Source organism: Styela clava, chromosome 5, assembly GCF_964204865.1.
Source record: "Styela clava chromosome 5, kaStyClav1.hap1.2, whole genome shotgun sequence".
NCBI lineage: Eukaryota > Metazoa > Chordata > Ascidiacea > Stolidobranchia > Styelidae > Styela > Styela clava.
Window position 1 is genome coordinate 11,727,940 of NC_135254.1, and position 114,049 is coordinate 11,841,988.

Sequence of the window (114,049 nt, forward strand, 5' to 3'; positions counted from 1 at the left end):
CTCTTCGACTGGCAAGCCTGTATTTATGCCAGTATTCATCTTTGCGTTTGTAGCAGAGTCACTCATCTAGACTAGATCAAAAAATGGTTGGCATGTAGGGCTAAGCATTTTTGAATACCTTGGGATTTCAGAATCGAATCGAATATTTTTTCGAATCGAGTCGAATCTCGAATACTTGGAAGATATGAATTTGCATGTGGTTTATATTGTACTCGGATCCCTCGGTGAATGTTGCCAAACATTGAGCAACATGTTTCAATATTAACTCATTACGAAGAGAAGCTGAATTGCATTTTGAAAATATGGCTTCTTATTAAAAAAAATATTGACGGATTAATCTCGATCTTTGGTCGACGAATAAACCAAGATGACGGCTATTTCAAATTCTGATGCGAATAATTTCCTATTCTAATCTGTCCAATACCGTACACAGCTTACATCGGGAGGGGTCGCTAAGAATTATTACTGAGCATTATTTGGAATCAATCTAATTGTTATCACTTACATACTAGTTTTTCAAATGATGACGGCGTTAGAAATTTACTAGAATAAAGTATAAATGACATATAATGTCTCAGCCTTTTGCATTACTAACCTGAACTATCATTGTCAAGACGTCCTCGTGTCATGATGGGGAACGTCCTGAGACATTTTTGTTATACGAGGAGTGACTGGGATACAATCATGAAATATAGGTCCTGGGCATAGTCTAGTTTATTTTTTTCATACAGAAAATAATATACAAAATTGACAAAAAATTTAAACACACATTTTACTGGGGAAGGGAAGCCGCGGGGAACCAAGAATGGTTATCGAGCAGCGAAACCCAATATATATATATCATTTTCGTACCTGCTGCATTGTGCGTTTGGTTGCAGACTGGTTAAATGAGCAGTGATAAAATTGTTGTGAACTGTATACCTAACGTCAATGCCTTTGAGAATATCTTGCAGGAGAGGCAAAAATACCTCACAGTGATTATTGCAATAATCTCAAATGCCCCCAGAAGAATAAAAAAACGTTTAGGTCAGTGAACTATTACCCCTGAAACATATTAACTTATAGAAAATATATAAGCTTGACTGTGATATATTTCAAATATAAAATGCTGATTATTACATTAGTGGTTAATTAAATGCAATTTTCTATGGAAACTTTTACAGATATCAATTTTTATGATCTGCAATTTTATTACACTAATAGCTGTGGCTGTTATGGCTTGATACCGACGCGTCTAATTTTGCCAGGCTGATTTTTTAGAATTGAGACTCGTCATACACCACATCAAGATATAGTCATAGAGCACATACTATTTATATTTGGCACATATTATTCAAACAGGAAATACTTGGAATTGCTTTATTGTTGGATGCAGTGAACTATTATAATATTCATATGTAATTGCAGTGAAAAGTTTAATACGACAGATCAACACAACTCTTAGAGCCGAGATTTCATTTTAACTAAATTTAGGAAATTTATTTTAAAGATGTGCTGTCTGCATTGTTTTGGCTACTATTATTATTCATGTTTATTACGTCCTTCGATCGCAATACTTTTTTCTGGGAGTTGTTGAAAAAATGAAACAAACATTGGCATTCATGTATTAGTGTTTTATTATATACAGAAACGTTAAAATATAAATCCGACAGAAATCAGTTTAATATAGTTGTTGCCAATGATACTGATAAAATAGCTGCATCCTGACGTGAGTCTGTTGGCAAATCATTCCTTTTTTCCTCAGTATTTGTCTGTCTTTGTCAATGTGAGATTTAACCTGATAAAATATACGAATGCACATGATTTTAATTCGACTAACATTAGATTTGCGGGAAAATGAAGTGTTTTGGGCAAAGCAGAATAAAATGAAATGTTATAGAGCAGCGTTTCCCAAACTTTTTTGGCCACGGAACGCTTAGGCTTTTTATCTCGCGTCGCGGAACACCAATAAATCAAGTGGTAAAATTACTAAAGAGAAATGGTGCTGTGCAGCATTTACCAATGCGCCGCGAAAACTGACATAATTGTGTTCAACATAACTAAAAAATGATTAGATATTTTACATATTACATTATCATAAAAGTTTTATTTCTTCTTATTTTAAATACTGTGTATATGAATCATTAAATTTATTTTACCTTTTTATGTCGTTTACTTTCTATTACTTAGTGTTTGCGTGAAAATATTACGTAACAATGGGGATAGAAGTACTTGCTGCAATTTTGCGAGCTGCAGTTTATTTATATGCTGAATCGAGTTTAGCGATAATGAGTGACTTTTTCTGCATTTCAAAGTAAAACAAGAGATGGAGAAAGAAGAGTTGACCTTTGGCCTTTATTTTTTAGGCCTACACGTTTGCCTATAGCAAAAAGAATGCTGTAAATTTGATAATGAGCTTGACAGTCAAAGAGCTAGGCAGACGGTTAACGAAAATGCCACTACTCTCAAAACGTTAGGCCGGCAGTGACGCAATATTGAAATATTGAATATTATTGTTCCGCGGAACACAGTTTGGGAAACGCTGTATATAGAGAATAGCAATTTTATCTAATTTGTCAATTATGCTACTAAAGAAAATTCACAAAGTTCAAGTGAGTTTAATTAAAGTATATTATGTGGTATATCATAGTCTAATATGAATATTTTACCACAATAGAACATTGATTGCCAAGGCTGCCAAGTTCCTCCTCTTTGACATGTAATCTGTGGTTCTATGCTTTCATCATTTAAATGCGTCACCACTCCTGACCCAGAGCATACTAAAGTTAATATCTTTCCAACAGAAAATTTCTCGTTTTGTAGTTGATGAAGTTCAAAACCTTGCACTTCAATTTCATATGGCAAAAGATATTGATCCAATCTGCAGATGATTACTGAAAAGTATGTATAAATGACTGAAATTATCAAAATAAAGAAGCAAATTTACCAATTGATATTTTATTCATTATTTGGTGAGGACTGGTTGATTGACTTACTATTCAATATAATAAAAAAATAAAACTGAGATCATTACTCACAAGTTTTATGTACAAAACAGCTCGCGCTAAATTTTACAGTGTATCTGCGATATTTATTCTTGAAAATATCCAATTAAAACAGTAAAAAAGTTTTTAAAATTCATATTCAAACATATATATATCATGGTATATATATGTTGTAATATTGAAGGCTAAAAGTGCTAGCGTTGGCAAGCCAAAATTTCCATTTGTTCGTTATGTTTCATTTTTTCATAATGGCATCAGAGAGGAAAATAACAATATGTTTTGGTTAGTTAGATGCAATTATTATTTTAAAATGCAACACCTACATTCACATTTTGCTGTTACTTCGTTCCATTCTCCGCCATTACAAGTGAGAGAGCTGGAGCCTGTTATATCACGGTCTGCTTCACAACGGATTTCATATGAAGATCCGGATGGATAGCTTCCTGGATCATTGTGTATAAAACTTCCTTGTGGGAGATGTGGAAACTCAGTACATGGGAGACCTAAAACAAATAACACACGGGTTGAAACTAATACCGATTGGGTACTTCCGTGGTATGCGTATCAGGTTAGGATTAGGCTATAATTTTATTCCGAATTTTCTTATTTTAGTTCTATTCATGAACTGTTTGTGTTAGCCAAGTGAATATACCCCCTCTGGGTTCCCTGCCCTTTGGCTTCCGTTTCTTTACAAAACTTGATGTGAAGTAGGCGAACAAAATTAGTTAACTTCATATGTACACGTACTTCTGGAGCGCCACCGATTGCTTACAAGAACTTATCAACTCACAACCGTGTTATGGGTAGGGATGGCGGAATCGAGTCCGGATTCGATCACAGAATCGATTCTTCGCGGAACCGACTAGAATCGATTCCGATGCATTGGAAACGATTCTCGAGGTTAAAACTTAGATTGAAAAGAATGTGTAAAGTTTTGTGGCAATTCATTCACATATATATATATATGTATAAACTGCTTCACTGCTATGTTGAGTTGCTACGACGACGCAAACTTCACTATATATAATATTTCGATGAAAGGCTTTAACGTTTAGTTATTTTAAAAATCTCTGTGGGTTCTGAGGGATTCGTTTTGTTTTGTGCGATTTTGTCTCCTGTGACAGATTGAATACCCATACTACTTAGTTTAGGCTTTCTTGGCCGTCCAGAATTTGAACATCGTGCTCTTGTTTTATTTCATATGGTATTACTTGGGTGGGTATGTGTTTTCGGTAAGATATGTCGAGGAATCGATAATCGTAATCGACAATTTAGGAATCGGATAAGAATCGAATACTTGTAAGTACTCATACTTGGCATCCTTAGGTATGGGTAGTACAACATGTAAATTTCATACCAAATATGAACTTCATGCAATCGGCCACTTTTAAAACCACCTGAATTCGCTGTTGTTGTGGGCGTTCTCTCTGTTGTTGTAGTAGTTGTTGTTCTTGTGTTTGGTTGTGCTGTAGAGGTAAACTTCGGGATACATCTAAAAGTTTCTAGGAAGTCCCATTGACTATCTCTATTACACGTGGGATAAACAATTTCACTCTCTTCATATCCCTCGTTACAACGAAGACTTATCCAATCGTCCATTTCATAAGTTTGTTTCTGTGTAGTAGACATTTTAGCATTTGCTGGCAATGATGGAGCGCTACAAACTATTTCTGTAACATTTTTATAAAAATAAAGTGATTGTTAGTTCAGCTTGGTAATGACATTCAATAAACATCTTGTTAAAACAAAATATTTACCAACAAGAAATTAAAACACAAATTGAAATCCTTTAAATATCGTTATTCATTTTTTACTGTTTGCGATTATTAGAAACTCATCGCAACGTTAGAGAACAAGTTAAAAATATTTACTTTCACATAATGAAGTTGTGTCAGCCCATTCTCCATCCCATCCACAATATAATTGCGAATCTCCCATTAATCTGTATTTGTTTTCACAACTAATATCATAGTTTTTTCCTGCTCCGTATTTGTGATTATTTAATAGAAACCGTCCATGCACTGGCAATGGTGGGTTAGCACATTTGATTTCTGTTGAAATGGAGCGATTAAAATGTTGAATTACGTTTTGCAAGATTCTCAATAATTTTTATCTTTGCAGATGTTATATTAATATATAGATGAAATAAAGAAGTCTTCCATCTTGATATTGTGATATAACCAAAGTAATAACAGTGAACAGTAAGTAACTCGTAACACATCCTGATGTTTATTTTCAAGCATGAGTTCTTATTATCATTTGTGTATATGTATATAGTACAATCTTCAAATCTATCTATGGTGTTCCATTCAGTTGTTCTGGCTAAAACCCCTTCACACTTGAAAAATATAATACATTTCGAACCTTCACAATTTGCTTGTGAATTCCAACTTCTATGGCTTCCACATGTTACGACATTCTTCCCAACAAGTCGATATCCATCTGAACATCTAATAAATACCCTTGATCCTACTGAATAGCGATCTTCTTTCCCGAAAATGATCTCCATATTTTCGAGATCTGATGCGGCGCAGGTAGTTTCTAATTCAAACATTGTATGGATAAGTATGTAAGTGATAAAAAAAAAACTAAATAATCGGGCACTTTTTTTTTATTTAAAAAGAAAACTTTATTAGTTGCTAACTCATAGTATATAAGCTGCTGAGGTATTTTTTTCAATGTATTATATTGTCTCTTACTCCAGGCGTTTCATTTTTTTTTATTCCATTTTATTCTTCCGAGCAAAGTGCTGTGGAATAAGAGGTTCATATTGTAATTTGTCACAATTGTAGGTGCAAAAGTGTGAGTGATTTCTTTTTTTGTATTTCTATTTAACGTAAACACAATCGCATCACAAAACCTATTTTGATATTATGAATTTTTTTTACTTGCTTTTTTACCAACCTGTTTCACAATAGTCGCCAAAGAAATAATGAGGACATGAGCATCTTTCTATTCCGTTTTCGACATTGCAGGTTCCTCCATTTTTACATGGATTCGGTTCGCATGAAATGTGATCTTAATAAATACCATTGTAAATTAATTCATTTGGCGTAAAACAGCCCAATGCAAACAATTCATTACAGCTACTCAAACTACAATTTTAAATCGCCCACAATCTCACTATTTATCTATAATATTATACCACTGGACGAATGGACTGCATGGACGACTAGTTTTAAAGAACAAATAAGTGATAAAATTCAAATAATACATTTTTCATATATTTCACTCTACATTCGGTTATTGCTGAAATAAAATTACTCAATTGGGTAATTGAAATAGACTACACTACATAACTGTTTTTAGAATGGTTAGAGACGTTCATTTACCTAAATTTTATCGAAGTAGTGTCACAAATCATTTTTCCTTCTAATGCAATCAATATAATTATAGAATACACTTACTTCGTTGGCATACAAACGGAAGAGGTGAATTGTCGCAATTAGTAACTTTCCATCTATATTTATTACTGGAGTATACATCGGGTGTGCTGTCAACAACTACACAATCTCCTGCGTCATATCGTGGATTATCATAGGCCCAATGTCTATCATTGCGATTTTTCCAACCTTTCGGTAGGTTGGAACGCGATTCTCCTTCTTTCCAGTCCCAAATAAATTCGTTTGTTTCCCGTCCCAATATACTCGTATACCTTCTTTTTAAACCAATACGAAGTCGAAAATCCCTCCCTGAAATTCTTTGCAATGCTTCTTCAAATCTTTCTCGAACAGTCTGACTGTATAAAATTGCTAGATCTGCATTTATACTTCGGCATAGATTCTGTGCATCCTCGTAGTTTGAACGAATATGGTTTTGAAGATATACCAAGTATTGTATTCCATTATATACCGTCGTGGAAGTTGGTTGAATTTCTGAGCCAAGATAAATTATTAATACAGTTTGATCCTAATACATACCGCAATAGGCTACTTAGTTTTAGTTTTGGTTCTTTTCAATATCCAGAGTGCTGAATATTTTATTGAAATCATTTATTTCAGTATATGTTGTTTTATACAGTATTTATTTTATAATGCCAAAATTGTGTTTGAAATATTTAAGCATTTATTTACAATACATATAGTCAATGAAATATGGGTATTTGAGGCCAGTAATTGAATCCTTCCCGCTTCGATAGACATTAACAACGTTATTACATTTTATGGCAGGTGTATTGAACTTCGTTTAATTTTAATATCTCTAACGTACAATGCTAACACAATACACACGCTTACCAAAAAGCCATCAAATTTATACCGATTAGATATATACAGTATGTAGATATTCGTCAAGAGTCTAGCTAGAGTTAGACCGAGTCATTCAATGCGTCTGTTTGTGCAACAAGAGCAACTTAATAAACTTATAATATGAAACTGATTTCTATTAGGCGCAATTTAGAATGGAAAATGAAAAAATAAGCTTAATTTTTTTCTAACCTGTACAAATAGGCGTTTCTGTCCATTGCCTTGTAGCATGCTCACAGGCGACAATTGTGTTTCCAATAATATGATGCAATTTATTACAGGTAAATCGCACAACCTTGTGATTGGAATTGTTTTGCATTTTACAATTTTCAGGAATTACAGGAAAGCGAGTGCAAGTTCCTAGTTCTGTGTTTCAATGTTAAGAATGGAATAGTGTTATACAATATATAAATGTATTCGATAATTTAATGTTAAATTTAAACGAACATGGAACAAATATTAATATGTTAAAATATCGGTATTTTTATGCAATAGACCAAAAGTAACATTTTTATATGCCACAGTTGATAACTACAAAAATGATCGCAAACCAATATCATTTTAAAGTTCATTTACGATTGCATTAAAAAATTAAGAACAAAGAACTCGTAATGAAAAATCTATAAACAAGAAATTCACCTAATGCCGTTTTGCTCTGATAATTCAATCAAACTCTAGAATTTAAAACAACAAACGTACATTCAATGCAAAATTTTATTGCAACTTACGCCGGCAAATTGGCTGCTTAGTATAAGTTTTATCGCTTTTGCATTTAATTTTTCTGTTTTCAACCATTGACCAACCACCTCTGCAACCTGCATAAGTGAAGCTTTCGCCATAATAAAGCGGTTCAGGGTAGTTCGATGAATAATAATGAGGAATCCTAGGTATAACGCCGCAAGTAATTCCTGTGAACAGTAAAGTAACTAATTACGCATGACGCACGGACCGAAAGTTCAAAAACATAGACAATACCTGAGACTTTTAGACATCTAAAACTGTTCATTTAATACCAAAAAAGATAAAAAGCACTCAATTCGAAATAGCGGATAAATCTTGGACAAAGACACAATCTCACAAAACTGGACAATGTAAAATCAAGGAGGTAAGGAGGCCTTGTACATATTCCATAAAAATTACAGGAGTCTTGTAACTATTACGTAAAAGTTAAAAGGGCACAGCACCAAATACACAGCAATACTTCATACAAATAAATGTTATAACTTTTTCAATTGTTTGTCATTTATTGAGTAATAATGTTGAAGTTTGCCTAATTCAATAATCCACTTATTTTCTTTTCTATATTTGAATATCATCAGAGAGAAATTTTCACGAAACTAATTATAGATAATAAATATAATTCGCAAAACAAAAACTTACTCTGACAATTTGGAATATTTCTATTATTTCTATTCCATGTATACAATCCTGTGCAAGTTAGGAACGGGTCATCGGTATTTAATTCGTATCCTTCAACGCATTTTAGTTTGATAGTGACGCCTTTGTTATATGTTGTCTGCGGAAAAACAACGTCTGGCTTTTCATTGCCACTACTGTCGAAGGTACAGTATGGTTCTGCCAATATGATCAATGTAAAAATTATATTCATCAAACGAATTAGTAAAGCTTGTAAATGCCTATTAAAGTTTCTCTGTTCACGTAAATTCAATTATTTCAAATATTAAGTCTGAAAATAACTAAAAAATACCGAAAGTACAATCAGTGTATACATACTGATGCAATCAGATAACTCGCCCGACCACTGTCCGTCAAGTTGACATCTTCTATTCAATTGTGTGGTATATATTGCAGGATTCATATAAAATCCAACATGGCAACTGAATGTAGCTTGGTCATTGGCAATCCATCGAGTATTAGTCGAAACAAGACGTTGATTTTTACCCAGCTTGGGTGGTGCGCATGTGACAACTACAAATGAAGTAATATAGAAACATGATGAATGATTAAAAAAGTGGATATTTCTAGTTTATAAAGGTTTTGCAGTGAACTGAATTATTTTTAAATTGCAAAAGATTTATTATTGAGATAATATAATAACCTTCACACGCCAATTTTTGTGGATTCGTATTCCATTCACTTCTTCCGCTCCCATCAGTGTTTGCTTCGCAAGTAACCTCAACCCGTGAAATAACATTGGGGGAATGACTAAATTTATAGCCACTATAACATTCATAAACAGCTGTTCTTCCAGGAAGATACATTCCTCTGTCTCGTTCGCTTAATTTGCCATCTTTAATGCGTTCTGGTAGTTCTGGACATTTTCTGTCTGTTATAAATATTGCGAATAAAAATGTAAAAATGTTGACCGTAGCCTCCTAATTAAATCATCTTTGTTAAAAAATTTCTAATTTAAAGCCGCAACTGCGAACGTTTCCTGAAATTTCTGAACTTAATGCGTTATGGCTTGAGATGGATCGTAGATAGTTGTTTAGTGAAGATTAAGCGGAAGGAGAAAAGCATTATACACGAGGTAATTGGGTGGGGAGGAAATATGGAGATTTGGAAGTAAAACGAATTAGGGCGAGGGGACAGTGAACATGTTGAGGAATGAGAGAGTAGAAAGAAGAAAGGTGGACTTTTTCTAATCTCAATGCTATCGAATGAATGTACGTGAACTTGCTTGAATTTTTTTTTAAAAAGATACCAACTTTTTATAGTCCGAAACATGCAGAGAGCGATAATATGTAGTACCTATATCCTAATAAAATAGAAACACTTGCCAATATCACACACGAATCCTGTAAAATCCACAGTGCAAATACAAGAAAAGGTGCGTTTTCGATTTACACACGTTCCTCCATTGTTACAAGGCATTCTTAGGCAGTGATTATCTGAAAAAATAAACAATTTTGTTTCAACAGAAGTGTTTGATAAATAATACGACGTGTTGGAATTGCTCATCTATTTTTAAATTCGTCAATAAGATATCAAAAGCTTTCCTAATGTGATCTCGAAAGTATACGTCTTGTGGATAGAAGCGATTAACATTGCGATAAATAGGGACAACACTGACCACAGGTTCCTTCGTACACGGCTACGTTATCTAAATAGACAATATTCTCTGCCTTGAACTGGAACTGGATTGCGTTTTCTAACTTAATTTCCACAAGTGCATCCAACCACACGCCAGTAATTTCTCGTGGATGAGTCTGCCAAAATTTATGCATGCTTCCTAGTGCTCTAAAAACAAATAAAATGATTCAACAGAAGGCAATCGTGTAAGGTAGCGGACAAATTTATTGCAATGTTTATCTTTCATAATTTTATACACAATGTTCTAGCAGCTTATTCAAGTAGTCCAGCAGAACAGCAATACTAAGGCCACTATTAAATGGTGATATTGATGGATTTTTAGGATTTGTCTAATTTAAACCTTCCCACTGTTCCACTTACTTTTGAACGAGCAGCGAAGAATCGCGCGTTATCTTGTAGTCAAATTCCAAACATATATGAGATTGACTTGTCCAGTCCGGCGGAATTCTCATCGATACCAGGTATGCAGTACCAGAATTCGACTGAAGCAAACGACCTGGACATGAATAGATATGTTGCCGTAATTTATGTGCAACATATTTGACAATATTGGTTAAATTCGCCTGTCTTCAGTAGGTAGTACGAGTTTCTTGAACGGGCTAAATGATTACATTTAACGGCAACATATGGCAGATTGAAATAGTTCACGACAGCTTTATAAAGACAATCTATATTTTGAATTTAAATTAAACAATACTAGCATGTAATTTTAAGACTAAAAAGTCTAGTTAAAATACTAAAACACTGGTATATTTCAAGAATATTATATTTGTCCATCGAATTGAACTAGCTCGTACAATAATAAACGAGAAACAATGTTAGAATTGAAAGGCGCTACTTCTCACTCACCTCGCAAAACATCTTGTGAATCTCTATTCGTCCACTTATAATGAACAATCGTGAATCCACATGTGGGGTAGTCAAAACTGTCAAAGTCACAAGATGGATCGACTACAAAATACGAGAATATCGGTTGGAAACCGAAGACTTATCGATCGATAGTTAGGGGATCCCCCAAAACAGAAACTGCAGTTTCGATTCATCCGCTCTTGTAACTTGCGCACTGCGCATCGCACACACACGCTCGGCGGGTCTCAAAATTCTCTCGCTTTACAAAAATCTAGATCACTATATCAATAATTGATTGATAACTCGCTAATTATACGACATAATTCGCCTAAAATCAATAGGCTTCTGGTCCGAGATAAGATGAATGCACATGCAAAATCTGGAGCAGATTCAATCTCGCTTTCGTGAGATATGGCGTGCATCTAACAGACATACAGACATACAGACAAATACCTATCAACATACTTACCGATTAAAATCGATAAGTAATAAAATCGATAAGTAATGAGTAAATAAACCTGTAGTTACGTACATTTGCATTGGGAAATTCTCATATAGAATTACACTGTTATTAGAAGTCAATTACAATAATGTCTGGCTAATTATACTGCTCATTTTCCTATAATTTTGCGTTGTGTTAGTGTATAAATATACATATTGAGTGCGAGGATAAAAATGATTAAATTAGTATACGGTACTTAGAAGTTTGAGAAAGTGTATTCAATGTATTAGTGAGTGTGGTAAACTCTAAAATATTTCCGTGTTGCACATTTGAACACATTTATTTGAAAAAGTTTACCACCTATGATATTATTCTAAACACACCTATGCAGCTTGAGTTTGTGCTACTCCAGTTTTCATTTTCTGTGCAACGACTATATCTCGGGCCTTTCAACATGTATCCTCTATTACAGGCATAACTTATTTCATTTCCGTATTCAAACCTAAGCAACGCGAGATCTGGTATTTCCCCATTTTCTGGCTCTTCAGGTCGAGGACAAGATATTACTGAAAATATGATTAAATTAAACAGTACACATGTAAGCCATTGCCATCAACTAGAGCAATTTTTGAATAAAGGAACTATTTAGAGTCGAAAGACAGCACAAATTGGGGAATTACTAAACAAGTTGATCTTCAAAAACTACTTTGAAGTACAATGTTTACTCGAACAAAATAAAATATAGTTTGCCACAACGAGTTTCCTTTCACGACAACCATAGCTGTCCAAATTTAGTCAAAATTTAATTTTGTATCTGATTGGTTTATTTCATAAGTCTTAGATTTTTTATTTTATGTGCCCGAGTTATGGCCTGTAAAACTATTTGTTATTGCCCTGTGAAACCACAAATTGCAATAGGTGACATAGTTATCGAACTTAGCAATGTCCGAAGTTATTGAAAATAAAATTTATAAAAATAGAAACTTTATTTTTCCTGTGAGCTATTCTGAAAATTTATACTTAAACATGATGGGAGTCTCCCATTCCATTCTCCGAATCTTGATCCGCTATCCCCGGCGTAACATCGCATCGACAGTCCAACCTCACTCAATTTGTATCCTAAAAACATGCAAATACATAAAATAAAATTGCTTAAAATTATATCGTGTTTATGTGAAGCCAATATTGCATCATTTCCCTGAAAAAAACGGCTAACGATTACAGCTGACTAGTCTATGAATGAAAAATTGAAGACTTTTATAATGTTTACATTAACAAAAAAAACTCATTTATAGACATCGTATTGAAATATTTTTCAATGAAGTAGAAAATAGTTATGTTTCAAATGCATTACTAATCATATAAATATGATCTGAATTTTGTTTTATTCATATTCGAAAGATAATATTTTGAAGATGTCTCACGCGATTCCGTAGAATTTCTTTTGGAAGAAGAGTCACAAATGTGTTATTATAAAAATTAGGGAAACATGAAATTAAGAAAAAACTCATTTTTGAGGCAGACGGAACCGCCACAATTTTAGATATATATATATATATTTATAGATTGTTAAAATTTCGTAATTTACTTAGGAATAACTTAAATAAATTTCGTCTTTATATTCTTTTGGTAGTTTCCTGGAACACACCCACCGTTTTTGCATTCCACTGTTGCTGTTGTACCAAAAACAGGCCCATCACCAATGGAGTAATGAATAGTGCCATGGCGAACTGGTACAATGCTTTCACACATCTTTCTAAAACATCGATATTTGACAACGGACCATTTTGCGGTTTCCAAACACGTTCTGCTTGAGTCACCAGTCATGTAGTATCCTGAAAAACAAATAAATTTAATACAGAACAACGTTCTCCCTTTCGCTGAATTACTTTTGCCGCGTTGTTGCTGGCGTTGATTGAAAAAAATCAAGTCCACGATTACTCGAACAATTGATTTCTAATTTGGTTCCTGTATTTTAAGAAGGAATAAGTTTCTATAGGGACATTACCTGTTAATTGGAATATTACCTTTGTAAAATTAGGCATGCTGGTCTCAAAATTTTATCCCCAGACACTCAAACTGTTTCATTATGATGCACGAGAACACTGTTTCTATATATATTTGACAGTTCCGGCATTACGCCTCCCCGATAGTTAACGCCTGGTATATTGAGATATTAGCAATAACTTTATAATTGTGTTACAATGAACAAATATTATCGGAGGTTTTCTCGAGTTGCAAAAGTGTAGAGTTTCTTGATAAAACGCAGAACCAAAAAGACAAATACCGAAATGTGAGAACAAGAGATATCCTCAACCACCAATCGAATAGATCAGGGTGGTCCAAGGTTGTCGGCTCCGCGGGCCACAAAAATATTTTAGCAATGTTCGCGGGCCACAATAGTGCCAAGAATAGGTAAACAGTGCAATACAAAACAAACACTTTTATTGTGCAATCACATAGTTATCATGCATAGCCATTCTAGGCTAATAGAATCCGCATTCAGTTTTTAGTTTTCTATGATGTCTATATTGTTAGCATATTCCCGACCAAAAAGTTAGTAAGCCAGATAACAATTTAGACTGCCAAGCACATCATTCAACTTCGCTAGTTTCCCCAGCTAGCCATAACATTATTTAATTCAGTGACATTAGTGATGACAATATATCAAAAGATTTTTCTGATTAATTTTATGACGAAACAACACGAGATGCGATTTTTTGATTACTCTTCGAATATGACGCGGGCCACAGATAATGAAGCGGCGGTCCACATGTGGCCCGCGGGCCTGTGTTTGGACCACCCTGGAATAGATACTGGATGGCTTAGTATATATATAGTCATGGAAGTTTTTCTTCGTGAATTGCATTGGTAGTATTGAAAACTAATCTGATTGTATTTTTGCGAATGTCATTTGAGCATATTCAAATTTGAATAAAAATATATCACCAGAATCGCATGAAAAAATGTAACTTCTTCCTTCGAGGAATTCGGTTTCACCATTTGTTGGATACGAGTGTGGCTCATCGGGTTCTTCGCATGGCCCTAGAGTAAGTGATTTAGTAATATTAAGATTAATTTGGTTGAACAAGGTCAATGTTGAGGATACACTAATTCCTATTTTATTTGCATGCAATAATATTCATTCATATTTGTTATGAAAAAGGCTCTATTGCGAACCAAAGGCCCATAGATGCCTGGATGTCTATAAAAATATATTAAGATTGATAAGATGAAATCGAAGTATCATTTTTATGGCAGCATAGTGTCCAGTAAAAAAACATTACCTTACTACAATAACAGTATTGAATGGATTTACTTCAAGTGTTCCACAACTTCCAGACGCATGATCAAAATGATGCATGGTACAGAAAAAGTTGGGAATCACTGCTTTATCCAAAAATCTTTTGTCTTACAAAGTTATCAAGGCGGACATGCGACTCAGTTACAAGCATAGGATGAATTAAATAATTAATTACTTTTGCAACTAGGAGGTCCAGGATACCACACCTTGTCTGAATGACAAGTTCGGACGTTCTCACCATCAAGTACGTAACCATCATTACATGAATAGTAAGCTTCCGCCATCCAGAGTGTATGCTCGCGTTCTACTCTACCATTCGCGATACTTTCAGGCTCTTCACAGTCACTTCCTAAAGAAACATTCAGCGCTTTTTCATATTGATAAATGTTGGTTATTTTTCTTGTCATATATAAATGAACTATTGTAATTTACCGAATTAAATATATTTCAGTAAATAACACTTAACACGCACAATACACGTCTTTTAAACAATGATCTGAAACAATTATTATTTTATTTCGTTTTGTAACTGATGGAAATAGGGTTTATGCAATAGTTTACTACTGAGCACGATGAAGAATAATTGCTATACTTACGATTATAAAAGCATGACATTCCGCACGGACCATCACATTGACATAGTTTCTTTCCTTTACATTCAGAACTATCAAGACATGGCTTACGGCATTTTCTACCGTACTCTATCAATGATTCTTGGTAAACACATTCGGCACTTCCAAATACTCCAGTTTCTGAATCGATTTATAAACAGTTGAAATGAAACCGAAACAAATTTAATATTAGTGCAATCAAATAAATATTGCTTGAATATCTGATACATTACTGACTAAATTATAAACAATTTTCAGTTGGTGTTAATCACATATTTCTATGAATTTAATTAATTATTCAATTTCAAACTAACTTGTACTTACCCAATACAAAAATACAAATTGCAAAAATAGCTAAGAAAAGTTTTATGCTCATTTCAATAGGTTGTATTTGTAGACTGAAAAATATTAATAAATTACTGTTATAAACAATAAACTATAACACATTATCTAAATTCTAAATAATAACATCAAATAATATTCATTTTTTATCCCATTTCAATCCTATGATTCATTTTCCAATGAGTAGGTAGTTTTTCCATTCTGACTACTAATCATAAATTTTTGCAGGTAATCATCTTCTAGGAACTACACGAAATGCTGAAACGTTATAATGACTGTGACAACAATATAAAATTTCTGACTACCTCAGTTACATTAATCAGACTAGGTATATCATTTCCATTTTTTTCAATATGTCAATCATTGTTGTAGTCAGTTTTCAGGAAGTAATAATACACTTGGCATATGCGTTATGCACATTTAAAAAAAAACAAATGTCGTTTATGAGAATGTAGTTCAAAAGACAATCGATAAAATTACATCCCGTACGCATACTTTACTTGAGACTTAAATATATTGCTCCAGTTCTCAGAACCTCCAATGCTATTGGCGATAATTGCTTCCTTTTTTGTTAAAGAATTTATTTAATCCGGACCATGCAAAAAGTAACAATCTATAAAAAAATTTGCAATATTTGTTTTTCTCGCCCAAGCATGAATGCTAACAATGCAAACATTATCGCTTAACCATGTTAGATGGCAATTAGTAGCTCTCCCAATGGTTTCAAACGTCACGAGTTACCTAGGTTTTGTATCATTGTATCATTGTATTGACAGTATCATAAAAATTCATTGATTAAACTCAAATATATTTCTTCCTAGTGATAACTTTAACAATTGAATCGAATATATAAGATGGTTAAATTTTTTGATTTAAGGTTGGTGGTTGTTTACTTGAATTAGAAATTATTTACCGAACATTTGAGGTATTATTATAAATAAATATCTGTAGAGAGCGGGCTTCCTGCCGGTTCCCGATATGTTCCAAAATTTTATCTCAATTGCAAAATGCAAGAAAATGGTGGCTTGTTCATTTATTTTGCAAGATTTAACTGCTATTAATTAGTGAACCAAACTTAGTCAGAGGTCCTACGCCAATTTTGAGATCTGAACGGCTGGATGCCATTGGCACAGTTTTGGATATCGCTTGAAAAAGAATATCCTGAGCTCAGTGTTATATATTTGCACCTACCCAATTTAGCATCCCTATATGGATTCCACTCGCGGACATTTGCACCAATAAACATTTGCATCCATGGACGTACTTAATACGCAGAAAATAATGTTGCTTTATTTCAGTTCATGGAAACACTTTTGTAAGTTAATTTAAGTAAAGAGACATGTCGGGAATTTCAATCGTATTTTTCAACTCCACTGCAAAAAGTGACAGAGGTATTATGGTGTAAGCATTAATTACATATGTCCTAATTTTTTATGGTAAATGGTAAATGCAATCCGATGTAATTACTGTAGATAGGAAGGATATGAGGTTTAATTCTATATCTCAAGGTAAAATTGGCCTGAATACACTTAATCTATCCAATCATAATGCAGCAGTCTCTGGATATGTGGCTTCTTCCAAATCACAATGCAAAGCAGACTTGGGGCCAAAAATCCTGGTTAACTTTTAAGGGATTAGATTTTAGAGGCTCTAAGTACATAAGACTTTGGTGCCTTATGTATAAAAAAAATAAATGAATGTAACTGGTGTTTCGTTTTGTCTGAAATTGAATAAGTAAGTTTCATTATTCATTACTGATTGAAGGCCAAATTATGATTAATTTATATATTTTTGGAAAATAGTCAACAAATTCATTAGCACAATAGAGCAAGATAAAATAGAGTCAGTCTAGCGTTGTAACCCAAAGTAATACCTTCAGTGAAATTGAATATTGACAGTATTACGGTGACATGCTATTTGACCATTTAACGACTGATGCTTTTTAACAGTATTGAAGTTACGGTAAAATGCTATTTGGATGTTCGTACGGTAAAATGCTATTGATTGTTTTCATTGCCTGGAAATAAGCCTGAATACGACTTTGTTTGAGCATCATTGGTATGTAGTTTAGGAAATTACCGCGTAATGTTTCAAAATGTATCGCAATCAATAAAAATTAATTTATAATTGATTTATGGACATTTACACCCATGGAGATTAGCACGCAAGGACATTTGCGACAAGATACATTTGTCCTCACCGACATTAGAACACATAATATTTGCACCCGCCGACATTTGCACCCACAGAGGGTGAACCTATAGTCAATTGAATCCATCGTCAGTTAACATTGATCAGCAACATTCCCACCCTACCGCCAGTCGTGTATAAATAAATGACCCCTTTCAATTATTTAATTTCCCCGTTTTTATCTAGATTGAGTTTGAAACATTAACGTAGAAGCACATAAATGTACTTTTTTAATTCTCATCTTGTGTATACACACAGTATTTAATACTGCAAAATCCACGGATTGTTGAGTGAAATTTTGTAATACGTCGTTTCCAGCATGCCTCATACGCTGGTCGTGATTCCTTTCACCAACCTGGGTAATTTTTTTCGATTCAGTGAATTATATCGGTCATCGAAATTGAGATTTCATATAAAGTGCTTTTATGCAATTCGTCAGAACCCCAAATTCACTGACATAGTAAGTTTATTATAAAAATAATATGAAGAATATATGTCATTTTCCGATTTATATGAGAAATCATGTGGCGGAGCTGAATGGAGAGAATTTTGAAATTTTGGATCTCTTCATTCTCGTTTTAAAAGGTATCAACATTTTAAAAGACCAAAACAGAGCGACGTAAAGAAACATCTTTCATTGTATACAATCTCATCCTGATTACTTTTTTTCATTAGAATTGGCGCGATAGAAGCTTGCCAGGTTGTCAAACAACAATGCGGTCGAGCTCGGGGGAATGTTTGTGATAACAACACACAACCTTTGAATATGATTGAGTATATTATACTACATAAAAATTACATAATACCAACATGAGCCGACAGGCATAGCTTTTGACTAATTTTTCTACTACTTCTGGTAAAAATCTATTGAGACATTCTTATAGAGACAAAATTAAAAGTCACAGTAACAGTAGAGAAGCTTGATCATTTGCTTTAAAAAAATATGGTTTTATTGTGGCATCATTTCGTTCTAGCTGATTCAGGGATCTTGGTAGAAGAATGCTCTGTCACATTACACCTTCCTTCTCATCCCATTTTTATTCGGTTTAAAACATCATCTTTCAAATTGTATGGCAAGATATTTTGAATACTTGCCAAAGAATTTATTTCGCTGACTTTTTATAAAACAATAGCTTTTTCTTATCGATATATGATGGGTAATAAGAAAATACACTCGATGACAAATGGTTTGAATTGCAGAAAATATCATACCCATAACCAATTGAAAATGCAAGATTTTATCGGCGAATCTCACTATTCAGATATAAACCAGCATGAGTTTCATCAGTAGCCATATTTTGCATTGAATCAACACAATCGAATGAATCAATGTAAAATTGTTCTGTACTAATTGTGATATTAATTACTGGGGTCTCCATTATATCATGATCATCAGATGAACAGATTTCATGGGCTTTGTTATTACTTGAATGAAATTTTCTATCACATACATCAAAAGTTCTCTTCAGTCCTCAGAATGCAAATCGTGTTTATATGCACACATAGGTAACCAGTTGATGATTTTTTTTATCGAATGAATAATTACAACGGAAGCCAAAAAATAACAGGCATATGTTCATAAATGTCGAATGAGGCTCTCGAAATATGTTTTCAACATCAACTCCTATAGAGTCATGCGCCCTCCCATAGTCCGCAATCAACGTTCTGGATAATTACATAACTATTTTATACTAACCCCCATTTCACAATTATAAAAGCCACCAAATAAAGAATATTCCACATTTACTGTGGTGCATACTACAATTTTACCAACAGCAAAATACAAAGTTCATAGACTTCTGCAGCGTGGCAATAAATTTATTTATATTGGGTAAAAACTAAGGTCATATCTTGAAATATTTACATGACGAAAAACTATTGGCAAAAATCCGCTTAATGGTTTACGATCGTAAGTGCGAAATATCAATTGAATTATTTATTGAATTGAACTAATTTGTGTGTTTTTGTTGCATGTACATACTCATTAACATCTAGATAAAAAACGATGGTAAAATTCCAACTGATCACCAGCTCAAGAAATATGTAAATAGAAATATCGATGTCAGGCAATGGCATAAAAATATAAAGGTAAAAACTATGTCGTTAAGGTATGAAATATTAAGTGGGATGCCAGGAACTTCCAAATCTCCAACTTAGCAATGTATGTTGGTAAAGCCAGCTTCGGTACGCTACTATTTCCATTCTCTGGAAAAATTAAAAATTGTGGTATTATATTTTGTGTAATTTGATTTTTATTATGCTGTTTAGAAAATAGTAACGTGACTTTACTAGAACTAAAAAATATAAAATAAGCATAATTCGTTACTGAATCTATCCAGTACCAGCTTCACAATTGTTTCCATGAAGACGAATCAATACCCCGGTTGTGTTTACCAAAAATTAGAAGACATAAAGACATATACTGTTTTATATGAATCGAATATATAATTATTCTGTTTGATAGAGATTTATTACAGAACATATGCATATAGAGAGTAAATGGACGATCAACTAACGATCAAATAGTAACGTGACTTTATTAGAATTAAAAATAATAAAAATAAGCATTGTTCGTTACTGAATCTATCCAGTACCAGCTTCACAATTGTTTCCATAAAGACGAATCAATACCCCGGTTGTGTTTACCAAAATTTAGATGACATAAAGACATATACTGTTTTATATGGATCAAATATATAATTATTCTGCTTGATAGAGATTTATTACAAAACAGATCCATATGGAGAGTAAATAGACGATCAACTAACGATTAAACACCAATTCCGAAGCAGATCAAAGCAAAGATGTTTTGAGGGAAGGTATGTATATGCACTTACGGAAAAACAAAATAATATCAATACTCATACAAAAACAAACAATAATTACAAACAATTTATACTTTTCAAGTTTAAAGCTACCTGTGCGCTACATGTGAAATCAGTATTATTTACAGTAGGCTAAATTATATGTAAGACAATGCGACATTTTGTGTGATATGATGTCATTCATTCCATTTAATTTGTGTATTTCTTTCATTCCAGTTTGATGCTTAAAATAATCGACAAAACTACTTCTTTATTTGTGGGAAACCTCCCTAATGCTTCTAGTGAATTATTTATTGCATGTGTGTGAGTTTATTTACAATCTCTTCATCAATTGATCTTGCTGATCTTGAGGAGGGCCCTGAGCAACGTTGTTTCAATGAACTCCATTTGCCGTCACTTCTACACTCTGTGTAAGAATCGTCAAAAATTAAGTTGCAGTGTGCATTGATTTCTTCACCCGTAGAATAAAACGTTTTAAATAAATCACTCCAGTAACATCCATCGTGAAGAAGCGGGATGTTTCCATCCGAACAACCTAAATTGAAATAAGAATACTTGTCTTTTGTTAATCGATTATTGTATTCAATCTAGATTGTTTATGTTTAACTGGATTAGCCGATTAACGTCAAAAAGCTGTATATAACTGCTTGGGAAACAAAAGACGAACGTACGCCTTTGACCAAAGCAGAAAGAACTAAGCTGTTCCCCATGAGTGAAATTGGAAAGACCAAACAACAAATCCTATTATAAACTTTCAAGGCAGTGGTTTGAGACTTCTCTATTGACCAATGCCTATAACTATTTGTTTTGAATAGGCTGATTCTGTTCAATTCCTGGTTACTTTATGTTATTTGGGAGAAAATTAATTTTTTGTTGCGATAATTAACAATACCATTAAATTCGTGAAGCTTACCACTCAGTGAATTTACTGGAATACTCAATTTTTTAAGTTCACGTATCAATGGAGCAACTGTTAATTCAAGTTGGTTTAAGCTAGTTTCCATAAACACGCCGGCATCAGATAAAAGCCCAGAAGCCATTTTCTAGAAAAAAATGAATTTGCGGTATTTATATTGATTATTTGTATCAGTCTATCATCTAATAGAAAATTCGAAATTTTACAGAAATTTAATATGCTATGAGCACCAGTGTTCTTTGGATATCAGTAATTCCAGCAAAACTTCAGCAAAACAATAACATAATTAAACATAACATGATTCAACATTTCTGTTGAAATTATGTATGGAACTGTAATTTGGATCATCTTGATTACCATCAAAAGTTGGTTTGTAAACATAATTCAGCTCATATACTATATGGGCTCTGTCAGTCCATAAAAAAAACACATTCATTTGATGCAATAGACATATACACACATGATATTGATGTAACCTATCTTTGAACTGTTGATGAAAATGAAGAATAAATAATATATAATACAATATGTATGTTTTCTTCGATTATTTTAGGTCAATTACATGCATGTCAAAGCGTGGAAGAGAAGAATTTTCACAAAAATGTAAATATTTGTATCAAGGTAGTATTAGTAATTGTTTTTGTGTTTTTCTGTACACATGAATATAAATTCAACCTCTCAACCAGCATAGTTTAGAAGGGTTCACTGCTCAGTTGCTTGATAAACGACAAAATCTTTAAACCGTAGGCTACTATCCGTATGGTGACATTACTTAGAGCAAATTTTTCAAACATAAAATTCGCAACTTATGTTGCATATTTTCTGGCGTGACGCAAGCAATAGTTGGTAAAATTATTCTTAAAGTTTGTTTGGCGCCCCTTCCTAACCAATCACACAGTTAAAATTGATACAATATAGATGCAAACTAGATACATTTTCACCTGAATATCACTCTTTTTTTCTCCTATCCCAACTATAAAAGTGTTTATATCTAGATGCCTGGAACACGCTGATTCTTTCGAAATGTCTGGCAACCGGGAAAGCATGTAAGGTGAGCCGGAATAATCGGGAAAACTTGAAAAGTAAAAATTTTATTCAATTAGTTATGTATAGTAGATTTGCATATATATGACATATTGAGGCTTTTAGAAGATTTAATGTCAAATTTTAGCAGGTATATTGTGAACTTTAATGTTCATATGGAAAGGAAGGAGAATAAACTGGTCATTTTTTTTTTGAAGAATTCTTAAGATCACTGCAGTCGCACAAGTGACTAGACAGATCACAAATTATCTTTTTTTTAATTCTTGTCGACCAATCAGTTGTCACTTTTCAGTATTTACAAATGGATATCATGCTTATAAAGGCTACTATATTTAGTTTTTATCAATTTTCTGTAAGTCCCATGGGACCTGAAAATTCACCAAAAATTTTGCTATTTTCATCTTACCCCAGTGACAACGCTTTTACCGGTATCTAGCGTATGTAAATTGTTGGGGCGCTCTGACTTGACTTGCTATTAGAATTTGAGCACATAACAGATTTTAGTGTAGTGTAAGTCGTATAGCACTACGATTGGACATTCATGACCGCATATCTGAGAATTGCTCTCTTGTGGTATATGATATTGAAATGTATTCCATTGGGTAAAATAAACATCGCAATGATTGTAAAAGTTTTAAAATTTGTATGTCCATGTGGTTCATCTCTTATTTAAATGCTTCCAATCATATTTCCCCCCATTAAAAAAAATGCAGGTTTGCCACAATATTTGAAAAAAGCTTTCTAGTGAATCTTATTATCAATATAAGTATCGAAATTTAAAATAAACCAATTTGTTATTTTCGGAAATTTTTGGCATGCTATTTTTTGAGGACTTTATACGTCATTGCAGTAGAAATATATTTATTCTGTATTAAAACCTAATGAAGTAACAATGTTCAACAACGCCTGAATATATATTTTTTGAATACTACTGAGGCAGCTCGAACACATTGGAATCATTGCTTGTATCAAGTGAGAACATGAAATTGAATCCGACTGTAAAGAATCGCACGGCTGTATTATTTTTACCTGTAATTGATTCAGATGTGGAAGTGGAGGATTCTGTATTGGCAGTAGTAGTTGTAGGAGTTGTTGTAGTGGGCATACCGATAGTAGTTGTTGAAGAATCAATTCCTGTTGTACTTGGATGCACCTCTGTGATAATTATATATTTTGGTATGATGTTGCGGTTGCACATAAAATGTTTTTGTTATACTGTATTTGTTCAACGAGTTTGTATTATGATATTAAACAATATTTACAATTAGAGAAGCAAAAGTAAATCTAATAATTTTTTTGTATTTCCCACCGAATATTATCTTGCAAAATGATATGTAGTTCAATCAGTGAACTCGTTTCAGGGGGGTGAACACTCCTCCCCTTAAAATTTCAAACAGCCCCTAATTTTGTGTCATGGCACAAAATGACTTGTTAAACACATTCGGCACTTCCAAATACTCCAGTTGCTGAATCAATTTATAAAAAGTTGAAATAATAGCGAAATTTTTCTAATATTAGTTCATTCATTGAATAACAGTACACTAAATAAATAATTATTTAATTTCTTGTACATTACTTACTAAATTATAAACCTTTTTTTAGTTAATGTTAAACACATATTTATATTAATTTGATTAATTATTCAATTTCTATAACTAACTTGTACTTACCTAACACTGAAATATAAATTGCAAAAATAGCCAAGAAAAATTTTAATAGATTGTATTTGCAGACTGAAAAATATTAATAAATCATCATTATAAACAATAAACTATAACACATTATCCAAATAGTAACATCAAATAAAATTCATTTTTATTCCCATTTCGATCATATGAATAATTTCCCAATAAATTTTTAGTTTTTCTCTTCTGACTACTACTAATCATAAATTTGTACAAGTAATCATCTTCCAGGAACTAAACGAGATGTTAAAATGACGTTAACTGTGACAACAATTCAATATTTCTGACTTTCTCAATAGCATTAATCTGACTAGATACATCTTTTCCACTTTTGTAATATGTCGATTATTGTTGTAATCAGTCTTCAGGATGTAATATTACCCTTGGCATATGCGTTATGCACATTTTTGAGAAAACAAATGTCGTTTATGACGATTCGCTATTCACCATTGCTCAAATATTAGCAAAGCAAGGATTCCATTACGAGTCACCGACGTTCGATGGCACGTGATCAGAAGAACATGAAGAGAACTACCAGCATATGCGTCCGCAGAACGTTCGGTGACGTCATAGCAAACAAAATCAAATCTCACAGAGCTAACGAAAATATTTGAAATAAATAAAAGGAATAACCTTCTGGCGAAAAATTTCATCTTTAACCACTAAACATTTCAAAGCAATTGGCCCAGTGATCAAAGAGAAAAGCGACTTTTTAGATTTCCCCCTCGGTGTCCAAAAAGTGTCAAAGAACAACAACATAATATTGAAACGATCCGTAGGTCCCCTAAGGTGTCCAATAATAATCAAACTAGTGTCCCATGTGTGTCATTTGTCAGTTTTGCCTTAGTTGCACTCGTCGTGCTAGACATGATCTAATAACTCAAAAGGGCATATTCTGTCTTTTCCTCACGATGATTACATTGGGAATCTTCGAAAGACAAAAAGAATATTTTACATATATATATTAACGTTCGCGAACTTTCTTAATTTTATGTTATACACGTGCATAATGGTAACCAAATAATGACGAATGAAAAATGTTATCGCGCAAGGAGGCTAAAGATTTTCAATATAAATTTGAAGTCGGAAAATTAAATCATTTTGCGTGACTGGTTGTACTCTATATATTTTCAATATTTGTCCATCCTTTACCTGATGGCAATCATACGGTACCCCTTGAATTTTCCCATCTATACATAAAATATATTCTCAATCTACAAAAAACTGTTTACATATTTGTTTATTTATTTTAGAGACACGCACTCATGAAATGGTTAATTTATAGTAGCATCTGTCTGTAAGAAGTACAATGCAGAGACTCAAAAACGATGGTCAAACGAAGGGAAAGTACGACATCTTAGTAATTCAACCATTGGTGAAGTTTTATTTTATTTGGAATAGATAATATCAAAAGCAGATGCCAAGTAGTACACGTATGCTTATAAATGTAATGTAAAGGTAGCAATCCTGTAAAATCATGTGTGCTCTTTTTGTCATCGATCAACGTTCTAAAATAAACAAAAATAAACATGTAAATCTTGTATCTATTACAATAATCGAAAGTGGAATAAATATCCAAATATCACAAGATCTTTCTCTATAACTTAATTCAACTGCCAATTTAGTATGCGGATATATTATTGTCTTGTTCCTAAAAATACATGTTTTTTTTTAGAAACAATTACAATAACAAATTAGTTGGATAATACTTTTCAATGGTTGTAACATAATCCACAAAATAAAGATAGGAAAATTCAAATACTCTGGCCTGTCAGTTGATAATAGCTTCGAAAACACCGCATTCAACACTCAGTATTGAATACTGGCCAAATTTAGCCTGATGTAATAACCTAAAAAAAATAAGCTTTTTCATAAAGCATTTGCGTAAATGGTTTAGTCACAGCTCAAAAATTTTCACGGATTAAAATGATCTAGTTTCTCATTCTGATCACTCAAACGCTTATAATCTCAGATACTATCTTTAGATAATACTGATATACTTGTACATTGGTTTAAGAAACTAATATGAACATAAAAATAAACATAAAGCAATTTCAATCTCCGTCACTGTTGCAATTATTAAGAATAGCATGAAACAATAATACAATAAACCTTTTTTGTTTTACAAGGATTATACAAACTAATGCAGCTTATGCTATTCACTTATGCTATTAGGAATCTAGATGCTTTTCAATAACGACCCTTTCTAAGTGCAAGTTATCTTTATTTTAGTTTTAATTTCATCATATTCTGATAATTTATAGTTTTCATTACAAGTGTATGTTGCTTTGGATAGCGGCGAAATAAACAATCACCAAATCGTATCTCGTATGTGATCGGTTTCCGTTCGTAACATATTCAGGAGGTTCTGAGCATGTGGCGTCTGTCATAAAATGTGTTTAATTTGCTTAATAATATTATTTAAATACATTTACCTCTTGTTATGTTGCATTATTTTCATAAGTTGCTATTTTTTTTATTTACTATGGTAACTTGTTTTAACTTCAGTCGTATTGATTAAATGATAATTTGATGAATACATAAATACAAGAGGCACCTGCGAAGAAAATAAATTCGAAAAGGTAAAATTAATTTGCTCTCCGAGTACTTGACAAGAACAAATAAATTATCGATATGATCTTTGATTCTTAGCTTACTTTCTTGGCAATCTGATGCTCTACCACTCCACGTTTCATCTTTTCGGCATGTAATTGATGTTATTGGATTGTTGGGAGGAAATTCATAACCCATATCGCATTCATACTTTGCAACATATCCAACTTTCCATTTATACCTACTTGAGGTTAAAACCTGATGAGGACCGACGTTAGGATTTGGACAAACTATATCTGTATAATGAAAAGAGTACTCGATATATCTAATATTTAAAAATAATTCCAATTCAAATAATGAAATGTCTTCAAAAATGAACAGATGGAGATTACTTATAAAGATCATGATTTCATTTACAGCATGAACATACTACGACACTAAAAGAGAAAAAATACCACAAACAATTGCATAACAAAATGATTTTCTTGAAGTACAAAGTCAATACAAACCGGTGCAGCCTATGCTATTCACACTGGGAATCCACATGTATCTCAATAACGTCCAGTCCCAAGTGCAAGTTATCTTTATTGTAGTTTTAATTTCATCATATCCCAATACTTTATAGTTTTCATCGCAAGTATATGTTGCTTTGGATAGGGGTGTAATAAGCCACCACCAACTTTTATATGATTGATATCCGTTGGGAACTTGTTTGGTCGGTTCTGTGCATGTGGCGTCTGTGATAAAATAGTTATTGCAAATAATATGTACAATATTATTTTGTACATACAGTTATTGTTTGATAGCTTGGAATATTACCGTATGTTCTTATTTTTTTTCACTTTGGTGACAAGTTCTAGTACTACAAGTTCTAAATCAGCTATATAGTTGAAGTAATAATTTGTACATCAATACAAAAGTAGGTATACAGTTATTTTATTTATTTTTTATTACCTTCCAAGCAGCTAGAAAACTAATGTAAAATTCACACTAGATTTATTATCTAAAAAAATAAGCAATTTCTGTGGTACTTAACAAGTAACATAAAGTAAACTGCAAGTAGCTTCAAAGCATATAAAATAGTTAATAACTGTATACCTACTTTTGGGACACCACCTACTTTTGGGCCACCCTGTATATAAATATGGAAATCACTTGTGATGGAGTAACTTCGATAAGTTAATAATAAATACTAAAAAAAGGGCTTCGTGGATACTTGATAAGAACAAATGAATTATCAAGAAGACCTTTGCATTCTGTAACACTACCAATCCATTGTTCATCAACTCCACAAGTCAGTGTAGTTGTTGGATAACGGGAGACAAATTCATATCCATCTCTGCATTTGAATGTTGCAACTTCTCCAACTTTCCAAGAATGCTTGGTTTCGTCAATGAGCTTTTGATAAGATCCAGTTGGTGGGTTTATGCAAGTTTTATCTGTAAATGTTGTGATACCAGTTTTACACATTGTTACGTTGATCCTAACTCATATCATGAAGTTAGTAAATGATACACTGATACCAATTACATGCTAATATAACATTGCACATTTATTACCATACAATTTTAAGTAAACAGGATAAAGTTTATATTAATCTGTACACATGTATCCAGTCCTACATGTACCAACTATATTTTTTTTTATTTATAATCACGTTTGGGGAAAATGTATCATTGTCTAATTTATCATTGTCTACCTCAAATCATCTTGTAACGTCAATTTAGTAATACTTTTAATTTGGTAAAGGTTTTAAAACGGTGAAAAAAGAAAACACATTGAAAACATTTGCAAAAAAACACACATTTATTATATGGTGTATTTAAAAATTAATTTTTGAGTATTGGTATTTTAGTATTTTCATCATTATACTCACGTATGCATTTAATGTCACTGGGATTTCTTTGCCAAAAACTGTCACCTCCCCACCTATCTTTTGTGCAATTAATTGTTTCTTCTGTTTGAATACCATATTTGCCGAATATTTCAAACTTATCGTCACAGCCATATGTAACAGTTGTTCCCGGAATATACAGATTATGAGGACTAGTATCGCTGCGTAATAATTGACCGTTCTGAATCCATGCGACTGGTTCGACGCATTTCAAATCTGAGTTGTGAAACACAGAAAATTGAATATGAATCTAATGAAAATTTTTTTGAGTATATTGCATTGATAGTACTGAATGATAATAACCTTTATCACATGTTTTTCCTTCAAAATCAACTGAGCAGAAGCATGTGTAATCGTTTGCTCTATTCACGCAGGATCCGCCATTTTGACAAGTGTAACTCTTACAATGTTCAACTGAAAATAAGAAATAATATTTTCGAAATATTACCGTCTTTTATCACTTACTTATCATAATTTCATTTTTGCCACTTTTGCCAGGGGTTTATATTATATAATTTCTACTTTTACACGTTCCTGCAATCGATGCCATATGTTGTCTGAGAATCAGTTGTCTCTGAACTTTTTTTACATCCTGCGGTATCTCTTTGCATGCACACAATCTCACTAGGATTTGCTTTCACAAACTTTAGTGATTTCATTTCCATCAACTTTATTGATTTTGGCATATATCTATTGAAACTTATATTCAGGTAGATACATGTTTTATATACACGGTATATAATTATGTAGGTAGTTCTGCGATAAATAACAAAAATTAAATGACAGGAACATGGTTTCAGCTCAGCAGAAATGCCAATAAATACCGATTCGAGTGATATAAATATAGATGTTGCAGTGTATATTCATCGATTTTTTTTTGTGTGGACATTTACTCACAACAACCGCTTTTTTTTACTTGAACATCATCCAATTCAACTGTTGGTTGATTCGCTTCAAATTTGTATTGAATAGATGATGATAAATCAATGTTCACCAGAGAACCCAACCAAGTGTTTCTCGCTTCATTGATGTGATTTCTCCAAAATGCAGTGAACGGGGTTGACCTAAAAGTAAACCAATGTATATTGCCAGATGATTAAAAAGGAAATGTGTATAAAAATTTGAGTGGGTACAATATACCCCATTTGTTGAATGCCTTGGGTAGATTTATAATCAGGGGCGAGGATGAGAAGACTACATTTAAACAAGAGAATATTAATAGTTTTGTGATTTAGAATAATTAGGAATACTCTAGAACAGCGGTTCCCAAACTATGGGTCGATGGGTCGTACAAGGAATCTTAGTGGGTCCCGAAAAGATGTAGAAAGCTTTGATTAATTATACTGGTAATTAGGATCTGTGGCGACACGAATACGTAAATCTTCCAAAAAAACAAAAGAATTTGAATTTAAATTCTAATCTGTAAAAGTTATCTTTTTACGATCTTCTAAAGGGAACAAAAGTTTGCTACACAAAGAATGCCCATATGGCTTTTTTACACATAGTAGTTTTGTACAGCACTTCTTACCATGTTTCCCCAAAATTTAGACAGGATTTAGATTTATTTTCTTCTGAAAAATAACAATATATATGTTTTTTTTTTGAAAGAGGTCTTTTGTGTTCATTTATCAAAATAAAATTACATTGTAAAAAATCGCGAGATTTTTTAATAAACTTTATATAAAAACCGACATCCATTGTTTTTTTTTGTATTTCCTATACAAAAATCAAGTGAAAAATATCATAATTGTGATTGTGACATCACACAATCTTGAATAGTGGTGTGATCTTCACCTTACCTCAGGTCATTGAACCTTTCCTCTCCCACACCTTTTAAATTTATTTTAGGAGTAGGGTTTAATTAAAATCATTTTTAAAATTCAAATTAGGTCTTATTTTCAGGCCAGGTCTTATTTTCGAGGAAACGCGGTAGTTTTGCCATGATTAGCCATCGCTGTGTTCTGTGTTATGTCATAAAAAGTTAAATGGGTCGCCATAAACTGTGGTAATAAATAGTGGGTCCCAACTCTAAAAAGTTTGGAAACCACTGCTCTAGAAGCCTAAACAGATAGGAAATCATATTTTACGTTGATGATATAGTCAGTAGGCTTGATTTGCCTAACAACTTGTAATGAAACTGTAAGCACATCTTCCCAGAACTCCAGTCATCAGGTATTTCAGCTGATATCAATTCTGTTCCACTTGTGGTAGCACGAATAATGTAACCTGAAACGAATAATCAAAGAAGTCATACTATTATAAACAAGTGCTTGAGAACAAAACGTTTGGTTAGTGTGTGATGGTGCAAATAGACCAATTATTTTGTCATTTATTTACATGCACAAGATCACCTTGCATGTAATAACATGATATACAATTACAGCCAAAATATGCATATATAGATACTGCCAACTCATATACATAACGAGTAAATGCAATAGGCATATACAGACACAGTTGTTGTCCTGTGCATATATTATGTTATATTCCAACAGGAGTCATATCACATAGTCTATTGCCGTTAAAAAGATTAACATAAAAAAGTCAATGTCATATGCATATATGTATTGAGGTTTGATATATATATATATATATATAGCCATTTGAGTGATACGCACACTAAATCCAATGTCATGTATAAGTATAAGAAATGGCGCTATATGCATATTTTGGTTGAATACGTATGGAACGTTATCAACACTGTTGAGTAAACACGAGTATATAATGCTAAATTATATTAAGAAATGACAAATTTGCGGACTTACCAGGGATTCCATCGTATTGTGATGAGGTATATATTCTTTCCCATCGTGGATATGGATTTGAATAGCCACATGTAGGTTCAGAAAACTCTTCAAAACCACAGTCAGGATCGACTATAACAAAACATGATTATGATGCAACAAATGCCGTACAAGAAAAATCATCATTATTGTATTATAATCATCGGTGACGAGATGCTAGAGATAATAAAGGAGTAAATCTACAACCCAAATCTTTTGATTGAAAAGCGGCATTTCCTTTTTAGACATTGTAAATCGCAAAAGTTTGAGCGCCTTGTTAGGTCGCCTTTGACAAATTTTGTAGTTTATCGGGAAATACGAATCTAAACAAGACGTAGGATACATTTCCACGCATTTTAGGATACATTGTCCCCGTCATTATAGAGGAGCAAAGGTTTCATATTTTTAGTCAGGTTACAAAAGCAGGTTACATCGAACACAATTAAATTAATAAATCAAGACATTTTAAATATTCTCGTAACGGTAATGGATTGAATACTTTGCTCATTTGCAGGTTGTGCTCTTTGGTATTTTAACGCAACGCTTGGGATTTTTTCAACAGTGATATCTTAAAAAATCTCAAGTGCGTGGGATTTGTCTTAAGCTGACGAATCCCAAGATCCAATGCCCCCGGCCATTTTAACCAGCACCGACTCGATGGTATTTTGCTATCTCACTAGAAAACAAATTCTGCATCAACATAGAAAAATAATTGAAAATAAATGTCAGAGAAAAAACTTACTCTCGCAAAACGGCAAATCACCCCATGTTGCATCAGCTCCGCAGCTTGCTATATCACTCCCAATTAATTTATAACCAGTATTGCAATTGTACGTAATTCGATTTCCATATTCCCAATTACCATCTCTATGCAATACTCGGCCGTTTTTTGGATCACGGGGATAACCGCACTTTACAGCTGAAGAAATATACATATATAATGTTATTGGTTATAAAAATCATAGTTTTCACATTTTATAACTTAATTTTTTATCTATTCATAGCGTGTTGGTTCGTCGAAATTTTTATGCTCTTTATGCTGATACAGCCAGATCGACTATGATAATATGATCGATGATTATAATGTAAAATATGCGTTACAGCAAAATTCATTTCAAACTGTTTCAAAGTAAAGCTTCCGAAAATGTACTTTTTTAAAAAACTCAGGAACTTGATAAAATTTTGATAAAATCTAGAATGCATACAAACAGGATAATCTATCATTTTTGGATGTAGGATATACGTTATTAGGTTGCTTATTTTAAGCATAGTTTGTAATTTAGTTTACCAAGTTTATTCAAGATATTTTGAGATCGTGCTTACGGCTTTGCAGTAAAAAACTAAAAATAAACATCTGAATAATTCGATTTATGAATCGTTTGACGACGTATATTGCCTAAAATTTAATTGGATTTTAATTTTGGCATCCTTTGGCATGTCTTTTTAAACGCAATCCTACTAGAATTTGTTTCACGAAATTTTCTGTTTTTTATTCTAATGAATATTTTGTTACTTAACATTTCTGAAAGTCAATTACACACATTTTATAAGATCAAGTAAAAAGTACTGAAGCACTTTATTCACTGCTCCTATTAAGTTTTACGAATGTAATGTTCCATTAATTATTTTAACTAAGTTGTTATTTTGTTTGTTGATGGGTTTTTCCCGTAACCTGGGTACTCAGCTATATTATGACAAGGAAAAACTCATACCGATGCCATTCGCTAACATATATTTAATTAAACATTGATCTTATTTTAGATATAAGGGATGGATCAGCACAATGTGTTGACATTTTTGATAGATTGATGAATACTAAGTATGATGTGATTAGGGTTGAATTTTTCTTCAGCATTTGTATTGAATTCGATCTGAAATGAAAAGAAAATTGATTTTTCATGGTACTACCCATGCCTTTGTTGTACCAATTTTTTGAGTAATCTTTGAATGATCTATTTGGACCCAGGCATGATCAAAATAGAACAAGCTTACATTCCTCGTTTCTCCTATTTGATTTCAGTTCACAAACAACTGCGATTTTTTAGTTACGTATCATTTATTGATCCTTCAATAAGCGCGAATTGAGTATGCACCCACATAAAATAGAAATGTAGCAGTATATATTGTATATAGAATATTAACATAAAGAATATTAAATATATTTTTGCAATACCTTCAATGCAATCAACTGGTGTTTTTGACCAAGTTCCATCTGAGCAGCATTCGTTAGTTTCTTCAGTGACGTTGGCAGGAAAAATGAATCCAGGTTTGCATGTGTAAATATGGATGTATCCTACCGACCAACGTGTAGGTTTTGGCTCGACATGATTATTTTGAACTGGAGGAAGCCCACATGATATTTCTGGAAGTATGGTGATGTATTTTTTGCAACTCAAAACTTTCGTTCCGTAATTAATAAAAAGACTTTTCTTGTTTTTAAGACACATCTTTTAGTTTCAGTTCCATAGAAGAGATCAACACAACTTCAATTTTAATGCTTTAATGTTAAAAGGAGAACGGCACATATGACAGCGGCACTTCATAACTTATCCCGACATGATGAGGAAATGAAAAAATGATAACTTTTGATTTAGGAGGTTACAAATGGCGCAATCAATTTTGACAGTGCTATATTCTTAGACATATTTCCCGCATGTGATTGTAATTGATTTTTTTTCATCTCGGTTATCAGCGTAGGACACATCCCGTCATCTTGATTGTTTATTAAAAGATAATTCTAGACTTGAGTTGAAATGCAATGAAACGTACAAAACTGTTACGTACAATGATAAATTCTTAGATAACTATATCTATAACTAGAAATGTACTTAGATCAACTCATTTTGACACATTCCTCGAGTTTAGTTTATTAGACTGTTAAAAACCTTGGATAAAGTACATTTAGCTGTGTAAACATCTGTCTTTAAAAGTTCATATTTTTTGGAGAATTTCGTTTTGCAAAACTGCAAATATTAGGGAGAGAAATAATTAATTTTATTGTATGTATTCAAATATTTAATTTGTGCGCAATTGTTGCAATTGAAAATGTTCACGTTGCTAAGTCGAACTCATTTGTACAATAAGACATAATCACATAACCTACCTAAAGATGCCAGTATCAGTCGACGTGACTATAGCAATTATAGGCTAAAATGTTTAATTCTCACATTAGACGTGATCAGAGGACATAAGTTACATTCCCATTGCCTTCTGTGAATTTGGATTTGTGTTTAGTTCGGAATAAAACTTGCAATCCCTCTCAATAATTTATTTCGGTTTTAGTATCTGCTTCATTGAACCCCTGCTACTGAACAAAATGTACCTCTACAATATCATAAATGAAAATATTATATAATTGCAAACCTTCGCAATCGATCGAAGACAAACTCCATTCACTTCCTATTTGTGGTTCAGGTCTTTCAAAGCATATTGAATCCATCGATCTAATTATGCCTTCCTGACCTGAAATCTTATGATTCGGGTTGCACAAAATTGTTGCAGAAGCGCCAGGATAGAACGGCGCGGATGAACTAGATACGAAACGTCCATTTTTTATACTCACTTCCTCAGGATTTGCACATTTTATGTCTAAATTTTAAAACAAAAAGTGTCATTGCTCTTTTCTAAAATTGAATAATATATCGTCACGCTCATAACCGACTTGCGTAAGTCATTTTTAGCAGTTTTGAGAAAAACGTAAAAAACTTCCTAATGATATTGTTATGCCATTGAGAGTCAATAATTTGCCATGGTTCAATTTTTTGATCGTAGCCGGATTTAAGTTAATTTGTATGACGCAGTTAAGGGACGTCATAATGGCGCACTGTGACTTAGCAGAAATGTGTCTATGACTTGGGGACATACGCAATTTTGCAACTTTACTAAATGCACTAGTCCTGAAAACTAAACATTTCAAAAACGAATGTAATTCTCAGTATCTACAATGTCTAATCCCCAAAATAGCTAATCAGTTTCAATTACATTATTTTTTCTGTTTAAAAATATTATATTTCAACAACAATAACACGTTCTGCACACCCACCGAAATAAGACTAAGATTAAATGTAAAGAATAAAACAGCAATGCACCCAATATAAAAGCCAACCAAGGTGAATTGGACTCGGACAGTGAATATCACAAGTGCACGCCTTCCTATACTGTAGTATAAACCAATTAATACGAACTAAGCCAGAATCCGAGATGCAGAAATTCGAAAATACTTCGCCGAGGTTATTTTGCCTTTGTGACGTCACAATAGTCCTGCGGTAACGATGGATAATTCATTATGACGAAACAATTGCACAAATGTGCATGTCATACTAAATCTCCATTTTTATTGGTTTCGGAATTCTTGAAATAAAATCTGAGTTAACAGACAGGTGCACAGCATTACATAAATACCTATTTTATAAAAAACTCAAAATCGCCAAAAATGACTTACGCAATTCGTTTATTAGCGTGACGATATATAGATTGCAGATCAGGAGATAACATTTACCATCATATTTATTGCGTAATTTCACTCAAAGTTAATAAAAAAAGAGTTCATAAGAATATATTAATGTAGACATATTATTGATATTACGGAATATTTGACAGATTTCGATGAAAAGTGAGTTGATGAAATTCGGTCGAAATATTTAAAAAAACATCTGAATGATTCATTTAATATACAATTTATAAAAATATAATAATAAAATCACAAATAAAAATGAGAACTACGAACACGATCGATTGTTTGAATTCAATTAAAACCGTTGAATACAAAATATAAACTACAAAATACAAAAACCATGGATTACTTCCAATGTGTTAAAATATTGCTCAAGCGGAGCCAGTCGGATGAATTCGATTGTGCGCCGCGACTATCCTCACCATGCATCGAATAAATGCACCTTTACCAAGAGAGCTATGCTCAAATATATGGACACGTAGCGCTACCTAGTGGCAAATTCGGATGCCGTCAAAGCACACAAAAAAAACGAATGCCATGCAGCTCACCGAAATATTTGAAATAAATAAAAGTAATAGCCTTCTAGCAAAAAAATTAATCTTTAAGCACTGAAAATGTCAAAGCAATTGTTCAAGTAATCAAAGAGAAAAGCGTTTTTTTCTGTAACAAAGAACAACAAGAACAAGAATAATAACAACAACAACAACAACAACATAATATTATAATGATCCATAGGTCGACTTACGTGTAATAATAACCAATGATAAATGTATGACGCCAGTACTAATTCAACGGTGTTATATTTCCATGAATTTGCCTCATAGAGCGTTCAACCGAAATTAGGCATCGACATGAATTTTAGTCCCATCTTTGGTCTCAAAAGGTTGCCCACCCCGGTTCTTAGGTGTAGAATGTATGATTTTTGCGACGACTTTTCTAATTATAAATGCACAACTTCATTTCGATTGGATTATTGCAGCCCGCATTAACATTTGCAGTAAAAGAGTAATGCGAAACAAATTTTGCATTATCGAAAACAAATATTTTGAAATTGGATAACAAATTTTCTATAGCGATAGGAAAACGACAGTTACCTTCACAAGTAGGTGGTGGGCCATGCCATTTCTTGTCAGCACAACAAACGGTTTCAAAATTTCCTTCCAATATAAATCCGGTGTAACATCGGTAGGTTGCCTTTCCTCCCATAGAAAGCTTGTTCCATGTTCTAAAACCGTTAGGAATATCATCTGGTTCTGATAGGCACAACGCATCTTTACAAAAATGGAAATATTCTTTCAATATTTTGTCAATGCTTATGCATGTGCATTAATTAAACTTTAAAGAAGTACATTATTTGGGTAATTTTTAATTCATTTTTTTACTTCAATTATATTATATTGAAAATATTTATAGTAATTCCAAGTATTTGAACAAATTGATGCTCGTCAGAATATTGAAATGCAAAATACATCCAGCTTCGATAGCTCATAAATGAATAATATATCAAATCATATCGTGAAGACAACCTTTGCAACTCGATCTAAATACAATCCAAAGCCAATTCACAAGTTATCAGGTGATCCCAAGTCATGACGTCGTTTGTAATTGGAATCGAACCATCCCATTGAAATGGCGCGATTCCAAATTACGTCGCCCAGATTTTATTTATAGGAATACCCAAAACAATGTTTTGCAAAAATATTATACCTAATCATCACGAATGAAATGTTAAATTTACATCTGTGGTAAATAAACATATTCAAACTAATCACCTGGGTTGAAACAAGACATACCGCACGCGCCATCGCACCTGCAACGTTTGAGGCCACCTCTTGAGGTACAATCACTGTCAATTGAACATGACTTTCTGCACTTTCGACCTTCTTCAACTGCCTGTTTTATACAAGAGCTGTTGATATCTAAAAATATCAACACAACGCAATTTCTTATTTCCATATTCTTTAAAAAGAGAGAAGTGGATAACAATTTTTGGTGAGAAAAATACACAAATTTTTGCTGGAAATTTCATGACCACTAGATATTTATGGGTAACAGAGTTTGCTTCACAAACAGTACATAAATTATTGTAAAACTGTCTATCACAACTATATATTTCCATGGTGGCTTATTTTATGAATTTTTTGCTTGAAATATCACAGAATATTAAAAGTTTATATATTTGGAAAACCCCAGAAAATTCTAGAAATCTCCTACCTATGATTACACATTTCAGGATGATAAAATACACATTTCTAAAACATTTATTGTTACTTTTATTATTTTTATACAACAGGTATTCAATCGCTGCCATATGGGGAAAATCGTCTAATGGTGGTCTATGAATGACAAATATATTGAGAGAGAAAAGGGAGAACCAAATAAAAGGCCATATTATTGAATCCAATATAATAAGAATTCAATTAAAAAGTAAAAATATAAAAAGTAAAAATATAAAAAGTAAACTCACATCGTGGATAGTATATCAGTAATAACATCCAGCATGTAATTCGAAATCTCATTTTTGCTTTCGGTTCCGATAAGCAAAATAAGCTTAATAATAATGTGAAAATTTAAAGAATAAAATTATTACAATAAATACGTCTACGTGAAAGCAACGTTCAGAAACGAATGATAAAGAAATTTCAGAATTGAACACGAAATGCGCCGATGCTATATATCTCTCCGCTTGTAGTGGATGAATACGTACAGATGGCCAAAATCTATAATTTCATAAAACCCATAAACTGCTGTAGCCTAATGTGCTAGTGACAACAATGACATTGGAATTCCCTCTCGACTAAGTGTTTGTCCTTAAAAAAATGATAGTAAACAGGCGCCAAACTATTCATATATATTTAAGTTTAACGCACACTATCTTTACTAAGGTTACATTTTATTGATTTTTAGGGCATCGGTAAATTATTGTTTGTTGCTAATTTTGGTGAAATAATGAGATAGCAAATGCAATGATTGCTGTGATCAAAATATCATCAACCGGTAAGAATAAAAATAGTTATTTGGCGATGCTTTAAATTAGATTTAAGGGTCAATTAATTGCTATATTAGACCAAATGAAACACAAAGCTATAATTTGATCTGTTTGTGGCAAATTTACACCCAATGTCCTAACAATAGTTTAGTCATAAAAGAATACCAATATATATCAATGCTGTTGGATTGGCTGTCTAAGGACATCACTTAAATGGCTCTATGTGTATAATGAGCGGGTTACATATGTATAATTGGTTGCCTGTATATATGCGTTGGCTGTATTTGCCTATATGTTGGTTGCTATAGCACATTACCAACCCTATCGGTTTCTTTTGCACTCCGCCCCTATGAATTGATCGATTCACCCAAACAGTGACGAAATTTCCCTTCATTAGCAAAATTATTGAGCATTGTAAGGCGGAAAACTCAAAGTTGAAAGTAAATAATACTTGAAAACAAGAAAGGCAATAGAGTTTAATTCACATGCTTCTTCTGTGCCGAGAATTCACATACGGATACGAGTGATAGCAAAGACTTTATGATATATAAAATACTGCAATACTCAGTGGTCGATTGCCTTGCTTCGAGTGAAAGTGCGATTTTAGTGATGTGCTTGGCGGATAATAATCTAAATGAATTTCATGCACGTTAAGTCAAAAGTAGCCACAATAAATGCAGCACTAAGTCTCAAACCTGCAAATTAGTTTTGCACATTGTTATCTTGACATCTTATAAAAACAAGAAAACTCCCCGAGAATACTCAACTTGAACTTGCTATGTCTGAATAAAAAGCTGAACACACTTGTTTGAAAGCAGAAAGCAGTGCAAACGTTTTCGCGAGAGAACTTAATTTCAAGGACTTTACACCGGATACCTGAATTGCCTCCAAAAGCTCTTTCAATTGCCTATAGTAAGATAAAGTTTGAACAAATATGGAAACCTTTCATCGCATCCTGAAAAATGCTCATTGAAAATCCTATTTAAACTGGCAAAATCGTCTGCCGTGCGATTGATATATTCGAACATTTTATTATCATGACATTAATACTAAAATAAAAATTCTTATGGATTTTGGAATAATTCGGTAACTTTGTATATTATATTTCTTTGCTTTACCTAAAAAGAATAAAAACGGCATTTTTAATCGCCACTGATCGCCAGTTTAGGCACTCTAGAACAATGGTTCTCGAAACCATTTCGAGACTGCTGAACCCCTACGCCATTCTGCAAGCTCCCGTCGAATCCTATCTTATTTAAGGCGCTCGATCAGATCTTTATATAATAAAGAGAAAACTAAATTTGTGCAAAACTAATGTTCGATACCATTACCATGTGAAGAAATAGCTATGGTCGTGTTACAATGGTGTTGGTGGCAGGGGAACCAGATGATTTTTACGTCGAAGTTATGCGGGTGTAAAAGCGAAAAAGCGACAACGCCAAAATTTTAGAGATCCTAAAGTTGATACAATGCTCAAAATACCTTGGTAGCTCGGATCATTTGTTTCTCAAATTTCAAACTGCATTTGAATGCGATAAAGGCGTTTTCAATTGTTTTGGAGAAACAGAAATATACGATATATATAACTTATATGGAGGTCGCCCAGCAGTAGGGTAATATTTGAAGCAAAACTCTGCAATGGAATATTCTTTGCCACAAATTAATCATTAATCGAAATGCCAGGACGCGGGGATTTCATATTTATTCCATGTACACTTAAGTTACAGCTCTGCTCCAGAAGAAGTTTTATAGTGCATGGCATATTTTAAAAACTATGGTATAGTGTAAGTCTAAGCGTAAAAATGTATCCACTTTTCAATTTGCACAAGTCGGTTTTATGTAAATCATTTATATGAATATTCAAATTTGAATAAAACTTCTGAACCAACTGCATTTAACATTAACTACTCAATCTTTCTTTGACTGAATACAGAATGTTGGTAAAGCCCTTGCATTGACTGGGGAAATTCTATAAATAATGAGCAGGCAGCACATTTGCACCCACGTAACATTTGCACCAGCAAACAAATCCCGAAAAATGCTGCAATTTTCAGAAATATGTTTGTTTTTTGACGATATGGGGGCAAAAAGATAAATAAACTTTATAACAAACGGCCAACTTATAAAAATTACAAAACCCATAGTCGAAAAAAGCACGATTTCTTTGATGAATCATGTCATGGTATCTCACAAAATTAAAACGCAGATATAAACCAGCAAACGTTTCATCAGAAGCTGTAATGAATCAACACAAACAAATGAACCAATGTAAAAGTGTTCAGTACTAATTGTAATATCAATTTCACGTACTATCGTCTGGTTTCCACTATCATGAACATGGGGTGAAGGCCTTTTATTACATTTGTCATCACTTGAAATGACATTTCTATCACATATATACATCAAACGCTTTGTTCAATCCCCAGAATGCCAAACACGTTCATATGCACACATAGTTAACCAGTTGATTATTTTATTATTATTAAATGAAAAATTACAAAGGCAGCCAAAAAATAACAGGCATATGCTCATAAATGTGGATTGAAGCTATCAAATATTTTTTCAACTGTAACTCCTGTAGCGTCATGTGCGCTCCATTTGTCCGCAATCAAAGTTCTGAATAATTACAAAATATTCATTTTATATTGTTTACGTGCCATGATGATAGTATAAATCAAATGGAATAAATGTTCAAACATCAGAAAGCATGTAACTCCATTTAGCAGTCACACGTGTTTGTGGATATCACAAGTAATGGTATTGTTCTTGAAAATATTTCTTTTAATATGGCACTTATCCCACGTGTTCCACTTGTCCCACGTGTCCCACTTGTCCCGCGTGTACCACTTGTACCATGTGTCCCCTTTGCCCCACGGGTCCCACTTGTACCAAGTGTCCCACTTGCCCCACATGTACCACTTGCTCCACGTGTACCACGTGTGCCACTTGCACCACGTGTCCCACGTGTACTACTTGTACCACATGTGCCATTTGTCCCACTTGTACCTCTTGTCCCACATGTCCCACATGTCACACTTAACGGATTGTGATGGTAAATTAATCATGATGATAAATTAATTAATCCAATCGAGTTTTATTGTACTAAAATAGATTTTACGTCGTGAAAATATAACGATTATGTCTTAAAAATAATCTGAGTGGCAGCATTGAGCGGATCTGTGTTACAAGTACAGATTTCTCTAATTCGCAAAATGGCAAAAATACGGATTCCTAACGGCGATAACGAATTAGCAAGATTGCAAACATACCTATCAAACTAAATATAATTGGACAGTTTATCTCATGTGTTTATGTCTGCATATAACATCTGTTTTTTTTAGAGTAGCAATGTATTTAAAAGTCGCCACTGGTGTTACGTTAGACACAATTAAGTTAATTACCATGGATTGAATATTATACGCCACAGAAGATTCTTGCTGGAAAAGTCGTTTTTTTTAACGAGCGAATAATCACGGCGACTGTTTTATGAGGGAAGCAAAATGTATATAGACAAAATATCTGGTGAATGAATTGTATGATAAACTGGATTCATGTGGACTAAATATTCGGCGAATGAGATACATGTGGACCAAACCCCTGGACGAAATGTATAAAGAGAAAACACTTCGCGAATGAGCTGTTGTTTCATCAGGGAAACGAGATATATATGGACGAAATATATGGTTAATCAGATGTATTATAAACGACATTCACGTGAGCAGAATATCAGGCGAATAAGATACATGTGGACCAAACCCCTGGACAAAATGTATGGAGAGAAAACATTTCGCAAATAAGCTGCTGTTTCATCAGGGAAACGAGATGTATATGGACGAAATATCTGGCGAATGAGATATATGTGGACAAAACTCCTGAAAGACATGTATGAAAAGAAAACATTTCACGAATGAGCTGTTGGTGGACAAAACATCTGTTAAATCGTATGTATGATAAATGGGATACATGTGGACAAAATACATATTGTACATGTGGACAAAACATTTGATGAATGTGATGTAGGTGTAAAAGTCATGTGATCCCAAACCTTATCCGTTGAACTTCTCCCTTATCAAATCTTTCAACCTTTTTATTCTTCCCCCACTATGCATAAAAACTACTGTATTAATTTGAATCTTAGATATTTGTCTATTGCCCTAGTTGAAAAACCGTTTTTGTACAATTCCAGTATTTTCTAATTGAATGTGGGCATTGTGTTATAGTAGGGAGAGCGAACTTTGGGAAATCAGTATGGCTACAGCAAATACAAAGCCGATTCCTTCTCAAAAGGACAAAATTACTCGCCAGGGATGAATTTTTTCCAAGTTTGGAAAACGTGCCCCCATTGAATGAGATATTTGTAGACAAATTACGTAATAAATAATATTATCTTTAGCTATAGTATATGCTCAATCAGTCAATGCTCAATTGATTAAATCAAGTCAGTCGTTTATTTTTGTTAGAAAGACGCATTTGTAAAGCAGACTAATTCCATCAAAAACATGACTTCATGTTCTTTGTAGTGAATGCGCCAAAAATATATGATCACAGTGACTTAAGAAATTGTGATTGTAGTATTTTTTCAATTGGGCTAGTATCATTAAGTACGAATGACTGAAAGATGAAAAAAATAAGGGAATTTAACATAGAAATAAAAATGAATTGGTATAAAATAGTAGAAGCAATGGATGCTTGCAATAAAATAACAAACATCTTGGCAGAAAAAATATAAGGTATTGCAGTTACATATGAAATCGGAGAGAAAAATGCAATAGAATGATAAAAATATATTAAAATAATATGGTAGTATTCATGTTAGATGGAGCAATAATTTCTTGGTTCGATAGATAATGCCAACATCTGCTCGGGACATTATTAACTTTTACATATCATATTAGTCTACAAACTACCTGAATTCTTCTCTTATTGCTCTAAAATCTAAATTTACAGAAAAAAAAAAGAAAATAAAAAAAACATGATAAATATCAGGCGAACAACTAGGTTGCAAAGCAATTTAAGTAGTTAAAATCAAGGGTGTGCAACATTTAATACAGGAGGACCAGATAAAGATAACTGAGTAAAACCCTAGGTCGCACTTTCATTCAACATAGGCTTTCTGGTAATAGCAAGCACAAAAGTTTTGGTTATTGATGACATGGGTGACAAATTATGACTTTGTTTATCAATGTCGGAATATAGCCGGGTTGATATTGGATAGGTACCGACATGGGCGCAGCCAAAACTTTCGGTGAAATTAAAACAGAGCATCCAAAGTGCAATTTACGACGTAGGCCGTTTAATAAACTGAAAAAAATGCGTCGTTCACAGCGAAATTCCACAGTTACGTGTAGCCCGCCTCATATATGCCTGGCGGTTAATGGTGAATATTTTGCAAGTCCTATTTCAAATATCGACCAGTAATCCGTAGTCAGCAGTACCCGCATTTGAAAATAGAAAATTAGAAATCGTCAAAATTAATTTTGAGAGAAGTGTAACTCTCGGATGTCAGTAGCCTTAAAATCGTTTATAAGTACAAAAACACGTTCGCATGTAGCACCGATCAAATGCATTAAATGTGAAACTATTACTTGAATTTTAGTGTTAAACAAGTTGATTTTTAATTGCCATTCAAAGATAAGTAACATGCGTCGTGATTAGTGGTGGGCAAATAGTTTTTTTAGTCGATTTCGAATATTTATTCGAATATTTTCAACGAACACAACACCGATTAATGAGTATTGTCATTTCAAACAACCGTATTCAGGATGTCGGCCGCCGAAACGATCGTCGTGACGATTTTATTTTCCGGAATTTACTTGAAGACTGAAAACTTCGCAACAATGCAGCAATTTTTATTTCCTAATTTTGTCATAATCCAAGGCCGCAGTAAATATTTTTGTCACCGTGATCCTTTCGGCGGCTTGACATCCCAATTGATGAATATAAACTATATTAATCAAAGCACTTTTTATTCACTAGTAAATATTAATTCTCATGCAAAGGCGGATATCGCAGTTTGGTTTTAATTTTTTGGACAGAAATTTGATTTCACATCGGCGACGGTGTCAAAGACAACTATTGAGGAGTGCATTCACAACACAAATTAATTTTATGCTGCTTTTTATATTTTTTGCAGGATTTGTATCACAGTTTGTAAATTAGGAAGAACCCAATTTTAAGCGAACAGTATTACTGACCCCGGAGTGCGATATTAGTGAAGTTGATAGTTGACTTTTTTATGCTTTTAATTTTATATCGTTTCCGTGTTATATTCGTATTAAATAATAATAATTAAAAACTCCGCAAATTGGTAATCTCTCTTATACTAAGTGTTGAGAATTCACGTAACTCAGCTTTGGAATAAAACACTGATACTAAATACTATAATGGCATTTCGACGTGGTAAAAATAATATTTCTTCCCGTCCCAATATCTCGGAAAATTTCCATAGAATACAAAATTTGCCAGTCGTACTTAGCTGGTTCGACAATTCAAAATTTACAAAAACGGTGTTGGCGCGCTTTATTCAAAATTAAAAATTAAAAAATATGATAATCCTTACACGTCATTGGGACACGTGGGACAAGTGGGACACGTTGAACAAATGGGACACGTGGGACAAGTGGGAGGAACGCTACACGTGGGACAAGTGGTACGAGTGATACAAGTGGGACAAGTGGGACACGTGGGACAAATGGGACACTTGGGACAAGTGGGACAAGTTGGACACGTGGGGCACGTGGGACAAGTGAACAAGTGGGGCACGTGGGACAAGTGGGACAAAGTGGACAAGTTGGACAAGTTGGACAAGTTGGACAAGTTGGACATTTGGGACAAGTGGGACACATGGGACTAGTGGGACACATGGGACAAGTTGGACACGTGGGACAAGTTGGAAACGTGGGACAAGTGGGGCACGTGGGACAAGTGGGACAAGTTGGACATTTGGGACAAGTGGGACACTTGGGACGAGTTGGACACGTGGGACAAGTGGGGCACGTGGGACAAGTGGGACAAGTTGGACATTTGGGACAAGTGGGACACTTGGGACAAGTTGGACACGTGGGACAAGTTGGACACGTGGGACAAGTGGGGCACGTGGGACAAGTGAACAAGTGGAACACGTGGGACAAGTTGGACACGACATTTTGAAGATACCCCTCTATTATTAGCATAGGGAATAAAACTACTTGCCAAAGATTACTGTTTGGGCTCAATAATTCTTTTATGTACAAGTTTGCCTAAGCAGCTTCTGAATCAACTCTAGATGTGGAGATTTTACAGAAAGCCGACTATAACTCATATATTGACCATACATGAGATTTAGGTTTTAAAGGTCACAAATCATTTTAGTGCTACTAGCAAAATATCTACAACCCCCGAAATTTGGAAGCGCTGAAATGAAAAGCTGGGAGTACAATTACTAGTACTCACCAAAACATAAGCCGCATGTCCTTTTGCAGTTTGCAATCATGAACGCATCGTCACAATGAGCTTTCCATACCGGACATTCACTTCGAATATCAACACAATCTAAAATTTGAAATAGTAGACAAAATAGTAAATAAACAACATATATATTTATTTAATTAAAGAACACAAAGTAGAACTAGGGATCGTTTTTATTTTAATTCTTGTGGACCAATCAGTTGTCAGTACTTAAAAATGGGTATTATACTTATAAAAACTTTTAAATTTAGTTACCATAATTAGTACCATGGGACCAAAAATTCACCAAAATTTTTTCTACTTCCATCATACTTCAGTGACAACACTTTTACCGATACCTATGTAAATTGTTGGGGTGCTGTGACTTGACTTGCAATTTTATTTTGAGCACATAACAGATTTAGTATAATTCAGTATAAGTCGATTGGCGATTGGACATTCATGTCCGTATATCTGAACTTTACTCTCTTGTGGTATATGCTATTGAAATGTATTCCATTGAGTAAATTAAAAATGATAATGATAAAATTTTAAAAGCAGTATGTCTATGTGGGTCATTTTTTGTTTAAACGCATTCAATCACGTGTCCAAAGTAAAATTCGTGGAAATATAGTTGCAAGCGGCAAATGATACTAAGACTTGAAAAATTGGTAACAAGCTATTGCTCAAGTATAAAAAGTAAACTATTTTAAACGTAGTAGCGGAACCACCCAGCCACACAATGAGCTTTCCATTCCGGACATTCACTTCGAATATCAACACAATCTAAAATTTGAAATAGTAACTAAAATTGTAAGTAAACAACATATATTTTTGTTTATTGAACACAAAGTAGAACTAGGGATCGTTTTTTTTTATTTGAATCTTGTCAACTAATCAGTTGTAACTTTTCAGTACTTTTATATAAGTAGGCTACTATAATTATAAAAAGACTGTTATATTAATTTTAACAATTTCCTCTGAATCTAATGGGACCCGATAATTCACCAATAATATTGCTGTTATCTTTTACTTTATTCGCAAGACTTTTATAACAATGTAATCGAGATTTTACCTGTGTACATTGTTGGGTTGCTGTAACTTGTCTTGCAATTTTAATTACAGCACATAACAGATTTCAGAATAAGTAGGTGTAATGTTATGGCAATGCAGTTTGCTATTTGACATTCATGTTTGTATATCTGAGCATTGCTCTCTCGTGGTATATAATATTGAAAGGTATTAAATTGAGTAAAATACAAATTACAATGATTGTAAAAGCTTTTAATTTTGAAAGTTGTATGTCTATGTGATTTATTATTTAAACGCTTTCTATCACGTTTTCGAGGCAAAGTACGGGAAAATTTTGTTGTGTGCAGCAAATGATACTGAGATATGGAAAATTGGTAACAAACTTTTGCTCAAGTATAAACGGTAAACTATTTTGAACGTTGTAGCAAAACTACTCAGCAACAAATCCTGAAATCATTCTTAGTAAAAATAGTCATTTTTATACGACATTTGGAAGTGATAAAATATCGCTTACATTTCGAGCATGTACTTCCCGCTGCGATAGAAAAACGTCGCACAACAAGGAAAATTATACATTGATTTTTAATCAATCAAGTCAAAGGCCCAGAAGCATTTTATTCACTGCCAATGATATGTTCTTCATTTAAACATTGATATAACTCACTATGTTGGCAATTCGATGCTTTTCCGCTCCATGTTTCATCTTTACGGCATATTATTGATGTCACTGGATTGTTGGGAGGAAATTCATAACCCGTATCGCATTCATACTGAGCAACACTTCCAACTTTCCATTTAAATTCATGTGAGGTTAATATCTGATGAGGACCAACGGTTGGAGTTGGACAAACTATATCTGTTTAACGAAAAGAGTACTCGATATATCTAATATTTAAAAATAATTTAAATTCAAATATTGAAATGTCTTCAAAAATGAACAGATGGAGATCACTTATAAAGATGATGATTTCATCTATGGCCTGAACATACCACGACACTAAACGAGAGAAAATGCCACAAACAATTGTATAATAGAATGATTTTGTTGAAGTACAAAGTAAATACAAACCGGTGCAGCCTATGCTATTCACGCTAGGAATCCACATGCTTCTGAATAACGACCAGTCCCAAATGCAAGTTATCTTTATTGTAGTTTTAATTTCATCATATCCTGATAATTTATAGTTTTTATTGCAAGTATATGTTGCTTTAGATAGGGGTGTAATAAACCACCTCCAACTCTTATATGATCGATATCCGTTGGGAACTTGTTTAGTCGGTTCTGTGCATGTGGCATCTGTGATAAAATAGATTTTGTATAATCTGTACAATATTATATTGTACATACAGCTACTGCTTGATAGCTTGGAGTATTACCGTATGTTCTTACTTTTTATTTTGGTGACAAGTTTTAGTTCCGCAAGTTCTTCTAACTCAGCTATATAGCTGGAGTAATAATTTGTGCATCAAGATATAAATATGAAAAGCACTTGTGAGGAAAATAAATTCCATAAGTTAAAAATAATTTGCTCTGTGGATATTTGACAAGTACAAATGAATTATTGATATGACCTGTGCATTCTGTAACACTTCCAATCCATTGTTCATCATTTCCACAGGTCAATGTAGTTGTTGGATAACGGGAGACAAATTCATATCCATCTTTGCATTCAATTGATGCAACTTCTCCAACTTTCCAAGAGTGCTTGGTTTCCTCAATAAGCTTTTGACGAGATCCAGTTGGTGGGTTTGTGCAAGTTTTATCTGTAAATGTTGTGATACCAGTTTTACACGCTGTTACATTAAACCTAATTCATATTGTGAAGTTAGTAAATGCTAATATACATGCTAATATAATATTGCACATTTATCAACCTGCAATCCACATATATGTAGTAAACGGGTCGAGTTTATATTAATGTGTAAATTATTGTGAATCAACTTTTTTGTTTTTAACTTATGATAATATTGGAGGGAATTCACAGCATAATGTATCATTGTCGTCCTCATATCGTCTCGTAACATTAATTCAGTAACCAACCAAGTCAAACCGACATGAAGGTTTTGAAATGGTGAAATAAAAAAACAAATTGATACAAGCAAGGTCCGGACGGAGGCAGTTGCGTAGCCAGGGGTGTGGTTTTGCGGGTCGAACCCCCCCCCCCCCTCTTTGAAATGTAAAAAAATAAAATCGTTTTTCTGTATCATAAATACCAATTTTCCGCTTTTTAGACCCCAAGACTAATAAAAACACGCGGACTCGCTAGGTGTTTCAAACTAACTTGGCAAATAAAAATTTCAGAACCCCCCAAAAATTGACCAGAAAAACAGAAAAATCTTTTAACTTATTGTTACATCACTAATGTCTCTGAATTGACTAGTGTTATGGCTAGCTGAGGCAACTAGCGAAGTTGAATAATGTGCTTGGCTAGTCTAAATTGTTAACTAGCTTTTTATTTTTTTGGTAGAGAATATATGCTAACAATATAGACTTCATAGAGAACTAAAATCGAATGAGGCTCTATTAGCCTAGGTTGGCTATGCCTGATAACTAAATATTAATGTAGTGACCGTCGAATATAATTCCTGTCGTGTGTTTTTTTTTTTTGCAATCAGCCCAAACAGTATTACAAAAAATTCTGCCTATATGTCAGAAAATGTAGTAATTACCCTTGTATCTCAAATTTGGTAAGATTTGGTAATAAATCAATCTGCAGTTATTTGTAAATTATTTTGTAAACATGAGTTTGAAATGAAAGCTGACCAGTTTCAACAGATTTTTGACCTTAGATATGAGAGGTAAAATACCACAATGCTTGCTTAAATGTCTGCAAGTTGTTTCGATGACAATCTAAAATGGTACTTTCTGCTTATGGCACTTTCTACATTATGAAGAGTTGGAAATCTTACACTAAATGTAGATATAGTGAGATTTTTGCACGTTTCAATTAGGTTTTTAGTGGTTTTGCTTGGTTCAGCATGATAAATGACAAATAATAATCAATGTGTTTGGACAATAAAAGTTGGTATTTCACTGTTTGCCTATTCCTGGTACAATACAAAAATAATAGCGTAGCCTGCGAAGCCGACAATCTCGGACTACCCTGATCTAGTCCATAGCAAGAAAATTCAGTTAAATGGAAACATCATTAAAATTTACAAATCTAGTGAATTGCAAGACATTCCAGTTGGTGATGATACAGTCATTTTTAAATACTCTATGTTTAGCAGGTTTTTTTTTTTAAATAAAAACGTGTTATTTACATAAATGGATATCGGTTTTTATATTCTGTATATTTGAAAATTTTCTAATCCTCTACTTTGAAATTTTGTTTTTTCGAATTGAAAATAAAATACATCCCCCAAAATAAGCCCTAGTGGTATTTTTCAAAATAAAAGATAATTAGGACCTTGTCTTATCTTCGGGGAAAAACGGTAGTTTTCGAAAAGTAACTTACATTTTTTACATAATAGTCACAGAGTGACATTCGAAAAAATTTGGTAAAAACATGCATTTTTTATATGTTGTATTTAAAAATTAATTTTTCAGTGTTTGAGGTTTTTCATCATTATACTTACATATGCATCTAATGTCCCTGGGATTTTTTCGCCAGAAACTGTCACCTCCCCAACTATCTTTTGTGCAAGTAATTGTTTCTTCTGTTTGAATATCATATTTGCCAAATATTTTAAACTTAGCGTTGCAGCCATATGTAACAGTTGTTCCCGTAATATACAGATTATGAGGGCCAGTATTGTTGCGTAACAATCGACCATTCTGAATCCATTCGACTGGTTCGACGCATTTCAAAGCTGAGTTGTGAAACAGAGAAAATTGAATATGAATCTGAATCTAATGAAAAAATTTTGAGTATATTGCATTGATAGTACTGAATAATGATAACCTTTATCACATGTTTTTCCTTCAAAATCAACTGTGCAGAAGCATGTGTAATCGTTTGCTCTATTCACGCAGGATCCGCCATTTTGACAAGTGTAACTCTTACAATGTTCAACTGAAAACAAGAAATAATATTTTCGAAATATTACCGTCTTTTATCACTTACTTATTAAAATTTCATTTTTGCCACTTCTGCCAGGGGTTCCTATTATATAATTTCTACATTTACACGTTCCTGCAATCGATGCCATATGTTGTCTGAGAATCAGTTGTCTCTGAACTTTTTTTACATCCTGCGGTATCTCTTTGAATCTACAAAATCTTGCTAGGATTTGCTTTCACAAACTTTAGTGATTTCATTTCCATCAACTTTATTGATTTTGGCATATATCTATTGAAACTTATATTCAGGTAGATACATGTTTTATATACACGGTATATATATATATATATATGTAGGTAGTTCTGCGATAAATAACAAAAATTAAATGACAGGAACATGGTTTCAGCTCAGCAAAAATGCCAATAAACACCGATTCAAGTGATATAAATATAGATGTTGCAGTGTATATTCATCGATTTTTTTGTATGGACATTTGTAAGGACATTTACTCACAACAACCGCTTTTTTTTACTTGAACATCATCCAATTCAACTGTTGGTTGATTCGCTTCAAATTTGTATTGGATAGATGTTGATGAATCAATGTTCACCAGAGAATCCAACCAAGTGTTTCTCGCTTCATTGATGTGATTTCTCCAAAATGCAGTGAACGGGGTTGAGCTAAAAGTAAACCAATGTACATTGCCAGATGATTAAAAAGGAAATGTGTATAAAAATTTGAGTGGGTACAATATACCCCATCCGTTGAATGCCTTGGGTAGATTTATAATCAGGGGCGAGGATGAGAAGACTACATTTAAACAAGAAAATATTAATAGTTTTGTGATTTAGAATAATTAGGAATACTCTAGAACAGCGGTTCCCAAACTATGGGTCGGTGGGTCGCACAAGGAATCTTAGTGGGTCCTGAAAAGATGTAGAAAGCTTTGAATATTTATACTGGTTATTAGGATCGGTGGCGACTCGAATACGTAAATCTTCAAAAAAACAAATGAATTTAAATTCTAATCTGTGAAATCTCTTTCCTTTCTACAATCTTCTAAAGGGAACAAAAACTTGCTATACAAAGAATGACCATGTGGCATAGTAGTTTTGTACAGCACTTCTTATCATGTTTCCCCGAAATATAGACAGGATTTAGATTTATTTTCTTTTGAAAAATAACAATATGTTTTTTTTTTTGAAAGAGGTCTTTTATGTTCAATTATCAAAAATAAAATAACATTGTAGAAAATCACGAGATTTTTTAATAAACTATATATAAAAACCGACATCCATTGTTTTTATTTGTATTTCCTATACAAAAATCAAGTGAAAAATATCATAATTGTGATTGTGACATCACACAATCTTGAATAGTGGTGTGATCTGCACCTTACCTCGAGTCATTGAACCTTTCCTCTCCCACACATTTTAAATTTATTTTAAGAGTAGGTTTTATTTAAAATCATTTTTAAAATTCAAATTAGGTCTTATTTTCAGGCCAGGTCTTATTTTCGAGGAAACGCGGTAGTTTTGCCATGATTAGCCATCGCTGTGTTCTGTGTTATGTCATAAAAAGTTAAATGGGTCGCCATAAACTGTGGTAATAAATAGTGGGTCCCAACTCTAAAAAGTTTGGAAACCACTGCTCTAGAAGCCTAAACAGATAGGAAATCATATTTTACGTTGATGATATAGTCAGTAGGCTTGATTTGCCTAACAACTTGTAATGAAACTGTAAGCACATCTTCCCAGAACTCCAGTCATCAGGTATTTCAGCTGATATCAATTCTGTTCCACTTGTGGTAGCACGAATAATGTAACCTGAAACGAATAATCAAAGAAGTCATACTATTATAAACAAGTGCTTGAGAACAAAACGTTTGGTTAGTGTGTGATGGTGCAAATAGACCAATTATTTTGTCATTTATTTACATGCACAAGATCACCTTGCATGTAATAACATGATATACAATTACAGCCAAAATATGCATATATAGATACTGCCAACTCATATACATAACGAGTAAATGCAATAGGCATATACAGACACAGTTGTTGTCCTGTGCATATATTATGTTATATTCCAACAGGAGTCATATCACATAGTCTATTGCCGTTAAAAAGATTAACATAAAAAAGTCAATGTCATATGCATATATGTATTGAGGTTTGATATATATATATATATATATAGCCATTTGAGTGATACGCACACTAAATCCAATGTCATGTATAAGTATAAGAAATGGCGCTATATGCATATTTTGGTTGAATACGTATGGAACGTTATCAACACTGTTGAGTAAACACGAGTATATAATGCTAAATTATATTAAGAAATGACAAATTTGCGGACTTACCAGGGATTCCATCGTATTGTGATGAGGTATATATTCTTTCCCATCGTGGATATGGATTTGAATAGCCACATGTAGGTTCAGAAAACTCTTCAAAACCACAGTCAGGATCGACTATAACAAAACATGATTATGATGCAACAAATGCCGTACAAGAAAAATCATCATTATTGTATTATAATCATCGGTGACGAGATGCTAGAGATAATAAAGGAGTAAATCTACAACCCAAATCTTTTGATTGAAAAGCGGCATTTCCTTTTTAGACATTGTAAATTGCAAAAGTTTGAGCGCCTTGTTAGGTCGCCTTTGACAAATTTTGTAGTTTATCGGGAAATACGAATCTAAACAAGACGTAGGATACATTTCCACGCATTTTAGGATACATTGTCCCCGTCATTATAGAGGAGCAAAGGTTTCATATTTTTGGACACGTAGTGGACATAAAGATCGTTTCAATATTATGTTGTTGTTGTTCTTGTTGTTCTTGTTGTTGTTCTTGTTCTTTGACACGTTTTTAAAAAGTCGCTTTTCTCTTCGAATACTGGACCAATTGCTTTGAAATTTTCAGTGGTTGAAGATAAAATTTTTCTCCAGAAGGCTATTACTTTTTTTTTCGCTATGACGTCATCAAAATTATTGCCATTGGGTGGCGCTACGTGTCCATATATTTGAGCATAGCTCTCTTGTTTTTAGTCAGGTTACAAAAGCAGGTTACATCGAACACAATTAAATTAATAAATCAAGACATTTTAAATATGCTCGTAACGGTAATGGATTGAATACTTTGCTCATTTGCAGGTTGTGCTCTTTGGTATTTTAACGCAACGCTTGGGATTTTTTCAACAGTGATATCTTAAAAAATCTCAACTGCGTGGGATTTGTCTTAAGCTGACGAATCCCAAGATCCAATGCCCCCGGCCATTTTAACCAGCACCGACTCGATGGTATTTTGCTATCTCACTAGAAAACAAATTCTGCATCAACATAGAAAAATAATTGAAAATAAATGTCATAGAAAAAACTTACTCTCGCAAAACGGCAAATCACCCCATGTTGCATCAGCTCCGCAGCTTGCTATATCACTCCCAATTAATTTATAACCAGTATTGCAATTGTACGTAATTCGATTTCCATATTCCCAATTACCATCTCTATGCAATACTCGGCCGTTTTTTGGATCACGGGGATAACCGCACTTTACAGCTGAAGAAATATACATATATAATGTTATTGGTTATAAAAATCATAGTTTTCACATTTTATAACTTAATTTTTTATCTATTCATAGCGTGTTGGTTCGTCGAAATTTTTATGCTCTTTATGCTGATACAGCCAGATCGACTATGATAATATGATCGATGATTATAATGTAAAATATGCGTTACAGCAAAATTCATTTCAAACTGTTTCAAAGTAAAACTTCCGAAAATGTACTTTTTTAAAAAACTCAGGAACTTGATAAAATTTTGATAAAATCTAGAATGCATACAAACAGGATAATCTATCATTTTTGGATGTAGGATATACGTTATTAGGTTGCTTATTTTAAGCATAGTTTGTAATTTAGTTTACCAAGTTTATTCAAGATATTTTGAGATCGTGCTTACGGCTTTGCAGTAAAAAATAAACATCTGAATAATTCGATTTATGAATCGTTTGACGACGTATATTGCCTAAAATTTAATTGGATTTTAATTTTGGCATCCTTTGGCATGTCTTTTTAAACGCAATTCTACTAGAATTTGTTTCACGAAATTTTCTGTTTTTTATTCTAATGAATATTTTGTTACTTAACATTTCTGAAAGTCAATTACACACATTTTATAAGATCAAGTAAAAAGTACTGAAGCACTTTATTCACTGCTCCTATTAAGTTTTACGAATGTAATGTTCCATTAATTATTTTAACTAAGTTGTTATTTTGTTTGTTGATGGGTTTTTCCCGTAACCTAGGTACTCAGCTATATTATGACAAGGAAAAACTCATACCGATGCCATTCGCTAACATATATTTAATTAAACATTGATCTTATTTTAGATATAAGGGATGGATCAGCACAATGTGTTGACATTTTTGATAGATTGATGAATACTAAGTATGATGTGATTAGGGTTGAATTTTGCTTCAGCATTTGTATTGAATTCGATCTGAAATGAAAAGAAAATTGATTTTTCATGGTACTACCCATGCCTTTGTTGTACCAATTTTTTGAGTAATCTTTGAATGATCTATTTGGACCCAGGCATGATCAAAATAGAACAAGCTTACATTCCTCGTTTCTCCTATTTGATTTCAGTTCACAAACAACTGCGATTTTTTAGTTACGTATCATTTATTGATCCTTCAATAAGCGCGAATTGAGTATGCACCCACATAAAATAGAAATGTAGCAGTATATATTGTATATAGAATATTAACATAAAGAATATTAAATATATTTTTGCAATACCTTCAATGCAATCAACTGGTGTTTTTGACCAAGTTCCATCTGAGCAGCATTCGTTAGTTTCTTCAGTGACGTTGGCAGGAAAAATGAATCCAGGTTTGCATGTGTAAATATGGATGTATCCTACCGACCAACGTGTAGGTTTTGGCTCGACATGATTATTTTGAACTGGAGGAAGCCCACATAATATTTCTGGAAGTATGGTGATGTATTTTTTGCAACTCAAAACTTTCGTTCCGTAATTAATAAAAAGACTTTTCTTGTTTTTAAGACACATCTTTTAGTTTCAGTTTCATAGAAGAGATCAACACAACTTCAATTTTAATGCTTTAATGTTAAAAGGAGAACGGCACATATGACAGCGGCACTTCATAACTTATCCCGACATGATGAGGAAATGAAAAAATGATAACTTTTGATTTAGGAGGTTACAAATGGCGCAATCAATTTTGACAGTGCTATATTCTTAGACATATTTCCCGCATGTGATTGTAATTGATTTTTTTTCATCTCGGTTATCAGCGTAGGACACATCCCGTCATCGTGATTGTTTATTAAAAGATAATTCTAGACTTGAGTTGAAATGCAATGAAACGTACAAAACTGTTACGTACAATGATAAATTCTTAGATAACTATATCTATAACTAGAAATGTACTTAGATCAACTCATTTTGACACATTCCTCGAGTTTAGTTTATTAGACTGTTAAAAACCTTGGATAAAGTACATTTAGCTGTGTAAACATCTGCCTTTAAAAGTTCATATTTTTTGGAGAATTTCGTTTTGCAAAACTGCAAATATTAGGGAGAGAAATAATTAATTTTATTGTATGTATTCAAATATTTAATTTGTGCGCAATTGTTGCAATTGAAAATGTTCACGTTGCTAAGTCGAACTCATTTGTACAATAAGACATAATCACATAACCTACCTAAAGATGCCAGTATCAGTCGACGTGACTATAGCAATTATAGGCTAAAATGTTTAATTCTCACATTAGACGTGATCAGAGGACATAAGTTACATTCCCATTGCCTTCTGTGAATTTGGATTTGTGTTTAGTTCGGAATAAAACTTGCAATCCCTCTCAATAATTTATTTCGGTTTTAGTATCTGCTTCATTGAACCCCTGCTACTGAACAAAATGTACCTCTACAATATCATAAATGAAAATATTATATAATTGCAAACCTTCGCAATCGATCGAAGACAAACTCCATTCACTTCCTATTTGTGGTTCAGGTCTTTCAAAGCATATTGAATCCATCGATCTAATTATGCCTTCCTGACCTGAAATCTTATGATTCGGGTTGCACAAAATTGTTGCAGAAGCGCCAGGATAGAACGGCGCGGATGAACTAGATACGAAACGTCCATTTTTTATACTCACTTCCTCAGGATTTGCACATTTTATGTCTAAATTTTAAAACAAAAAGTGTCATTGCTCTTTTCTAAAATTGAATAATATATCGTCACGCTCATAACCGAATTGCGCAAGTCATTTTTAGCAGTTTTGAGAAAAACGTAAAAAACTTCCTAATGATATTGTTATGCCATTGAGAGTCAATAATTTGCCATGGTTCAATTTTTTGATCGTAGCCGGATTTAAGTTAATTTGTATGACGCAGTTAAGTGACGTCATAATGGCGCACTGTGACTTAGCAGAAATGTGTCTATGACTTGGGGACATACGCAATTTTGCAACTTTACTAAATGCACTAGTCCTGAAAACTAAACATTTCAAAAACGAATGTAATTCTCAGTATCTACAATGTCTAATCCCCAAAATAGCTAATCAGTTTCAATTACATTATTTTTTCTGTTTAAAAATATTATATTTCAACAACAATAACACGTTCTGCACACCCACCGAAATAAGACTAAGATTAAATGTAAAGAATAAAACAGCAATGCACCCAATATAAAAGCCAACCAAGGTGAATTGGACTCGGACAGTGAATATCACAAGTGCACGCCTTCCTATACTGTAGTATAAACCAATTAATACGAGCTAAGCCAGAATCCGAGATGCAGAAATTCGAAAATACTTCGCCGAGGTTATTTTGCCTTTGTGACGTCACAATAGTCCTGGGGTAACGATGGATAATTCATTATGACGAAACAATTGCACAAATGTGCATGTCATACTAAATCTCCATTTTTATTGGTTTCGGAATTCTTGAAATAAAATCTGAGTTAACAGACAGGTGCACAGCATTACATAAATACCTATTTTATAAAAAACTCAAAATCGCCAAAAATGACTTACGCAATTCGTTTATTAGCGTGACGATATATAGATTGCAGATCAGGAGATAACATTTACCATCATATTTATTGCGTAATTTCACTCAAAGTTAATAAAAAAAGAGTTCATAAGAATATATTAATGTAGACATATTATTGATATTACGGAATATTTGACAGATTTCGATGAAAAGTGAGTTGATGAAATTCGGTCGAAATATTTAAAAAAACATCTGAATGATTCATTTAATATACAATTTATAAAAATATAATAATAAAATCACAAATAAAAATGAAAACTACGAACACGATCGATTGTTTGAATTCAATTAAAACCGTTGAATACAAAATATAAACTACAAAATACAAAAACCATGGATTACTTCCAATGTGTTAAAATATTGCTCAAGCGGAGCCAGTCGGATGAAATCGATTGTGCGCCGCGACTATCCTCACCATGCATCGAATAAATGCACCTTTACCAAGAGAGCTATGCTCAAATATATGGACACGTAGCGCTACCTAGTGGCAAATTCGGATGCCGTCAAAGCACACAAAAAAAACGAATGCCATGCAGCTCACCGAAATATTTGAAATAAATAAAAGTAATAGCCTTCTAGCAAAAAAATTAATCTTTAAGCACTGAAAATGTCAAAGCAATTGTTCAAGTAATCAAAGAGAAAAGCGTTTTTTTCTGTAACAAAGAACAACAAGAACAAGAATAATAACAACAACAACAACAACAACATAATATTATAATGATCCATAGGTCGACTTACGTGTAATAATAACCAATGATAAATGTTTGACGCCAGTACTAATTCAACGGTGTTATATTTCCATGAATTTGCCTCATAGAGCGTTCAACCGAAATTAGGCATCGACATGAATTTTAGTCCCATCTTTGGTCTCAAAAGGTTGCCCACCCCGGTTCTTAAGTGTAGAATGTATGATTTTTGCGACGACTTTTCTAATTATAAATGCACAACTTCATTTCGATTGGATTATTGCAGCCCGCATTAACATTTGCAGTAAAAGAGTAATGCGAAACAAATTTTGCATTATCGAAAACAAATATTTTGAAATTGGATAACAAATTTTCTATAGCGATAGGAAAACGACAGTTACCTTCACAAGTAGGTGGTGGGCCATGCCATTTCTTGTCAGCACAACAAACGGTTTCAAAATTTCCTTTCAATATAAATCCGGTGTAACATCGGTAGGTTGCCTTTCCTCCCATAGTAAGCTTGTTCCATGTTCTAAAACCGTTAGGAATATCATCTGGTTCTGATAGGCACAACGCATCTTTACAAAAATGGAAATATTCTTTCAATATTTTGTCAATGCTTATGCATGTGCATTAATTAAACTTTAAAGAAGTACATTATTTGGGTAATTTTTAATTCATTTTTTTACTTCAATTATATTATATTGAAAATATTTATATTAATTCCAAGTATTTGAACAAATTGATGCTCGTCAGAATATTGAAATGCAAAATACTTCCAGCTTCGATAGCTCATAAATGAATAATATATCAAATCATATCGTGAAGACAACCTTTGCAACTCGATCTAAATACAATCCAAAGCCAATTCACAAGTTATCAGGTGATCCCAAGTCATGACGTCGTTTGTAATTGGAATCGAACCATCCCATTGAAATGGCGCGATTCCAAATTACGTCGCCCAGATTTTATTTATAGGAATACCCAAAATAATGTTTTGCAAAAATATTATACCTAATCATCACGAATGAAATGTTAAATTTACATCTGTGGTAAATAAACATATTCAAACTAATCACCTGGGTTGAAACAAGACATACCACACGCGCCATCGCACCTGCAACGTTTGAGGCCACCTTTTGAGGTACAATCACTGTCAATTGAACATGACTTTCTGCACTTTCGACCTTCTTCAACTGCCTGTTTTATACAAGAGCTGTTGATATCTAAAAATATCAACACAACGCAATTTCTTATTTCCATATTCTTTAAAAAGAGAGAAGTGGATAACAATTTTTGGTGAGAAAAATACACAAATTTTTGCTGGAAATTTCATGACCACTAGATATTTATGGGTAACAGAGTTTGCTTCACAAACAGTACATAAATTATTGTAAAACTGTCTATCACAACTATATATTTCCATGGTGGCTTATTTTATGAATTTTTTGCTTGAAATATCACAGAATATTAAAAGTTTATATATTTGGAAAACCCCAGAAAATTCTAGAAATCTCCTACCTATGATTACACATTTCAGGATGATAAAATACACATTTCTAAAACATTTATTGTTACTTTTATTATTTTCATACAACAGGTATTCAATCGCTGCCATATGGGGAAAATCGTCTAATGGTGGTCTATGAATGACAAATATATTGAGAGAGAAAAGGGAGAACCAAATAAAAGGCCATATTATTGAATCCAATATAATAAGAATTCAATTAAAAAGTAAAAATATAAAAAGTAAAAATATAAAAAGTAAACTCACATCGTGGATAGTATATCAGTAATAACATCCAGCATGTAATTCGAAATCTCATTTTTGCTTTCGGTTTCGATAAGCAAAATAAGCTTAATAATAATGTGAAAATTTAAAGAATAAAATTATTACAATAAATACGTCTACGTGAAAGCAACGTTCAGAAACGAATGATAAAGAAATTTCAGAATTGAACACGAAATGCGCCGATGCTATATATCTCTCCGCTTGTAGTGGATGAATACGTACAGATGGCCAAAATCTATAATTTCATAAAACCCATAAACTGCTGTAGCCTAATGTGCTAGTGACAACAATGACATTGGAATTCCCTCTCGACTAAGTGTTTGTCCTTAAAAAATGATAGTAAACAGGCGCCAAACTATTCATATATATTTAAGTTTAACGCATACTATCTTTACTAAGGTTACATTTTATTGATTTTTAGGGCATCGGTAAATTATTTTTCGTTGCTAATTTTGGTGAAATAATGAGAGAGCAAATGCAATGATTGCTGTGATCAAAATATCATCAACCGGTAAGAATAAAAATAGTTATTTGGCGATGCTTTAAATTAGATTTAAGGGTCAATTAATTACTATATTAGACCAAATGAAACACAAAGCTATAATTTGATCTGTTTGTGGCAAATTTACACCCAATGTCCTAACAATAGTTTAGTCATAAAAGAATACCAATATATATCAATGCTGTTGGATTGGCTGTCTAAGGACATCACTTAAATGGCTCTATGTGTATAATGAGTGGGTTACATATGTATAATTGGTTGCCTGTATATATGCGTTGGCTGTATTTGCCTATATGTTGGTTGCTATAGCACAATACCAACCCTATCGGTTTCTTTTGCACTCCGCCCCTATAAATTGATCGATTCACCCAAACAGTGACGAAATTTCCCTTCATTAGCAAAATTATTGAGCATTGTAAGGCGGAAAACTCAAAGTTGAAAGTAAATAATACTTGAAAACAAGAAAGGCAATAGGGTTTCATTCACATGCTTCTTCTGTGCCGAGAATTCATACACGGATATGAGTGATAGCAAAAACTTTTTGATATGCTGCAATACTTAGTGGCCGCTTGCCTTGCTTCGAGTGAAAGTGCGATTTTAGTGAAGTGCTTGGCGGATAATAATCTAAATGAATTTCATGCACGTAAAGTCAAAAGTAGCTTGGCGGAAACAAGAAAACTCCCCGAGAATACTCAAATAAACTTATACTTTTCTTAATTACAGATCACAGAAACTAAATGAATCTAGTTTTGATTTAATATGTGATGTCCACATTATATAGAACAATAGAAATAGCCATCACATTTCACTGAATTCATAACATTTATTTACTGGTATAATTTCCTTCACACTTTTCTTCGAGCTACCATTATAATCCATATATATCAGCGTCAGCGATAATGAAATAAATAGTAAATCAAGCCAAACGCCTTTCATCCGAGTTTTTCAGTTTCCTATTCGTCATTTAAAATGATCAGAAAAACTTCCTAAAAGACAAAATCATTTCTAATATTCAAAATTAAAAAAAAAGGTAAAGGTTTTTACGTAGTTCCTGAGTGTAACAGATTTTAATTTGCCATTTTGAAACCTCTCCATTCCTATACCATACCGAACTTGCTATGTCTACATAAAAAGCTAAAAACATTTGTGCAAAAGCTGAATGAAGTGCAAAATACACAAACAACGTTTTCGTGAAAGAACCCAGTTTCAAGAACTTCACCGGATATCTGAATTGCCTTCAAAGGTTCCTTCGATTACTTATAGTGAGATAAAGTTTGAACAAAAATCGAAACTTTCCACAGCATCGTGAGAAATGCTCATTACAAATTCTATTTAAGCTGGCAAAATCTTCGGCCGTGCGATTGATATATTCGAACATTTTATTGTCATGACACTGATACGAATCATTCTATGTTCATTAAAATTACAAATATGGTTGCTCACATACGTAGAACATGACATTGTATAATCTGTTTTTGCTTTGTTGCAAAACTAAAAATGCAAATGGATTTAAAAAATCCCGCAACTCTGTATAATATCTGATTGCTATGATTTACCTGAAAAAGCATCAAGTCGACTTTTTTGAACGTCATTTGTCAGCAGTTAATGCGCTCTAGATCAGTGGTTTTGAACCTTTGCGAAACTGTGGCAACGCCATTCTGCAAGCTACCGTTGGACCCAGGCGTATTGAACGATTGAAAATAGTCGTGCAATCAGAACTTTATATGATAAAAGGAAATTATAAAACTAAATCTGTACAAGTTATGGAAAATTCTTGCTGTGGTCTAATAATGTCTAATACTATTACTCTATGTGGAAATAACAATGGCTGTGTCACAATGATGTCGGCGGCAGGGGAAGCAGATGACTTTTACTGTGTAGGTGTACTGGTGTCGGTTATGCGGGTGTGAAGGCGAAAAACTAATAAAGCAAAAATTTCGAAGATCTGAAAATGATACAATGCCAAAAAGACGTCGGTAGCTCGATGTACCAAGTGAAATGCAAACACGATGTGATTTTATATCCGTAGATGTACACTTGATTCACTGCTCTGCACTAGAATAAGCTGATGTTGTTTTATGATTCATTATGTATTATAAAAATTAAGTCCAAGCGTTAAAATTCATTCCCTTTTTTAATTTCAGTTTGCACGAGTCGGTTTCAAATAAAGCATTTAAATTGATAAATAATTTCAAATTTGGATAAAACTTCCGAACCAATGGCAATTAAGAGATTCACTTCTTAAGGTTTCTTTCACTGATTACAAAATCTTGCTGAAGCTCCTGCATTGAATGGGGAAATTCTGTAGATTAAAAGCAAGCAGCACATTTGCAACTACGTAGCATTTGCAACCCGCACATTTGCATTAGCAAACAAACTTTAAAACATGCAGGAATTTTTAGAAAGCTTTGATATGTTGTCTACCGTATGATGTCAGCTACAAGGCCGTAATTCCATGAACGTGTGTTAATTTTCTCGAATCTGTGACAAACGGTATTTTTCATCGAGTGCGTTATGCAAATCGTCAGAATGTGAAATAATAAGTCTATTATAAAAATAGTATGAAGATGAATAATTCTTTTTATACTTGTAGGTCTGCGTCGTTTTCCGAGTTATTTGGTGAATCAAATGATTGGACTGAATGAAGGGAGAGTTATGATTTATTTTTATCTGTTTCCTCCTGTATTTGATAATAACAAACTGAGCCCCGTCACCACAAAGCACGTTCACTTTTGTAGAGCAGTGTCAGGCATATTATATATACGCTTTGGTGTCAGGAAGAATCATTTATCATAATATGCAATCTTATACGGATTACTTCTCGTCGTCAGTAGTGATACGATTGAAGCATGAGATATTGTTATGCAACAAAAATTTCCAGAATGACTATATATACAACCGCTAAGAGAATACAGAATGTAGTGGACGTGTGATAGAGCGACCACGGTACTTAACGAAAAGCGGACAAAGCAGCAAAAACATTATTGATACATAGTGGCGAATGGGGATGCAGGAAAAACAGGTGCGGATGGGAAAGCAGATGCAGAAACATAGGCGCGTAGTGGAGTGCAGGAGTATGCAAGTTGGAAATATTCGCACAAAATTAGCGGGAAAGAAAGAAGCTAAATGGATAAGGTATCAGAAAACGGATAAAGTTTGAAATTTAGTGGACAGCCGCAGCAGCGTGGCGGATTAAATCAAACAGATAAAATGATATTGGGACAATGAGCATTGCAGCCGGGCTCGAGGATTAGTCCACGGACACGGTTAAATTTTATCGTAAATCGGCTATGCATTTCATTTGATTTTCATGTTCTAGGAATAAGCGAAATCGTTGATAGAGGTATGACTTTTGTTCTATTCAACAACAAATTTTGCTCATAAGAACCAAGTATTTTATTTCGAGGCACATTTCAACTGTTTAGTAAAGCAATGCAGAGTGCAGAGATTAGATTAATCTCGACTACATTTCTCGAGTAAAGTTTCAGCTTGTTAGATAACCAATGCGTTGCTTTGAGGATTTTTAGGATTGCTCAAGGCAGTCTAAAATATTCTTCTTTAAACATTTTTTTTTTAATGCGATCATATTTATAATGTAGCTCCGTATCCCATATCTAAAAAACAACTATTACGTTTATTCGACGATATTTGGGCAATAAGAAAAATAAACTCAATGACAAACGGTCCAATTATAAAAATTACAAAATACATAACCGAAAAAAGCACGATATCTTTGGTGATCTTGTCTTGGTATCTGACACAATTAAAAGGCGATAAAACGGACATTGCCTTTTGCAGCATTATCAATGCTGATTTTAACATGACTGTCATTCATGCAGATATAAACCAGCAGTGTTTCATCAGAAGCAGTAATTAATCAACACAAACAAATGAATCAATGTAAAAGTGTTCAGTACTTTTGGAATATTAATTTACCGTGCTGGGATCCGGTTTCCATTATCATAAACATCGGGTGAAGGCTTTTTATGAAATTCGTCATTACTTGAATGACAATTTATATCACATATATATATATATATATATACATCAACAGCTTTGTTCAATTCTTAGAATGCCGAACACGTTTATATGCACATATAGTAAACCAGTTGATGATTTTTTTTATTAAATGAATAATTACAAAGGCAGCCAAAAAATAACAGGCAAATGCTCATAAATGTCGAAAGAAGCTGTCAAATATTTTTTCAACTGCAACTCCTGTAGCGTCATGTGCGCTCCATTTGTCCGCAATCATTGTTCTGAATAATTACAAGATATTTATTTTATATTGTTTATGTGCCATGATATTAGTAAAAATCAGATGGAATAAATGTTCAAATATCAGAAAGCATGTAACTCCATTCAGCTGTCACATTTGTTTGTGGATATCACAGGTACTGGTACTGTTCTTGAAAATATTTTTTTTGATATGACATAACAGAAAAAATATTTCTAATACAAAACCCTTAATAATATTAACCACTATTTCACAGTTATACAAGCAACAAAATAAAGAATATTCCACATTTACTCTGGTGTATATTACTGTTTTAACAATAACTATATACAACGCCCATAGACTTCTGCAGCGTGGCAATGAATGAATTTTGTATTCAGTAAAAACTGAAATCATATTTTGAAATATTCATGTCATGAAAAATTGATGGCAAAAATCCGCTTTAATGTTCACGATTGTAAGTGCGAATTGTCGATTGAATTGAACTAATTTGCATAGTTTTTCTGAGCATTTTCTCACCTTCACACAATTTTCCTGTAAACCCTGGTAGACATTCACAGAGAAAACTTCCAGGCAGATTGCCGCAAATTCCATTGTTTACGCACGGGTTAGAAAGACACTCATTCACATCTATTTTAAAAAAAACGATGATAAAATTCCAACTAATCACTTGCGCAAGAAATACGTTAATACAAATACTGATGTCGGGCAATGAGATATGAATATTTATGTTTAAAAATTATGTATGTTGGTTAAACCAGCTTTGGTACCGTGCGTCTTCCATTTCCCAGTAAAATTGTTGTATTATATTTTGTGTAAGTTTGATAGTTTAAGTTTGATTCTGCTGGTTGAAAAAAATAAACTTGGCTCGACTTGACTAGAATTGAAGAAAATAAGCATAGTTCGTTACTGAATATTTCCATTACCAGCTTCACAATTGTTTCCAGCATAGTTCGATGGGCAGAAACAAACTTCAATTCCGGATGAAACTTTACAAAAACCGTCATTCAAGCATGTTTTTGTTTTACAGGATATTTCTGGAATGTAGTAAATTAATTGGTCACGTTAGATTGAATAATTTCCTCACACAAAACGTATTCCACAGTGTTTGAATAATTTCCTCACACAAAACGTATTCTAGTGTCTTAATTATAAAAACATGCTATTTTTGGAATCTAGCTATGCAAGTAAAAGCTTTTTTCATTAATTGGGCTGTATGAAAATCAAATTACTAATTACTTACCCGCTTCACAACGCTTTCCTTCGAAACCACCATCACATTGGCATGAAAAATCATTCACTTCATCAATGCAATGTCCACCATTTTGACAAGGATCCGGAAGACAATCATTTATATCTAAAACAAAATTTTAGGATATCATAAATATATATTAAAAAAGCTCCATTCGTATTGCAACAAACGACTTTCACAATTTCTCAAAAATGACACATTTTTGTAATGATAAATACCTAATAGTAATACTTTTCTGCCGATTATTTCTTGTATAAATAAGTACAAGCATGCAAAGAGGGCAAACTTGTTTTATTGCTTTACGGTTTGTATACTAGAAGCACCAGAAAGCAGAAACAAGAAATAAACAGTTCGCAAAGAAAATTGGAAACATTGAAAATGTTGGTGTAAGGTTGAAAATTTATGAAAATGGTTTCTCTTTTATAAAATTGCACACAATCATGCTCACCGATTTCACATCTTTTTCCTGTATATCCGGGGATGCACACACAATAAAAATCGTTCTCTCTGTTTTCGCAACGCTCAACATGTCGGCAAGGGTTGGGGTTGCAGAGATCAGTTTCTAGTAAAAACAAATCAATGCTTATTTTCCAATCGTTTTTAGATCACCAAAAAATAGATTGCATAGGAACACACATAGTTTGGTATGCATGAAACAAATAATTGTGCTGGCATAAAATAAAATCTTGACAGAAACTTATCACAAAACATATCAATATAGAGATCAACTAATGATCAAACAACCTTTTCGAAAGGCAGAAGAGACCAAAGATGTTTTAGGGGAAGGTACGGATATGTACTGAATATACATTGATCCTTATACAAAAAACAAAAGATAATTACAAACAATTTATATTTCTCAACTTCAAAACTTCCTATGTGCTCACAAGTAAAATCACCATTATTTTCTAAAAAGTTAAATACTATTTAACACAATGCGACAATTTAGGTGATATGATGTTATGTCAAAAACAAATCTAACCCAGTAAAATTTAATTTACGCCATTCACACAAATACATCCCCGGACACCCAATATCACTCATAAATATATCAATGCTTTTATACTTGTTTCACATCTTTTTCCTTGGTAACCTTCCTCACATTGACACGAAAAATCGTTTACGTCATCAGTACATTTTCCATCGTTCTGACACGGATTCGGATTGCAATCATCAATATCTAAGTAAGTGGTTCTGACTATGACTTGCATCTTTGCCACACATTAAATGTTACTATATCTACATTGTTATAGAGCTATTTTCATAGCAGATAGAACACCTTGTTTGTATAAACAAATGCTGTGATAGTAGACTCATCAATAATTTGTAATTTATGAGTTTTTTTAGTGTCAGTGTTTATTATTAAAATGCACATACAGTTTTAACAAATGAAGGTCACAAACTGTTTTAGTGCTATTGGATGGTTCATCAGGATGACCTTAACGTTTAGTCTGTATCTCACATTTTTCTTGATAAAAAAAAAACGTTTTCTTAGCTGAGTCGGAAAATTTTTAGACTAATGTTCTTGGACTGAATAGATTACGTAGCAATTTTTGAAATACCAACATACTTATATCACATATTTTGCCAGAGTAACCAGGGTAACACTCGCAGTAGAAATCATCGACACGTCTCTCACATCGTATATCATATCGACATTTGTCTTCACAAATATTAAATCCTGATAACAATGAAAAAGAAATTCGAAAGTTCTATTCTGAGTCAACTGTGAACTACCGGTAATCAAGAAAGGAGTAAATGTCCTCACAGCCATGTAACAAACTAATAAAGTGTATTTATTTGCGAAGCTATTGACAGCCTGTAGTGATCAATTGTTAGTACACAATTTTTACTCAGAAAAAATGAAATTTTTGACTTAATTTTGTCATGAACAAATATTTCTCACAGCTGATTTGAAGTTTGGTGATTAAAATCGAGCTGATTATGACAAAAAGTCTTATATAAGATGGAAATGATACAAATTTTGAAAACGTGGTTTTCTAACAAATTATATCTTATGGTTTTATGCATAATTTATTTTGGTAAAATCTCGCCGACAATTCTTACCAGTAAACGAGAAAGCCTTAGTTCCTACGTATCCACGATTATTTGAAGTGATGTGATTCCTTGTTGAGCCGTCATAAGATTCTTGACCGCTTTTCTTAACTACATAAAGTTCTCCACCTTGGTCAGCTTTAGAAACATGGAAACAAAGAAAATTGGTGAAAAACTAATGTTACTTATTCATGAAATGAAACGTAAAAACATAACACAAACAATGGTCCGCCATCTTGGTGCAAATACTACGGGAGTGCCTAATTATATGTATAGCATCAAGGGTTCGGATTTTGAACAGCCTTTCAATAACTTTTCATCTCTTTAACAGGTGTCTTAACAAAAATCTATACCAGAAATTCTTCCATCGTGAATCCCCGCGGCACAAATGTACGAATCGTCGCTATAAATTTCAGTTCCCCACAATCTTGATGTATATTGATCACAACCAGGTGGACATAAAACGGTAAAAGTCTCTTCTGTGATACCTCTAGCTTCGATTAAACAGGTTATTTGGTCTAAAAAAATAATTCACTTTTGAGTCCATATTGATTCGCTCTAGAGGGAATATATATTCACTCCAAAATTATCGATTGTTATTCGCATATTATGTGGAATGCTAAAATTGATTTTTGAATGCTGCCTGTTGCGAATGAATACTCCCCATCCTGGATAAATAAACACCAAACAAGTTTTATCATGTATAAATTATTTAAACGATTACTGAAATGCTGATTACGTTAATTATTAGGATATTAGGAACAAAATAATATCATAGTAAAAGTACATCAAGGTTTACATTTTACAGGAAGGTTCAACTTCTATCAATGTATGCATTTAGTTTAGTTCATCAACCCGTTAACTTCCAGTGATTACTTCCAGTTTGTCAAACCCTTGGTCTACCAATGCCCAGTGGCTACAAACGATGAACGGCAGAAATCTCATGAGCACATGAGATTACCTTCCACAAAACTCGTGTGGAACCATCGCTATATTAGCTAAGATCTAGTTCATCTGGGGGAGAGTGTGCATGCATGTGAATTGAGCAAACTTTGAGTCTAGAGTTCTAATTTGCTTCTATTTAAAATTGCGATCATACATGACTGAAATGTGACTTTATGATTAAAACACAGAAACTTTACTTGTTTCGCATTTCAGGCCAATGTATCCAGTAGTACATACACAAACATAACCGTTCAGCTCATCTTGACATTTCCCACCATGCTGGCAATCGTGATCTACGCAGTCATCAATATCTGCAATGAAATAAGTTTGTTTCAATTATATCAACAACACCTATGATATCAATAATTGCTCATCATTCTTTGGACGCTCAGTGGATCCTACCTATTCTAATTAAAAAGAAAAAAGATTGAGAAATACTTCAAATGGGAATTTTGCACTTTGTTTTGACTATGGAGTTAAATAGGACTTCATAGAACTCATAGAGTTCTTTGTAATTCGGCCACTAGTTTATACTATTTTAAAGGTACCGCTGCTCGATAACCCATATTGATTTTTCGCAGTTCCCCTCGCCCTGAAATTCATTTTTCATATCTATTGTAATTTTTTGCGTATCCAGTGTGTTTTATCCAGTGTATGGTGAAAAATAAATTACAGATAACTAATTCTAGGCTGACAAATACTCAGAATTTTGACTTTCACTCTATTATTAGCACAGAGAATAAAACTATGAGCCATAAATAACTGCTCCAACTCAGTATTGCACAATTCTTTTATGTATACAAGTTTGCTAAAGCATCGTCTGAATTTACTTTAGATTCATCTATTGGCCATACATAAGCTTTAGGTGCCGAATTTTATAGTTCATTTTGGCACAACCGGTATCATATGGATTAAACATTAATAATATGTCGGAAAAAGATCGGCTATCAATTTTTTCAGAAAAGAGAATTATACAAGGAGCAATTTCTGCAAATAAAATAGGTATATAAATATAAATGAAACACGCGAATATATAAATATACATCTTTCAAACTTTACTTGTTTTGCAAGATTTTCCTTCGTAACCTTGCCTGCATTCACAAGAAAAGTTATTGACTTTATCAGTACAACTTCCACCATTCTGACAAGGATTCGAACTGCAATCGTCAATATCTACAACAACAAAAATAGTGACTCATTTTTATTAAAATCAGCATAGTTAGTTTTGATTAAAATTTACGACAATGATTTTGAAAGTTGTTTTCAATATAATTTGCTAAGATATTGACTTTTTATTTTTTGAATTCTGATCTATTTGTTTATTCAACATGTTGTCATAAAATGTTGTTCAACATGTTGGCATAAAATGGCCGCCTGAGACTTTGACAACTGCATTAATTCATTCATAAACATTTCTCCCATCAGACAATCTCAAACAGTCATCTGATTAACTTATTTTCAATGTTTCAATCATGATATTTTAAAGCAAAAATACTGAACCTATACGATGAATAAAATTCTGTTAAGTACAAAACAACACCTGTTTGACAATGTTTCCCTGTATATCCATCTTGACATTCGCAAGTAAAGTCAAATATTCCGTCAACACAAGCTTTAGCATTTACACAAGGACTTGGGTTACAGTCGTCTATATCTAAAAAGACACATTTTCATATAGAGTATGTCAATATTCATGAGTAACAAACTTTATTAGTTTATTTTTGAAAGGGCCAATACCACACATAAGCTTTGGCAATACTGGTATCCCATGGATACAACATTAATGATATGCCAGAAAAAAAACAGCCATCTAAAAGAAAGAATTTTTTCGGATAAGAACAATATACAGAGAACAATTTCTGCAAAGATAATAGGAGCTTCTTTCCTTTTTTTAAAAGTGCATATAAAAATAAATGGAACACATGAATATATAAATATACATCATTAAAATTTTACTTGTATCGCAAAATTTTCCTTCGTAACCTTGACTACATTCACAAGAAAAGTTAGCGACTTTATCAGTACAACTTCCACCATTCTGACAAGGATTCGAACTGCAATCATCAATATCTACAACAGAAATAGCAACTCATTTTAATTACAAACACCAAAGTCAGCTGATTAGCTGTATTTTTTAGTAATAATCTTATGAAATTGGGTTAAGTACAAATCAACACTTGTTTGACAATGTTTCCCTGCGTATCCATCTTGACATTCACAAGTGAAATCAAATATACTCTGCAACACAAGATTTAGCATTTACACAAGAACTTGGATTATAGTCGTCTATATCTAAAAAGACATATTTTCCTACAGAGTACCGTATGTCAATATTCATGAGTAACACAATTTATTATTCGATTTTTGAAAGGGTCCAATACCACACATGACCATACATGAGCTTTAGTTGCCAAATTATATTGTTCAATTTCACATAATTGGTATCATATGGATGAAACATTAGTGATATGCCAGAAAAAGAAAGAATTTTCCAAATCAAAGCATTATACAGGGAGTAATTTCCATAAAGAAAATAGGAGTTTTTTTAGTTATTTCAAAGGACTATATAAAAATAAAAAACTTTTGAATATATAAATATACGTCTTTGACATTTTACTTGTTTCGCAAGATTTTCCTTCGTAACCTTGACTACATTCACAAGAAAAGTTATTGACTTTATCAATACAACTTCCGCCATTCTGACAAGGATTCGGAATGCAATCATCAATATCTACAACAAAAAATAGCAATTCATTTGAATTACAAACAGCAAAGTTAATTTTGATTGAGATTCTTGACAATGAATTTAAAGTTTCTTTTCAATATAAATTGCTAAGATATTGACTGGTTATTTTTCTGAATTCTGATCTACCTATTTGTTTATTCAACATGTTGCCATAAAATGGAGGTCTGAGAATTAGACTTTGACAACTGCACTTGGTCATTCATAAACATTTCTCCCTTCGGACAAAGAGAAAGGATTACATTGAGATAAAATCCCTTGTAATTTTGTAATTGGCATTATGTTATATACTGTAAGTATTACTGTATGCAGAAATATTGTAACAAAATATTCGGTAAAAATATAAGGTAAAGCAAAATACTGAACCTATATGATGAATGAAATTTTGTTAAGTACAAAACAACACCTGTTTGACAATGTTTCCCTGTGTATCCATCTTGACATTCACAAGTGAAATCAAATATTCCATCAATACAAGATTTAGCATTTACACAAGGACTTGGGTTACAGTCGTCTATATCTAAAAACACACATTTTTATATAAGAGTATGTCAATATTCATGAGTAACAAAATTTATTATTGGATTTTTGGGAAGGGCAAAGTCAATGTACCCTGGACATTTGTATAACAGTGGTAAAACCTCCAAAGGGAGGTGGATTTCAGTCCTTGTGATGTGATAAATATATAGCTTTAATAAACAAAATGAAATAAGAGATATGTTTTACAATGTCATAAGCTATGAGAGCCACTGAGTGGACCCTTCATGCGCATTTCTGTAACGATTCATAATTACCCTTGCGGTTGGTTGTATGTTACTGATGTACATAATTTTTATAATTTTTGCTGATATCAAATTGGTTGAGGCATGGCCACTAGCCAGTACGTTTACATTCTTTTTTTTTAAACTTGTTTCCAGTTTCTCCATCATTAAGAAATAGCCATTTATATTGTGAACATATAAGATAATTACACTACTGTCGTATGATTGTTGAATTAGACATAAATCTCATTTATTTTTTGATAAAGTATATTTCTGGGTATGAGTTGAAGGAAAACGGTTACATTATCAACTAGTACTTTTCTAACTTATTCTTGAGATTTTGTATATAAGGGTTAAGTTTTTATGTTAAAAAGTGATTTACTTGTTTCACAATTGTCTCCTTCATATCCATCAGCACAAACGCAATGAAAACCATTCACTTCATCAACGCAACGACCTCCATGTTGACAGGGATTTGGGGAACAGTCGTCAGAATCTAAAAATAACAAAACACAGTTCAAACTTCAGTCAACTTCATGACTGAAAAGTGATTAGTTGGAAAGTAATTGTTTTGTCAATGACTGTTTTTTGGACCAATAAATATTTATCTATAAATTCTAACTCATGTGATAATAGTACAATTTTTTTTACCTGTTTCACAATTGTTTCCTTCGTATCCATCAGCACAATCACATTTGAAACCATTAACTGCATCAACACACCGACCTTCATGTTGACAAGGATTTGGGGAACAGTCGTCAGAATCTAAAAACAACAAAATACGATATCAGTCATAATTTCATGGGTGGAAAGTGATTAAATGGAAAGTGCCTATTATAGTTTAAAATGATATATTCCAATTTCACCGAAATATTACTATTTCAGTTACGATTTCCCAATTGTGCAACTGGCCTTTTACATATACAATATTGATATTCTTGTTTCAACGAAGATGACCAAATGCATAATTTGCTACGTCATTTATATGGTGCTATTTAAAAATAAGGAAGAATTCACACTTTCAAAATTGGCCAGGTCAAATGTTTCAATGACAATATATTAATTATAAAAATTAATTCTCATTTTTGTTAAAGGCACATTTGTTATTTCAACAAAATATTGAGTAGTTGGAGCTGTATGCAGACTGAAACTAAATCATGCACAAAACCAAATATAAACGCTAGCATGAAAATTTACTAATAGATATCTTTGAACTTGCTTTAATTCCAATTTTCGCATTGTTGAGACGGGTATGACAGGTTTAACGAAATCTATGACGGTTCTGAACGAATGAATATTTATCTATAAATTCCAACCCATGTGATAATAGTACAATCTTTTAACCTGTTTCGCAATTGTCTCCTTCGTATCCATCAGCACAAGTACATTTGAAACCATTCACTGCATCAGCACATTGGCCTCCATGTTGACAAGGATTTGGTGAACAGTCGTCTATATCTAATAATAAATTGAACTGCTCGACAATGGATTTCTGACATTTATGAGTCAAATATAATAAAAATCCAGCAGAAAAAGAGAAAGGATCACATTGAGATAAAATCCCTTGTAATTTTGTAATTGGCATTATGTTATATACTGTAAGTATTGCTGTATGCAGAAATATTGTAAGAAAATATTCGGTAAAAATATAAGGTAAAGCAAAATACTGAACCTATACGATGAATAAAATTTTGTTAAGTGCAAAACAACACCTGTTTGACAATGTTTCCCTGCGTATCCATCTTGACATTCACAAGTAAAATCAAATATTCCGTCAACACAAGCTTTAGCATTTATACAAGGACTTGGGTTACAGTCGTCTATATCTAAAAAGACACATTTACATATAGAGTATGTCAATATTCATGAGTAACAAAATTTATTATTTGATTTTTGTATAGGGACAAGTCAAAACACCATGAACACTTTATTAACAGTCGTAAAACTCCCAAAGGGAGGTGAATATGAGTCCTTGTAATGGGATAGTCTTGTAAAGATATAGCTGTAATGAAAAAAATGTAACGAGAGAAATGTTTTACAATGTCATGAACAATGAGAGCCAGATTTGATTGAACCCTCATGCGCATCTCTGTAACGATTCTTGATTAACTTTGCGGTTGTATGTAACTATCGTAACTAACTTTTATAATTTCAAAATGCTGATATCAAATCGTTTGAAGCATGGCCAGTACGTTTTGTTTTTAAACTTGAATCCATTTCATCCATTATTAACAAATAGCCATTAAAATCGTAAACATAATATCATGAGGAATAATTACACTATCTTCGTATAAATGCTGAATCAGACATGAATTTATTTTATTTTGTTATAAAGTATAGGTTTGGATACGAGTTGAAGGAAAATGAATATACAGGGTGTCTCAAAAGTAAGTACCGGTATCAACTTTTAATTTTTATTTTCTTTCCAGGTACTCATCATAGAGCGCTCATATCTACAGAAAACATAGTATGGATGAGTAGTAAAATTTAGGTATTGTTGACATTTTGGATAATTTTTTATCAACCCACAGAATGACAACGATATTAACCCAAGAATTGAGGTGCAAAATTGCAGTTTGGCAAAAAGCATATAAATCAGTGAGAAAACTCGGCGCCTCTTCAACAGTGAATTTGGAATTAATTCGGCTTTGATTTACTTGTTTCACAATTGTCTCCTTCATATCCATCAGCACAAACGCAATGAAAACCATTCACTGCATCAACACACCGACCTCCATGTTGACAGGGATTTGGGGAACAATCGTCAGAATCTAAAAATAACAAAACACAGTTTGAACGTCAGTCAATTTCATGACTGGAAGAGGATTGTTTTGTCAATGACTTTTCTTTGCACCAATAAATATTTATCTGTAAATTCTAACCCATGTGATAATAGTACAACTTTTTTACCTGTTTCGCAATTGTCTCCTTCGTATCCATCAGCACAAACGCAATGAAAACCATTCACTTCATCAATGCAACGACCCCCATGTTGACAGGGATTTGGGGAACAATCGTCAGAATCTAAAAATAACAAAACACAGTTTGAACGTCAGTCAATTTCATGACTGGAAGGTGATTGTTTTGTCAATGACTGTTCTTTGCACCAATAAATATTTATCTTTAAATTCTAACCCATGTGATGATAGTACAACTTTTTTACCTGTTTCGCAATTGTCTCCTTCGTATCCATCAGCACAAGTACATTTAAAACCATTCAATGAATCAGTACATTGACCTCCATGTTGACAAGGATTTGAGGAACAGTCGTCTATATCTAATAGTGACAAAAACCCGTTATTTAAGTCATCAGTCTTGGAGTAAAAACTGTACAAGTTCAAAGTAAGTGTTATAGTTTCATCATAGGAGAAGTATGGTTTAAGCAAATTACATGAAACACTGCAAAATTCGCAATACTCAAAATCACAATACAACAGTGAAAAAATGAATACGCTGTTTGATGTATTATTGTTTTCATAGGTCAATTTCAGGCAAAATTACAATTTTTTTTTTCCTCATCGTTTCAGTATTTTGGATTTATCATACTTTGCTTTGTGAAGGAATCTGGATGTGCAGCCCTAACAAACGTCAGTAGATTTCCAGTTTTCAATTGTCGGCTCGGTAAATATATTACAACCTGGATGCAAAATATGCACTCTAGACATAATGTTTGCAAATGTACAATAAAAGAATTAATTGATACAAAAGAATTACTATTTTGACACCGCGCTCCGTCAAAACCCTCAGGACAGAAGCAAAAGAAATCACTGACACCATCACTGCATAATCCTCCATTCAAACATGGATTCGGAGAACACTCATCGATATCTAGGAAAAATAGGGATAATTAATAAATGTGGACAATATTATTTAGGTTCATGAGTATAACGATTTTAAACTTGGGCAACAAAAACTATTCAATTACATTATCCATTAAAAATGAGATGACCTGTTCCAGATTTTTTCATTGCAAATATTAGGTATATCCCCAAACCCTGTTACAATAATTGATTGATATACCAGTACTGATCATTCACTAGCCTTGTGTAAATTTATAAAATAGAGCAGTGGACTTGGATGGTGGACACAAATTGAATAAAACCCAATGTCATATATACATACAGCAAACTTGATATGCATATACAGCCAATGCTATCTATACGCATATACAACAATGTCATATGCATAAAATGCATACACAGCCAAATTCATATGCATATACAACCAATTCCATATTTCTATAAAGCCGACTCATATACGTATAAAGCTAAGTAAATATGCATATAAAGTCAATGTCATATGCGTACACAGATGATGTCCTATACATAATATAGCCAACCAAATATACATATACAACCAATTCAGTATAATCTAGTGCCAAAGACCTATGTCAGCATGGTTCAGTGTGTAAAAGTTATCAACCCTAGATTTACCTTAAAAATTACCTTAAATTTCAAAACGCCAAAACTGTTACAGATATTAGTTTGAATGAAATATCGTTCCCAATTTCTAAATTCTAATGATAGCCGCAATACACCGGAAGGACAAGCTTTTGAGAACGAATAGTTAAATCCTAGAAGGTTTTGCTCATATTCATATGATTGCCTGCAGCGATGGATACCTTACTTTTTGAGTTAAAATTTTGCAATATTATCTCTCAGTATTTTCTGGTATAGCTTATCAGACTTAAATAATAAACTCAGATAAGATTTTTAATTCATATTCAAAATAAAAACAAACATAATGGAGTTTTTGCAGAGTTAAAAAATCAATAAAAGCTTTTATATTCACCTCGCCAGTAAACCTGGCCTCCCAGGGCAAAAGCAGTAGTTATACAATGCAATTGCAAAAAATACTTGCAATGAATATTTGGATTATGTTCAGTAGTGTACATTAAATTATTTACACATACACAATACATAATATTTATTTTCAAATAGAAATATGTTATAATGTTTTATTACTGGTAATAGTCCTGGAATAACAACTGTGGCATTAGGAGGTCAGGATTTTGAAGTTTACTTTTAATTAGAAAGTTATCTGACGATGACGATACTATATTTGTTAGTTCAAATCTCAATATTATTGCATATTTATTGTTGTGTAACTGGGAGAAGGTAATGTTCTCCATTCGTTTAACTGTTTCCTATACATGCTTGCAATATAAATTTTCATTATTGTAATATATATTGATTTACCGTAGTTCTGGATATCGAACTAAATTAAAGAGTATACAATCGTCTTGGACCATGCCTATAACTAGTACTACCTACTTCGAAAAGTCTGACGAATAAGATATACTCAAGTAAAACGTACGACAAAGAGGAAAAAATGGTTATAAAATTACTCACAAATACTTGAAAAGTCATAGATTTGATAAACTGCCTGATAAATACAATTTGTGTCCTAATCATAGCTGAGGTTTTAAAATTCAGGTAATAGATAGTGAACTAGTAATCGCACAAATCTATAAAATAACCCAGTTAATTTGGATAGGTGATCTATGTATTTGCAATGCAAGAACTAAGAAAATGAGACAAGTGAAACCATTGTCATACAATTAGGACAAGTGAGGCTATGAGTACAAGTGTCACAATTGGTACAAGGGGGGGAAGGTACGACACAGATATTACAATCAAATACGGTCATATACTTGCCTATTTTACATCTTAATCCAGTATAACCAGTATAACACGAGCATGTAAACTCTGAAAATTAGAATTGGATGGAAAAATAAAAAAATATTCACCAGTTTGACATAATGTTCCAGTAAAACCGTGACGACAGAAGCAAATAAAATTATTAATGCCATCACTGCAATATCCATTATGACAAGGATTTGAAGAGCAGTCATCAATATCTGAACAACAGAAATTAGTTTCGTCAAAATAATATTTTTCAAAATAAGCAATAAAACATATGACATATCATTTAGGATCATAAAATGTTATAAGGCGAGCAAAGGCCATTATAAGCATTGATTTTTCATATCACTATGAGGCCGTCTATAATACATCAATAAATAAGCTATTGAATACATTTTAGTGTGTACCAATTTCACAGGTTTTTCCTGAATAACCAGTAGGACAACTACATGAAAAGTCATTGATTCCGTCCAAACAAACACCATTGTGGTGGCAAGGTCTCTTTTCACATTCATCCATTTCTTAAAAAAATAGTAGAAGTTTTATGTATTTTATGTATTTAAATTAACATTGTGCTCGATTTTGTTTTTGTTGTCAACATACCAAATGGTGTTTGAATGTCGCAACTGTTTAGCCTGGTTCAAATCTGAGGAAGAGTTGAAATGGATACCAGGGGGAAAAATTTAGAAAAAATTTTCTTAAATGTGTAAAATTGAATGATTAAAAAAATGATAGCTTAAATAAATGATTGAAAATTTCCTGTACCTTGACAAGTTGAGGAGCTGTGAGACCAATGTCCAGTTTCTTCACATTTTAATTTATTATCACCTGCCAGTAAGAAACCAGGCTCGCAAGTTATTGTTATGATCGTATTCAAAGGGTAGTCTTTGGGGTCATTGACAACAACCGCATGTTCAGGTAGGCTTGGACACGCACATATATCTGATTGGAGCTTATCTGAAAGTATTACAATTTCACAAAGGTTTCTAGTGTATTTTGACGGTTTTTCACAGTTTATAATCGTTTTAGCAAGGTTTCTAGTATTTTTTGACGTTTTTTCATCGTTTTGAACGCTTTAGCATGGTTTCTAGTGCTTTTTGAAGGTTTTTCACCCTTTTTGAACGTTTTAGCGAGGTTTCTAGTGTTTTTTTGGAAGGTTTTTACCGTTTTTGAACGTTTTAGCAAGGTTTCTAGTGTTTTTTGATGGTTTTTCACCGTTTTTGAACGTTTTAGCAAGGTTTCTCTGCCTTTGCCAACACTTGTCGCGATATACGTCACATGGCCTGTACATGCTCGACGACGTATGGACCAACATATGCATATTGTGTTTTCTATTTTCACTTAGTGGGGCAGCAGTTAATAAAACCATTGTCAAGTATTTTTTATTTTTGACAGTGTAACACTATAAAAATTGTTATATTTAGTATCTGAATCTGTTTGCTATAGGAATATTTGCAATATACTTTGCAATAATTGAAATATAATAAACAATACAAACCTTTGCATATCCCGTCTGGATTGGACCATGTTCTGTTGGAAAAGCATCGTAAAATTGAAAATCTGCCAGTGTAAATATATTGCTGTTGACAAGTGAATCGAATGATATCTCCTTCTTCATAAGATGGTCGCAGTGCTTGGGGAAAATAACTGTTTTGTGGTGGATCTGGTGCAAGACATCCATGTGCTGCAAAAAACAAAGCATAAAATTATACAAACATCCTGAGAAGAATTCTTACTCATTACTTCTATTATTTACTTTTGTGCAAGTGTCAAAATAGTCATCCGGTAAATGCAATAAGTACTCTTGTATATTTTATTAGAGCCCAAAGTATTATAATGTTTCAATTTGAATTAGTAGTATCAAATTCATTTGATTTTAACTGTCAACACGAGTCATTCAAATATTCTCGAATTCAAAATTTTCGAAGCCGATATTGGATATTATCCAATGTGAAATCCTAGCGCTTGGTCAATTGAAATATAATTACACATTAGGCTGGTCTGATGGCTAGTATATTATTCTTACGTATGCAAAGTTGATTCGGTGCAATCCAACTTCCGTCATTTTGGCATACAATTGAATACACATCACTGCCATATATATATCCGTCTTCACATTCAAATTCGACTATTTCACCCTCATTGAAAATACTTATATCCTCTGACGAGCTCCAATGTACACCCGAAGGTTGTTCAGGTAAATAACAAGCAGTTTCTGAAGTCAATTGTAAAAATTATTATAGTTGTGAATGGCCAAGTCAACAAAAATAGAAATAAAACCATATTCATGAGTTTACTCAGAGATGATCAAGAATAAACCCAAAATTACATTTTATCAACTGTTTAAAAGTAATTTTCCAACATTCACTTCTATAGTAAGATATACCGGATTTACGTTTTATTAGAAACATCACAATGCATTTCAAAAAAAATCATACATACAATTAGAAATTGGTTATTTAACTAAATAAAACATGTTCTTCGTTTACATGTATTACGCTGGATAATGCAGTGAGGAGATAAGTTGTTAAAATTTTTACATCATGCAATATGTTAAATTTGAAAATAATTAAGTGATATTAAATTTTTAAAGACATATAATAAATGCATGTTTTGAAGCAGTTATGTTTGCAAGAAATGCAATTGTTTTACTCACGACAATGAAATAAGGATGCTTTGGGTTCCCATTGCGCTCCTGGGTGACAAGTTATTTCTGGTCGTACATATGACGTAGCGCCAATCAGAAATGGCTCTCTATTGCCAGAACATGACAACACAACAGTATCGTCAATATTATATTTGTTATGATATAATTCTTCTGGAGTAAATCCGCTCACTCCTATTCCTTCTGATAATAGGTATTTGTCCAACTGACATATGATGGCTGAATAGTAAAAAATGACCTTTCTATAACATAAATGAAATATAAACGTTCATGTATCTTTTTGTAAAGAGGTTAAAATGCATGTATAAAAGAAGACTTCAAATTAAAATCCTGGCAAAGTTGTGGGAAAATCAGATTAAACATCAACCAAGAAATTGCATTTTAATTGCTGTAATAATTACAAAAACCAAAATGTTTTTTTGGCAATCTGTTCATGTAAGATAATTAATACAACACCAATGCAAAACACATGGCTGCCTTGTTATTGATGTTGGTTGTGACCGATTACATTCTACACCACAAAATTGCAAAAAAGCAAATGTTGATAATTTCCGCCCACTTCCAATGCTGATGGCAATAGTTCAAGTTATTCGTTTTTTTTGTTCAGTGCAATGTTTCTGCAACATTCCTGCAGAGCGCATAAGGATAGGCTTTTTAATTAAAAAGAGCTCAAAAACAGTGAATTTGCCAATTTTGGGAAGATAGAAAACACAATTTATTTGTCTACATTGATATTAAAGTATAAGATAAATAGAATTAAGCATAATACCTTGGCATTGGTTCATGCATGAGCTCCACCTTCCCGTCCTGGCACAGGTCATTCTAGAACATCCGATTACTATATGATCTTCAACACACTTAATACTTATTTCTATTCCAGGATAATATACTTCGGGATCATCAACTATATATGCAAGTTCTGGAATCAGTGGTTCAGTGCAATATTGTTCTTGTACTAGAAAATGAATTGATGAAAATGTCAGAGGATGGTGTAGCAATATTTAATTTTAAGAACATTTGTATATATTCTAATAATGATGAATAATTAAACACATATTACTAAGAACAACATTGAGAATTTGGTAAACATTATACACGGTTTTATTATTACTTCTTACATTATTTTTGTTGCCTTTCGTCATTTCTGCTTCATGGAATATTTGTGATGGCTGATATTCTCATAGTTTTTATGCTTTTTTAATATTAGATCCTAAATTCTGTTTGAAACTACTTATGGAGATATACCTACAAATTGCGCATTACCTTAGACTATTACTAATTTTAAATTATAAGCATGTAACAATCATGCATTTTTATTTATCAGTTTAAAATAAAGATGGAATTTCGTACTAAAAATTTCAATTATGTCAACCTACTGCAGTGTCCATCTGGGTTGCTCCAGGTGCCATCTGCAAGACATTCTATTCTTCTTCGATTTCCGTCATAAACATAATCCCCCAAACAGTGGAATATTTCGGTTTCGCCAACTCGATAAGAATGCTTCAGATTTATATCAAACTCACTGTTCTCTGGTGGGTGTGGTTCTTCACAGTCGAGTTGACCTTGAAACAAATAAACTTCTAAGTTCCATATTTTATTTTATTGCCAAGAGAGCAAATTCATGTTTAAATCTCTATCTTGGTTGTGAGATTTATCACGGCCAAAAATGTCCTAAAAGATCTGCAAATCAAGTCAATTCTTTCCCTCATTTCTCACCTGTTTACTTAACTTTTTCCCATGCTTATAATTTATGTTATTGACATTTAGTATGAATTCACTCTGAGTATGTGAAGTATGCAAGAAACAGAATGTGTTATAACATGTCCAGTCCAAATTTAGTTTTCATTTTCAAAATGATTGCTCATTGAATTGTTATTACATTAAAAAAAATCTTCTTGAAAATGTTCTTTTAATAACTTATTATTCACGTGATGCAAATAAAATATAAAAACCGATACATGTGACTAACATGCATTCAAAGCTTATTACACTCGGAGAATCATAACTCGAATAATATAGGTTACTCAACTTATTATTGAATTTGCCTTTGGTGTCTAATACAACCAGTCAACTTCAGTTTGAGACGAGTTACTGTTTAGTTTTACTATTGTTCGTACAAACAAAAGGTGTCAGTGGGTAGACTCAAACTTTAATCTTAAAGATCTTGTTAATCAATCAAATTTTTGAAAGTTCATATTCTTACTTACCAATGCATGAAAAGTTGGGAATGCTCCATTCACCATTTGCTTTACATGTGATGTAGTCATCTCCGAGATGAATAAAACCTTCAGGGCATTCCATATACAAAATTGTGTTTATAGGATAATTTCCTAGATCATCCACAAATAATGCATGCTTTGGTAGTAGCAAACCCGGATTTTGGCATTCGCTGGAATCACCCCAGTCTGTTTTTTAAAAAATGGAGAATAGTAAAAGCAGTCAATACGAGAAGATTCTCCATATAAACTCATTTCAAAGTACATAATAATATGATGATTGAAAAGTAGGTGAAAATAATTTTTTTTCCGAGTACTTCTCAATATTGAGTAAGAAAAATAGTTTGGGAAAACCTGCAAATGATAAATTGGGCAAAATTTTATCAGAACAAGAACAAGCATGATACCAAGCTTTTACTTTTATTAATATGTTTCAAGTTCAATAATATGAATTTCTCTGAACATTTCAGTATAAAATAGATTTTTGTTATTCGAAATCGATAATAGGTTAAATATTTGAATTGGAAAGATGAAGATATTATCAAAATGGACAGCTTATAATATTCATTACAGTAATTCGATCAATAAGAGTAAAATTTACCACAATGAACTTGTTGAATAACATCAGGATACCATGTTCCTCCTAATTCGCATGTTATTTCCACTTCATCTTGAACAGATCCATATACGCGTAGAACACTTGTAGATTCGCATTGCAAAGTCACACTCTCACCTGCAGATACTTCCCTATAGTGTAGATAAGCTCCATCTTCTAATAGACTTTGTGGAAACAAATATGGGTCAACGAAACATCTGTTTGCTAGAATAAAATCAATATATTTAGGGTAAGTCTGATATTTTTAAAATCAAAAACATTCTTGAAAACAAAAGAGTGATAGGAATTCAGAAATAATGTCAATATCAGAAGAAAGTCCATGCTAAATATGGCAGCACATCAATAATAGATAGCAAAGAATTTTTACATTAAATTGATAACATATAAAAACTACATTTTAATGAAAGTAATGAAACCTAAACTGTTTACACGTTTGTGCTTGCAAAAAAATGAAGCCAAGTTTATGAATTTCGCTACCGGTATATCAAATATATTCTTAATTAAACATTTCTGAAAACATTTCACAAGTTATAAATGCATGCGAACCTTTGCATACAGAATTGGTTCTTGTCCATTTTCCATTAGATTTGCATTTCATGAACGATTTTCCCACCAGAGTAAAACCATTCACACAACCAATATAAACTCTAGTTCCTGCCTTATATGAACCAGGATCATTTATAATGTAACCATTATCGGGAGTCGAAGGAGTGCTGCATCCTAAATGAAATGATTTACAGATTTGTTGTTTATATTGAATCATTGTTTATGTTAATTATGAAATTACCGTGACAGTTATAAATTATTCATTGGCAGTTGGCGCGTTAGAAAGTCGCTGGCCATCACATGGCTAATTACACTGAATAGCTTGGGAGTTTCGAATGTAGAGAGCGGTTGAAAATATATAAGATGAGACTGTAGACTAAATATTTCACCACGAAATGGAACTGTTTGTCATTTTCCACATATTCTAGAATCGGGAAATAAACCTTTACAAAGCTATGAACAATGTATTGCTTGTACACGTATTTAATTACAATATCACTACCAATTGATCTTGCTGATCTTGTAGATGGCATTGAGCAACGTTTTTTCAATGAACTCCATGTCCCATCACTTCTACACTTTATATAAGAATATGAAATTTCAGTGCACAATATATCGATTTCCTCATGCGTATTATATTTCGTCCCATGTAGATTAATCTCTTTACAGTAATTGATAAAACGAGGGATGTTTCTATAATAACAACCTAAATTGAAATAAGAATTATTGTGTATCGTAGTCATTATCTATTCTCACATTTAACTAGATGGTTGAAATAAGTTCATGTCCAAATAAATATCAATGTCCTGGCAACAAAAGATGAATATGTAAATCTATTAAGTAATATATATTAATCATTAAAACTTTCTACGCAGTGACTTCAAAACCCATTGATGAATTTCACCCTAAATCACCATTTTGAATAGCATTTATAAAAGAGGAAATAACGTCCACAATCTCGAGTACAAAAATGTTATGTGTTTGAAAACTTTTATATCTACAAACTCTTAGAAAAAAATGGTGAAATGTCAACTTTTGCACTATTCTTCAAAAATTCCACTGATACCATTCAAATATTCAAATTTTCAGACTTCAAATTCAGCAGTAATTAACAATACATTCAAAATCATAGGCATACCATTTCGAGTATTGATCGGAGTATTGATATTCAATTTTTCAAGTTCCTTTATCAATGGATCAACAGTGGAGCCAAGTAAATTTAAATCGCTTTCCATAAACACGCCGTCATTGGATAAGAGCCCAGAAGCCATTTTCTAAACGAACATGAGTTTGTGTGTGGTCATGGCAAGATCGAGTATTGGTGTTTTAAATCGATCAAATAATCTCGTAGCAGCTATAAGCAACAATTTTTGTGATTGGATAACGAAGACACAGTTTCACTGCTACAATTCACATAAAAATAACTTGACATGTAATGCATTTCATTTACACGTTTCTTCAAAACAATTTGCTCGTTCAAAATTAGTTCGTGAAAATTTTCAGAAAAGTTTTGAAATATATCTAGCATCACAATCACAATTATGGTTCAAAGTGAACTATAACATTCTGCTACTAAAACCTTTATTAATATTAATATTAATAATTATCCCATAATATTTGGACAAAGTGTGGAAGAATCGAAAAGCCTTGGCACCAGCATTCAAATTCGAGACAAGAACAATGAAGGCCGTGGGTCACCAGTTTAGTTCCTTGATATCCAATTAAGATTTTAACCCTAAAGGGGGTATTCAAGGTTTGGACAATAAATCCATTGAATCATAAATAAATTTCAAAACGCTCCCAATTCACATTCTATGCCTTAGAATAGGATTACATGATGTCAAAAAGTTTGAGGATAAAAGTGTACATGATTTGACATTGCATTGTGTCAATTTTCACTCGTTTATATACTGTATTTAGGTGTACAGAAATGAAACTTAGATTATATTCAGCATTGCGCATTTTTAAGGCTGTCGGTTTTACTCTGGAGATTTCCTAATGATACTCAATACAATGGAGATGAGACTATTTGAGTATATGTGATGTAATACATCAAAAAAAACATATTTTCACCTGAATATCTCTCTTTTCGGCGTCTATCCCAACAATAAAGGTGTTTATATCTAGATGCCTGGCACATGCTGTTTGCTGAGAAATAGCTGCCAAATTACTATATCTTAAAAAGAAAGAATTATATTTCTTTAGTTATGTATCGTAGATCTATATAAAACATATTTAGACGTTAAAAAATGAACATTGAATTGTTTGCGGGCTCATCGTAGAATCTTTTGTCCAGAATGACTGAAAAATGTTCGAGTTTATTTTCTTTTGTATTTCACTAGAATGGATAGATATTGTTGCAGCAAAAAGAAACATGTTATAATTTGACATTGCAACAAAAGTAATAAGATGAAATCAAACCTCTCAAACACAGTGATCATTGATTTTACAGAATCTTGACGACGATCAGCCCACATGATGTTTCTTGATTTTTCGATAACTGAAGACGACAGTTCAGATGAATGAACGTATCTGGAGTCATATTTCAATTCTAATTGATCCACTTCCAGCTATCATAATATATAGATACAATATTAATGCTAAATATTTGTAACAAGTACAAAACATATATAAACTAACACAATGCCACTGCATATTTAGGGATATGATTGATAGTTGGTTATATTTTCCATTTGTTTTTCCAGGGTAGTAATATTCATTGTTAACTCTGGTAGATATTTGAAAGAAATTGCACACAGAGACATTTGACATAACACAAAACAATCAACATAATTATCTGTTTAGAGTGCTTAGCGTTAGCAAGTTTTATGAAGCTAGCTTCTGTCAAAAAGGTTCCCTCCAGTAGCTGTCTATATTCTGGCTCTAAAGAATCCGATGAAATATCTCACACCAAACTGTTCTTGGGTTTTGTATGGCACTTTCATAATTTCCAAATTTCCAGAATACCACTTCCGGTTATACCAAACTTCAAAATACTGAACAACTGATATTTGCAGATCGAATTGAGTTGAGAGGCCATGTGAAACATTTTTCAGCCAATTTTTCATCGAATTGATATTACTGTCGGAGTGTTGCATTGAAGCAGGCAACATAATCATCAAATCCATTTTTTGCTTGCTCTCTGAAAAAGATGTAACTTTCATGCTTGTTTCAACTTCCGACAATTTTTCTTGTTTGATATGTTGTGGAAACCTTGCTCATATTTGAACAAGCACAAATTTTCTTTATAAAAATGTTAAAAAATGCATTTCTGTATTCGTATTGTCATAAATATTTAGAAGTTTGAAATTGGTAAAGTCCAAAGTAAACAGATCATATTATTGGTTATTACCACTCTTATAGTTTTCTTGTATTTCACACCGATTATTAATAATATCCTGAAAATGATATGTAGTTCGATCAGTAAATTCTTTATAGGTGGATGAATTGAAGTTTCAAACATCTCTTAATTTTGTGACATGACACCACGCTTCAATTCCTTAAATAAAATTGTATTCGAATATCCATAAATTGGCATATATACCCTCCAAATTTGGAAACACAAAAACGAAAAGATGGGAGCAGGGTACGATTACTAGCACTCACCTTAACATAAGTAACATGTCTTTTTGCAATTTGCTATCACGTAATAATCATTGCCACAATGAGCTTTCTATCCCAGACAATTACTTTAAATATCAACACAATCTAACATTTGAAATAGTAGCCGAAATAGTGAATAAACAAGATATATATTTGGTTATTAAACATAAAATGAAACTAAGGATCGTTTTTTTTTTAATTCTCGTGGACCAATCAGGTCACTTTTCAGTAATTAGAAATGGTTATCATACTTATAAAGGCTACTATATTTAGTTTGTAACAATTTCTTGTGAGTCCCATTGGACCCGAAAACTCAAAAAAAAATTTGCCATTTTCTATTACTTCAGTGACAACACTCTTACTGGTACATATGTAAATTGTTGGGGTGCTGTGAGTTGACTCGCAAATTGAATTTGAGCACATAACAGAATTTAGTGTAGTGTAAGTCGTATAGCACTGCGGTTAATCATTCATGACCGAATATATGAGCATTGCTTTCCTGTGGTATTTGATATTGAAATGTATTCCATTGGGTAATATAAACATTGCAAATTGCAATGATTGTAGAAGCTTTAAAATTTGTATGTCTATGTGGTTCATTTATTAATTACGGTAAATGCTTACAATAACATTTCCAGGGCAATATTTGTGGAAAGATTGTTGTAAACAGCAAATGATACTGAGATATGGAAAATAGGTGACAAATTTTTGCTCAAGTATAAACGGTTGGCTGTTGTAGCAAAATCACTCAGCCACAAATCATGAAATCATTCTTAGTAAAAATAGTATGATCACCCCTCACCAAAAAAAAAATAACAGGCAACAATCAGCGGTTTATTCTTGGGAAATTCTTTGGCATGCTATTCCTTGAGGACTTTTTACAGCATTGTAGCACAAATTTATTTGTCTCGTATTGAGCCTTAACAAAGTAACAATATTCAACAACGCTTAAATATATATTTTTTATATACTAGTGAGGCAGCTTGAACACCTTGAAACCATTGCTTGTATCAAGTGAGAACATGAAATTGAATATGACTGCCAAGAATCGCAATGGTCCTATTTTACCTGTAATTGGTTCAGATGTGGAAGTAGAGGATTCTGTGGTGGCAGTAGTAGTTGTGGGAGTTGTCGTTGTTGGAATACTGACAGTAGTTGTGCTTAACTCTGTTGTTATTGTTGTTGGAGAATCAATTCCAGTTGTACTTGGATGCACCTCTGTGATAATTATATATTTTTAGTACGATGTTGGTTGGGTATTCAAATCAAATGTTTTTGTTATACTGTATTTGTATAACGAGTTTGTATTATAATATTAAACATTATTTACAAATAGAGAAGCAATGAAAAATCTAATAATTTCTTTGTATTTCGCACTGAATATTATCCTAAAAATGATATGTCGTTCAATCAGTGAACTCTTTTTAGGTCGGTGAACCCCGTCAAATTGAAATTGGCGTATATAACAGTGCAGATGGTCAGTCAAAAGCACAACACATTTTAAAGGTTACAAATAATTCGGTGCTAATAGCAAAATATCCACCACCCTCTAAATTTGGACATTAAAATGAAAAGCTGGGGAGCAAACTGGGTTCGATCAGTAGCACTCACCTAAACATAAGCCGCATGTCCTTTTGCAGTTTGCAATCATGAAATCGCGGTAACAATAGGCTTTCCCCCATCCCGGACATTCACTTTGAATATCCACACACTCTAAAATTTGAAATAGTAACCGCAATGGTCAATGAACAATATATATATATATTTGTTTATTGAACAAAAAGTGGACCTACGGATGTTTTTTTTTCATTCTTGTGGACCAAATGTATTCCATTCGGTGAAATAAACATTGCAATAATTGTGAAAGTTTTAAAATTTTAGAAAATGCATGGCTATGTGGTTCATTTATTATTTAAATGCTTTCAATCACGTTCCCAGGGCAATATTCGTGGAAAGATTGTTGCAAAGAGAAAATGATATTGAAATATAAAAAATTAGTAACAAGCTTTTGCTCAAGTATAATCGATAAACTATTTTGAACGTAGTAGCGAAATCACTCAGCAAAAAATCATGAGATAATTCCTAGTAAAAATACTAATTCCCCCCTCCGGTACAAGGACAGGTTTGCAACTTTATTTGAAGAAAGTTGTTTAGTGAATATCAATATGAGTATTGAAATCTAGAATAAAACAAATAGCGGTTTATTGTTACGAAATTGTTTGGCATGCTATTTCTTGACGACTTTTACGTCATTGCAGTAGCCATTCATCCGTCTCAAACACATCAAACACATCAAAATCATTGCTTGTATCAAATAAGAACATGAAATCGAATCCGACTGTAAAAAATCGCACGGCTGTCTTATTTTAACCTGTAATTGATTCAGATGTAGAAGTGGAGGATTCTGTAGTGGTAGTTGATGTTGTTGTTGTTGGAAATGTTATTGTTGTAGCAATTGTTGAAATACTAGCAAGAGTTGTGCTTATCTTTGTTGTTGTGCTAGTTGTTTTTGTTGTTGGAGAACCAATGTAATTGTGTCTGGATGCACCTCTGCGGTAGCTTTATATTTTTATTGATGTTTCAGATTAACCTGAATTGTTTTTTTCATTCTATTCTGGTTCATTGAGTTTATTTAGTTTCAAACGTTTTTTATTTATACATAGTGAATAAATGATGAAGGGAGAAAAAATTACGAGGAAAACTATGTTTGCAAAGCTCAAATATGAGTGAAAGCGTACCATGTATTAAAACTAAAGCAATATATTTAAAATATTGAACTCAGTCAATTGGACTTGATATCATCTATTCTACGGAAGTTTTATGGTAACTGTTATCGAATAAAACTTTGGTAATACAAAAAATGAATTACCTTTAGTGTTATTAACTGGTGGCTTTGGTTCAACATCTGAAACAGGTGAGATATAATAAAATTGTTTGTATACGAAGTTGGAGGACAATAAGGAAAATTGTATTATTTTAAAATGTGGTCTTTTTCTCCTATTCTTGTTATATGCCAGAGAACAAACTACAATTTTTATTCGAAGACTATTTTCAATAACATGCTGTGTGAAATTTACTGATATCGAACTTGACTGGAGCAATCATTAACTTTTTACTAAAATTAACCAAAATGAACGACTAACTAGAGAAATGTGTGGTAATTTAGTTTGTTTTGTAGGCGCCACACCAGATATTTTCGACTCCAATTTAAAATAAGGTTTATCAGTGTTTAATAGTTTCTTTGTCGTACATGCACTATAACATTGCACTAGTTCGATGTAAATGGCAAAAATTCTTACACTTGCATACAGGAAATGGGCCTGACCACTTCCCAGTTTTCAAACATTGCAATGTGTGGTGGCCTTCCAGAACATGATTCGGTTCACATGAGAATGTTGCAATTGTATCAAATTTTCGAGATTCATCATTATAAGTAAAAGATAATCCTTCCGTTTCCTCAATCCTTGGACATTTGATTGCTGTAACAACAAATGTGGAAGTTGACAAAAAAGTTGTAACGTAAGTGGTTCAAACTCTTACTCGGTAGTTAACTCTCACTGCCGATAAATATCACAAGAGACAATTTTTTTTTAGATTAAAAATGCAAATTGATTATCCAGTCCAAGGTATCTCAATCTGTTTTAGATTGCATTACAGACTTCTGAATCTAATTCTACAGAAAATAATTTTTTTCATGTTGAACTTCGTGTGCATCAGTGTATGAGAAGTATTGAAAAACACATTTTTTTAACCCTCACCTGAGCTTTCAAATCCACTAAGTATTTGAGAGAATTTTTAAAATGCGCCATCACATATATTTTTTACTAATGATCTGGTCAAGCAAGGAGTTCTCCAAAACAGCACGTTTATCAGTACATATACCTTCATGTTTATGTATCTGTTCATTGCTCTCTAGTGTTTAATTATATTAATTGTGTTATGATTTATTTAATTCTTACGTCTACATCTTGTTAGTTCTGGTTTCCATTTACTTCCAAAATCGACTTTTGTACAAGAAATATTCTGTACATTTTCCTTTGTGTTGTTGAGATAAAAATGATCCTTACATCTGTACATTGCAATTTCACCCGGTAAAAATTGTCTGTTTTCTGTATTTACTGGTATTATTCGTTCAGAATTTTTCTTGATCAAAGGAGGTTCTCCACATGACATATCTAAAAATAATTCTGGTTGCAATAAAAAAAATTTCTTTAATATAAAAAAACGACCACTGATGGTTTTATGAAATTTAAATTTCTTGAATACAGTTACAACAAAACATATTACATCAAAAGTCACTGCAGAAGATGCACAAGCATTTTTGTCACTGCACCTAATATGTTGTATGGCTTGTTTTAGTATTCGTATAGTTGTACTTCAACTTGTCTCTTCTGGATTGGCGATACGAGCATGTAAACTCTTCACATATATTATTATTATTATTGGACACGAAATGGATCGATTTACTAAATTGTTGTTGTTGGGATTTTCTCCGCAATCTACACAACAATCGAATTCAAACTCATCAGCACCTCAAGATCATTGAAACAGTCGTCTTTTTTATGTACTGATATTAGCTCACTCGAAACCTTTTATTTTTTGAAAATATTTATGAGGGTGGTTAGTCCGATTCACTAATTTCCCTTTCATCATTTAGAAAAAGTACATCCTAGACTATATGATCGGACAGATGATTTTAAATTAATATCCATAGTTAAGTTTGATCCTCACAAACATGAATTAACTTAGGTAGATAACAGTCGAATTTCAGCATAAAATACCTTCCACGCAATCAGTAGGATAAGTCACAGTCCAACTTCCATTTTCACTGCATTTATTTGTGGTTGTAGCATGCGGTGCAGAAACATATCCTTGTTTGCATTCATAGGTGTATGTTTCACCTACTTTCCATGACTGCTTCGCAGTCTTATTATAATGATTTTCATTCATTGGCGGGTTTTTGCAAACAATCTCTGCAAAACAATCTTATTCGTGAATTTGATGATATTGCATTGAAATATAATCCTCAGTCAGTGAATCATTAAACTTAGCGATAAATTATCAAAAAGCTTTCTTCATACAGTACGGCAGGGGTCGGCAAACTAAGGCCCACGAAGCTCCACTGAATTATATTAACAAAATGACTGTATTGACGATTATATTCTTTACGTAACAGAATTTGTTTTTTATAACCTAACAAGTATATAATTCACGATCACTCATTTAACAAGCTTAAAAAATTGATTTTAATTAGACAAATGGCAACAGAACAAAAAAAGGTTGATGCTGAGTGCAAATGGTTTGATGGCGCAGAAAATATTCAAATGTCTTCGCACGCTGCTTGAAATTTAACTGAAATCTGTCTGAAAAAATGTGATTCATTGGCCATTACCTCAATTTTCAATTTTCTAAAAATATGTGCGGCCTGCCAATGACTTGCAACCTTTAATTTTGGCCCGCGAATGACAAAAGTTTGGCAACCCTTGCATTACGATTTCTGAAATATAACTTGGCTCATTATTAACCTATTTAACCCAATATTGCAATAACTTCTTTAGCATAGTTTAGCATAGTATTGAGAGTACGGTAAATGATATTACAAAAAAATTTAACAATATTATTCAAACAAACCTTCACAAATGATGTCTAAGATATTTGGCAGCCAATCACTTCCAATGTTTTTCCCCAGCCTTTTCGTACAAACAATATCAGTATAAACTGTAATGTTGTCTGTGCCAGCAACTATGTAATTTTTGTCACACCTGATTCTTACTGTCGATTGGGGATAGAATGTATCAATGTCTGTGGGTTCCACTACTCCATTAGAAATATTGAACTCATGAGGAATTTTGCATCTCGTATCTGAAATCATAAATATATGTAATATATTTATAGCATATGCAAGTCATTCTGCTATTAAACAAAGATCCATAAAAGTTACGAGCAAGGTTATATAAAAATATATTGATAACAAAACTTCTTGAATCAGGAATGTGCATACCAATATGGGAAAGTTCAATTGAAACACACAGCAATATATACCTTAAATAGAATATTAGCTTAAATATATTTTACAAAACCTTCAATGCAATCCAGTGGCAGATCTGACCAAGTTCCATCTGAACTGCACTCGCTTGTTCTTCCGGTAACGTTGAGAGGAAAAATGTATCCAGGTTTGCATGTGTAAGTGTGGATGTATCCTACTGACCAATGTGTGGGCTCCGGCTCAACGTGATTATTTTGAACTGGAGGAGCATCACATAATATTTCTAAAGTTATAACAAGGTATTTTTTAATTATTCCAGTATTGAAACTCCCCAATATTTCAAATGCTAAGTCCACTAGCATGGCATTAAGCACAGCTTCCATACTGACCTTATTTTGAAAAATTTTCCTTATTCATGAAATACATCATTTTGTTTTATTTTCATTAAATAGATAAACATGACAAGTGCATGTTTGACAGTGGCTCTTAATTTTGATAGTCCTCTTTTATTAGGTATTTTAATTCTATACATACTAAATATTCTTTCATTTCTGGCTATCTGTGGAACAAACATTTCCCCCCATTATATTGATTATTTATTTAGCCTGATCCGTGCCTAAACCCTTGCCTAAAATTCCGATTCTGGAATTTGAATTTTGTCTAGAGTTGCAATAAAATATTTAAAACTGTTCCGAACGATGGTAAATTATTGCATCAAAGCATGAACAGTGATAAATATACTTAGGTATACTCAGAGCAGAAAATTATTACAAATTATTACAAAAAAAATTAACAATAATATTTAAGAAAACCTTCACAAATGATGTCTGAGATATTTGGCAACCAATCACTTCCAATGTTTTCCCCCTGCCTTTTCGTACAAACAATATCAGAATAAACCGTAATGTTGTCCCTGCCAGCAATTAGGTAATTTGTGTCACACGTGATTCTTACTGTTGAATTGGGATAGAATGTATCAATGTCTGCGGTTTCTACTACTCCATTGGAAATATCGAATCCATGAGGAATTTTGCATCTCGTATCTGAAATCAAAAATATATGTAATATATTTATAGCATATGCAAGTCATTCTGCTATTAAACAAAGATCCATAAAAGTTTCAAGCAAGGTTATATAAAAATATATTGATAGCCAACATTTCTTGAATCGGAAATGTGCATACCTATATAGGAAAGTTCAATCGAAACACACGAAAATATATACCGTAAATAGAATATTAGCTTATTAAATATATTTTACAAAACCTTCAATGCAATCCAGTGGCGGATCTGACCAAGTTCCATCTGAACTGCACTCGCTTGTTCTTCCGGTAACGTTGAGAGGAAAAATGTATCCAGGTTTGCATGTGTAAGTGTGGATGTATCCTACTGACCAATGTGTGGGCTCCGGCTTAATGTGATTATTTTGAACTGGAGGAAGTCCGCATAATATTTCTAAAGTAATAGCAAGGTATTTTTTTAATTATTCAAGTATTGAAACTCCCCAATATTTCAAATGCTAAGTCCACTAGTATGGCATTAAGCAAAGCTTCCATACTGAACTTATTTCGAAAAATTTTCCTCATTCATGAAATACATAGTTTTGTTTTATTTTCATTAGATAGATAAACATGACGAGTGCATGTTTGACAGTGGCTCTTAATTTTGATAGTCCTCTTTTATTAGTGATTTTTATTCCATACGTACTAAATATTCTTTCATTTCTGGCTATCAGTGGAACAAACATTTTCCCCGATTATATTAATTATTTATGTAGCCTTAACCGTGCCTAATCTCTTGCGCACTAAAATCCGATTCTGGAAATTGGAGTTTGTCTGGAGTTGCAATAAAATATTTAAAACTTTTCTAAACAATGATAAATTATTGCAGCAAGGCATGGACGGTGATAAGTATACTTAAGTATACTCAGAGCAAGCAAATAGATTTTTAGAATGCTTTTCATTAAATAAAAAATATGCAGAGAGAAATAAGGAGAGAAATTCATTTTTTTTCAATTCAATATTGACATAGAAAGTTATATAAATGACCAAACAAAACAGACATCATTGCCATAACAAATATTTAACTTGCACAAAACTCCAAAGCTTTTGTGATCATTTATAACAGAAAAATGTATAGAAGGCAAATTTAAAGAAGACAAATTTCAATGTTGAGAAACCCAAATGCATTTATTACAATTACAAACTGTTACAAACAAAAAGAAATTGTTGCAGCAAATCATGGGAAATCAAAAATATACTTAAGTGAGCTTAAGGCAACTAATTTTCATTCTTATGTTTAAAATCTAATTTCTATGAAATTCTGGTTTTAGTCATAAGGTAAGTCTTGAAATAGTTATTAATTATCTGTATGAGAAAATTTCTCACACAGGGGTGGAGATGATTTAGGTGATATAAATTGTAAGTGTGAGTGTAGATGTATTCAACCGAACGCCTTTTGTTTTGTGGCTCGACATGATTTGTTTGAACTGCAGGAAGTCCGCATAATATTTCTGAAATTATTACAGTTAATTTTTTAAACAGAAATACTTCCTCTCGCTGAATCCACTAGTATTGTTATAAGGTTAATTTAGTTTTATAACTTTCAAAATTTTTTATTTTGATTAGATGCAAATGACGACTGGACAAGTTGAAAAAAATTTTATATCTCTTGTTGATATTGAAATAGAAAAGAATATAAATGGACCAATAAAATACATTATTGTATAATACTTATCGCATTCCTGACAAAACTTTATGAACTGAACCGCAAACTCTCTTATAAACTTAGTAAAATTGTGAATGATATTGTTCAGAAAAATTTCCACGCAAAGGCTCATTGCAGTAAAAGTGATTAGATACTTTATATTCTTATACATCATATAATTATATATGCAATATCAATATATTCTGTTTTACTCTGAAATGAAACTTGCGATCTCTACTTAGCCAATGAATGATTTTTGTTTCTGCATCCATTTTCCTAGACTTGATTATCAAAAACTTGTACATGTAACATATCACAAACAAATAATGCAAATGTGTTAACAAACCTTCGCATTCGACCAAATGCAAACTCCATTCACTTCCTATCTGTGGCTCAGGCCTTTCAAAACATACTGAATCCCTTGATCTAACTATGCCTCGCTGGCCTGAAATCTTATGATTCCTCTTACAGAAAATTGTGGCAGAAGCACCAGGAAAGAATGGCCCCGATGACCTGGCTTGAAGATATCCATTCTTTATGACGACTTTGCGAGGATTTGTACATTTCACATCTAAAATTTAAAACCGAAAAATGATTTTTGTCCTCATTTTTAAAAATTGCGGAATGAAAATGAAATACCGGTAATATAATTTAAGTTCAGGTGATAACAAAAATGGAGCAATCTAAACCCACATTCTAATAAAATTAAAAAAAGGATCACAAGCATACTTTAATGGCGAGTGTTTATGTTTAATTTAAAGTGTGCAATCAACAATACACTCAATTACAGCATTCTAATTTTAGACTGATGCTTAGCTTACTTTCTTGGCAATCTGATGCTTCACCACTCCATGTTTCATCTTTTCGGCATGTAATTGATGTTATTGGATTGTCGGGAGGAAATTCATAACCCATATCGCATTCATACTCTGCAACATATCCAACTTTCCATTTATACCTACTTGAGGTTAAAACCTGATGAGGACCGACGTTAGGATTTGGACAAACTATATCTGTATAATGAAAAGAGTACTCGATATATCTAATATTTAAAAATAATTCCAATTCAAATAATGAAATGTCTTCAAAAATGAACAGATGGAGATTACTTATAAAGATCATGATTTCATCTACGGCATGAACATGCCACGACACTAAAAGAGAGAAAATGCCACAAAAATGATTTTGTTGAAGTACAAAGTGAATACAAACCGGTGCAGCCTATGCTATTCACACTAGGAATCCACATGCTTTTGAATAACGACCAGTCCCAAGTGCAAGTTATCTTTATTGTAGTTTTAATTTCTTCATATCCCAATGCTTTATAGTTTTCATCGCAAGTATATGTTGCTTTAGATAGGGGTGTAATAAACCACCTCCAACTCTTATATGATCGATATCCGTTGGGAACTTCTTTAGTCGGTTCTGTGCATGTGGCGTCTGTGATAAAATAGTTTTTGTGATTAATCTGTACAATATTATATTGTACATACAGTTACTGCTTGATAGCTTGGAGTATTACCGTATGTTCTTACTTTTTATTTTGGTGACAAGTTTTAGTTCCACAAGTTCTTCTAACTCAGCTTTATAGCTGAAGTAATAATTTGTGCATCAAGATATAAATATGAAAAGCACTTGTGATGAAAATAAATTCCATAAGGTAAAAATAATTTGCTCTGTGGATACTTGACAAGTACAAATGAATTATTGATATGACCTGTGCATTCTGTAACACTTCCAATCCATTGTTCATCATTTCCACAAGTCAATGTAGTTGTTGGATTACGGGAGACAAATTCATATCCTTCTTTGCATTCAATTGATGCAACTTCTCCAACTTTCCAAGAGTGCTTGATTTCCTCAATAAGCTTTTGACGAGATCCAATTGGTGGGTTTGTGCAAGTTTTATCTGTAAATGTTGTGATACCAGTTTTACACATTATTACATTGATCCTATTTCACATCGTGAAGTTAGTAAATGATCCAGTGATACCAATTAAACATGCTAATATAATATTGCACATTTATCAACTTCAATCCACATATATCTAGTAAACGGGTCGAGTTTATATTAATGTGTAAATTAATGTGAATCAACTATATTTTTAACTTATGATAATGTTTGGGGGAATTTACAGCATAATGTATCATTGTCGTCCTCATATTGTCTCGTAACATCAATTTAGTAACCAATTAAGTCAAACCGACATGATGGTTTTGAAATGGTTAAATAAGAAAACAAATCAATACAAGCAAGTTCCAGAGGCATGAGGCGCAACGTAACAGGTCTTACATACCATTATTTCCAAGATACTATATGGTCACTGTCCAAATGCAGTACGTATATAAAAGTTGTAATCTACCGTGTTTTCCCAAAAATAAGACCTAGCCTGAAAATAAGACCTATCCTTAATTTTGAAAATGATTCTAATATAAGCCCTCCCTTTGAAATATGTACTAGTCAATAGCAGGATTTTTTATGATCTAGTCCAGGGTGGTCCAAACCCAGGCCCCTGGGCTACATGTGGACCGCCGCTTCATTATCTGTGGCCCGCGTCGGTTTTGAGCGTAGGTAAAAAAATGCATTTGGCGTTGTTTCGTCATAAAATTGACCAGAAAAATCTTTTGACATATTGTTACATCACTAATGTCACTGAATTGACTAGTGTTGTGGCCAGCTGAGGCAACTAGCGAAGTTGAATAATGTGCTTGGCTAGTCTAAGTTGTTAACTGGCTGTCTATTTTTTGGACGAGATTATATGATAACAATATAGACTTCATAGTAAACTAAAATCGAATAGGGCTCTATTAGCCTAGGTTGGCTATGTCTGAAAACTGGTAAATATTAATGTAAATGGCCGTCAAATATACCGTAATTCCTGTCGGATGTTTTTTTGCAATAAGCTTAAACAGTATCACAAAGAATGCTGCCTATATGTAAGAAAATGTAGTAATTAGCCCTGTATCTCAAATTTGGTAAGATTCGGTAATAAATCAATCTGCAGTTATTTGTGAATTATTTTGTAAACATGAGTTTGAAATGAAAGCTGACCAGTTCCAACAGATTTATGGCTATAGATGTGAGAGGGAAAATACCACAATGCTTGCTTAAATGTCTGCAAGTTGTTTCGGTGACAATTTAAAATGGTACTTTCTCCTTATGGCACTTTCTACGTTATGAAGAGTTGGAAATCTTACACTAAATGTAGATATAGTGAGATTTTTCACGTTTCAATTAGTTTTTTGGTGGTTTTTGCTTGGTTCAGCATGATAAATGACAAATAATAATCAATGTGTTTGGACAATAAAAGTTGGTATTTCACTGTTTGCCTATTCCTGGTACAATACAAAAATAATAGCGTGGCCTACGAGGCCGACAATCTCGGACCACCCTGATCTAGTCTATAGAAAGAAAAATCAATTAAATGGAAACTTCAGTATAATTTACAAATCTAGTGAATTGCAAGACATTCCAGTTGTTGATGATAATATGGTCATTTTTAAATACTCTATGTTTAGCAGTTTCATTTTAAATAAAAAATTGTTATTTATAAATAAATGGGTATCGAATTTTATATTCTGTATATTTGAAAACCTTCCAATTCTCTACTTTGAAATTTTGTTTTTTTTGAATTGAAAATAAAATACATCCCCCCAAAATAAGCCCTAGTGGTATTTTTTAAAATGGAATATAATTAAGACCCGGTCTTATCTTCGGGGAAACACGGTAGTTTTTGAAAAGTAACTTACATTTTATACATTATAGTCACAGAGTGACATTCGTAAACATTTGGTAAAAACATGCATTTTTTATATGTTGTATTTAATAATTAATTTTTGAGTGTTTTAGGTTTTTCATCATTATACTTACATATGCATCTAATGTCCCTGGCCATTTTTCGCCAGAAACTGTCACCTCCCCAACTATCATTTGTGCAAGTAATTGTTTCTTCTGTTTGAATATCATTTTTGCCAAATATTTTAAACTTAGCGTTGCAGCCATATGTAACAGTTGTTCCAGGAATATACAGATTATGAGTGCCAGTATTGTTGCGTAACAATCGACCATTCTGAATCAATTCGACTGGTTCGACGCATTTCAAATCTGAGTTGTGAAACACAGAAAATTGAATATGAATCTGAATCTAATGAAAAAATTTTGAGCATATTGCATTGATAGTACTGAATAATGATAACCTTTATCACATGTTTTTCCTTCAAAATCAACTGTGCAGAAGCATGTGTAATCGTTTGCTCTATTCACGCAGGATCCGCCATTTTGACAAGTGTCACTCTTACAATGTTCAACTGAAAACAAGAAATAATATTTTCGAAATATTACCGTCTTTTATCACTTACTTATTAAAATTTCATTTTTGCCACTTTTGCCAGGGGTTCATATTATATAATTTCTACATTTACACGTTCCTGCAATCGATGCCATATGTTGTCTGAGAATCAGTTGTCTCTGAACTTTTTTTACATCATGCGGTATCTCTTTGAATGCACACAATCTTGCTAGGATTTGCTTCCACAAACTTTAGTGATTTCATTTCCATCAACTTTATTGATTTTGGCATATATCTATTAAAACTTATATTCAGGTAGATACATGTTTTATATACACGGTATATATATATATATATATGTAGGTAGTTCTGCGATAAATAACGAAAATTAAATGACAGGAACATGGTTTCAGCTCAGCAAAAATGCCAATAAACACCCGATTCGAGTGATATAAATATAGATGTTGCAGTGTATATTCATCGATTTTTTTTTTGTATGAACATTCGTAAGGACATTTACTCACAACAACCGCTTTTTTTTACTTGAACATCATCCAATTCAACTGTTGGTTGATTCGCTTCAAATTTGTATTGGATAGATGTTGATGAATCAATGTTCACCAGAGAATCCAACCAAGTGTTTCTCGCCTCATTGATGTGATTTCTCCAAAATGCAGTGAACGGGGTTGACCTAAAAGTAAACCAATGTACATTGCCAGATGATTTAAGAGGAAATGTGTATAAAAATTTGAGTGGGTACAATATACCCCATTTGTTGAATGCTTTGGGTAGATTTATAATCAGGGGCAAGGATGAGAAGACTACATTTAAACAAGAGAATATTAATAGTTTTGTGATTTAGAATAATTAGGAATACTCTAGAACAGCGGTTCCAAACTATGGGTCGGTGGGTCGCAAAAGGAATCTTAGTTGGTCCCGAAAAGATGTAGAAAGCTTTGATTAATTAAACTGGTTATTAGGATCGGTGGCGACACGAATACGTAAAATCTTCAAAAAAACAAAAGATTTGAATTCTAATCTGTGAAAGTTATTAATTAGGTCTTATTTTCAGGCCAGATCTTATTTTCGAGGAAACGCGGTAGTTTTGCAATGATTAGCCATCGCTGTGTTATGTAATAAAAAGTTAAATGGGTCGCCATAAGCTGTGGTAATAAATAGTGAGTCCCAACTCTAAAAAGTTTGGAAACCACTGCTCTAGAAGCCTAAACGAATAGGAAATTATATTTTACGTTGATGATATAGTCAGTAGGCTTGATTTGCCTAACAACTTGTAACGAAACTGTAAGCACATCTTCCCGGAACTCCAGTCATCAGGTATTTCAGCTGATATCAATTCTGTTCCACTTGTGGTAGCACGAATAATGTAACCTGAAACGAATAATCAAAGAAGTCATACTATTATAAACAAGTTTTTGAGAACAAAACGTTCGGTTAGTGTGTGATGGTGCAAATAGACCAATTATTTTGTCATTTAATTACATGCACAAGATCACCTTGCATGTAAATTAAGTGGATTTGGTAACATGATATACAATTACAGCCAAAATATGCATATATAGATACTGCCACCTCATATACATAACGAGTAAATGCAATAGGCATATACAGACACAATTGATGCCCTGTGCATATATTATGTTATATTCCAACAGGAGCCATATCAAGTCATATCACATAGTCTACTGCCGTTAAAAAGATTAACATAGAAAAGTCAATGTCATATGCATATCGTATGTATAGAGGTTTGATATATATATATATATATATATAGCCATTTGAGTGATACGCACACAAAATCCAATGTCATGTATAAGTATAAGATATGGCGCTATATGCATATTTTGGTTGAATACGTATGGAACGTTATCAACACTATTGAGTAAACTCGAGTATATAATGCTAAATTAGATTATGAAATGACAAATTAGCCGACTTACCAGGGATTCCATCGTATTGTGATGAGGTATATATTCTTTCCCATCGTGGATATGGATTTGAATAGCCACATGTAGGTTCAGAAAACTCTTCAAAACCACAGTTAGGATCGACTATAATAAAACATGATCATGATGCAACAAATGCCGTACAAGAAAAATCTTTTTAGACATTGTAAATCGCAAAAGTTTGAGCGCTTTGTTAGGTCGCCTTTGACAAATTTTGTAGTTTATCGGGAAATACGAATCTATACAAGACGTAGGATACATTTCCACGCATTTTAGGATACATTGTCCCCATCATTATAGAGGAGCAAAGCTTTTATATTTTTAGTCGATACAAAAGCAGGTTACATCGAACACAATTAAATTAATAAATCAAGACATTTTAAATATGCTCGTAACGGTCATGGATTGAATACTTTGCTCATTTGCAGGTTGTGCTCTTTGGTATTTTAACGCAACGCTTTTTTTTTTTTTTAACAGTGATATCTTAAAAATTTCAAGTGCGTGGGATTTGTCTTAAGCTGACAAATCCCAAGGTCGTAATTATATGCATTCAATCAGGGGCCTAGCCAGAAATTTTCAAAGGGGGGCGGTTAAATAAAAAAAAAAATTTTGCCAAGTTAGATCGAAACTGCTAGCGGGTCCAATCGAACGCTGGAATAGGCGTGTTTTTAGTAGTCTTGGGGGTCTAAAAAGCATTTCAAGCTACGGAAAATTGCTATGTAGGATACAGAAAAATGATTTTATTTTTTTTACATTTCAAAGGGGGGGGGGGGCACCGACACGATGGTATTTTGCTATCGTACTAGAAAACAAATTCTGCATCAACATAGAAAAATAATTGAAATTAAATGTCATAGAAAAAACTTACTCTCGCAAAACGGCAAATCACCCCATGTTGCATCAGCTCCGCAGCTTGCTATATCACTCCCAATTAATTTATAACCAGTATTGCAATTGTACGTAATTCGATTTCCATATTCCCAATTACCGTCTCTATGCAATACTCGGCCGTTTTTTGGATCACGGGGATAACCGCACTTTACCGCTGAAGAAATATACATATGATTTTATTGGATATAAAAAGCATAGTTAACACATTTTTTTAGTTCTTGATATTTATATTTGTGAAGTGTTGATGTGCCGGAATTTTTATTTCTTAGCTTCTACCTGACTACAGTGGGGTCGGATTTGAAGTCTTTAGGAAATCGTGCTGTGAGAAATACCTGTATAAATCATGTCAATGCGGTGCGTCTGATAATTTTTCGTGAGCTTACCCTAATCATTACTGCCTGTCAATAAAAGCCAAACTGCTGAATGCAATTCTTGAGGTGTCAGGTTATATATAATCCTACGAGTATATATAGTATTTTGCTGTATAGTTTAAAGTTTTAGCGAAAAATTGTTTACCTGTGCATTCTGGAAAATGATCGGCAGGTGACCATTTTCCACTAGCAGAATTAAAAGCTCCGGCACGACATTGAAGGGTGGTGACTTCTGATTCAGGTTCATACCCTCGTTAATTAAAAGAAAACATAAGTATATTATTCCCTCGGATTAATATGTTTGCCTAAAAAAAATACAGCAACGAAACAGAAAAGTATATTAATATTTAGTATGAGTAATTCATAAAAGTGGCAATAATAACCCTAACAAATGCTGGCTTGAATATTTTCATGTTTATTGTTTTAATAGAAATACCGGTGTTACAAACTAGCTTTACAGTTGATCCAAAGGTAAATGAAGTTTCCATGCTTATGTGTCCATTACTAACTGTTGGTGGAGTGTCGCATACTTGAATACTACACGAATATTCCGCACGGGACATTTGACCATTTACTTGACAAGTTCGATCGCCTTCACCGGTCATATGATAACCTGTAATGCATCAATCCCGTCATATAAAAAAATGAGGAACAAATTGAGCTCTGCGTTTCCTTTAAAAAAATAAAGTTTGATGACGAAGTTGCTGCATTACTGAACTTTACTACACAATAAAATGCCACAAATTTGCGGAAATAAGAGTGCAATTGCTCTTTTTGTTTTATAAAGATAACAATGTGTTGCTCAAAACATTTCGATAAATGTCTTCTGAACTCCAAGTAAGCTATAGTCTATGGAAAGTTTAAGTTGGCAATCAGCACTGAAAAGATTGTGGGGATTGTGACATCATAAACGCAAAAATAATGTAATTCATATCGGTCTTGTAGATTTGAGATAGAGTTTATAATAAACATGCAAAGTCTTTTAACTTCGGTTTATTCGGGGTCTTTGAGTTATTTCACAAGGCAAAACTTCACATTACATGAGTACATACAGTTTCAATATCTGAAAACATACCTGTATTACACATGAAAGGAATTACTTCACCAACTTCTGCAGTTTCTTCTAAAACATTAGGAAACGAATTTCCCATGTTTGATGGTAACAAACATCCAGCTGAAATGGAAGCATAGGAAGCAAATATTAGTGATATCGATTATTTCCAATTTTTCAGGTTGATAATTAGTTTATATCGCGGAAATGATACAAGTGGTGTATCATAACTCATAATGTGTTGTTTCGTGCGATTCTTACCTTCACATGTAGGTGGTGGACCGTGCCATTCCTTGTCAGCACAGCAAACGGTTTTAAAATCGCCTTTTAATATAAACCCAGTGTTACATCGGTAAGTTGCCTTCCCTCCCATAGTAAGTTTGTTCCAAGTTCTAGAACCGTTTGGAATAACAGCTGGTTCTGATAAGCACGGAGCATCTTGAAATGAAAATAAATAGTTTGAAAATTCGGATTGAAGAAATGAAACACGCACATACATGTGAATAAAGTAAAATTCTCCAATGATTAATTGAATTTGTCGGTTCATTACGGTAAGCCACTGTACAACAACAATCAACAAAATCGGAAAGTTAATTTACGCAACATGTGTTCGAAAGATGGAAAATATATAACTTAATATTTAAAGCAGTTTTACGTTATTCGAAAACATTCAAAAATCTGTCCCATTGTTACACATTTATCGCACCACAGTTCTACCTGCCCCGCATTTGTTCCGTCTGCCTCTCACTTACGTGGAAGAATAAAATCACAAATCTATCAGAATCTTTAAAAAGATCCCAATTCAATCACCTGGATTGAAACAGGTCATACCACATGCACCATCACATCTGCATTTCTTTAGTCCACCTTTTGACGTACACTCGCTATCATCTGTGCATGATTTTCTGCACTTTCGACCCTCTTCCACTGCACGTTTTCGACAGGAGCTGTTGATATCTGAAAATATTTGAACATGCAAGTCACTTTGTTATTTTTCTACTTTAGAGAAGAACAAAAAAAATTGATAAACACCAAAAAAGGCACATTCTCGAACGTGAAATGATAGTGATTTGTTCAAAAATATAGTACGAAATGAAATTGAACTCACCTCTAGGAAAATACATTAGTAATAACATCCAACATGTAAGTCGAAACCGCATTTCTGTTGTTGGTTTCGACTATCAAATATAAATTTCTTATGGCAATGTGTAAAAAGGTATCTATATATAAGAGAATTGAATAATAAATACAACCAATACTTTCAACCACTGAGAAACTGTAGATATATTTATATTCATAAAAAAAAAAATTCTGCCAATAGTAGACATTATTTGATAAACAATGTCATAATCAGTTAATGTAATCGAAATATTTTTATGCCTTGGTAAATCACTCGCAACGGTGAATCGTAATAGATATTAAGATAAAGCAAAGTGGCAACATTTTTTTAAATTCAAACAAAACTGCGGTCACCAAAGTTGAAAGCAAATAAAAGTAATAGTATTTGGAAGGCACTTTTAATGTCCAGCTATTGAACACTAGAAAAACAATAACCTCGTTCTTGAATAGGAGGGCATAGACCTCCTTCGTGATAAAAATAATACACAAATAAACAAGTGACAAATTTTCTTCAATACAAAAATTACCATAAACCAAAGTTGCGATATGGAATTATAACTATCCAACCACCATGATTTTATTTCCATCATGGCCTTACAACCTAATTGGGTAGGCGATTTCAAACCAAAAATAGTAGACAGCAACCTTGATTCGATTAAAAATGTAAAACCGCTAATGAAATAAATAATTTAATATTGTGTATGAGTTAGTTTCCCGCAAATAAAGAAAGTTCAAATTTAATCAATAATGAAACATGGCCAAAACAATTCGATTTCAACGAAATATGCCTGATGGACTAGATCAATTTTATACAAGGTAAATCAAAATTAGCCATGTTTAGTGTCATCAGCAGGTAATATATTTCTACAAATAATTGCCATACATTCATAGTGACATCATGTAATGACAACCGTGTAACCTTGAGGAAAATCCTTTGCGTATATTGCAACTACACTTTTCTGTTACATGCCACAAAAACTAACTAAAACTAGTTTTAATTTAACGGTGTTCACATCATATATTATAGAGCAATAGAAATAGACCGCTTCATATTTTACTAAACTCATAACATTCATTCATTAACATCTTTTCTGGGATATTTTCCTTTAAGCGCTATTTTTATTTTATATCTATTCTCGTACTTTTTAAAACATCCAAAATGAAATAAATAAGTAAGTTGCGGAGAAAGCCCTTCCCAAGGTGCCCACTAAAACATACCAATGACACATGATTGTGCACAGTTCTAAAAGTGCAAAGACCCATTTTAAACTCCTTTTCCAAAAATCTGATAGCACATCAAACTTGTTACGTCTCACAACAACGGTAGTATTTACGTTGAAGGTTACATGCGACACAAAGTCTACAAACAACTTCTTCGTGGGAAATCGCAATTCCAAGAACTTCGCCGGATATCTGAATTGCCCCAAAACTTCCTCTGATTGCTCATATTAAGCAGAAGTTTAAACAAATATGAAAAATTTCTTATGTATTCTGAGAAATGGTCATTGAAAAGCTTATTTAACACTTGCAAAATCTTTGGCCGTACGATGTACATTGATACAAATCCTTTCATTTTCAATTGAATTGCCGACAATATTGCTTTCTTGCGTCGAAGGCCACATTGAATTGACTATCAATTTGATACAAAATTAAAAAACAACATCAAGATAATTCCTTTTCGCTTACTTTTCTTTCCTTGAAAAGAGCCATTGCAATACGACTTGGTTATGACGAGTAAGGCGTGGGAGCAATCGGTGGACAAGAAATTGGACTAGAATCAAATATAATGGCCTTCTAACGACTTCAGTTCATCTTCATTGGCACCTTGAAATGCTGGAAGTTCGAAATTGACTGGCCTATAATTGTGGAGAATATTATTTTTTTTTTCAATAAAATTCAGGTTGCTTATGCAAAAACCTTGTTCTGAGCGGAAGACGTATAAATACGTTATATAAAAAAAACTCTAAAGTCCTAGAGGACCATTCAATACTTCGGAAGTGTTGACGGATTTTGTATAATTGCTCAATATACATAATTTTGATATTTTAATCTTTCTAAACTTTTGCTTCAACATTTTCATCGGTATATTATAATAAGTCCACAAACTCTATTTATGAATCTAAGTTTGATATGATCCAACCGAGAAAGAACAAACAACCATTTGTGCAATCAGACATTGTAATTTCCGCTGGGTTCCCTTCGGCTGTAGGCCGCGCCGATAAATTACATCCTCATTCCTGAAAATATTACCCTAGTATATTCTGTAACAATTTTAAAGCTTCCGCGATGCGAAATTTTATTGATATCAGCATGCCGTAGGGAAACAATATATATTTTTCATTTAATTATCCTCCATATACAGAGTGTTTGTAATGCGTTAAATTTGAATTAAACAATGCACATATATATATATATATATACTTTGTAATACTCATGTAAATTTTCGGTTCATATAATATTCTCAGGCAATTTCGAGACCAAGTGCTAAGGAAGTTTTGACTCGTGTTTTCGTAAAAAAAAACTAGCAATATCCTTAGGTTGATCACTCAGAATAAAATTCAGTTTACGTCTCTACTGAAACAAGGTTGCTATTCATGTGCACTCAATCTAATAGGTTTTAGTAGCGATTCTAAGCATATACATACATACAATCGTGTTCCAAGTTAATTTTCCCTAATTACAAAAAAAACGTTGGGTACATTTTTCTGGACAAGGGAAACGCCAGGGAATCTACACTGACCACCAAAATTTTCATAAAATCTTTTTTGATTACCAATATATTTTTAACAACAACGAGATATTAATTAAAAGAAATTTTCTCACATCCACCTAAATTAGCTTACCGAAAATGCCCTACACTCAGAGGCAGGGAGTCAGAGCCAAGCTAAAGCCCGAAGCACCTGTCAGCAACAATCCAGTTTTTTTTTAAATGCGGAAGACTGTCATGCAGCACCTGCTAACATTTTAAAGAAAGTAAAATAGCGACGAACGAACACGAATCTATTCAACTTAAAATTGATCAATATATAACGTGCAACGCGGAAAACGTCGTCTAGTTCAGTGGTTCTCAACCTTTTTCAGTTCGCGGACCGGTAAAACAAATTTCGCGGACCGGCGGACCTTCAAAATTTATTAGGCATGAATCAACCGAACAGTTTTAACCGTAATAATGCCTTTATTTTATGAGAAAAATGTCAATACAGAAACTCAAAATCCTTATTATGGGGTCATAACAGATTAGTTTTGACATCATTGCACCAAACGTGTCTTACAAAAAGCATAGCCTGTCTCATCGTTTAAATCAGGTTGCCGCCGATGTAAGTATATTCTTCCTTATCGTACCGCACTTGTTTTGCCAAAGGCTACCATTAATTAAAAAAGGTTTCCTGATTTTTCTTACACAAAACGTCTCTCTGGTATCTCGGATAAATATTCCTGTTAAAATCGTATGACTTTGGTATAGATACAAACTTGTCGGTAGGTGTACGCAATAGAACTGAAAGTCGAAGCAAGGATTTTCACTTACATTTTTGAAAATATAATTCCGGCAGCTTATTCGGCTGCCAGAACGCAACGTTCTGGCGTAGTTTCACGGCGATGCAAGGGTATTTCAATAAGAACAAGCCATTGTTATAAAACAGGGTGTTTTTTAGAATTGCTAAAAACAAAACCCTAGCTCTGTGCTATCAAACTCCTCCGTTAGGACGTTAGCCGCCGTTATGAGGCCATAGACTTAACGAACATCCAACCGTTCAGGGTTTGAACAGTGGCGTAAATACCCATTGGATCTTGTGGATAAATCCAGGGGCGGCACGTTGCTGGAGGGCGACAAAATGTGACAAAACGTTTTAAACGGAGCGGAAAGGCGTTTTAAATGAACCAAGGCAGTCACATTGAACGACCTAATTTACCAATTGATCCAAAAAATTACACAAGATATACGTCTAAACCAGGTGTTTTATGGCTCGTGGCCCCCTTCCAGCGCCTATTTGCACTCGCGGTCTCCGTGTTCGCCATTCCAAAAAACGAAACGTGTTGGATTGTATTATGTGTTTACGACCTATTATGAAATGCAAAAGCAAACCACAGACAAGAAAGTAAACGCTCTCCAGTATACAATCAAAAGGAATCCTGCGCTTAGGACTGTCTGACGAAGTTTATCGTATTAGGCGCAGTCCTTTTCATAGCTAGACGAATGTCAACATCAAGACGGTTTAAAAATTTTGTTTTTGTGGTAAGAAAAATTGGCTTTTGCTCTGACAGAAACCCGAACTTAATCAATGTGCTTTCCTGTCAAATCTAACTCGCTTGGCAGCAAAGAAACCGATGCCGACGTCTTTCACTGGGGGTGATTTTTGTCGCGGTATTTTGGAGTTCAGATGGACGTAATGATTTATTGCTCATTACACACGAGCAACGCCAGCATTAATCACATACTCTGACATCTCAATTTACTTTGGTAAAGTCAACGGAACTGTTGTTGTTGTTGTTAGTACATCTTTCTGTGCTTGAAGGCCCGGGAACGCAGCTTTTCATGTGTTCATCCAAAACGGTACTGTAGATCAATTTTCGTAATTGCGTCTATAATATGCTAGCGAAGGTTATCTCGCAATCGAGAGGAACTGCCATTCTGTAGGTTAGACCAGACGGCCTACCGGCGAAATATTTTCTCTGGTAGATTTCAAATTCCATGAAACCTATGATCAAACAATTCACGCACAAGAAAGTGAATACACCCTGACCCTGTGATCGCAAATAATCCTATCCAGGTAATGAAACTGCCGTGGAAAGTATGCAAACGAAGTCGCTATATAATAAATTATTAGTCTTGTGTCGGGCCCCCCCTCGAACTGCTTCGTGGCCCCTGTAGGGAGCCCCCGGATGAGAACCACTGCACTAGTAAAATCAAGTGCTTTTACATTTAAAAATGACGCTACAGTGCTGGACGTAATGCAGTGGTTTGCAAACATCGTTTATGTGAATCAACACCTTATTTATTCACGAGTCTCAAGCTTACCTCACTGTTGCCGTTTTTTCACAAGCTGCGAATAACGAAGTCCAAACCGAAGTTGATAAAGTTTTACTTGAGATAGACTATGGGAGAAAGCAGGCTGCCTGTGCCAGCAATACTGCTCATTGAAAGTGATTTAGTCGAGACATTATCTTTCGACGATATAATTTCTGAATTTGCTTCAATGATAACTAGACATTGAATTTGGAACTTTCGATAAAATTTACTATTCACTGCTTTAATTCCTCTGTTGTGTTAAATTTTATTCCGCTTTTACGACGGTGTTGAGGGGGCGGCATTTTGCGCAAAGATCCAGGGGCCACATTGCGTTGTTACGCCACTGGTTTTGAAATGGGCAGAGGACCTCTCACCAAGTATGGTTGTTAGACGAATACCGGTCTACGAATCAATAAGAGTTAAAAAAAATAATCATAAAACTAACGGACATGACGTCAATACATTGTATTTTGCAATTTGCTTATAACAAATTAATATTGGAAAAATATTTGGCGGACCGGCGGTTGAGAACCACTGGCTAGTTGATAAAACGCTTACAAATGTGGCATGCGGTCCATTGGCATCTAAAATATCGGTTCTCCAAACATATACGTACATTAGAAGTATAAATTTCAAAAAAACAGATCCCTGGTCGTCGCTGCTCACCTTAACCAATCTGGACATTCACTGAAAGACTTTGGTGTAATTGTAATTGAAAAAATATTTTAAGACCATATTCACGGAAAACTTAGGAATCGTTGTGTCAGTCGGTTAATTCCAGATTGCCAGATGTAGACACTTGTATTTGGCCACTCCCATTTCCAGAATAAAATGCTCTTGAAAGTAAAACAAAAAAGATTCTTACCAACGGATAAGACAGGTGTCATATTTAAATGATTTTGTCAGCAAATCAAATCAGTGGGATATGCCGATTGTCAAAAAAAAAATTACCAAAAGGACAGATGCAGGGACCCTGAATTACACCACCCATACATTGTAAAACATAGAACTTTTTGGTATAAGTAACCGGAGGCAGAGACGGATATTCAAGGCGCAGAAGATAATATACATTTAGTTTGTGATGCCCCCACTACTCCCAACAGTCAGTGTGCAGTCCCACATGCTTTCCATTTCGTTAAACACACGTTCGCTTACAATTTGGGTGCACTGAACCAGGAAACCAAGGACAATTTTTTGAATAACTGATATGAATTTCATATTTCAACAGCCGGTCGAAACGGTTCCATTACATTTGAATCCACGTACATTTGAACCCATGACAACTGCACCTGTATGCTATTGCACCTATGGAATTTTTTTTGTTTCACGGATAGTTAAACCCATACTAACCCTAACCCATGGGTTATAGCACCCGCATATAGATTGAACCCGTGGATATAGGCATGGGTTCAAATGTACATGGGTTCAAATGTACGGTCACCGGTCGAAACAATATAGAAAAATTTATGACAATGAAAACCTTAGCGATCGTTTACCTTTTTCGTTAGTTCGGGATTCAAATTCTCAAAAGTCAGAAATTACAGTTTCAAGCTCAAAATTTCTACGCAAATTCGAAAATATGGCCAAATGATCCTAGCAAAAAATTTCTTTTACACACATTCATCCAAAAGATTGCCAATGACTGAGGAAATTCACCTCAATGCTTTCGATATAAA

At 33.1% G+C, this 114,049-nt stretch overlaps 5 protein-coding genes across 17 annotated transcripts; all 5 read right to left on the reverse strand.

Annotated features, from left to right (window-relative positions):
- Window positions 1–1,598: 1,598 nt before the first annotated feature.
- LOC120345148 (sushi, von Willebrand factor type A, EGF and pentraxin domain-containing protein 1-like) lies at window positions 1,599–15,966 on the reverse strand. Of its 2 annotated transcripts, none has more exons than XM_039414566.2 (24): window positions 15,813–15,966; window positions 15,474–15,629; window positions 15,053–15,226; window positions 14,523–14,618; window positions 13,226–13,408; window positions 12,594–12,692; window positions 11,957–12,139; window positions 11,132–11,233; window positions 10,643–10,778; window positions 10,263–10,429; window positions 9,970–10,080; window positions 9,288–9,515; window positions 8,963–9,157; window positions 8,609–8,803; window positions 7,957–8,136; window positions 7,421–7,594; window positions 6,392–6,859; window positions 5,889–6,002; window positions 5,349–5,525; window positions 4,856–5,035; window positions 4,382–4,654; window positions 3,308–3,487; window positions 2,649–2,873; window positions 1,599–1,777 (listed from the first exon to the last, which is right to left on the reverse strand). In XM_039414566.2, exons 1-24 carry the CDS (start codon window positions 15,862–15,864, stop codon window positions 1,773–1,775), a joined length of 4,053 nt encoding a protein of 1,350 aa, XP_039270500.2. In that variant the 5' UTR covers window positions 15,865–15,966; the 3' UTR covers window positions 1,599–1,772. The 2 variants fall into 2 exon arrangements, with proteins under 2 accessions (XP_039270500.2, XP_077968997.1); XM_078112871.1 differs by having other exon boundaries at window positions 9,288–9,511; window positions 9,966–10,080.
- A 3,749-nt stretch (window positions 15,967–19,715) lies between these two features.
- On the reverse strand, window positions 19,716–22,851 carry LOC120344142 (uncharacterized). Its single transcript, XM_078113044.1, has 3 exons — window positions 22,703–22,851; window positions 21,759–21,888; window positions 19,716–21,380 (listed from the first exon to the last, which is right to left on the reverse strand). The coding sequence occupies exons 1-3, from the start codon at window positions 22,805–22,807 to the stop codon at window positions 21,136–21,138; spliced, it is 480 nt and encodes a 159-aa protein (XP_077969170.1). The 5' UTR covers window positions 22,808–22,851; the 3' UTR covers window positions 19,716–21,135.
- A 3,011-nt stretch (window positions 22,852–25,862) lies between these two features.
- LOC120344141 (sushi, von Willebrand factor type A, EGF and pentraxin domain-containing protein 1-like) lies at window positions 25,863–38,731 on the reverse strand. Its single transcript, XM_078113135.1, has 16 exons — window positions 38,641–38,731; window positions 37,946–38,092; window positions 37,268–37,444; window positions 35,084–35,308; window positions 33,894–34,082; window positions 32,463–32,639; window positions 31,703–31,813; window positions 31,025–31,163; window positions 29,835–30,001; window positions 29,241–29,351; window positions 28,920–29,153; window positions 28,291–28,482; window positions 27,553–27,780; window positions 27,148–27,339; window positions 26,926–27,047; window positions 25,863–25,998 (listed from the first exon to the last, which is right to left on the reverse strand). Exons 1-15 carry the CDS (start codon window positions 38,690–38,692, stop codon window positions 26,995–26,997), a joined length of 2,394 nt encoding a protein of 797 aa, XP_077969261.1. The 5' UTR covers window positions 38,693–38,731; the 3' UTR covers window positions 25,863–25,998; window positions 26,926–26,994.
- Window positions 38,732–41,600: 2,869 nt separating this feature from the next.
- On the reverse strand, window positions 41,601–61,324 carry LOC144422993 (sushi, von Willebrand factor type A, EGF and pentraxin domain-containing protein 1-like). Of its 2 annotated transcripts, XM_078113133.1 has the most exons (16): window positions 61,186–61,324; window positions 60,491–60,637; window positions 59,813–59,989; window positions 57,629–57,853; window positions 56,439–56,627; window positions 55,015–55,191; window positions 53,989–54,099; window positions 53,311–53,449; window positions 52,137–52,303; window positions 51,525–51,635; window positions 51,199–51,432; window positions 49,192–49,383; window positions 48,689–48,916; window positions 48,284–48,475; window positions 46,594–46,692; window positions 41,601–41,778 (listed from the first exon to the last, which is right to left on the reverse strand). In XM_078113133.1, the coding sequence occupies exons 1-16, from the start codon at window positions 61,235–61,237 to the stop codon at window positions 41,771–41,773; spliced, it is 2,448 nt and encodes an 815-aa protein (XP_077969259.1). In that variant the 5' UTR covers window positions 61,238–61,324; the 3' UTR covers window positions 41,601–41,770. The 2 variants fall into 2 exon arrangements, with proteins under 2 accessions (XP_077969259.1, XP_077969260.1); XM_078113134.1 differs by lacking the exons at window positions 41,601–41,778; window positions 46,594–46,692 and adding an exon at window positions 47,282–47,373.
- A 4,486-nt stretch (window positions 61,325–65,810) lies between these two features.
- LOC120344140 (complement receptor type 1-like) lies at window positions 65,811–107,506 on the reverse strand. Of its 11 annotated transcripts, XM_078112542.1 has the most exons (65): window positions 107,355–107,503; window positions 107,057–107,203; window positions 106,508–106,684; window positions 106,271–106,369; window positions 105,632–105,808; window positions 105,341–105,445; window positions 104,802–104,978; window positions 103,928–104,038; window positions 103,220–103,358; window positions 102,494–102,660; window positions 101,878–101,988; window positions 101,552–101,785; window positions 99,398–99,589; window positions 98,893–99,120; window positions 98,502–98,693; window positions 98,027–98,251; window positions 96,241–96,429; window positions 95,788–96,018; window positions 95,070–95,258; window positions 94,621–94,851; window positions 93,771–93,962; window positions 92,949–93,164; window positions 92,289–92,468; window positions 91,859–91,894; window positions 90,601–90,702; window positions 90,058–90,207; window positions 88,296–88,528; window positions 87,808–87,956; window positions 87,460–87,562; window positions 86,525–86,660; window positions 85,889–86,092; window positions 85,387–85,560; window positions 84,826–85,044; window positions 84,216–84,413; window positions 83,385–83,570; window positions 82,778–82,963; window positions 82,000–82,227; window positions 81,370–81,558; window positions 80,842–81,027; window positions 80,109–80,300; window positions 79,751–79,864; window positions 79,448–79,558; window positions 77,413–77,526; window positions 76,862–76,975; window positions 76,609–76,722; window positions 76,356–76,469; window positions 75,411–75,524; window positions 75,043–75,156; window positions 74,350–74,463; window positions 74,081–74,194; window positions 73,344–73,457; window positions 72,812–72,925; window positions 72,151–72,264; window positions 71,735–71,848; window positions 71,254–71,367; window positions 70,392–70,505; window positions 69,603–69,767; window positions 69,262–69,387; window positions 68,765–68,875; window positions 68,261–68,374; window positions 67,643–67,756; window positions 67,186–67,299; window positions 66,869–66,979; window positions 66,462–66,572; window positions 65,811–65,964 (listed from the first exon to the last, which is right to left on the reverse strand). In XM_078112542.1, the coding sequence occupies exons 1-65, from the start codon at window positions 107,404–107,406 to the stop codon at window positions 65,957–65,959; spliced, it is 9,627 nt and encodes a 3,208-aa protein (XP_077968668.1). In that variant the 5' UTR covers window positions 107,407–107,503; the 3' UTR covers window positions 65,811–65,956. The 11 variants fall into 11 exon arrangements, with proteins under 11 accessions (XP_077968668.1, XP_077968674.1, XP_077968673.1 ...); XM_078112548.1 differs by lacking the exon at window positions 67,643–67,756 and having other exon boundaries at window positions 107,355–107,505; XM_078112547.1 differs by lacking the exon at window positions 74,350–74,463 and having other exon boundaries at window positions 107,355–107,504.
- Window positions 107,507–114,049: the final 6,543 nt, after the last annotated feature.

Excerpts from the sequence above, each read along its gene's own strand:
- LOC120344140 (XM_078112542.1), bottom strand. The coding sequence starts at position 107,406 with ATGCGGTTTCGACTTACATGTTGGATGTTATTACTAATGTATTTTCCT. Across the intron at positions 105,446-105,631 it reads AAAGCTAGTTTGTAACACCG|GGTATGAACCTGAATCAGAA; the intron begins GTATTTCTATTA and ends TTAATTAACGAG. Across the intron at positions 71,849-72,150 it reads AGGAAAATTTTGCGATACAA|ATATAGACGACTGTAACCCA; the intron begins GTAAAATTTTAA and ends GTGTCTTTTTAG.
- LOC144422993 (XM_078113133.1), bottom strand. The coding sequence starts at position 61,237 with ATGAGATTTCGAATTACATGCTGGATGTTATTACTGATATACTATCCA. Across the intron at positions 60,638-61,185 it reads ACTGATATACTATCCACGAT|ATATCAACAGCTCTTGTATA; the intron begins GTGAGTTTACTT and ends TGATATTTTTAG. Across the intron at positions 59,990-60,490 it reads TATGTCTTGTTTCAACCCAG|ATGCGTTGTGCCTATCAGAA; the intron begins GTGATTAGTTTG and ends ATTTTTGTAAAG.
- LOC120345148 (XM_039414566.2), bottom strand. The coding sequence starts at position 15,864 with ATGAGCATAAAACTTTTCTTAGCTATTTTTGCAATTTGTATTTTTGTA. Across the intron at positions 15,227-15,473 it reads AATGTCATGCTTTTATAATC|GAAGTGACTGTGAAGAGCCT; the intron begins GTAAGTATAGCA and ends ATGTTTCTTTAG. Across the intron at positions 6,003-6,391 it reads TCCGTTTGTATGCCAACGAA|ATCACATTTCATGCGAACCG; the intron begins GTAAGTGTATTC and ends GTATTTATTAAG.
- LOC120344142 (XM_078113044.1), bottom strand. The coding sequence starts at position 22,807 with ATGCTTTCCCGGTTGCCAGACATTTCGAAAGAATCAGCGTGTTCCAGG. Across the intron at positions 21,889-22,702 it reads AAAAAAAGAGTGATATTCAG|AAAATGGCTTCTGGGCTTTT; the intron begins GTGAAAATGTAT and ends ATTTTTTTCTAG. Across the intron at positions 21,381-21,758 it reads TCCAGTAAATTCACTGAGTG|GTTGTTCGGATGGAAACATC; the intron begins GTAAGCTTCACG and ends ATTTCAATTTAG.
- LOC120344141 (XM_078113135.1), bottom strand. The coding sequence starts at position 38,692 with ATGAGATTTCGAATTACATGCTGGATGTTATTACTGATATACTATCCA. Across the intron at positions 35,309-37,267 it reads CCCACCACCTACTTGTGAAG|ACATAAAATGTGCAAATCCT; the intron begins GTAACTGTCGTT and ends TTTAAAATTTAG. Across the intron at positions 29,154-29,240 it reads AGGAAAAACATGTGATAAAG|ATTTGAAATGCGTCGAACCA; the intron begins GTTATTATCATT and ends TTCACAACTCAG.